Source organism: Ctenopharyngodon idella, chromosome 19 (assembly GCF_019924925.1).
Source record: "Ctenopharyngodon idella isolate HZGC_01 chromosome 19, HZGC01, whole genome shotgun sequence".
NCBI lineage: Eukaryota > Metazoa > Chordata > Actinopteri > Cypriniformes > Xenocyprididae > Ctenopharyngodon > Ctenopharyngodon idella.
Window position 1 is genome coordinate 2,286,555 of NC_067238.1, and position 140,286 is coordinate 2,426,840.

General features: G+C 37.0%; 2 protein-coding genes across 11 annotated transcripts; both read right to left on the reverse strand.

Moving 5' to 3' along the window:
* Nucleotides 1–6,666: 6,666 nt before the first annotated feature.
* epb41a (erythrocyte membrane protein band 4.1a) lies at nucleotides 6,667–77,585 on the reverse strand. Of its 9 annotated transcripts, XR_007926497.1 has the most exons (22): nucleotides 77,426–77,585; nucleotides 55,044–55,444; nucleotides 52,566–53,066; nucleotides 51,441–51,545; nucleotides 50,810–50,852; nucleotides 50,638–50,713; nucleotides 47,368–47,586; nucleotides 46,981–47,068; nucleotides 45,216–45,368; nucleotides 43,891–43,988; nucleotides 43,596–43,771; nucleotides 39,795–40,039; nucleotides 39,241–39,315; nucleotides 38,460–38,498; nucleotides 34,673–34,735; nucleotides 29,228–29,398; nucleotides 17,965–18,093; nucleotides 17,208–17,306; nucleotides 16,705–16,785; nucleotides 14,481–14,597; nucleotides 8,538–9,379; nucleotides 6,667–8,365 (listed from the first exon to the last, which is right to left on the reverse strand). XR_007926497.1 is itself a non-coding variant. In XM_051872805.1 (21 exons), exons 2-20 carry the CDS (start codon nucleotides 55,434–55,436, stop codon nucleotides 14,499–14,501), a joined length of 2,853 nt encoding a protein of 950 aa, XP_051728765.1. In that variant the 5' UTR covers nucleotides 55,437–55,444; nucleotides 77,426–77,585; the 3' UTR covers nucleotides 6,667–9,379; nucleotides 14,481–14,498. The 9 variants fall into 9 exon arrangements, 8 of the variants coding, with proteins under 8 accessions (XP_051728765.1, XP_051728766.1, XP_051728767.1 ...); XM_051872805.1 differs by having other exon boundaries at nucleotides 6,667–9,379; XM_051872806.1 differs by lacking the exon at nucleotides 38,460–38,498 and having other exon boundaries at nucleotides 6,667–9,379.
* Nucleotides 77,586–99,782: 22,197 nt separating this feature from the next.
* Nucleotides 99,783–105,607, reverse strand: ccn2b (cellular communication network factor 2b). Of its 2 annotated transcripts, none has more exons than XM_051873599.1 (5): nucleotides 105,387–105,607; nucleotides 104,174–104,390; nucleotides 103,766–104,017; nucleotides 103,257–103,468; nucleotides 99,783–101,409 (listed from the first exon to the last, which is right to left on the reverse strand). In XM_051873599.1, exons 1-5 carry the CDS (start codon nucleotides 105,441–105,443, stop codon nucleotides 101,104–101,106), a joined length of 1,044 nt encoding a protein of 347 aa, XP_051729559.1. In that variant the 5' UTR covers nucleotides 105,444–105,607; the 3' UTR covers nucleotides 99,783–101,103. The 2 variants fall into 2 exon arrangements, with proteins under 2 accessions (XP_051729559.1, XP_051729557.1); XM_051873597.1 differs by having other exon boundaries at nucleotides 103,754–104,017.
* Nucleotides 105,608–140,286: the final 34,679 nt, after the last annotated feature.

Here is a 140,286-nt window from a genome sequence, read left to right on the forward strand (position 1 = left end):
GGAACACACAGGGTTCATAGAAGGTCTTCGTCAATACAGGACAGATAAGGGTGTTCATTGTCAACCTCCGTGGTCGTGACAGGGCAGGCAGAAAGTTCACAGGCAACCACTGTGGTCGTAACAGGACAGGCAGGCAGTTCACATGCAACCTCCATAGTCACAACAGGATGGGCAGGAAATTCGAGGGCGACCGCTGTAGTTGTGTCAGGGCAGACTGAGAGTTCAGGGACGATATCGATATCAGCCTCAAACGCCCATGGAGTCTTCCTTAGGTCCGTAATGTTGATCATAATGGTTACAGGTTCTAGCATGGTGGCTGTAACAACAGGAGACTCTGGCATGGCGGCCATGATGGCTGAGACTCTGTCATGGTGACCATGATGATTGGAGACTCTGTCATGGCGGCCATGACGGCTGGAGACTCTGTCGTGGCCATGACGGCTGGAGACTCTGACCCTGCATCCCAATGTGCATACTATCCACCCTATCCGCCCTAAATAGTATTGAATATTACTAATGTCACATACTATTTAGACTATTTAGAATGGCTAGTATGCACATTGAGACGCAGGCTGAGGCTCTGTCATGGCGCCATGACGGCTGGAGACTCTGATGTCGGAACCACAGGACTGGAAGGTGCTGAAAGCACAGGACTAGCGACCATTAGAACTGGACCTGCTGGAAACCATGGTGGGCCAAGCTCTAAGGCCACCGAAGCTTGGTATGTATTGCCCCCTCCCAAAAAAATGTTTAGGGGAAACGTCCTCCTCAACCTCCCCAACTGTGAAGAAGGATCCACTCAACAACAGCGCATAGTCATATATTTAATGGGTTCGTTCAGCCCATAGCGAAAAATGTCCTTAATTGCAAATTCATCAAATGGTATCTGGAATGACAACTCACAAAACCGCTGCACATATTCCTCAATTGATATTTGATGATCCAAACAGGGTAAAATACAAACAACCAGGCCGAAGTTAAGAACACAGGATCCAGGACAAGAAGACAGGAGCTCAAACAACAAGGGTAACATACTAGCAAGACTACACAAAGAATGCACAGTAAGAGACCACTTAATGCATTAACTTACATCAACTAACAATGAGCAATACATTTGTATTTGAATTTTACAGTATGTATTGTTTGTTAATGTTAATTATAAAAAATAAAACTGTTTATTGCTAGTTCATGTTAGATTAGAAAAATTAAATAATATTAACAGATACAACTTCTAATTTTAATAATGTATCAGTAATAATGAAATTAACATTAACTAAGCTTGGTCGATGCTTTAGAAGTATTTCACTGTTAATGTTAACTAATGTTAACAAATGGAACCTTATTGTAAAGTGTTATAAGGTTTATGTCTAAAAGACATATTAATCTATATTCCATTTATCAATTGATTGTCTAGTAGTTTGGTTTGTTATGTTTTATCTTAAACCTAAATACCTTATACCATAAAATATATTAACAATAATTTGCTTTTAAACACTTTAAAATTGTAGTTGTTTTGTTTAAAACTAAAAGAACATTTCTACTAATGTATTGCACAGATATGTGAAAGTGCACCATAAAATAATATAATTGTTCTTAAGCAACATCAATAGTTCAATTTAGATGTTCCTTAAGAGCCTTTTTATCCTGAAAAGTTTCTTTGCATTGAAGTTTAAGCTTCTTTTCGCCTGGACTAGACTCATGTTCTGTATAGAACGTAAAAGAGTTCAGTTATTGTTACAAGCCTAAAAACCCTAATCTGATAACTATTTTTGTTAAGAGTGAATAGAGAAAACTGATTTTTTTTTTTTTCTTTCTGTAGTTTCATAGAAAGAAACCAAGGTTTTTAGTACAAAAGTAGAAATGTTTGACTCTTTTTAAGAGTCAAACATACTCAAATTTGTATTATAAATAATTTAATTGAACCAAAGCAAAGAGAAGTATATTTATGTAAGCATGCTGGCTGAGCACACACCGTTCTCTAGCTTTAGGGCAGGACTGACTTCATTGAGCAGGAAAACAACACATAACATCCCCAAAAAGAAATGTTAATGTTTAAAGATGATGACAATAAGAAAACCAGTCTCTTGTGGTAGCATTTCATTAAAATTTTATTTAGCACACAATTTAGTTTCTAAAAAGGGGAAAAGCAAGAGAATATCCTTTCTCTTTTTTTAAATATTAACACCACAATTATATCTTGAATCAGCACCTGTTTTAATGATAGATCATGAAAACCTTTTACCAACATTGGAAAAAGCCTGCAAAGACAGAATAGTCTCTCTGGAATGATTTCTCTCAGACAAGATTTTTTAAATCTAGCACAGAGAAGTTTTCTTTGGCTTCTGATTCATTTCTTGAGGTATTTAGGATCCAAATCATAATATGCAAAGACAGGGGAAAACACTTTAAAGACTAATAAACTGTTGAAGAGGACAGAACTACAGTTGACCTCTTGTTCAAATATTGTTTTTCGGCATGGAGAAACTCCACTATTTTCATGAAGGCAATTTTGACATTGACATGAATTTATCAAAGGTGTATGCAGTAGTTTGGTGCCGATTTAAAACGTTTTACACATTAAGATTTCATGTTTAACTTATAATAGACCTGTTTAGGTTGCATACATTCTCAAAGTCAGGTCCAAAAACAGCAAAATCCAGCAAACACATGCTTTCTGTAAAATACACACTATAGAGCCATTTTATTTGAATAAGACATTCCAACTTGTGGGAAAACAACCCCCCTTTTCATTTAAGTCTGAAAGATCCTAAACTTAGAGCAAAAAAAGTAGTTACCTTTTTTAAATTCCTCTCATGAACCCTTGAATATCGCACCTCATGGGCAGATTCACATATGGTAGACCAGCTGCTGCTAATATATAATAATCATTTAACTCAGTGCACTCATGAATATGAATTCAAGACCGTGTGCTGGCCTCACAGACCATTTTGTGGCTCACACTGGAAGCTTACCTTATTTCATTAAATTATTAATCGCTGCAATGAACCTCGCCCATGGACAGCACACATTACTAACATTTTAAACATTCTGTGTGAAAAAAAAGCAAAAAATTGGACATTCCTCTAACAAGCCTTTGTATAGATGTTTAGCCTCAGATACACAAACCAATGTAGGACTCCATCTCAATGGCAGATGCTCAGTTGGCGCAGGAGCCCCGGAAGTTTAAATATGCTAAACATGCATACTTTAGAACATGCTTTTTAAACAAAGTTCTTCATCCTAATTTGACAGTAAATAATTTTGGATGAAGCAAGATAGTCCCAAACCTTTTAACCTTTTACTAAGGTGTGTTATTTCCCTAATAAGCGTAATATATATATATATATATATATATATATATATATAATATCGGTCAATGACATGACATGCATATTCTTGTCAAAGTCCTATAAAACGTTTTTAGTTTGAATTCATTTTTAGTACATTTAAATAATACATATTATTTTATGTTTTGTTATCTTAAACCCCCAAAATGTCAGGTGGTGCAACTGTCCAAACAAATTAACAGACTAAGAAAACTATTTAAAATGGTGTCTTGATAGTAAAATAAAATAAAAACTAAATACTGTGGCATCATTTTAGGTTTGAAACCTTTCATATAAACATTTTTTTTTTTTTTTTTATAAATATCAGTACTTTTAAAGCTGTTGAGATAACTGAAAAAAAATAAAAAAAATAAATAAAAATAAACTTTTGTCCAGCAATTTGTATATTCTCAAATGTCAGGGTGGCACAACTGCAAACATGGCTCTTTTATTATGAATTGACAAGGTAATAACAGTAAACATGATAATGCATCATCTAGAGGACCCCAACTGGTTGGTACACTTTCCATGTCAGGTGGTACAACTACAGTAATATATATATATATATATATATATATATATACACACACACACACACAACTATTTGGCTGTACCGCCTGACATAAAAACAGTCAAAAAGTGAATTTAAACACTTTGAGATGTTATTTAACAACTGAAACTTGTTTAAACACATTGTTCATGACTTAAAAATATTCATTAAATCAGTTTTGAAAAGAATTTTTAAAAATACCTTTTTTGACGCTTTATTTGTCAATGACCCATATGTGACCCTGGACCACAAAACCAGTCATAAGTCGCACAGGTATATTTGTAGCAATTGCGAGCAATGCATTTTATGGGTCAGAATTATTGCTTTTTCTTTTATGCAAAAAATCATTATGATATTAAGTAAAGATCATGTTCCATGAAGATATTTTGTAAATTTCCTATTGTAAATATACCAAAAATGTATTTTTGTAAGTAATATGCATTGATAAGGACAACTTTAAAGGCGATTTTCTCAATATTTTGATTTTTTTGCACATCAGATTCCAGATAATAGTTGTATCTCAGATAATAGTTGTACCAAATGTCCTATCCTAACAAACCATACATAAATGGAAAGCTTATTTATTCAGCTTTCAGATGATGTATAAATCTCAATTTAAAAAAATTGAACCTTATGACTGGTTTTGTGGTCCAGGGTCACATAAAATAACTTTTTGCAATAAATCATAATGAATGAATTCAAATTAATTATTTTCAACGATGTAATTATCACAAAGCGGTTGCTCTTTTGCACATATTAATTCATATTGTAATGGTGTATTTTACATTTTAAGATATGCTATTAGATTATTTTACTGGTATGCATGACCACTCTTCAGTTGGTGTTCGCATATGAACATTTTCACATTGTGGCCTTTCTAAATCTCGATTTGCTCCTCATTTTTGACGTAGGATGAAATCCATGGAATTTTGGATCAAATCTGATTCTACGTGTGTTTTATAAATGAGGCCCCTGGCCTCAAAATGATTCTGGAAAGAACCACACCTTAAACAAAAATGTAAATCACTTTTAACATTCATTATCATTTAGGGGTAATTCTAAGATTGTATTTAGGACAGGAGAGTGAGATATTGCCTGTCATCCACTTCTAACTGACACAATTTATTGCAGGTGCCACTGTTAAGCATTTAATCCATCTGCCCAGTGAGCTGATGTTAAAGAGTAAGACAGCCTCAGATCCTATTGGCTGGTTTAACAAATAATGCTACAATGGTTGCGGCCCAGCACTCTCGCTGACCTTTAGAGAGATGATAATTGGCAGCCAGAGATTAAACATTCAAAACATTCAGAGTATTCCCATAAATAACAGCTCCAGGAAAAACTAATTGCCTGGATAATTCCAACTGACTTCAACTCACGAGTTACAGGGATGGAGCCTTTCTGAAGCTCTTAAATATTCTTTCCTGATCCCTTCTGACAGACTGAAGAGAAATGCGCCAACAAGGCTGACATGATCATAACATGAATATGTGTGTGTGCACCATCAGCATACATATGATATAAAGAGGATAATCTCAAGTGGAATAAGCAGATATCAAAGAACATGAGACATTAAAGTTGTGTTCCACTTTGCATTTATAATATGCACTATAAAGTATGTACTTCACTGGTGATATGAAAGTACAAAGTACAAAATTCTAAAACCAAATAATAGGAATATTGGGTTAATTTAATTTGTTAATTTTTCAGGTACACAAATGAATATGCTTAAATATTATTCAATGTTAAATATTACTCAAACAGTTTTACCTGTTGAGTCTGCCAGCTCATAGACTGACCAAATGAGAAGTATTCACTGCTTTTTTGCTATTTTTATCACTGAAAATTATATATATATATATATATATATATATATATATCATATTTTTAATAACCTTTCAAACATTAAATATTTTATGGCCAGTAAGAACCCTGAATGCAGTGTAATAAATTAATTCAACAGCCACATCTTTTAGTGCCGCCAATTTTTAAGAAACTAAACCAAAGCGTATAGTGCATGATGCAAGAGTATGAAGCAAAGACAAGAAAATCTGCAATATTCATCTGTTTTAACAGCAGACCATCTATAGTGCTGTCATTTCCAGCTAAATTTGTTTTCCAGATTTGTCTATAACCTTCCTGATGAATCTTGTTTTATTCTGGACTCTAGTTTAATTCCGTGTTCAGACTTCACACCACCTGTCTCGAGGGTTATGAGGGAATCCACTGCAGTAAAAGTCATTAACTGCAGCCTTGCTTTCATCAAGCTAAACACTAGTAATAAAATGCAGTGCTCGTTTGAAGAGTTAGGCCTGTTTCACACATCTTATGCATGTGTAAGGGAAGTAATATGTTGAGCAGTGTTTCTGCTGTGTCAAGTGATTTCTGGGCTACTATGTTGAGTTTTTTCTTTTTTCTTTAATAACAATTGAAAATTATAAAATGGTTATCAGGAGTATTAGAGACTTGATCACCATGAAATCTAATTTACATGACATAGATCACATTTCACATTCTATGTGAAATGGTGTTAAAAGAGAAAAAGTTGAGCAGGACTTTTTATCTATTGGGAATTGACTGGATTGTGAAAAATGGGTGTTGGTTGGAGGCGAGGAGTTTAAAAAACAGGGACTGATGTCAACTGAAAAGGAAGTAATTTTAATGAAAGATTACCAAGTACCAAGTAAACACCCATGAGAAGACCTGGAACATGTATTAAGAAACACACAAACAACACAAGGAGACCGTAAAGAAGGTTGTGAATAACAAAAACTCATGAAACCATGTGAAGAATGTGTCTAAGTTGGAATTTATTCAGTGCATGGTGCTATATTGTACATTTGTCTTTTTTCAGTGATGGCAAAAAAGAAAGAGGTTTGTGATGAGAAAAAAAAGAACCTCTGAGGACAAATGTATGATTCTTTTCTTTTCTTCACCCCAGACGAGCATAGGAAAGGAGTGCCACAATGAAGAAAACAACACACCGAACGAACTACAACACCTTGGTCTCTGTACAGGATACTATTTGAACTATTATAAAAGCGTAACATTTTAAAATAGACATTTAAAAACTGGACATACTGGACTTGTCGGCTTGACGCAGGGCAGTACGCTTTACCACAGGAGCCCTTATGCCACCGGCAGTGTTGATGCACAATATAAAATCCACAAAATTCCCACTTTGATTTTTTAGAATTGAATTACTGCAACAGAATTGTCAGTCTTGACCTTTAAAGTCAATCAGAGCAGTTTAATGTCTTAATGAATGATGGAAACACATTTTAATTTGCTGTAGGATCTGTCTGATCACTTTCAGATTAAGTTAATTACCATAATTGCAAATTAACTCCATTCCTGGCTAATCAATTCCAATTCATCTAAAACCACTTCAGGTTGTGTGTGGATGCTCATTTTGAAGGCTTTGCAGATCTGCTATAGACTCATGGGTAAGAACATACTGCCCCCTCTAGTAGAAAAGTAGAAATATACTGAAAATGAATAAAGTTATCCCTGCAAATCCCATTTAAAAACTGTCAGGAGCTGGTGTTTGGGATTCTGGATCTAATACAAAAACGCCAAAGCTGCATTTAAGAGAGCAGGGCATCTAAAATGCAAAGTACACACACAAACAAGAAAACAAAACTGATGAAAATAAATAGAAATATAATAGAATGTAGTTTCACTACAATACCCTACCCCATCTTCATCAGACCCCCAATCCATGATGACACAGGATGACATTACCAATGAGACAAAAGAAAATTTATACAAGCCTTCAACAAATATGCAAAGTAACATAACTTTAAAACACAAGAAAACATCTGAAATTGCTCCAGCATTCTGAATGAAATTAACACATTATTTTTACACCAAGAACAAAATAATACTTTCACATTTAAGAGGAACATAAAATATAGGACTTTACAACACGATGGAGTTCTGAATTAAGAAAAGTTTACCCAAAAATGAAAATTCTGTCATCATGTTTTTCTAAACCTGTATGACTTTCTTTCTTCTGTGAAATTTAGCAGTTTAGCAGAATGTTCATGCTGCACTCTTCCATACAATAAAAATGAATAGGGAATGGAACTATCTAGTTCCAAAAAATAAGAACCATAAAAGTGTCAAAAAAGTAGTCTATGTGCCTAATGCACTATAATCCAAGTCCTATGAAGTCATATGATAGTTTTGTTTGAGGAATTTACAAAACTACATATGTACATTGTGAATATTAAAAAACATATGATCATATGATATGGCCTCTACAGTACTCAAAAACCTTATTTCCATGTTCAAACTGATGCGTTGGGTTCAGTTGCGAGACTCATGACAATGAATGGCGTTTGACATTATTGATGTTAAACCCTTTCATATTTGAATGTGTGTGAACGAAAATGAAATTAGAGAACAACAGAGGAGGGGAAACAACTTAATGGCATAGTTCAACCCCAAAATTAAATTTCTGTCATAATTTACTCACCCACGTCACCTCAAACTTGTGTGACTTTTTCTCCTATGGATCACCTCAAAGAATATATTTTGCAGAATGTTGGTAACCAAACAGTTCTGGTGACTATTGACTTGCATTGTATAGACATACATTCTCAAAAATATATTGTTTTGTGCTCCACAGAAGAAAGAAAGTCATACCAGTTTGGAACAACATTGAGTAAATAATGTCAGATAATTTATTTATTTATTTGGTGAACTATCCCTAAATATTAAGTCTTTCACTTTCTTGGAAAATAATGGAAAAGAGAAGCATAAATATTTTGCTAAAGTTCTTGTTTTGTGTTCCATGAAAGAAAGAAAATTTGAATTTTTGGGTGAACCTCCCCTTTAACAAGTGTTTCAGATTATGACAGATGGTCCTTTGCCCTGTCTGAACAACAACAACAACAACAAAAAATGCCTGTAACAACATAATAAGAGGTATAGTCAACCAATTGTTAAAAGAAATAAATTAAGTAAAAAAAAAAAAAAATACAAATTGACACTTTAGAAAATTGTCTTCTAAATTCCCACCACCCAGTTGTTGTTATGTAAACCAACCCTTTGGAATCCACCCTAAAAATATTCTATGAATTAGAGATAAAAAGATGCTCTTTTGCCACTGTTTTACAAAACGATTTTGTAACATGGTTCAGTCCATCATGGAATGTCTTGAACGAGGTGGAGGTCAGGCAGGTTTTTTGGGAAAAGTCTGTCCAAGGCGTTGGGAATTGGATGAATCTTTGCTTTGAATTCTGCTTTTGGACGCTGGACAGGAGTAGATGCTCAGTTTTGCAGTACAAGACGCTTGAGATCTGACAGATGTTTAGGGTCTGGAATGAGGCGGTCACAGACGGCAATGGCTGGGTGGGACGTGCTGCTACAGGAAGTGTTTTTTCCGTGGGGGGAACTTGGTGGGCATAGTGGGTTGATGGGAAGGGGCTGGATGTGAGGGCTCTTGCGTTGTTTTTTTTCACATTCATAAACCTGACTGGTCCCGTTTTTTTTCACCCTGTGTTGATGTGAGATCAAAGTTTTGATCAACAATCATGCGAGAAAGAACATTTCTGGTCAGGCAAAAAGTAAACACATCCCAAATGGGTCACGGAGTCCATGACGGAAACCGGGAATGCCTGCGGCATGCAGACCTGACTGACATAGAAATAATGGTGGATGGTAAATATGAAAACTGAAGCACTCTCTGGCTGAGAGAAAGTGAAGTAAACATTGATGGGGCGAATGGGGTGAAATGGGTCTCTGCACGCACAAAAAGGGCACTGTGGGAACAAACTAGCAGGGCAGCATTAACCATTATCCTCTGGGAGTTCTGTGTCTGTATACATACCACCCTGACAGCTGGTTAAACAGCACCAGATGCCCAATGCCTCACACAAACAGACTAAAAGTCGCCATTTACAGACCTAACTCTGAGAGTTCCTTCATTTTTTTATTACACAAATTACACTATTACACTCGAAACTATGGACTAAAAGGAACTATACAAAAGCAGTCAAAAATCCAAACATTCTATTGATATTTTTTTTATGTTTGACTTCGTTTTCAAAACATTGAAAAGTTGAGAGTTGAAAGTTACATGATTCTGGTCTTCTGGTGTTGGTCTTTATCAGTGTTGTTATTAAAAACTAAAACTAAAACTATATAAAAAAAAAAAAAGCTGAGATAAAATAAAATATAAATATCAAATGAAAAACTTAAACTTTGAAACTTATGAAAACTAAAAATGTTGCCTTGACAACTAACAAAAAAGCTGAAGTACTAAAATTACTAAAACTGAAAGAAATATGAATTAAAGTTAAATAGAAATATTTAGAAAAACAAAACCTAATAAAAATGACAAAAATCACATAAAATTAATAAAACTGAAAATATAAAAATAAAAAGTCAAAATATTAGTAAATACTATAATAGTATATGAATAATACTAAAATAACATTGTTCTTCATCATAGTCCATAAAATAAATAATAATTTATTAAATATTGTAAAATAAATTTTATACAAATTTCTATAGATGCCATTAACAACGATTATTAATATCATCTAATGTTATCTAATTAATATTATGTATCATCTAATATTCCATAAACTCTAATTTTCATATCATCTAATTAAATTCTGCATCATGTTACCTCAATTGAATTGCTTAAGCTGAACTGGAATTTAAAATCCCGAATGCCACCAACCCTGCAACCAGTATGTATAATGACTACAAATACGGCAGTATAACAGTGCTGTCCAAGGGACTGAGGTTTTTATTAGAGCACAGTTAATGCTAACAGTAAATCATACAGTTTACATGTCTGTGTCTAATTCTCTACGATCCTAAGGACTCCTTTCTGTTTGTATGAGGTGGGCTATGGAGGGTTTCCATCGTTACCATCTTGTTATGGGATTTTTTTGTTTGTTTGTTTGTAGTGGTAAACTTGCAGTATTCTGCAATTTCCTCACTGCTTTGAAAGACAAAAAAATCTCAGAAATGCTGTAATGGGTTTAACGTAGCATGAGAGATGGTATGGCTTTATTGCCCATGGGAGGGGAGATTTAAATACATGCCATAAACCCATCAAGCTAAGAGACCTGGGCCGCAGAGGGAGAGATGACACAATAATGTATTTGTAGAGCTAATGCTTTGCTTGAAACATTGAGTACACGCAACACTGAAAGGGGAAGCATGTTATGGGATGCAAACATCAATTTGGAATGTATATCCAAAAACAATGGTTGGTGATCTTTTTGACATTAAGTGTTATCTTGAAATATCACAGACTGAAAGGATTCGTCTGGCAAAAGTTGTTCCCTTTCAAGGGGAACTCAACACTGCATCATTTGCTGATGCTATGGGGATGTGTCTTGCGGAGCCCGGTGTCAGACGCATGTGTAAAAATCACGCCAATCTTATTAGTTGACGGCAGTCCTATGACGTCACGTGGAGCGCCTGTGCGCATTAAAGGGCACCTGCATTACATGTCATCAACTTTGTTGTCTTCAGGAAGTCGTTTGTTTGTGTGCTGTGAGAGGCAGTTGTGTGTGTGTTTGAAGAATGGTGAGAAAGCAGACTGCTCAATTTAGAAAGTGTGCATCGCTGTACATTAAAAAAAACAAAAAACAAAAAAAATAAAATAAATAAAAGAATATTTTTAACGGATGGTTTTGGCAGTAAATAGTCGATCTGTCATTTCAAACAGAAAAGAGAAATGGCAGATGGGTCAGCTCATTTAATTGTAATGCCCTTTCTTCAGTATTGCTGAAGTTGAAAATTAATTAACTAAGAAAATGTTAATGCACCCCCTGGGTGATCTGTATTCAACAATCAGACGTTCGCTTTCATATATTTTACCCACTCTCCGGGATACTAAGTGATGGTGCAAACAAAGTCTGGACTATGTTGGCATGCTTCCTGAACTTAAAGGTTAACAAGAAGGTATTTATCACTGTTAATGTCCTACTTGTTATTTAACCTTTCAGAGCATAAAGCTAGATGGCGATGTGTGGCTTAAAAAGAAGGGGTAACAGCTGAGGTTAGAGGTCTGCTGGACAATAGTGAGGCCGGTATTCATTGTGACTTTAGTCCCCACTGTTGTTGTCTGTCGCTCTTCAAACATATCAATTTGGCAGCAGGAGTGAAATAATGTTTGTTTATTTGCATCCATATGAGTATAAAGCTCGGCAGGTGAACTGCTCGGCAGGGCACCTGTCACCCTCCCCATTTTTTTTTTTAATTGGGGTTTGAATCAAATGCTCCCCTTTTAAGGGTAGGTTAGTATACTCACTGTTTTATGTAGAGCTGGACAGATGAGAAGTGAGGTGGACTAAGTCGCAAGAACGGTCCACTCTCTCTTCTTTCACCTTCCCCAATCTATCGGGTTGGGTATTAAAGCAAGGATAGGCTCCTTTTTGTATATCTGTAAAGTTGAACCTGACAGATAAAATGTGTTGCCCTCTCTAATTCATTGACTGGGGTTTAGGCAGGGTTGTGCTCCTTGGCAGGTATACCTATGCGTATAGATCTCAACAGGTAATTTTTAGTTTATGTCCACTCTCTCACCTGTCACCTTCCCCAATTTCTATTTTAGGGTTTAAAGAAGGGATTAGGTGCTCCCCTCTCTAGGATCAGTTTGGATACAGACCACTCTCTCATCTGCTGCTGTCCCCAATTTATCCAACTGGATTTTTAAGTGAGGCTATGCTCCTTTGTGCATATCCGTAAGGTTGAGCCTGACAGATAAAATCTTTGACTGGGGTTAAAGCAGGGTCAAGCTTCCTGGTAGGTATCCTTATTAGTAGAGAGCTCGAGAGATGAGTAGAGCTTGCAGGTAGGATCAAGTGAGTTTTTTTCCACTCTCTCACCACTTGCCCTCCCCAATTTATCATATTGCGTATTAAAGTAGGTTTATTCTCCTTATGAATCCCATTCTTCAGGCTAACTGAAGGTTAGAGAGGGGCTTTTCACAAAGTAGAATGGTCTGTATCATGGTTAACAATACAATCTTTGTTGCCTCTCCAACTTATTAAGACTGGATAAAAAATCATTGAAGTGAAAGAATTTTCCTTCGTAGGCTTCCGTCAGTATACCGCTCCCTTAAGATCTCCTGGTTGGCTACTAATGCCTCGTTTCCACCGAGGAGAGTACAGTACAGTTCAGTACGATTTGGGGCAGTAAACTCTGATCTGATTAGTACTGGACTACTGTGCTAGGTACCCCAATGGAAGGGTCCCAAAAAAGTGGTATGGTACGGTTCGGAATTAGGGTACCATTCACAACTGAGGCAAAAATGTAATACTGTGGACTTAGCTGAGGCTCTACCCTGGTAGCACTGCTCTTAGGGGCTCTAGGCAGTCCTGTAGCCGGTGGCTCAGACTGACCTAATTCAAAAGATCCCCGTATCAGAAATGGTTGAGCATGGAAGCTTCTGGGCTTTTTTAAACCCCGCTCCAGACCAGAAAGATATCAATTCGCTTCAGCTATGTGTATATTAGTCTACATCAGGTCAGTAACTAGTTGGCATATCTGTTCATATGTGGACTAGCATATCAAGTTAATGAAAGTATAAATCCTTTTGTTTAAAAGTGCGCATGCGAATAGCTTTTATATAGTACTGTTGTGTTTGTTTTATGTTTGTTATGAGAATAGACAACTTTCTTTTAATCACTGGAATTCCTCCACAACTTCGGACATTCGGAGACAATAAGTGCTACATTAAGGCAATTCTATGCGTGTGTTGTGTGTACTAAAAGCCTGTCAATCAACATTAGAGCACCACCCTCTGGCTGAATAATGCAACCTCTGCCAAAAGTGTTCTGCTTGTATTCAGCATGTTCAGCAATTAGAATATAAAGCTTCCAAAAATGTTTATCATAAACTAGTGTTAAGACCCAGAATCTGCCCTAACTAAATTTACGGCCAGGAGCTGCTACTGCACCAGGTTCCGCAGGACGTGTTCCCAGAGTGTCAGCAACTGACGCAGTGTACATACATAACCCGAGACGTTTTTGCACTTTAAATAAAGCAAGAAATCCAGAATTGTAGTTTTTTGTCAGTCATATGAATAAAATAAAAGCTCTAACTAGAATGCAGAGAATTTAAGCAATTCGTCCACAAGATCTTTAAAACTTGAAAACCTGTACATGCCTGCAGCAGATCTTATTTTGCAGATTTACTGCAGTCTCTTATCATCTTGTAACTAAATTGCTTATATTCACAGCAGTCTTCTTTTAACAGATTTCATCTGCATGGCAAAATGAAAAATCAGTAATGAATTTTTTTGAAGGAACTTTTCATTAACTTCAGCATTTTTTTAAATAGTTAAATCGATCATAATTTTTCAGGTTTTCCACCTTTACCAAACTGCACCTTCCAGCTCAACAAGCAGCACTTTCCACTCTGCCCATTTCATTTTTTTTTAAGCTTCCTATATAGATCAGAACTGAACAAAACATGCTGAGTGACGACGAGGAAGCATTACTGCAAGAGGTCGTTTGGCATACAGATCACTTCAATATTTCCAAAGTAAAAAAGTAAATTAAATGCATATAATATTAATCTCTCTTCCGACCCCAGTCTTATAATCACGGGTTTTGCAGATGAATACTAACCTATGTCTCATACAGGAGTTACTCAGGGGTGATCTCTGTTTCCTGATGCACCACCACTTTAGTGACAGACATGTCAGGGTGCTGCTCCTTTGCTTCCTTTATAGCCTGAGCAAGAGCCTGGAGACCAGAGAGGACAGTATTTAAACCAAACTGCTAGGCTAAAAAATATGTAGCAACTGTTCATGTTATACAGTCAAACCAAAAATTATTCAGACATTTTTGATATTTTTTATATATTTTTACTAGTGGGTGCACAACACTATAGTTCATTTATGTAAGTGAGGATAGCAAAATAAAGTAAACTCTGACATATTATACCCAAAAATTCTTCGGTAACACTTATGAATACTGTTTCTTACTTACTGCATAACTAATAAGGAATTACTTAATTACCCTAATAGGTAATTCTTAATTAACTCTTAAGTCACTACTGTTAACTACTAAGGAAGATGTGTTAACTAATCAGTATGTAATAGAATTTTATGATTATGTTAAGTAACAGTTAGCTAATCAATAACTAATGAATTCTGTCATACCTCCTGAAGAACTACTATTAACTATCTACTAATTAATGTTCAAGAAATATAACTATGAAGTAACTACTAATGAACAGAAAATTATTAATTTCATGATTCAATTCAAAACTACTTGAGTAAAATTACAAATACTTTGTACTACTTTGTTACAGTCCACCACTTATTATTATTAGTATGGAAATTAAATGCTGCATAATGTACTGCACTCCCAAAAAGACTCATTACAACAAATTGTTCAGAAGTTTTTGCTTGTATGGTGATTAGCTACTTTGTATGCATGTTCTGGTAAGAAATCAGCTTCGGAAAGGAACCCCACCCCACTGCCTTGCCATAACTATCTAACTTACCACAGATAAAAAATATTTTATTCATTTATTTATTTATTTATCTACCCAAACACTGGGATGTATACTGTTGAGTCATTTTTGGGTTATTTTTTCAGTGTTGGGTAGTTTTCGTGTTGTTATTGACCAATATATATATATTTGAGTCAGAATTATGTGGTAATTACTTATTAATTACTAATGGGTTCCTTAAATCTTCACTTTAGAATACTATTTCAAGTTCTAAGAAATTACTGCAGAATTATCTAATAATTCTTTATGAATTACTAATGGGTTCCCTGTATTTTCACTTTCCCTCAGTCATTGCCTTACATACTGGAACTTGGTCAATGGTAATGTGATATGCTGAGGAAAACAGACACACTTACAGTACTGTATATGAAATATAAAAATTAATCTGAGGTAAGTTGGCTATGGCAAGGCATTTAGAGTGGGGGTAGGGTTTCTTTCCGATATTGATTTCTTACAGAACACACTCACAAAACAATTATTTACCACACAGGCAAAAACCTCTATAAAATGTATTGTATTTATTAATATTGCATTTTCATAATACTACTACTGATAACATTAGTAAATAAGAAAGGGCCACAACTCAATGTAATTGTGTTTGACTGTTCATTAGTAGTTACTTCATAATTATTTTTCTTGAACCTTAATTAGTAGATAATTAATAGTAGTTCTTCAGGAAGTATGACAGGATTCATTAGTTATTGATTAGCTCACTGTTACTTGACAAATTCAGAAAATTCTATTACATACTGATTAGTTAACACATCTTCCTTAGTAGTTAACAGTAGTGACTTAAGTGTTAATGAAGAATTACCTATTAGTTCTTCAGTAATTCTTTATTAGTTATGCAGTAAGTAAGAATCAGTATTCTAAAGTGTTACCAATTCTTCATACAGTGGACTACCAGTAAAATTGATAAAAATTTGGAACAAAAAATTATTCAGACACTTTGACCTGACCATGTTTTGCTTAAGTGTTATCTGACATAATTAAGATTATTTTTTTCTGACACAGTTTAACTTTGAGATCTTGTCATATTTTATTACCATTTTTTTAAACTATAGTGAATAAACTGTATTAATGAATGAAATGTTCAAGGTGTCTGAATAAATTTTGGTTTGACTGTACATTTAAAGGCCCCATGAAATCAAAATCGAAGTTTTGTGGCTTTTAATCTATGCATGTTAACGTTGAGGTCATAAGAATCAAGAAAAAAGAGATATGCATTTAGTTTTTTTTTTTAGGAAATAATATTGATGACATCATCAATGAAAAGCTCTGAATGAGAATGTCTTTAAAAAACGAAATGGTTATTAACTATGTCCATTTCACCTTATCATGGTCAATCTCAGTGTCTCCAGTGATCACGATTCTCTTCTCGATACGGGTCTCTGAGATCCCGCCTTTCACCGTCTGAGCAGGGAAAGGGAAGAGAACGAGAGAATGAGAGAGCCAGAAACACAGTGAAGAAAATATCTCATCTGTGCAGTACGGCAATTTTTGACTAACTTGCAAATGGAAAGATACTGTGAAATGGTGATATAAATTGTAATTAACAATGGCTTTATCTCATGTACACAGCCTTATGGTACCACTGTGAACAATACCCTAACTTAGTATGCAGCACATGCAAATCACTTGTAACTTGGATATTGTAAAGTTTTTTAAAAAAGTCTTTATGTTTTGCAGCATTCTTATCATTGTGATAATTTAAAAGTTTTACGTTGTGTTTAAATAAGATAATTTAACTACAATTAGTTCTTTAAGCAGCAGACGTGTCAGGACTTTTAATGACATTGCAAGTTTAGGCATAATTTGATGTGAAAAACAGGTACCTTAGTGATCTGGGTTGTGGTGGTGGTGCTCACAGTCTCTGAGGTGATGGTCTGAGCACTCAACAGCATCCCAGACTCCTTCTCTGACAGCGCATTAGGCTATAAGCAAATAAACACACGTGGTTACAATACTCCTCCATTATATATCTCATTATTTATTGTTTATTCCAACAGCTCTTTAATAAAACTAGGGGGACACAGTGATGGAAAAACATGATGTGGGAGGGAAAATTATATTTCAATGCAAACTTGCAAAACTTTTGTGTTCTGTTGCAAAAGTTTTGCATTGCCTGAGAAACTTTGTGTTCGCTCTGAGAGCTTCTCAGGGGAACAAATGTTTTGCGAGAGAATACAAAAGTTTTACGAGAAAACACAAAAGTCTTGCGAGGTAATAAGAGGTTCTGAATATGTTCTGAATGTTCTGTTCTGAATACAGATGTGTACCAATATATGCAACATTACTAAAATCCAATATTGGTCAATTAAATATCCAATATCGACCAATGCCTGTTATTAACAAAATCACTAATACTGTGAGATGTGGATACCAATATGTACAGTACTGATTGATGCTACAGTACTATAGTTTGCATCCCAGTGATAAGTTTCATGAAATTCATTCCATTTGTGACATATTCAGACAAATACTGGCATAGCAAAGATGAAACAAACCCAGGACAAACAAAAATTATGACAGCAAGACAGCAACTTTCACATAAGACAACAGGGTTGATTAAAAAAAATCGTCTCCCGTCACCTGTGCAGACTCATAGGTGATGGTCTTGGTCTCTGTGTGCACTATCGGGATGTCCTTGGTGGTGACTTCACTGCGAAGGGAGTTGGTGACATCAGAAATAGTGATCGTTTTTGTCTTCACCACAGGAGACTGTGAAAGGGGTCAAGACACAGTAGAGAGTGAGTAGAGAATTGCTTTTCTCACTACATTAACTTCACCTCCACACACCACCAATTACTGAGCACCATCTGGAACCTTTGGTCAGGTCTTCGTACTGTAAGATTGGTATTCTGTGCTGACTACCTAAAAAAAAGCTACTAGACAAGAAAAAATGCTTAGTCTGGTGAAACTTTGAATGGTTGGCAAAAAAACAACACTAGAACAGGCAAAAAATATATCCAAACATAGTTACTTTATCAACCTTTTCAATAAAATTATGTTCTTTTATGTTGGGTAGAGTGGTGAACTAATCTAAAAACTTTCAATAAGGCACATTGATTGCATTTCTCAAATGTAAATAGTATAAAATTGCCCCCAATACTCCATACTGAGCTAATACTCCATATAGAGGTTGAGCATTGTAACCAATAACTGTAACATGTCAGTAATGTGAATAATCAGAGAGTTTGTGTTGAACTGAATTAATCTATTTCAAAATATGAACAGTTTTGTTTTTCATGCTACTAGGAGGGTCAATGTGAATTTGACTGATTAGGCACTTGCTTTACTAATGTATACAACAGCAGTAAAGTAACAGAAAAACACCGTTAGCTTTTTAGTTTGTTAGCTAATTTAGCTTTACACCGTTGTGTAGCCACAAAAAGTCTCAGTTGGAATGAAATTATGCTGCACATAATGGCGTCCCCCTTGAGCAGAGCCTCATGGACAGCAAAATCTATCAGAAAGCTTCACAAACACTACTCCATTAAGGGTGAGGAGTGTTTATTCCAAAACAGCATACATCCTCTTGACTGAGAGATCCTGAATGAAGCCATCATCACTCCTAGCAGCCCACCACTCCCTATTATCCATAATGCTCAGCTCAGATATGCAGATTATGCATTTCAAAACCATTACAAATTACTTTAGTTTTGCTTTTTAATATTTTATCTATAGGCACTGAGCCAAAAAAGCTTTTGATTTAGGAACACTTGGCACATTGTAAGACAAATATTGTTTTCATTCAATAAAGGCGACGTCAGGTTGACAGATAACGACGGGAAATGAACGCTGTGTAAAATTCAAGGGCTCACCATGTGGTCCTTAAAGAACAGCTCGGTGTGACAAATCGCATTAGGTCGCAAGTCTCCTTTTACAGTTATTAGTGAATTTAAAAGGGGCCAAACAAAAGTCACAGTACTCTATCATTAGGAGCAAGAGACGAAAGACTAAAATAAGAGTCATTTGCAGAGTAACTGAAAGGCTCAGTTTTAGAAACCAGAAACTTTGGTGGAAATTGCGGCACTGCCCACCGTCCTCACCTCTACTAGCCCAGCCCAAAACTGAGGGAGCGTATCACTACCAACCCTGTGCTGCCTGTACTTGAGAGTGGTGGCCAAAAAGGAAGTGAGATAAGACTGCAATATTGCTCACTTTCCCTCTTCAGCCCAGCCTATAAGTAAGTGAGTACATGAACATGGAGGGCGCTCTCATTGCAGATATGGTGACAGATGAGGAGGCGGGACGTGTGTGGCGGTACTACCGCTTTCTTCTTCCATAACGGCCCATTTATATGCTCTGAACTCCAAGTACCGGAATAGTGGTAGATGAAGAACTGGTATTGCCCACTTCCTTCATCTATACCAGCCCCTAATTGTGAATACAGAGGGAGCACATCGTTACTACCTCTGTGCGAGGGTGACAGATGAGTGGCGGGACACAAGTGGCATTTTTGCCTGCTCTCCTCTTCTGTAATAACCCTATCTGTAACAGCCTGTCAAATGCGCACTTTCTGCACTGGAAAGTGTGACAGGTGAGGAGTGGGACACGAGTGGGGGTATTGCCCATTCTCCTCTCCTGTGTCCATCATCAACAGATGAAGAGGTGGGCCATAAGTGGTGATCTAACACTAATGAAGATACTTTTTTTGATACTTTCTTTCTTTTCTCAAACATACACACGCTAGATTCACATGCATGACACGCAAACTGCTTCCTGAAGACAAAGAAGCTGATAATGTTTTCGATAAGCACCCTTTTATAGCCCATCGGTGCACCTGTGACGTCACCTGATTGCAGTAGCCAATCAAAATTGGCATGTATTGACACGTTCTTTAGACACCGGCTCACGCAAAGTGTTCCCATAGCTTCAACTGATGACGCAGTGTAGAGTTCCACTTCGAAAGGGAACTCTAATTAGTCTAAATCTAATTATGCATTTTCCGGGGGAAATGTTTTGGAGTATATCTTTACCATCCAAGGAACCACAAAATCTGTTGCAAAAGAAATTTTAAAAAAAGTGATAACTTCTTCACAAGCTGTTTTCATAATGAATGGATTACATGCTTATAGTTATACTGAGGAAAAATGGATTATGAATATGTGGAATATTAATTCAATTCAATTCAATTCACATTTATTTGTATAGCGCTTTTCACGATACGTATCGTTTCAAAGGAGCTTTACAGAGATGCATATTCTTCTCTCTTCTTAAGAGCAGTTGCAGTTCTCTGGGCATAAAGATAATTTGGCTATAACCAAGAAATCACAAAAGATACTGCGCTTATAGACGACCATTACGATAATAATAAAGAAAATGCATTTTTGCAGTGGATATTAAGAGATTACAAAGAAGTGCACAATAAATCGATATTAGGGAATGTCTAGATGTTATAGATCTGAAAATAAACTGATAGAAAAGTTATTTTTAAATTTTATTGATTGTACCTTGGATTGTCTTTATCAAGGAATGCACCTTAATCAAAGCAGACGTCATATGTAAATTGAAGCAAATGAAAATGAGGCTATGAAATATATGAAACAAAATAAAAAAAGGCCTAAGAAAATCAGATGATATAACTGAATGAGAATGAAGTGTACCTACTGACAGTGCCATTTATTTACACCTGATTCACTAAATAAATTATGCAAATCAGGTAACAGAGCAAATATTTACTGAACATAATGTTCAGGCTGCAATCGGAATCATAGTGTTATGTAGCATGTGTCATGCTATGTAGACAATTTACTGGAACTGTCCTAGTACTCCACCAGCCAGACACCTGAAATTTGTCATTGCCATCTACTCTGACTAAAGTCCATAAAAGTGCAAAGGTGTACACGATTTTTAGAGATAAACTAATCTACTTAAATATTAAATCTAACACAAACAACAACAACAACAAGACAATATACAACAAACATTAAAAAAAAAAAAAAAAAAAACAACATTCTTTCCCTTCTATCATTATGCATTATGCTCTCACTCATTGTGGAGAGAGGCTATAATTGTTATATCACACAAGACAAATTTAAAGCTATAGCATGACAGTAGTACTGACGTTTTGATGCATGCTGGAGTCCCAGGGAAGAAGAAATAGTATAATATTCAAGGGGTGAGTAATCAAAGCACTGATAGGCTAATCTACTAAGGGCTGATAAAACATAAATATACTTCATAAAGAAGTAGACTAGTTTTTGGCAGTATTACAGAAATTGTCCCCTTCATTATGCATTGGCTGGAAATGGGGAAGAGATTTTTATCTGCTAAGAGAAGTGAAGTGCATGGTGTGCTGAAAACTTGTCTAGAGAAACCCACTGGTCACTTGGTAAAGATGTGCACAGCTAGCGGAAAAAGAAAAGAAAAAAAAAAAAGGCTGTAACTGCAATTACTGAAGAAATTAGCACTGTTTGCAAAAAGAATGGTGTTAAAGTTTCAGGTAAGCTTAGGTTTTAGGATTTGGTTGTGCATAACTGAAAGATCAATCACATCAGTATGCAAATAAATGCATAAAAAAGACCACTCACAATGTAGTATGCAAATACTATGATAACATCAACACTGAATGCTAGTGTAGGTAGGTCAACAGGACATTTCCAAAATTATAATTTATTTATTAAGTCAAATTTGAACAAAAACAACACCTAAAACTGAAATCATCTTAAAGGCAAATTTTTAGTCTGTGTGGTAAATGGTTTAAGATGAATTGAATGAATTGCAAAAAAAATAATAAATAGAATAGTCTGATTTCAATTCATACTCACCTTGCAAACACCAATAAACAAAAAAAGGTCATTTGACTGAAATTGAATGGTTATTTTAAGCAGTGAGTTCAGGATTAAGGTAATCTGAAAAGCCAGAGAAACATTAAGTGAATGTTTACACCCTATTAAGATAACATAGTGCTCTTGCATCCAGGGGTTTTGTGTCACAGTACATAAATAGTTTAAAATTATAAGCTGTCAAGCGACATCCACTGTGAAATGGTGAAATCATTAAGAATCCAAGAAGAACAAACAGAAAAAACAGGAAGGACATCATCTTCTCTCCCTCCTTATTGTCTCATAATCCAGATAAGCTCAGTCTGAGAAGCCGCTGCTGCCTCCCTCGTATCTATTTTTTTTTTTCTTCCACTTTCTCTCAAATGAAGACAAGCCACCACAGCATCAGGGTCAAGACCAGCAGACTGCTCAACAGGAAGGAGACAGGGGGGCGATGCAGTACCACTGGGTACAGCTGGCAGACTCGGGCAGCACGGCTCTCTTCCTCTTCTGTTGACAAGGCTATAGAGACTTGGACAGCATGTCCTTGTGCCTCAATGTCTTTTTCTTCATTACGGTCATCATCTTCATCCTCCTCCATATGCTGCAGTAGCGGTGGCCCTCCTGGCATGGGCACCCACCTGACTCTTACCTGCTGTTGCCTCCACATGCCTGCTGAACGCTTCCATCTCTGCGCAGGGCAACGGGACACCAAGAGAGAGACAGTACAATGAACAGACATGTGGAATGGGGAGACATGGGGAGAGATTGATGGTGGTAGTACAGATTTCTGGGTAGGTTTGATGGGTTCGGGCTCGGCATCTGACCAGAGTGCTTTAAGCAGGCCAGATGGATTGAAGCAAAGGTCTTGAGGGTTTTTATGGCGTTGGTGGCATGGTGGACACCTGATTGACATTAGGATTGGCAGCAGACATTATTTTGGCAGTGCAAATATCCATCACTGACAGAAAAACACCATAAAAACCAGCAGGGTTTGGGTGGGTTGGACCACTAAGCGAGATCCTCAGAGGATCAGATCAGTGGATGTGTCTGTCACAGAACTACACTCTGTCATTGGCAGAGTTTACTACATCCACAAATAACATTCATTGCTAACTAAGGTTGGGAATCAAGAACTGGTTCTTTTTCAGAACCAGTTCCATTTTTAATGAATTTCATGATGTTCATTTCTGTTAACAGTTCTTGAACTACTAAACAGTGTTTTGTGTGCCACTGAATCTGCAGCACCACAGTTAAAGAAATTGTTTTAGTTGAGAGTTTGTGGTCTGAATCGAATATGATAAAAGAATGAGTGCTTCAAAATGGACAACATATCTTTCTATTGCAATGTTCTTGCTGGCTGAATGCAACAACATACAGTGCACCTGATGTAGTCTTATTTACGAATAAATGACTATTACAAACTGGCTCTTTTAAGTGAATTGATCAAGAAGACTCACAAATCAGTATAAAACTTATGAGTCATTAATATGAATTAGTCTAATGACTCATTGTCTGTCATTGGAGAACTAACTAGCTAGCCCGAAACCGTAGTGTCGCACATCCACCGTTCGACCCACGTTGGTTCAACAATATAGGGCTGTCATTTGTATTAGCTCTTAACCTTGTTTTTTTTTTTTCAACAGTGTTAGCTGTTACCCGTGTTTCTTCTACTCTACTACCTGTCTAATTTAAACAGGTAGTAGAGTAGAAGAAGTCAGTTTTGTTTGGTAGAGGGAAGCGCGGGCTGCATCAGAAATCACATACTTTCCTACTATATAGTAGTCGAAAAGAAAATAAGTATTTCCGAATTCACAGTACTCATAAAAGAGTATAGGCAAAAAGTCCCCAAATGACCTACTACTTCCGGCAAGGTTCTGAAGTGTACATACAATGGACTATCCCATGAGGCCACGGAAGAGGATTTGTGAATGGCAGTGAATAAACTGACACTGGTAGGTCACATGATAACGACAGCATGGCAAATGTAGTATGTCTGGATGACATTCATACTATATAGAATGTACTTTTTAGAGCGGCCGTGACGTAATTACTTATTCAAAATAATTACCTAAAAAGAGTATGCGATTTCGGAGGCAGCCATGGTCTTACCCTAGCACCTCAGCAAAGCTCATTTAGTCCTGATTGAGAAACTTTGTTTCCTGCTCAATCATGTAAGTCTCTTGTGCATTATATTGTGTATTTGTTTTTACTTGAGGTATATAAATTATGTATGGGCTCTCTAGACATACATTTATGTTCTTTTTGTAGATGCACTCTTAAAATGCTACTCTGTATGTTGTCTTCTGTATGTTGTCTGCAAAGGCTCTACTTATATGGACAGAGTGGAGTTAGGGGTTTCTCTCCAAATGATTGTTCTCACCGCATATATTATCAAATATCAGGAGTAAGGATTTGACTCTGTGGACTATCCTATTCTGGTGGATTATTTGAAGAGCACATGAAGGACTATTGCAAGTTTGTGAATGTTTGTTGGAACTACGGTTTCAGAAAACGGCAAATCATTAAACTATGTTGGTAACGCTGGAACTATGCAACCATAGTTGGCTAACAATACTTTTGGGAAATGCATTGCAGAACAGTTGTTGAATTAATCACTCAACCCATAAGTCATTACTTCTGTTATCTAAATCTTGAAATAAACTAAGACGTGGATGTTAATTCATGCCGTGCAGTAACATTTTGTTTTATCGTAGGTGTTTGTCATGTTTTATTGTAATAAACCATACTTTAAAATGTTTAATATTTTTGTTTAACATATATTTAAGGCCAATTATGGGGAATGATTTCTCAAAATTTGTAAAGGAATAGTATATTGAATTAAGAAATCAGAACCATTCAGTTCCTTACAATTCCCATCTCTAGTGCTAACACTTAAACACATCGATATTAGACACATGCTTTTGAAAACTCTGGATAAGCATAAAATACACTGAATAGTTTTATTAAAAAGTAACTACTTAACTAGAAGATCACACTGTCTTGAGAGAATTTGAGAGAATGAATTTAAACTTTAATTTTTAAATTGAGTCTATTAATTGAGAGTGTGTCATGTGGCAGTTTATTGTGTTCAGGTCTGAGACTGGTACATGATGTAAAAAGCCTCAGCAGAGGAGGGGCGTGGGGACATCGGATGTGCCCCTCTCTGAGCATTTCTAGAGACTCCTGCTTGTGGAGAGGAGGAGGATCGAGGTGGTGGTGGAGCTATGGATGAAAGTGGAGGAGGACAGGACTGTGATCCAGGACAAGACTTTGCAAGGAGAGATGGAGGAGAGTAAACAAGGGGATGGACAACCAGTGAAGGACAGGAACAAGAGGAAAAAAAAGGGGAGAAGACAATGAAATGGAATGAAATGAAAAGGAGGCGTCAGTTTCTTATTGTTTCCTTTTCCAATTTGCTTTTTGCTATGATTTCCTTTTATACCTACTTTGGTTGTCAATGAACTAACAGACGCATGCAGCTTATTTATGCAGTGTAATCCAGCCATGCGATTGGCACATCAAAGCAGAGGAAAGCCGGCAGTAGCCATTCAGAGAGCAGCAGCAGTAGTAAAGGGGCGTGGCTTTGGCAGAGGGTGTGGTCTAGGGTCTAAAAAAGCCATGGGGAAGTGAGCAGATTCAGAGAGAGAGGAGTTCTCCAACTCTGACTGGGCCATGACCAAAGCGTCCAGCGGCCATTTTTGCTTGTGTTGTTCTTTATCTACATAAAGAAACGTCAAGTCTTTCAGGTGCGGTTGCATCACAGCCTTGGCAGTAACGACCAAATGAGAGTATGTTTACCTCTGATATACCCCCTGCTACTCTGTGTACGGGGAGGAGAGGAGGCATCTTCACCTGTGTGCACATGTGCCCACACACACACACAAACACACTGAGAGTTTGTACATAAAATGCTTATTCAGGTGTCAGTGACCAACATGTGTCAGTGACCAATTAGATGCCTTCTGTATCAGTGAAAACTGTATGAAAAAGTTCATCAACGGAATCCTTTAGTAAAACTTATAATAAAAGCCAAATTATTTTTAGAAGTCTCTTATTAAGTGCCACGTGATTACCATTTTTCATGTTAAAGAATTGGTTCAGCAAAAGAAATCACTATTTGCTTAGCGTCATTCCAAACCTATGACTTCCTTTTTTTCTGTGAAACACAAAAGGAGACATTTAGAAGAATAGAACTGCTAATGTACGACTTTAGAAGACTTGGAATATAGCCCAAATCGGATGGAGTACTAGTTGGTGCTTTTGCATCCTTTTACAGCTTGAAAACCCCAGTTCGCATGAGGTCTAATTGCATGGAAAAGAGCAACCATCACAATTAACCTTACAACAATGATTACTAAACCACACTCACTGGGTACTCTATCCATTAAACAAAATGACACTGCAAATCAGCTCGCTCACTGATGTACCTGATGACTTTGGAATAAATTACTTCAAATGCAATTTATCACAGTGCAAAAACAAAAACAAAATAACAGAAAGCACAAGCTTTTGTATCAGTTTATGTTGAAACACTAAATCTAACAGTAGAAGCCGAGAAAATAGCGAAACTACGGGAAATATACCCAATTGTGTCAAGAAGTCAGACAATGACATGTCATAAACATTGACATTAACACAGGAAACATGTGCAACGGATGCTTTCTGCAGATGTAAACGGCTAAATAAATGTTCTTTGTGTGTGTTTTTCTCAGTCTTTGTATTTAATGGAGAAAACGAATCACTGAAGTGTAAAATGAACAAAGGTCAATGTCATAAAGAATGACAAGCACTATTTAAAATCAATTATTCATCCACCATAACATCCCCCATACTGTATTCTACTATTGTTTTCTGCAAATGTAGAGATGTTTGATGTTTTGCTTTTGGACGATTTTGCTTTTTGACATTGACTTGTTGCATACTGCAGAGTCTAATCCAACTCTTGCATTTTTCGAGATTTCGGGAACGAAACCAAAGGAGTAAACTTCATTCAATAGCCTCTCTGGATACCTAAACATGTACCATAACAACACCTTTTACCATAATCAGGGCTTGCCATTAAGCCTTGTTATTTGCTTGGCCTTCGGGTAAGTCAATCAGTAATTCACTTGTCTAAGTACAAAAGTTACTTGTCAGGTTTGTTCAAATAGCTGATTCATTCAAGAATGAAGCAAGTGTTTTTATGAATGGGTCATTGAATTATTGACTCGCCCGATTTGTTTAAAAGAGCTGAATCATTCAGTAACGAAACACCACTGTTGCTCGGAGACGGCAACTGTTCTGCTGTGGATTTGTTTGGAACTATCTTCGCTGGTGAAATAGAGCAACAACAGTAAATATTGTGTTTAAAATGTAAGTCACTTAATATTAACTACCTGTTTATTGAACTATTGTATAAAATCAATGTCACATTTGCAATTGTGTTGATTCGAAAAAATTGATTGTGTGATGTTGCTTAAATATATCATGTTATATACATTCCGTTTACACTGAATGTAATAAAATCAGAATCATTCTCGCCTGAAATTTTTTGTTGGTACTTCCCTAGTTATATTTTTTGTTACTGACATTTTAATCAGGCCTCTTGTCTGGTCGGTAAGCCCTTTCACTTGTCCCTTCAAAAAATCCACTTGTCCTGGACAAGCTAATGTCGAGCACTGATAATGTTGGGAAACTGCCACAAAAAAGGAGGTTTGTATGTCATAGACAGTTGATTAAGTTTGGAAGACAAAATGGCAGATAGCAACAAGGCTTATCAGTGCAGTGATTTGATTGGCTATTTGTGCTGTCTTTTTTCTGCCATACGATCAATTATCCTTTGTGTTTCATAGAAGAAAGAAATTTGAGCTTGAGGTGTTTGTCTTATGATTCAGAATGATTTGAACAGGCTGTCAGAATAAGCATTCAGTTCCAAGTTCTGAACTTGTCTAATTTACTGCTTTTCACATAAAAAAAACAAAAAATAAAAAAAAACTGTGCTTTCAGGGTTGCACAATGTGCATCATAGCAACTGCATCATAGGCTGAGTTATAACACATAAAGTTCCACCTAGCACATTATTCAGTGCAAAGCCAGACATTTTGACTAGTGTCTGGTAGACAGGAAGAGACAGTCTGACGAAATATAAAGTGACCAACTACTGTTTTGTTTCATTTTACATGCAATTAAGGGGGATATTAAAAATAAGTAGATGATTGATAGAATAGATGAAAAATATACAGAGAATGCAAATAATGGTATTGCAGTTTCCGAAAATAGACAACACTGAAAAAAATAGCAGAAAAATGTGTGTAAACTTTACTGTCATCTAAAAGTTATTAAACAATAATTGGTTACACTTTATTTTAAGGTGTCAGTATTACAGTGTAATTATACATTTAATTACGGAGTAATAATAATTAACTGCATGTACTTACTATAGGTTTAGGGTTAGGGTGAGGGTTTGGTTTAGGTTTAATTGCATGTAATTATGCATAATCTCTAGTTATTACTACAGTAACTACATGTAACGTGTAACAATGACACTGTAAAATAAAGTGTTACCCAATAATTTCACAGAGATAACTCAGAACAGAAAGCTGAATATACAATTCCGCTCATGGATGCCTAGTTTACTCACCACTAAGTGAATCTTTTAAATATTTGATGTCACTACAGTTCTTACTCAAAAGTGCTCATTGCATTAACCTAGTACCTTGCATGTCAACGCAACTTTTCGGCACACTGATTACCTGACTCCCAAAAATTTCAAACAGTCAGTCAATTAAATTGAATTGTGTGATTTTCAGTTTTGTGTGCAATATACATCAAATGATTTGGTTGAACCAGAAAATCTGAAACTATTCAGTACACAATTAAGAAACACATTTCTAAATATAAAAAAAATTTAGTTGGCAATTTTCCAACCAAGTTTAAAAATGCAATGCTGCGGTATGTAACTACCACTCACAAACATAGATGACTATCCGATCTATCTTCAAGCATAGGCCTTTTCAGTCTTTATCTTCAAGCAAGCTATACAAAGACTCTAAATCCAACAATGAAGTGCAACCTTTAACCCCTTGCGTAACCCCAGTACTCACGTCGGGCTGCAGCTGGCCATTGATGCTGGCGGTGCGGAAGGGCGAGTGGGTGGACAGACGCTTGTCCCACTCGCTGGGCCGTGGCTCAGGCACCGACTCCATGAAGCTTCGCTTGAGCTCGCTGATACTCGTGTGATGACGCATGATTTCTGTCTGTGTCTTATCCACATCCTGAGAGAGAAAGAGAGGTCCAGGCAGAAAGAAAGTATACCAAAAAGGTCAAAAGAAAAAACACAAGAGGACAGAAGAAGTGAAATTTAGGAACCAATAGCAAAATTAAGGGGAGAAAAAGAGAGAGAATACAGGAAGATGAAGGACAGATGAAGAGATTAAGAGAGAGAAATAACCCAATAAAGAAATCTCATTAGTTTGATGATCTGACATAAATCACTATTTTACCTCAAACTCAAGGGATGTCACATCTAGGGATGGGAATCAAGTATTTTTTACCAATACACTGGCACTGGATAATTTCAAGATCTTTGGTTCCGTTAACAATTCTTAAATGTCCACAGATTCCATCTGGGGTTGGTTTTGAGCTTGTAGTCTGAATTGATGATTGGAAAAAAAAAAACTGTGACTGTGCATCACTCTTAAAAATAAAGGTTCTAAATGAGGGTTTTGAGATGACATAGAAGAACCATTTTGGGCTCCCCAATGAACCTTTCAGTGAACAAGAACCATTTAAAAAAAAAAAAATACTCTAAAGAACCCTTTTCCACTATAAATAACCTTTTCTACAATGGAAATTCCAATTGTTCCAAAATGTTCCATAATAAATAACCTTTACTTTTAAGAATGTATACAAAACAATACAAAAATAAATAGACAGCACATTTATATTGTGTTGCCCTCGCTGTTTGCAAGCAGCAACAAATGTACAATGTAACCGGTGTAGGTGTGAATGACTCAACCAGTTATTTTTAATTAGTCAAAAGACTCACAAATCAGTTTTGAACATTTAGGTTTGAACTCACCAACCAAATCACTCAGTGAATCATTATTTTACATACTTTTCTATAGTTAATGGAGTCGTTAAGGAACCAAAATCATTACATTTCTTCTAATCCCCATCCCTAGTCACATCGGTTTTAAGTCAAGCGAATGTCACACACAAAGCCATTCTGCAGATCTCCCATTGGCCACCAAGACCCAGGTCTCTTTTTTCCACTTTCACTGTCTTCTAACTGCATTTTCCCCTTTTTTTCATCACCCACAGCTTGATTTGTCACCCATCATCTCCTTTCAGTGGCATCGGGTAATCAGCTATGCTCAGACACTATGACGCTATGAATATTCATGTCAGAGAGGAGTTTTTGTGATTGCCCAAAACAAACGATCCATGTGTACAGACAGATTGTGATTAATGAGATTGAGAGAGAAAAAGACAGTCTAAAATCTCAGCTGATCTTTATTCATTTAACTGCAGTAGACAGGAGAGACTTTGGAAATAAAATGGAGAGAACTGATCTGTGTCTCAGTGCCCAACAGAACATCTGCAAGAGTGAAACACTCTCATGAGAAACCAGCCCTCATCATCTACATTCACTGACTTCAGACAGACAGCGGCTATGTGAAAATAAACAAAGACAAGTTGTTTGTCAGACTCCTCCATAAATTTTGGGTAAGTCCTTTTAAGCATGTTCAAGTTATAAACTACAAAAGCTACTTCATTACAGTGTGTCAAATTTAAGATTGCAGGTTAGTAGTTTGAAACTGCTATTTATTTATTTATATTTAGCAAATGGTTCTGTTCCAAAATCTAGTGAGCTGACAACCTAGACAGTATTTTAGGGTTAGTTCACCCAAAAATGGAAATAATGTCATTTATTACTCACCCTCATGACCTTCGTTCATCTTCAGAACACAAATTAAGCTATTTTTGAATTTATGAATCTTTTGTTTCGAATCAGTTGTTCGGATTGCGTATCAAACTTCCAAACTGCTGAAATCACGTGACTTTGGCGCTCTGAACCACTAATTCAAAACAAAAGATTCATAAAGCTTCGAAGCAGTGTTTTGAAATCGGCCATTACTAGATATTGTTAAAAAGTCGTGTTTTTTTTTGTTTTTTGGCACACAAAAAGTATTCTCATCGCTTTATAATATTAAGGTAGAACCACTGTAGTCACATGAAATGTTTTAAATATGTTTTGAGTACCTTTCTGGATCTTGAGAGGTTCGGTGACATTGCTGACAATAGAGGCCTCACTGAGCCATAGGATTTCATCAAAAATATCATAATTTGTGTTCCAAAGATGAACGAAGGTCTTAAGGGTATAGAATGACATGAGGATGAGTAATTACTGACAGAATTTCCATTTTTGGGTGAACTAACCCTTTAACGTATCATAAGTGTTCCACAAGATAGGCCCAAAGTATACTTCAGTTTTGACACGAGTGCTAGCATAGTAGACGAATGCACAATCTTACAAGGTATACTATATTTGATAGCATGTATGAACAAAGTCGTTCAACACATGCAGACCAGAGAGTTTCATCTTTGTCAAGAATTTGCGCAATTTGATGAGCGATAAAAATGTCTTTGCTAAAGAGCTGCGTATATCTCTTAAACCCCTCACACAAGCACTCGTCAACATGGGCATCTGTTGTTGTTGCATCTCCAGCAGTTTGTTGTTCCATCTCATCCGTTTCTTTTGCAACTGTAAAACAATGGGCTGGGCTAGTGTTTCCACCTTGTGGACAAAATGTGCATACGTGAGCTGAGCGTACAGAGCATGTGTGGTTAGAAAAATCTAGCTGCAAGCATACTGTGCTATGCTAATGATAAAATTTATATCACATGCACTGTACACATAGTCTAGCATACACGTAAAATGAAATATACTTTTGGCTATAGTCAGCAACGTTATTCTGCCTCCAAAGAAACCTTTTAGCAGAAATGAAGTAACGTATCCTTTACTGAAAAGATATCAAATCATTTTTTGCATGTATTAAAATATTTTGTAATTAGCTTAGCAAGATGCTAACATCAACTCTATAAAAATCCTTGTGTGTAGCAGTATTTTGTATAGCTTTGCTGGAGCATGCTTATGATACCTTAAAAGCTAGTCTGGCAGGCAGCTCACTATAGTTTGTAAAACATCTAATTTGTTGTTATATCATTAATTAAACTCTTCCAAGTGCTAATTTGAGGTAGATGAGGTGGTAATCATGCAAGCACTTCACCGGTTTTAACATTAGTTAAGTTGTTTCAGCTCCAGTGTGAACAAAGCTCGAGTTCAGACATGGGTCAAATGCTGGGTTCTGATCTCTAAACATGCTGTTTTACAAATTGGTCTATATTCCATTCTAAATCTAGTGTACTAAATAAATCATATGCCGTCACAATTCAATGCAGCATATGATATATTTGACACATGTCTGTTAATCAGTTAATTTACGAAACAAAGCAAAGTGCGAAACAGTGCTTGGCTCAAACACCAACAGCAATCTTAAAGGGATAGTTCACCCAAAAATGAAAATTTGATGTTTATCTGCTTACCCCCAGGGCATCCAAGATGTAGGTGACTTTGTTTCTTCAGTAGCACACAAATGATGATTTTTAACTCCAACCATTGCGGTCTGTCAGTCGTATAATGCATGTCAATGGGAATTCCATCTATAAGAGTCAAAAAAACATGCACAGACAAATCCAAATTAAACCCTGCGGCTCGTGACGACACATTGATGTCCTAAGACACGAAACGATCGGTTTGTGCGAGAAACCGAACAGTGATCGCTCGCACTCATTGACATATACACGTGACAGATCACTTCCGTCATCAGAGCGCGTTTTCAGACCTCACCAACCGGATGCTCAAGGCAGTTGGACATAGTGGTGTATTAGAGGTAAAAAATGATATAAATACTGTTCGGTTTCTCGCACAAACCGATCGTTTCGTGTCTTAGGACATCAATGTGTCGTCACGAGCCGCAGGATTTAATTTGGATTTGTCTGTGCATGTTTTTTTGACTCTTATAGATGGAGTTCCCATTGCCATGCATTATACGACTGACAGACCGCAATGGTTGGAGTTAAAAATCATCATTTGTGGTCTACGGAAGAACCAAAGTCACCTACATCTTGGATGCCCTGGGGGTAAACAGATAAACTTCAAATTTTCATTTTTGGGTGAACTATTCCTTTAAGCACTTAATATAATAATAGTATATGTGATGGAGACACACAGTGTTATACATGATGTTTGGTTAGATACAGAGGTCATGGGGTTAGAGAAGAGGTCATGGTGTGGCTGAAGGGGTTAATGTCACAGAATCCATTGTCAGACTCATTATCAGACTCATCAGACCTCTTAAGGACAACAGTGACAAACAGCCTTCGTAGCTTTTTGTAGTATGTAAATATATGACTGGGACAGGCTGTGTAATCAGTATTATTAGAATACTACAAAACAGTAATATAATCATGTGATCTGATAACAAATAAATGACTAAAAACATGCATTAGTAGCTAAATGTACAGTCAATGATTATACATCTGGCTAAACAGTAGACTTTTTCAGAAAATGTATGGGCTTGTCACACTATGTTTAACCCTGGGTCAACATTTGTTTTTAACCCACACTAAACACCACTTTTAACTCTGAGTCATGAAATCCCAAATTCCCTGATTAAATATCCATGTGCTTTGCTCAATCACTGTGTTTAGTTTCAGTGTCCAGGAGAAACCACTAAAAATAACAGTGACAGAAAACAGTTTAATTAGTGATGAATAGACTGTATTATTGACATTTTATGTACATTAGCAGATTTATGAGGTGACAATTCCACAGTTTGACAGTTCTGTACACATGCTGTTCTTTTTTAATCATTACTATTGAACTGTTTAGCCATGACGTCAATTTGCAGCCCAGCCTGCAGGCTAATTCTAGTATGAAATCTCTGACTACCCAGGATTAATTTAATAATCCAGGGTGAAGTATGAAGCATATAAACAGGAAACAAGATACAGGTTTATAAATTGGTTATTAATTTAAAGTGTGAAAAGCCCATTAGAAATCTTGCTGGAACAGAGTAGGCATAGAGTCTAGTGCTAAATTAAATAAAAGGCATTAATGCTAAGAACCTGTAAAAGGCATCTAAAGAACTACTGGCTACATTTTTGGATCAGATTAATTTTGCATGAAATTATGAATGAAAAAAGTAAATAAATTTCATATAAAATAAACAAAACTCCCAATCATATATTTAACGAAACAGTGCTAAAAAAAACAAAAACAAAGAATAAATAGAAGCGAGTACTTGCATTACAGTTAGTGAGGTAAATAGTGCATGCCAAGCCTTTAGGGTTAAGCTACAAAACAAAACACAAAAGAGAGTATGCGGTGAGAAGAATGAAGAAAGAAACAAGATGAAACAGAATATCATGCAGTGAGACATGCAGCGGCAAAAACAAGACATTTCCAGAGTTTCCATACAAACCTCCAACATTAAATTGCTATGTCTGATATAAATAGTTTCACCCTCAATTTTCTTAGCTCTTTTCTGTAAAGAACAGGGGGGAAAAAAGTTGGCAGTGTTTGAACGTGAGAAAGTCGTGAAATGATTCTTGGTTCATTTTTAAGGTTTGATCTGTAGTTGCATTCAATGTGTTGGGACGTAGAGGGATGGAGACAAATCAAATATGGATGAACCACAGCAGCTGCAGCTAGACGGGGGGGAGAGGTCAAAGGTCAGGGGTGACTGAGAGGTCAGGAATAATTGTGCAATGGGTAAAGTTATGAAAGAGTTATGAGTTTAAAATAAGCTCCTCTTTGCCATCATTTGCGAAACACTGTGTATATTTACTTTGTAACTCTCTGGTGTTATCAAATCAATTCTACATTTGATTAAGCATCTTGACCACTCTGACCCAGCAACACTGGCTCAACCAGTGTAATTCTTGTCTTGAAAATGTTTTGGATATTCTTGGTTATAAGAAGAATATTAGTGAGTTATGTCTATAACCATGTGATTATCTACAATATATAAAAGCACACTACCAGTCAAAAGTTTGGAGACAAGTGACCACATTTTTTTTTCTCATGATCTTAAAAAGCTTTTGATCTTGAGGCTTACCCTTGTGAAAAGGAAGTGTACTTAATTGTTGAATGTGCACTTGTAGTGTACTTCAAAATCTTAAAAGTATATTTTTAAAAAACTACTTTCATGATAATATAATATTCATGAAATAACTTTTAAGTACACTAGAGAGTATACTTTCATGACTATGTTCATGTTTCTTAACACACTTAAAGGGATAGTTCACCCAAAAATGAACATTTTGTGAATGCATGTACACCTGTTGCCAGAAGCCAATGATTATAGTTTATAAAGCTTCAAATGCAGATATTTTTCTTACAAAAACCCATCGCTTCGCTTCAGAAGGCATTTATTAACCCACTGGAGTCGTATGGATTGCTTTTATGATGGATGGATGCGCTTGTTGGAGCTTCAAAAACTCTGGCACTATTCAGCGCCATTACAAAGCTAGGAAGAGCCAGGATATTATTTACTATAACTCTGATTGTGTTCGGCAGAAAGAAGAAAGTCATATACACATAGGATGGCTTGAGGGTGAGTAAAATATGGGATAATTTTCATTTTTGGGTGAACTATTCCTTTAAGTTGTAATAAGTACTCTTTTGTATGCTAAAGTATACTTCTTTTTCACAAGATTAAATAAATTAAATTAAATTAAATTAATGTAAATAATGCGTTATGCTCCACTTTAACAACATCTCTAGATCTTATACATCTGTTCTTTCACTTCTAAGCCAGTTTGCTATTCATGGCAGTCAAGAGAAAATAATGCAAATCCAAATTCTGCTGACTTGAGTAGGTAGCAGTGGGTCACATTCACTAACCATGCATATGTGCATTGTTGTACATAAAACCTGTGTGTGAATGTTTTCACACAGAAATCGTAATTCATAAACAAGTTTGAATCATTGAGGATAAAATTTAGAATCAGCTCAAGCCACACACATTAGTCCTGGTGGTCTTAAAAATGTATTGTGCTTTTTCTAGAGTAGGTTCTATATACAAGTCACATTTAGTCTAAGCCTTTGGGCCTCTGGTTTTGAGAATGACACACTGCATGTGCTGTCAGGTGAGACCACATCTTTAGAAAGCCTATGCATATTAGTCAAAGAGATCCATTTCTTTGCTGTCTTCTTTTTCTGCCAATGTTGCCACTGCAAAAGCATCCAACAACACAACAAGATCAACAGTACTTCAGACACTCTCAAACTGTGGAGGCATTCACCTCTTCCCTCCCACATCCTCCCTAATGGCTTACAACTTTGCCAATTTTCCAAAGATAAAGTAATAATCAGCAGCAGCCAATTCTCAACACAAACTAACAAACACCCACGACTAGCATGCAAATCTCTACTCTCCTCTTATGGAGGCAGAGGTCTCTAAAGTTCTTCTCTCCAACCATCCTACCACCTGCCCCATTGATCCTATTCCCTCCCATCTTTTACACAGCATCTCTCCCACACCTTAAACAGCATTCACATGCATAATAAATGCATCACTACGCACTGGAACTTTTCCCACCACATTCAAGCTGGCTTGTGTAACTAACGTTAAATTCCAGACCACCTGCAGACTAGTCTGTCTTTTTCCATTCATGGCGAAAAACACTTGAGCAAGTTGTTTTCAACAAGGTTTCTCTTTTTTTTTTCCCTCACAGAAAAAGCTGCTAGACTGCAATCAGTGAGGATTTAACTTGAGTGACTTGATTTAAAAGCAAACATTCAACAGATTCAGCCTGGCTATTGTGCCAGCCTTGCATGTGGCTAGAGCATCTTAAGGATAATCTGTCCTCATTCTGTTGGACTTGTCTGCAGTCTTTGACACTGTCAGCCACTTCCTCTTTTCTATCCACTCCAACTTGGGCATCACAGGAACTACTCTCTCCTTAAGCCACGTTTCCACCGCAGGAACTTTACCCAGGAACTAGGAACTTCGGGGTGGTACTCGTTGTGTTTCGACCGCAGGAACCAGGGTCTAAATTAAGATCCGGGTAAAAAAATTTTCCCTCTGAAAGTACCTGCTCGCTAGGTAGTACTTTTTCAAAGTTCTGGATCTTTCGGGGGTGGGACTTGTGCACTGAACATGCTGATTGAGTTCACGCAACATTTTGATTGGTTGACTGCACACAGCATTTTATTTCAACCATTGTTTTTTTAAAGTCTATTGCGGTATGTGCAGTAAAGAGTTGTTTGCTATTCGAATCAACAATGGAGTTTAAAAAATACGACTGGTGGACTGACGATGAGCTTTAGGCTTTATTAAGCTTATATGCAGAGGACAAAATCCAGCGGGAACAAGAAAGTCGCGCGCAGTTCTAGGTCACCGGACTATCTTCACGGTACTTTAGACTTCTATGGAAATGCAGCTAGCAGTAGGTCTGGGGGAAAAAAGTTCCTGGGACAAATTGTTCCGGGCAATTTCGGTGGAAATGCGGCTTTACAGGTAAATTCTTCGTGAGATCTTGGGATATCACCGGGGTACCTCAGGGTTCGGTGCATGGCCCCTTCCTTTTTTTCAATATATACTGCTGGAATCATCCAGGGCATGGGTTTTTCAGGAAAATGGGTATGTCCAAACCTCTGACTGGTAGCGTATATATCACAATCATTTTGTTCTTCAGTTCTGTTATACATTATCAGCATGTTTCTGTTGATAGAGCTTAAGTTGTTTTGAACATTCCATAAAATATTCTTTCAATTGCTTCTCTAAAAAGGTTAATGAATTAAAAGTACAATTCAAATGTTTATAACAGTGTTTATTTCAATTATTATTTATCTCAGTTGGATTTAAAGTTGGAGTAACTCAGGTTTGCAGCAGTTGAACACAGTTTGGCTTTCCTAAAAACCAAAGTTTTGGTCTGCATCTAGGTAAAAGGCAGTGCATGACAACAGACAATGCATGCCACAATAACAATGTAAATGTCATAATGTTCATCTGTACTTCACTCTTGTGGGGTAATACGACTCATTCCATAAACCTCAGTATGCACTGATTCACTGGTGCTGTCTGACAGCTACAGTGCTGTCTGGTACAGCCAAACTCACACAAGTGCAAGCAAGATACAGCCAAAGCAGATGAGAAAAAAATAATAAAATGATCTTTTTGTTGTAAAAATGGGCAGTAAGGAGATGATGAGTACAATGGCATCGTCCTCATGCTGTGATAACTGTATGGAACGAGCTCTGACCTTCCTCATGCGCACCATCTCTGTGTCCGCCCGTGGCGACTGTTCAGACCCCAGAGGGGAAGGAAGAGAGCATGTAAGTGTCTACAAAAAAAATTCCTCTTGCTACTCACTTATTGGATCAAAAACAAGGTTCACGATGGTTATGATTTCTTTACAGCTGCTCATTTATGTCTTAAAGCATGTTACTATAATATTGTCAGCATGCACTAATATTTTAATGCATGTTTTTGCTGTTGATCTACATTGAAAACAATATTACTGCTTTTGCAATTGATCCTTTGCTAAGCCCCGCCTTAACATTACTGACCAATCCAACTTAAGCAACTGTTGGTATCTGCAATATTATTAGACACCCTTTGTTTTTTTTAATAAAGGTTAAAAAAATAAAAGTCTACAGAAGTTTATATTTATTTTAATTAAGGAATTTTAAAGATATTGTCCAAAAATATGATAAAATGTTATTGCCAGTGTACTAATAGTAACACAAGGTTCTTGAGAAGTGCATGCAATTATGTGGTAGCTCTCATTCTCTAACAAACATGTGTACTATCAGTTAGAACGTTTGTTCCAAGATACATTATTGTTAATAACATAGTTAATTTGCATTTTAATTCAGATTGTAGTTATGTAAAGTTTGTCTGAGCAAGAAAGAGTAATCAAGCGGGGTGGAGCTTAGTCAAGGGCCAATTTTATAAAATGCTTTCGCATATAATAACAGCCTTAGTGAAGCCTCGCTGCTGTGCATGCTCTTGTGTGATTAGCTGAAATCATGAGCACAAACCTGGCTCTTTCTTTCCCCATTGGTGGCCGTCACCACCGGGGCATCACGGTGCCGCCGTTCTCGCCGGGCTACCTTCTGCAGCAGCACAGAGAGAGTATGCATACTTTTGCTGTCTCAAATAGACCTGAATATCATGTCTGCCTTCTGTTTGTGGTCTCAAGTAAAGATGCTTTTTGTTTCTAATTTGAATAGTTTTGTTATGTCATTCTTGTTGAGAAAAGGCCTTAAGGCTTCTTACAGGTACTTTTAGGCTGGCTTTCTGATCAACTCCAACAGTTCAAAGGTCAGTTAGGAGTCTGTACAGTGGGTTTATAAAAATGGTTCATGAATCAAAGCATTTCTTAAATTTTGTTTAAGTTTCCAAGGCTTTCATCTATACTAACACATAAAAAAGGGGAAAAAAATGTACACACTAAAATTATCTAAAACAAAATATGATTTTCATAAAATAAAAAATAGTAAACAAAATAATAGTATTAAATATGATTTCAAATATCTTTCCATTAATTTTATATTGACAAGCTATAGTATATATTTGTGTGTGTGTGCCATACCTTGATTTCAGGTGTGCCCTCTGCTTTGGTGCTGTGTGTTTTAGAGCCATCTGTCACATGGGCTTCTGCCTTCACCTCACTCTTCCTCTCAGAGGAGCGTAGACGGCCCGTGGGTGTGGAAGTCTCTTTACGGTCAGTGCGGGCAGCAGATGTCACTGGGGAAGGAGCCACATCGCCCGGGGAGATGGGAGACATGATGGGAGCACTGACGGGACGAGCGTTCTTATCTGGGGTTGAAACCATGGCTGTCAGGGAGACAAAGGAAGGAAGAAAAAAGTATGTTACACTAAAGTCATGGAGTAAAAAAACTAAATAAGTTCACGTTAACATACTGACAATTGTAGGTTTCTCTGCTGTAAAACCAGTTAAGGAGTTTGCTGTACACCTCTGATGAGAAACATATACAAACAGTAATACACATTCTTGGTCTTATATATATAGTAATAATTATATAATGATTCAAACTTAAATTAGTACACTACAAAAGAAGTACACTTTAGCATACTTTCAAAAAGAGTACTTATTATGGAAATAATACACTTTAAAGGAGTAGTTCACTTTCAAATGAAAATTAGCCCAAGCTTTAGTCACCCTCAAGCCATCCTAGGTGTATATGACTTTCTGATGAACACAATCGGAGTTATATTAATAAATATCCTGACTCATCCGAGCTTTATAATGGCTGTAAACAGGGTTCACTAGTATGAGCTGAAGAAAGTGCATCCGTCCACATCCATCCATCATTAACGTGTACTCCACACGGCTCCGGGGGTTAATAAAGGCCTTCTGAAGCGAAGCGATGCGTTTGAGTGAAAAAAAATAAATCCACGCTACGTCCTACGCCTTACGGAAAAAGTGTAATGGATGCGATGCCAGTTTACACTTTCTTCATAACTTGAATACAGAAGGCGGTCTGGCGGAAGCTAGATATTTTACTTCATAACTTGTTAATTATGGATTTTTTTTTTTTTTTTTAAACAAACGCATCGCTTCGCTTCAGAAGGCCTTCATTAACCCCCTGGAGCCGTGTGGAGTACATGTTTATAATGGATGGATGTGGATGTCATTTCTATTAAAACTTGTATGTTGTGTGTTTAAATATATTTGTAATTACACATTTGTAATGAAGTGGCATTTAGTATTTATTATATTTGAACTTTAAATGGAGTACCCTTTAAGTGCACATTCAATACAACTAAGCACTGTTTTTTTTTTCACAAGGGTAAGTTAAAAAGTCTTTAGAGTCATCTCAAATGTAAAACTACCTTCAAAATCATGTAAACACAGTGACAGATGCTGTTGTTTTTCGTAAGAGTAGGAACTTTAGGAGTAAAGAAGAAGAACAAGCTGAGGGCATTAAAGCTCCACCTCAGGAAAGAGGGTTTTCTGAAAGAGTGCAGCCCAGGAGCACAAACCAATCATTCTGCCATGTTTCTTTCCATATATTTTTCCACTCCTCTTGAATTGATCAAGCTCCTGTCGGACTGTGAGAAATGCTCTGGGCAAAGACTGACCTGCCAATCAAAGATAACTCCAACAAAAACAATTGCTTCAGGAGCCTGAAATCTCACTCTGCATAGACTAATATCTTCACAGGTACATGCTGGGAGTTGTTATCCACAAGAATAAAAAATAATTAAATTCTCAGAAAGCAAATTGTCAATCACAACAGCAATCATTCTGCATTGCTTTTTATTTTATAAGCATTTCAGAGAGGGTTGTTTGCTTATTGCATCAACTGAACTCTTTAAAAGACTATGTAAGATTCACTTCATGGAATTTTTATGTATTAAATAACCAACAGTGTGCATCTCTGATGAATTCAGAAAGTAATTAAATCTGCGTCCGTATTCTACCTGAGGGCTGAATGGTTAAATTATCAGTGGGTTAACCAGGGTTGCGTTTCTGGATCACAATCCTGCTGTGATTTTTTCTCCCACAGTGAATTCACCTGCACTGCCTAAAGCAACCACAGTTTATTTATACCACAAGAAATCACCTCCACTTTACCTCAGAGACACATGGCTCTGTTCCAAACTCCAGTGAGCTGTCACTGTCCACACAGCCAGCTACTTTAATCGAAATGCAACCTCAAGACACTGATTTGAAACACTCTCCATAGGTAGCATCTTCGAAGATGGCTGTCACTAAATTTAAGACCAGTAGATTCCAATGGAGTCTGACACGAAAAATGCAATTAATGTAAATATAATACATTCAATAGAACAAATACTTCTAAAGACTTTGAAGTACTAAATATATTTTTTCTACTCTTGTGAAAAAAGAAGTGTGCTTAAATGCATTGAATGTGCACTTGTAGTGTACTTCAAATCATTAAAATATGTTTAAAAAACAGTACCGCCTTCCCTATTCAACTTACGGAAAAAGCTTAACTGACGCGACGCCAGTTCCGTTTAGGACTAGCCGTGTAGAGTACGTTTATGATGGATGGAGGCACTTTCTTCAGCTTCATTCTCATTGATCCCGCTTACTGTCATTATAAAGCTCGGATGCGTCAGGATATTTATTTATCTCCGATTGTGTTCATCAGAAAGAAGCAAGTCATATACACCTAGGATGGCTTGAGGGTGAGTGAAGCTTGGGGTAATTTTCATTTGAAAGTGAACTAATCCTTTAATGAAATAAAGGGCCACTTAAAGGGATAGTTCACCCAAAATTGAAAATTCTGTCACCCTCACATTGTTCCAAACCTGTATGAGTTTCTTCTGTTGAACATAAAAGAAGATATTCTGAAGAATGTTGGTAACCAGACAGCTGGCGGTATTTTTTTTCCTACTATGGAAGTCAATGGCTACTGTCAACTGTCTGGTTATCAACATTCTTCAAAATATCTTGTTTTGTGTTCAACAGAAGAAAGAAACTCATACAGATTTAGAACAACTTGAGGGTAAGTAAATGATGACAAAATTTTCATTTTTGGGTTAATTATTCCTTTAAAGGCCAATTCACACTGACAGATGCCGATTAACGACGACAATCACTAGATCACAGTATGTCACTTAGACAATTCATGACCTGACAAACACCAATTGAACATGTTTAGTTTACCATAAATTCTTGACAGGATATTCAACAGTACACTGGAACCATATTTCAAAGACAATGCAACTAATTACACATAAACGTACTTAGGTGAGTCAAAAAGTTAAAAATTAAACTATAACACATTTTCATTTAATTGCAGTTAATATGCAAATAAGTGTGCAAAAAGCATTAAACTAATCTCGCTCTCATACTCAAATTATATATACAGTACACAATTGACAACATGACTTAACATTTCTGGCCCAGAATAGCCAGCAGGGGTCAAAACTGATGCTTGAGGACTGAGAAAGCTGTCCAACATAAGGTTGTTAGTGGGTTTGTCTGCTGTGGACACAGAGAGCAACCTGAATGCGGAATTTATCTGTCCTTCAGTGTAAAGCCAGCAGAGACAAATGACTTCTACTCACAGCTCAAATAAAAACAGATGCTTGCAGAACACCTTACATAAAGAGTCTGAACCTTCCCAAGGGAAGTACATTAGAGAACTGGAGAGAGGTTGAAAGAAGGAGAGAGATTGAAAGAGCAAATGAGATTCCAAGCAGAGCAACAGCAGGTATCAGACTTGTGATGTCAAACTCCCTGAGGTGACTAGCAGTGATTGGCCAGAATCCAACAAAATTTGCCAATCATCTGCCCATATTTTCAGTATAACTTGCTGTACCCATAGGCAATCAGAATTGACTAAAATAAATGGCAAAACGCAAGAGAAAAATAATTTCATAGATGATAACACACCTCCATCTAAGCTGCGGGATGCCCTCTTACTGGCAGAGCGCTGGAAATGGGGGGCAGGTCTGTCAATCATGGAGCTGGCTTGACGGGTCTGAGCCTGAGTACGCCCGCTGTAGCGGAACTTTGATCCCAGAGCCAGGAACTTCCTGGGAGTGGTGGCCGCCTCTGTGGACGTCAACCTAGGAGAGAAGAGTTTACATCTCTTGTTAATGTACACGGACTCAAATGAATTATTTATCAAAACAAACAGTCACTAAGATGTGAATACCTGTTGTGATGAATTGTTTGATATTAATACCTGAAGAATGTGTGATGCTCCACACATACTTTCCACAGTTTCTTGGCAGCCTTGTAGTTGGGCAGTTTAAAGCCAATGGCGCTTTCATAATGTTCCAGCTGAAAATGTTTTAAAAAGTGTTAAAAAGAAAATGTATTACAGTAGAAGCTAACTGCACATACAGGTCTGAGCAATACAATGCCAAACACAATTGATTCATCGCATCTTGTGACGTCAAACTAGACAAAGCATGTCTGATGTAGCCATATTTCATCTGAGAGTTACATCAGAGTGGAAGATGTATGGTTTGGAAATGAAATGAGGGTGAGCAATGACAGCTCCCTTCATTTCTGGGTGGGCTGTAACTTTACATGTTATTTTTGATAAAATTTTGTTTCACCTTGACATATCATAAAAATGTTTTTAAAGGGTTAGTTCACCCAAAAATGAAAATTCTGTCATTAATTACTCACATTCATGCCGTTTTACACCCGTAAGACCTTTGTTGATCTTCGGAACACAAATTAAGATATTTTTGTTTAAATCCGATGGCTCCATGAGGCCTACATAGGGAGCAATGAAATTTCCTCTCTCAAGATCCATAAAGGTACTAAAAACATACTTAAATCAGTTCATGTGAGTACAGTGGTTCAATATTAATATTATAAAGCGACAAGAATATTTTTGGTGCGCCAAAAAAACAAAATAACGACTTATTTAGTGATGGCCGATTTCAAAACATGTCGAATCATGATTCGGATCGCGTGTCAAACTGCCAAACCGCTGAAATCATGTGACTTTGGCGATTCGAACTGTGGATTCGACACGCTGATTCATTATGCTCCGAAGCTTCCTGAAGCAGTGTTTTGAAATCGGCCATCACTAAATAATTCGTTTTTTTTTTTTTTTTTTTGGCGCACCAAAAATATTCTCGTCGCTTTATAATATTAATATTGAACCACTGTACTCAAATGAACTGATTTAAATATGTTTTTAGTACCTTTATGGATCTTGAGAGAGGAAATGTCATTGCTCCCTAAGTAGGCCTCACTGAGCCATCGGATTTAAACAAAAATATCTTAATTTGTGTTCCGAAGATTAACGAAGGTTTTACGGGTGTGGAACGCCATGAGGGTGAGTAATAAATGACAGAATTTTCATTTTTGGGTGAAGCTAACCCTTTAAATTGTGGCGAAAAATAATTGAATATGTCTTAATGATAATCTTTACAATACAGGTGTTTTCAGACTTGGCTCTTAATGTTCCAAAAAAAAAAAAGGAAATAAAATGAAAATGTGACTTGAATGAATTCAGAATTCAGTATTTTTAAGCCTGTGTACACGTACATCAGATGGCCGTATCTTGATGAAGAAACTGCTGCGTTTGTAGGAGACTTTGAGAACTTTTGGCCAGGGGAATCGATTAATCCTCAACTTGTCCTTATACACCATCAGGCCACTGGAGCAAACCCCCAACATTATATCCACCCCATCCAGATCCTGACAGAAAGAGAAAAAATGTAAACCCAGTGTATAAACAAGTATTTTGTAAATTACATAGCTCTACCACTAGGGGGCGCACCTGCTTTACTTTTAATATAGAGAATTCTATAATTTATTTAAATCCATGGCTTGATGCAACCAGATTGACCTGGTTTCAGCTACCAAATCTGAGCAGTGGCAGGACATGCAATGCTTTTATCACAAGCACTCCTGTGATACGAAGGACATTTCAGTCTAACTGATGTTTTTATGACAGCTCAGATTGATGATTTCACGTAAAGCAGGTGGTTTAATCAATGCTGGGGAAAGTCACATTGTCTAACTGAGACATGTAATTGAATGTATTTTAAGTCACAGCACACTGCAGTAAATGGAGGCTTGTAAATGTATTTATTATTATTATAACCCAATCAACAACCAAAGTTACTGTAAAAAACAAATAACCAAATAAATGGTTTTTTTTTTTGTTTTTTGTTTTTTTAAGTTTATCAATAACTACAAAACCAACTTCATTCAAAGTAAGCTGGCATATATTTTACATTTAATTTATTTTAAAATGTTAAACATTTTATTTATTTGATATTGATGTTTATTTTTTAAATTTGTTGATAGAAAATAACCAAATCATGGATTTCAAACTGCTGCAAAATGGAAAGACAATAAAACATCTCATATTTAGTATGATAAACCACATTTTCTGAAGGTTAACAATTGAAGAGCTCCATTGCAAAAAAAAACCACTAAGTCCATCTTTATTTTTTTAAATGAGCATTTTTTACAGGCTCATATGTTTAGGTTCAGTCATTTCACTTTAATGGCAATGAAAAGTTTAATAGTCAGTTATTGAAATGCCTTATTTTCAAGAATGTCACTTTTGTCAATTCATGAGTATTTAACAAATATGCAGTCTTTTGCTGCAATTCCATGTGTGCTTTTTTCACAAAAAGACATAGTAAAACATCTGTTTCTGTAAGTTTTACAGCAGCAAAAGGAACAATGTTGTGTTTACTTGCTACTCACGAAATCCTGTCATTGCCACTGTAATGATGGACAAAAAATGATAACTTGCAGCTCAGCAATTAAAAGCAGGCTCATATGCACACCGTCATTTATCTTGAAATCATATGATTCGATTCACGTCTTCTGATTGGTACTTCTGTGGACTTAGATCAGTGGTCTCAAACTCAATTCCTGGAAGGGCCACAGCTCTGCACAGTTTAGCTCCAACCAGCTCCAACTCACACCTGCTTGGAAGTTTCTAGTAATCCTGAAGACCTTGATTAGCTGGATCAGGTGTGTTTGATTAGGGTTGGAGCAAAACTGTGCAGAGCTGTGGCCCTCCAGGAATTGAGTTTGAGACCACTGGCTTAGAGGCTTTTGCTGACAAAAGAAGTGGCGGTTTCCGCCAATGAACCAGTATTTCTAAATGGGCTGATGTTGGGATTTAGCGGATTTGAAGCAAAGTATTTGATGAACGTATACTTTGTGCGGAGTATCTCATTTTTGACGGAGGTGGCATTTAGCGGCTTTTGCATCGGAACTCTTCAATTTTAAAGCCCTATTTTTCATATCACATTCATGGAAAGTGCCTTCTGTCAATCTACTGTACCTTTGCCTGGTGGAGATCAAGACCATACATGGCCAGTTTTTTGGCATTCTCCAGGAACATCATATCAGCCTGAGCAGGACTCATAGATCTGCAGAAAATTCACAAAAAAAAAAAAAAAAAACCTTGTTACAGATATGCTAACTAGACAGTATATTTGAAAGTGTAACACACTCTAAATTCTTAGCTCATTTTACTCAGGATTATAACATTACCTTACAAAAGGAACGTGAGGTGCAAATACATATATTTTAATCTTATCCTCTTGTAAATGTGCTTTTATTTCCCCTGTATAAACAAATGTTTCCCAAACATCCATTTATCATAAGTATATATGTGTGTAAATAAATCATAATCATTACCCCACCAATAAGAAACAGTCATAATCACTTGTATGTGCGGTGAAGCTCCATGACTTTCTCCTCAAGCTCTCTGGTCTGTCCTGGGATCAGCTGGAGTTCCTTGGCATAGTCACTGGCGTGAACCTCCGGGTCATATTCGCCCAACTCAGACTGCAGGGCGTAAGAGCCCAGCAGGGCCAGGGTCACGAAAGAGCAGGGTAGACGGCCGTTCTTGATGTCCTTCCGCAGCTGCAAACACAAGTAGTACCTGCGTAGCGCAAGTAATTTCATATAAGTTCAAAAACTCAAAGACATTATGACATTATTTGCCAGGTTATCACATGTTACAAGTTGAGACAAGTTTTTGTAGCAGAATGTAATACACAAGAGTCCAAAACTGGTACCATGACAACAGCAGTAAAGTGACGTCAGTGTGCCGCTGTGATTATTCAGGGTGAAAGTGGTTTTGTAATTTACGAGTGTGATAATGAAACTGGCTAGAGAATTGCATGCTCACTTGGTAGGAAACAGCAGGAGGCTCTCCATTTTATTAATGATTTAATCTGGCAAGTATCTGAGATTAATTTTAAAATTAGTGAGTGAGCAAGCGAGAGAGAGGAATAGAGAGAGACAAATTACTTATATGGCTGGAATTGGATATAATTTTAGAATTTAATTATTCTGGATCTGATTCAATTCACCCCCCAATGCATGTTGGCCACAATTATTGGCACCCCTAGTAAAATATCTCTTAATAATAAGTATATTCCCATGCATATTTACGTGTTTGTTTGTTTGTGTGTTTGTTTTAAGCACAGCAGGGCTATATATATACATATACATATATATATATATATATATATATACACATTCTTGTGGGTATACCACAACTAAAGACATTAAGCATAGATCAATTGGAGACAATAGTTGTGAACGTAAGTGTGCTTGTGTGTGAGAGCTATGATGGACTTGCCATCCATTTAGGGTTAATCCGCCTGTGGCCCAAGAAGACCCTGGGATAGGTTTCAGCCCACACCCCACCCACAACCCGCATGATTAATTATTAAAAGATTGCAATCTCAATTCAAACACCGACGCGATCTTATTCCTAAATGAGAATGATTTGGCTATGTCTATCAAACCTTTGACAAGTATGATCACTGTGAACAAAAAAAATTTGTGTTGCCGCTTTCGCTGACCCAGAGTGAGCAGTTGTCATGTATAGGTATGAAACAGCTTCACAAACAGTCTTTTCAACCACTCAGTATCATTATTTGTGTTACAATAATGTAGTACTAGGATAAAAGTTTATAGTTCAGATATAAACACTGATGTCTATGGTAGCAATCAAAATAGAGTAAATCAACAGAAGGTGGTGACTTTTTTTAAAAAATGTATTTGTCATTGAATCATTAGTTCAAGAGATTTGTTCAAAAACGCTGATTCATCCAGTAATTAATCAAGTTAAAGGGTTAGTTCACCCAAAAATGAAAATTATGTAATTTATTACTCACCCTCATGTTGTTCCAAACCTGTAAGACCTTCGTTCATCTTCAGAACACAAATTAAGATATTTTGATAAAATCCGATGGCTCAGTGAGGCCTGCATCGTCAGCAATAATACTCCTTTTTTCAATGCCAAGAAAGCTACTAAAAACATTTAGAACAGTTCATGTGACTACAGTGATTCAACTTTAATATTATAAAGCGACGAGAATACTTTTTGTGCACCAAAAATAACAAAATAGTGACTTTATTCCACAATATCTAGTGATGGGCGATTTCAAAACACTGCTTCATGAAGCTTCAAAGCTTAACAAATCTTTTCCACTAGATATTGTGGAATAAAGTCGCTATTTTGTTATTTTTGGCACACAAAAAATATTCTCGTTGTTTTATAATATTAAAGTTGAACCACTGTAATCACATTAACTGTTTTAAATATGTTTTTAGTAGCTTTCTGGACATTGAAAAAGGGAGTGTTATTGCTGGTGATGCAAGCCATCGGATTTTATGAAAAATATCTTAATTTGTGTTCCGAAGATGAACAAAGGTCTTACAGGTGTGGAACGACATAAGGATGAGTAATTAATGACATAATTTTTGGGTGAACTAACCCTTTAAGTCTTTATCAGTGAGTCATTGAATCATCATTAATTCAAATCAATTAAAAAAATAATAATTAATGAAAATTAAAATACATAAATTAAAATAAAATAAAATAAAAAAATAAAAAATTTTAAGTAGACTGCAGCAATTAACATTTTGTCAGAACCTAAACAACATGTTATTTTGTATAGTTGTCTATTCAGAATCATGATCTCTATTTTAAACAAACAAACAAACAAACAAACAAAATCATGATTCTCAATTTTTCCAGAATCTTGCAGCTCTAATAAGGATAAAGCAGTTGGTTGGTTGGTAGGACGGATGGATAATTTTTATATATATTGCTATGGCACTTATACATGTAGTCACAGTTGCTGAATACATTGTTAGACACTGTTAAGCAAAGTTATAGTCTTGCAGCACAGTGTTCCATCTGTATATTAAAAAATTATAATGAAAAAGTTTAAATTATTTTTATATTCTGAAGACTTTAAGTGTGAACCATCCTTTTAGGGCTGAACGATGTTCACACTTGGGTTTACTCATTACAAGAACTCAAACGTCTTTTTTCATAGGCTACAGTACATTTCCACTGTTTCTGTCCCATTTAATATGAATATAAAATGATGAACTATTATAATTTTATTGTGATTATTATTTAAAAAAATATATTGGACAATATAAAAATTGATATTTAATAAAAGTTATTTTTATAATACAACTGAAAAATTATAATACTGATATTTACATCTTAATAATTTTTATTTTTAAACATTAAACCACAAGCTTTTATTTTGGTGGATTGCTGACAAATAAATATACAGGTATGCGCTGTGTGTTTCAGAGTGACGTGTGGCACTCTGTTCATTTGCACACGTGCAGCTCATTGTACGGTGCTTCAACGTCTCAAAGCGGCTTGGTTTACAGTAAGTGAACACAGTGCAGCGCTTCACTGTGAAACCCGCAGCAAATATATTTTATTAGATCACAGCCTTTGTGATTTGATAATCACACCAAGCCATATCGCCTGATTTATCTATATTGCTATAATCCTAGACATCAGGGACAGGAAACGTTAAGGATAGAAAGAAAAAGGGATGGGTGAATGCAAAGGTCAATGAAAAGGTCAAATCGTCTAGCCAGAGCTGCAAAGAGATGTGTGAGTGGATAGTCTGCACATTATATATAGAATAAAGAAAGTGCTGTTCACCTTGTGATGTCTTCTGATAGCTGGGCAGGATCAGGTGGGTAAAACTTCACATTAAATGTGAAATCATAGTTGGAGCCTAGATATATGCAAAAATTATTTAAAATTGGAACAACAGAAAAATATACTAATAAATATTACATGTCAAAGAGCTGAACGGCATGATGCTACTCACCTTGTACTTGCCGTCTGATCTCCTTGGTAAAGTCCAGCCATGTCTAAAAGAAAAAAGGAGCTTTAACTAAAGGTGTGTTTACACCAAGAACTGTAACTATATTAGTGCCCACATTGTAAGCATGTTCTGCATTTGGGTCATTTGCCACTTTAAATGCTCAAGCTCTTTAAGTTGGATGGATTATGATTTGCTGTCAAATTTTTTAATGTTCATCATTTTCTTTAAGTGATTCAGATGATATTGTTCCTCTTTATAGTTATTGTTATAGCTGTGGACATATTTATTTCTCATAGAAATAGTTTGATTATAAAAACTTTATAGTTATAGTTCCCTTTCAGTTGGTCACGTTCGACGTCACATCGGAACATAAGTTGCTATGTACATGACGTCTCCGTTCCCTCCTTCAGGGAACGAGGGTTACATACGTAACCAAAATCAGGCCTTTTACTGCTTTAAAAACTTAAACTTTGCTTTAAAAAAGCAAATCTAGTTTTAAAAGACATTAAACAATACAGCCATCATTAAAACAAATAGAATTAACACTCTAAACCTGAAGAAAACATGCTTTGTCAAGAAAAAAATAGCCTTGAACATTACAATAGTGTGAGTGAGTGCTAACAGATTGAGGTACCTTTATGGTTGGCGTCTCCCATATGGCTAGACCGTAATAGTCCTTCTCTAACAGGTTCAAGTGGTCACACACCTTTGCAAACAGCTCCTGGCCTTTGGCATGTTTCTGGAAACAAAGAGATGTAGTTAAAACATAAAAGCCCCTGTTTGGAACATTACTATTTTAGTATTTTAAGCAGATAGCAACTGTAGTCCTTATATAGCTAATTTTTAAAGCTAATGTTTTTTTTTTTATTATTATTAATTACTATTATGGGGCTGCCAAAGGACATTTTTACAAGATAAATAGATCACATGCAAATAGAGGAGGTCATGTGACAACGATGTAGCACACTTCAGTTTGAAACATTATTGAATTATGCTGACTGTTTCGCTTGCTATTTTTGAAGCATACAGTGTATGTTCTACATAAATAGATGACTTTGGATCCACCTTATTTTTCAATGTGGAAGTAACCTATTTTCTTTGAATGTGTGGAGACTTCGATTCATAAGTAATAGGTAAATAACTAGAAGAAAAACATAATGCTGTAAATGGTAAAATAATTTGCGCTATGGTATTTATTATGGTAATAAATTAAAATAATAATGATAACAAGTAACAGTTTGCAATATCAAGCAGCATAACGGACAGTTTTTCTACAGCTAATATAACTGGAAAGGCATGAGACCGGAAGCCTTGACACATTCAAGTTACAACGTTAAATATAGGGTAGATTCGATTTTGATAAAGACTCTTGTGTGTCATAAAATGGAATTGTTAGCTTAGCGGGCTACATGCTAATGTCAGAAATAGCTGTGAATGTAAAGCGAGACTAGCAGGTCAAGTTGCTTCTAATAAAGATGTTCTGTTTCACTTAGAATACTTTCTCTGTAGACGATAGACTTTGAGTCAGCTCAGTCGGTTTTTAAGAGCCACACAGTACGATGGCAACAAAAGCAGGCCAAAGTGTCACATCAGCAGAAACAGTCTCTTGGTAGTCTGAGAGTCAATTAGCAAAGGAAGTAAAAGCCCTTGAGCAACGCTTGAGTTTCAGAGTCACTCTCTTGGGACTAGAAAATGATACAACACACTCGATAAGCAACAAAAGCGACGGTTGTCTGCTTTGTGTGTGTATGTCGCTTACTTCCAGCTCACACTCGAAGAGGGTGTCATCCAGCAACTTGACTTTGCAGTGCATGATCCTGGGGCGGCGAGATGCTTTCTGCTTCTTCCCCTCCTCCTCCTCCTCCTCCTCCCCCTCCACTGCGTTCTCTTCCTCTTTCTCTTCCTCTTTTTCTCCTTCCTCCTTTACTTCTGTTTCTGCCGCACCTGCGTCTTCCGGCTTTGGCTCTTCCTCTACTTTCTCTTTTTCCTTCTCACGCTCCTTGTCTTTCTCTCCCTCCTCTCCTTTGACCTTGTCCTCATTTTTCTTCTCCTTCTTGTCTTTTTTCTCCTTCTTCTCTTTCTTCTCCACTTTCTCTTTTTTCTCTGGCTTCTCCTTCTTTTCTGACTTTTCCTTATCTGCTTTCTCCTTCTTCTCTTTCTTCTCCTTCTTGTCCTTCTTCTCCTTCTTCTCCCCCTTCTCCCCCTTTTCTCCCTTGCCTGACTCCAGCTCGGCGTCTTCTTTCTGATCTGCTACAATTTGCTGGAGGAAGACAGAATTAAACATGTTAAAAACCAAAGTTTAAATGAATACACAATCAACAATGTCTAGACCCAGGGTTTCATACAAAATGAGTTTTTCAACAGATGGCATTTAACCTCCCTTCAAGAAACTAGTCCGGCATTCTAAACAATAAACTTTTTTCCCCCAGAAACACTGTTTTGTGTAAACAAACATAAACTAAAAGCCTTATTTTCTCGACTTTTGTGTGCAAGTCCCACATCTAATCAACAAATGATGCATAGAACTGTTAAACCTATTTAAAGCACTTTAAAAAATTTAAAGGGATCCTAGTATATATGATTATCTTCTTTCAGACAAACACAATCAGAGATATATTAAAAAATATCCTTGCTCTTCCCAGCTTTATAATGGTAGTGAATGTCGCTCCTGATTTTTAAGTCCAAAAAAGTGCATCCATCCATCATAAAAGATATCCACACAGCTCCAGGGGTTAATAAAGGCTTTCTGAAGCGAAGCAATGGGTTTTTGTAAGAAAAATATCAATATTTAAAACTAAAATAACTAGCTTTCGGCAGATGGCTTACACAAATCGACTTGCGACTAAAGAGTAACTTCTGAAGTGATGTATGACGTAGGATGTAGGAGTAGACGCCTCTAATGGAATCCTCTCTTCTCTTAAATCGAAAGTCCTCTGATATTTCTTTTTAAAATTTCTCGTATTAGACTTCTAATTTGTGATCGGTGTTTTGTTTTGCTCTATCCTCTGCGCTTTCGCGTTCATCTTTGCGTCATGCGTCAGGTCAGAGGATGCTTTTTTGGCGTCAATCGATTTGCATAGGCCGTCTGTCGGAAGCTAGTTATTTTAGTTGATAAAGATTTAAATATGGATATTTTTCTTACAAAAACCCATCGCTTCACTTCAGAAGCGTCCTGGAGGCGTGTGGATATCTTTTATGATGAATGGATGCACGTTTTTGGACTTCAAAATCAGGAGCGCCATTCACTACCATTATAAAGCTTGGAAGAGCTGGGAAATGTTATAATATAACTTCGAGTGTGTGTCTGAAAGAACATATATATATACACCTGGGATGGCTTGATGGTGAGTAAATCATGGGATAATTTTAATTTTTGGGTAAACTATCCCTTTAAGTGCAAATTTTAAATTTGCAAAAATAGCTGGATAGAAACCTAGCAAATGATGTCTTAAAAAGCTCTGCGACCATATCACTTGGTTTAATGTCTCTATTCAAGAGAAAAGAGAGCAGAATAAATAATAAAAAGCTAGCAGTGAGGAAAAAGCTGAGGCATGTTGACAGCAGTTAGCAGTGCCTGTTCAGTATGAACAGCCTCTCAGAAAAGCTTTTAGTGCTGCTGGAACAGATGAGAGCTGCACAGAGAAGGTTTTAACACGCAACCTTTGACCGTAACACAAACGTGTGAATGTGAGATGTGTGAAGCTCCACAGTCCAGTTAGCCTTTGGACAGACATCCCTTGTTACATGCAAACAGTTTGAACATCCAGTTGTCACCCTGAGGTCATATCTGACATGTCGGTTAAGCCCACACACCAGTAGGATAAGCATTACTCTGACTTTTTGCTAAAAAAAGTATCTTACAAAAAGTCTTATGGCCAAAAACGACATTTTACAAAGAATGTTGAACCACAAAAGGACCAAAAGCACCCTAAAAGCATTACTGTTATTATATATAACAGAAAAAAAAAAACTGTTTACTTCGAAGGACTTGGAATTTAGTCATATGGACCACTTTTATTAAACTTTTATGTAGCGTTGCACCAAAATTTTGGTAACTGAAAATATTCGGCCAAAAATTAATTTTTAGATGGTGCAAATAGTGCATTTTGATGTCAATAAAACAGCTTGTAAACAATTGCTGAATTCACAACTGCATACTAGCATACTACTCATACTATTTTTCCCATAACTTTCTATGGTAAAAATCTTCAAAAAAGTAATATATTCTTTTTCTCACCTGGTTTTCAGCACTGCTGATTGAGTGCTGGTCTAGAGCAACATCGCCCTCTACGCGCAGTTCTGGCTCAGGGTCCGCTATAGGAGCTTTGGGTTCTTCCTGGCTATCCTTCTCTCGGGCCCTCTCCGTCTCTACCCCCTCGCCCTCTGAGCACTGCGAGCGGCGCTTCAGGAAGGAGGAGAAGAGGCGGGAGAGGCCACGGCCAGCGGAGGTGCGCTGCCGCGGCTTTAGCTGCTGTTCCTCCTCCGATCCCCCAGGGGGCGGCGAGGTGCCGGAGGGACTGTCCTGAGCTGTATCAGTGGGGCCTGGCTCCTGTGCAGTGGGGTCCTCTTCTTCCTGCTGCTGCTCACACACCTGTTTCTTATGAACGCTCTCCGCCTCGTCTGTCGTCATGGCAGTCACTGGAGGAAGAGAAATTTCATTATCTAATTTATAGGATTTTATCCTGACTGCATAAAAATTTACATAATATTCATCTTAAATATAATGAGAGATTAAGATCAGAGCTTGAAAATAGTATTTTAAAAGTGTCCGGATGGTATAATATTTCCAGTGGATTTTCACAGTATGGGTTTGTCCCGATACCCAGACTTGCGTTCTTGGCCACAAAGCAAGTGCATGTGACAGGAAGTAAACATGCAGGCCAAAGTCAGTGCCCTTAAAGGGATAGTTCACCCAAAAATGAAAATTATCCTGTGATTTACTCACCCTCAAGCAATCCTAGGTGAATATGACTAGCGTTAACTTTCGCAACGTATATGAAGTTCTACACTACGCCACTACGCTATAACGCGTAGTACGTCATTTCATTGTGCATTTTTGGGTGCATTTTTTTTTTTTTTTGTCTTCAAAATTTGAGCAGCCATTCACAACCATTATCAACATTGGAGGACTAAGGATATTTTTAAATATATATTGGTCAATACGCTGTAAACATTTCAAAAGCCGGGTTCAAACTGTACGATTTATAATAGTCTTTTACGATTGTTGCTTTTTAGACTGTACGAACATGATCCCCGCTATAAGCCATGTCACACTGTAGGATCTCAGTCTTTAATGTCAGACTGTACGACACTCAAGATTCGTTAAAAACAGTCGCACAGATGTCACATCAATCCGTGACATGTTCAGTGACGGTGAGCTGCATTTACATGTGGGACTGAAATGGTGGTGAGCAAACAAAAAAAAAACTCCAACCTTAATTCTAATCATGGCTTGTCTTGAAAAGAAAAAAAAAAAAAAACTGTGTGTGGAGCAAGTGGTGGTTTGTTGTTGTCACACTAATTGCATCATCAGGTTCTGTGCTCTAATTGGTTTTTGATTTGATGGATGTCGTAGAAGAAGCCACACTGCAGGACTGTGCTCCAAAACTTCTACCACTGGCAGAATTTCATCAGAGGTAAAAACTGATTGCAAAGCTCATTAATCAGCTATGGGTGTCAAACAAGCAATCAAAGACTACAGATATTGGCCTAGGATCAGAGGAATCTTTTAGGACTCACAAAATTTGTCTCAGACGGCCAAATCATGGCCAAAATCGTACAGTGTGCACCCGGCTTAGGACCTTGTGTTGGTGCCTCTTCAGGACATGGTGCCACATGGCCATATGCCCAATTGCCCATATGGTTAGTTAGATTCTTTCCTTGGCATGTTTATGACAGTTCATCAGAGACATACTGATGTCCGAGTAATGAGCAACTCAAAGTATCAGTTGATCCACTTCACAAAACCAGTCTGAATGACATGTTCATGAGAACCAACTCAATAATTCAGTCATGGCGGTTAGTAGCCCAGTGGACATAAAGATTATCGATTAATAATTCACATTTTGGACTGTTCTTTCAAACCAACAAAGCTATTAGTTAACTAAAGCTGTAAAATATAGCATATTTTGGTGTATGGACTGCTATTATGATACTTTGTGATGTTGTGTGTTATGCTGAAGCCTTGAAATGCATGTAATTGCATGTCTTCAGAATTTCTTGTTTTGTTTTGCACAGAAGAAAGAAAATCATACAGGTTACGGAACAATAGAGTAAATGAGGAGAAAATGATGAGAAACTTTTCATGTTTGGGTGAACTATCCCATTAATAATAATTTAAATGATTAATTTTAGTTATTTATTTAAACTTATGAAATTAAATTTTAATTATTTTTTAGAAGAACTTAAATTTCATTCTAAATTGTTGTGAATTATGCAGAATCATTTAAGAAAGAATCACAATGCCTGAGGTGAATAAATTTTTTCACTCATGTGCATATGGGTGCAAGAGAGAGATTTTGTGAAAGACAAGCTCAGAACCGCTACATAACTACAGCTCTCAGTCTCTATACATCGCAGCTGAACCCTGAAGAATGTGAATAAACAAAATAACAACTGATTGGACCTCTCATGCTCTTTCACACACATACACAGCAAACACATGACAAAGTAAGTCTTATGTGCTCTTTTAGAATGCATCCGTCTATTTTGAAATAATCAGTGAAGCCATATCCAATTATGACAAGATCACACTTTCAGTATTAAATCTAATCCAATGAGCGCACACAAACCACTTTAGTCATTGAAGGCGTTATGTGAGCCAGCCGTCCCCAGACCTAATGACATCACAGAAGATTTACACACTAAAGCATTATGGGTAGGTGGTCTAAGTAAGCTTTTACAAAACCTGAAGCAGCTTGACCTGCGTTGCCCAGGCAACAGTGGATTCACTGAGGTCAACTGTGTCAGCATGCACTCAAACATTCCACACAGTGACGAGGCTTAAGTTTGGCCCAAACATGGTTCAAGGATTATACTTTAGTATGTAACAGAGATGTTACAGGTTAGTTCAGCTCATTAGTTGACTTGTTTATCTAGAACTGTCTAATTTTTGTGTTAGCTCTGATAAGTACTAATTTAAACTTTTAATTTAGCAGCGTAATTGCATTCTCTTCCATACTGTTGCACTACGAAGCCCCTAAGGGGAAATGGTGATTGAGAAAAGAATTCTATGCTTTTGCGTTCGCTTGCAAAACTTTTGTGTTCCCAGAGATGGAAATAATATGAGATTTTTCATTATGCAAAGTTTCTCAAGGGAACGCTAACATTTTGGTGAGTGAAAGCAAAGTTTTTCTACAAAATGCAAAAGTTTTGCAAAAGAACTCAAAGGGGAACACAAAGCGTGCAGGACAATGGTCATTCAGGGCCGGATTTGAGGAATCGTTCTGTGGCATTCAAATGTCAGCTTTTTGTTCTTTAACATCCAAAAGGATACATATCACATGTGCATTTACAAACATTAGTCTACTGAAACATGACAGTTGGTATAAAGCTCTGTGCATGTTAGGGGTGTAACAATATTCAATCCGAACTGAAAAAACTTGCGGTACTCTCATGCCGTACCGAATGCCCCCCTGCTGCCCCGGCCCAGCCTTGGCCATTGTTGAGGTTGACCTCACTTTACCTTATATCACAAAACTATTTTTTCTTTCTTGACATTTTATTAAATAGTAATTAGGGGTTACATATTCGTCCCGCAAATTTTCGGTACGTGTCTTATGTGTACACGACAAATACAGCGTTGTAGCCTAACCACCATTAACCACCAATAATCACAATAAGCTCCACGTTTTGTTACCTTTTGATAAGAAACAAAGTGCCGTCTTTCAAATTCTGTCCATTTTATCAAGAATTCAAACAAAAAATTACATTTTGATGCTCTTTAATGTGCCGAGACTAATGTAGGCGCCTCAGTTCAAGCGGCAGCGCGTATGATCTCTTCCTCTTTAATACTAGTTACAGAATGAACATGAATGAACATCTGAAGGTATGTTGACAGATACAGTACAACTTACCGAAACATTCGTGTAATCGCTCAAACAGTGTTTCAACGGTGGAAAGACGTCAATAAAACAGCTTGTAAACAATGTCATGTAGCATTACATTTACCTCTAAAACAAAACACCAACATAAATGTCCCTGGCCTGGTCCTCTTTCATCCCACCTTCACTGTCATCACTTCTTCTTTTATCTTTCCGAAGCTCCTCCATGAGTTTTGAGACCTCTGTGGCATGCAGGTGACACTCATTAGCAATCGTGCCATGGCCTCGCTCTGCTCCCATGGCTCTCGGCCCCGCCCTGCTTGCCACAATTGGCCTATAATTTCCGGGCATCAGGGAGCTGCTATCAATATGTGGGGTATTGAAACCGCTTTTGAATGCAAGCTCGTCTTTTACTTACACTTTTGAATTCGCGATTATGTGTACACTATGTATAGGGAGCGGCGGTACTGACCGCACATTTTACAAGATAAGATATTTGTCAATGACACTCAGGATCTGTTGCGCACCAAATCCTCCGGCAACATCCTATCAGTCATCTCTCCTTCTCGTCATCTAATAAGTGAAATCTAAAGTGGCCGAGAGAGCTCAACGCGCTGCAACTGAAGAAAACACATGCAAATAGAAAAAACGCCAGCAAATTAAGAAAACACCTTCATCAGTTGGACAACACGTGTGCTGCAAGTACTCACAATGCAACCAAATACAATATGCTGCAAATAGCACAGACCACAATGGAAAAGTTTCAAGCAGGGGACCCCAACATTTGGCAAACTAGGCTGGGACATGCTTATTGTACAATGTCTATTCATCAGTGGTGTTGTCAATAACTTGAAAGGTACATTTTTTTGTTTATTTTTACATCCTGATCGTATGTGTGCTGTGAGTATTTGCAGCGCGTTTCTGTATTTGGTTGCATTGTGAGTATTTGCAGCACATGCTGTCAAACTGATGAAGATGTTTTCTTAATTTCCTGGTGGTTTTTTTTTTTCTATTTGCTGGTGTTTTCTTCAATTGCAGTGCATTAAGCTCTCTCAACCACCATAGAAATCTGACTCCTGCTGCACTGTGCTCTGTAGCTCGTGCTGTATATGGAGCAAAGCCAACGCTTCCAGTTTAAAATTGTAGCGTCCGTTTTCCAACTGAACTAAATGTTTTTTGTTTCTCTAAAAAACCTAAAGCAGTGGGGGCGGTGCCATGGAGGGCAAGTAATCGGTGTGCGGCCAAACTCTGTGTAACACCAGTAATATTATTCAAAGATCTCAGAGTAAATGTCGTGCTGCTGTGTCCTCTGTACCTGTCAGAGTAGCCCTGGATAACCACAACAAGCGGGTCATACAGTTGCTGGAAACCAGCTACACCTGAATTACATCAAAGGAGAATCGCTGAGACTACAAAAAACATGATCTCACCAAACAAGCACTCTCGCTGTTCTGCTGTCCCATACAGATTCAGACTGAACTACCTGAGTGCTCTTCCAGCGCAAGCAACCTTAAAAACGACTCAAGGATGTTACTCCCCTCACCGATTCCCAACTATATACATAATCCCTTCCATCCTCTGTCTGGACCGCGCATCGCTCTCCTTTGTTCTCTATCCCCCTCCTGTACAAAAACTAAAAAAGTCTCCCTCTGGTGTAGTATTGCATTGAAATTTGTGTCTTTGACTCGTTCCATACAACAAATTATAAAAAAAGCCTATTTTTATTTTATTTTTGCTAACAGTGATAACAATTAAGCACACAGACAAGTAAATAAACAGACTCAAATAGTTCCCTATTAAATCCTTTTGTCCACACACACACACACACACACACACGCGCGCAGACATACAGGTCTGCCATTCAGTCATCATTCTTTCCCATTCATTAGCAAAATAATTACAAAGCCTCATTATGAGGGTTCAAGTTTAAGCACAAGCAGTCTCTTGAGGACAGACGGCAAACACAGTAGACTAAAGAAGACTGTCCCATTCATGCAGAACGGCTGTTTGTTTGAGTGAGTGTTTAATCAACTAATCTGGAACTAAGATGCATTTGACCTCCTTGTTACAGCAGATATCTTTTATTTTACTTTATTCTCAAGAAATCAACATAATGACATAAGAAACTTGTCATTAAATTAGTGTGAATCAGGTTTTAAGGGTTTGTGTGAGGGTCAGGTTTTAGGGGGAAAAAAAAGGAATTTAAGAAAAACAACATAATTGAATGTACAAAAAAACAAGTGTGTATTTTTAATCAGTCTCTTCAGTAAATAAATACATACATACGTACTGACTGCACAATAAGATCCTTATTAAGACAGTGCAGGTGTCTGTGACTGCCAAAAGCAAATTGTTACACCTCCCATTCTATAATGAACCCAAACAGGATGTGAGCTTCTGAACTTCTCAATTTATCTACTTAAAGCCATCAACAACTAAACTACACACCCACCACCTGCTCAACTAGGACTGAACCATCCAGCTGCTCAAAAACAAGCAAAAACAAGATGCTTTACTACAAAGAGTGTGTCTTGCAGTGCCTTTCTACTTTGCCAAACAAAGATTCTCACAAATCTTTCCTCCTCTCATCTGTACAAGAGTAGATACTGACTCTAATGCCAATTCACACACATGGTGCTCTGCTGGGGGATCTGAAAAACTCTTTTAGATCCGGCCCATGTTTCCACTGACCTGAAAGCCAAATGATAATACATACAGCAACCTGCCCACAAACAAACAGTGCATGCTGGTCTCTGTTTCTGAGAGCTCTCTGACTCCTCCATAAACAGCAATTTATTTACCACTGTCAAGGTCCAGAACGGTATTAACCTTTTGAACGGTACGGTCCCACATATGGGATTTTTATTTCTCTGCCCCTGAGAGTACGGTCCCACGTATGGGATTTAGAACGTTCAGTGACGTCACAAAACAAAAAGAATGACTTTATTCAACAATTTCTTCTCTCCCGTGTCATTCTCTTATGGTGTTCAAACTGTGCTTTCGCGCTTTGGCTTCAAGACGGACGCGCTCAGCAGCGCTTGTCATATATTACAACTTTGCAGTGTTTTCAGCCACATAATGTTTTTTTTTTAAGGTTTCAGACATTTAAATACGCATAAGCACCAGTAAAACAATACATTTAGAGTTTGTAAAATACACACTGATGTTAGACATCAGTGGAAGCAGCAATAACAATCCCTTCAAATATAATTTGCTGACGTTTATTCATATCAGAAACACATAGTGTAAGTAACTATAAAGTTTACTCTATTATTCTTCCAGTTCACCAGCCACTTACTTGCATGTATTTTGGGAGAACCTGATGAATTCACGTGCTATAAATCCGACTGACAGGACTCTGTGAACTGTGGCGCAAACTAGGATGGTGGTGATCTTTATCTTGATCTATATCTTGCGTTATAGATCAAGATAAAGATCATTTATAAAGGTTTTTAAAGTACAAAACACACTCACTTTCACTTACACATATTTGAGAATCGGAATATCAGATAGTTGATGGCATGGTAAGCAAGTTTATTATATTTTAAATAAAAAAGGAAAAACGTACAGTGTTATTGTGGCTGCGGTGTGTTACGTGACAAGCATGACGCATCGCCATGGAAACAATAAGGGCAAACGTTCTAAAATAACAGTTGCCTTAAAAAAACTCACTCTGGGGGGTCAACTCGAATATTTTAAACTCACGCTTGAAAGGGTTAAAGACATCGTTAAAATAGTCCACATGACTACAGTGGTTCAACCTTAATTTTATGAAACGATGAGAATACTTCTTGTGCGCAAAAACAAAACAAAAAGAATGACTTTATTCAACAATTTCTTCTCTCCAGTGTCATTCTCTTATGGTGTTTACGTTCAGCCCTTCCAGGTTCTACGTCAGAACGCCAGCTCAGTATTAGCAGATGCTGTGAGAACACGCTGAGTCGCATGACGCATGCATGTGATGCTGACGCAGAAGCCGGCAAATAATGATCGGCGTTTTGACGTAAACACGGAAGCGCTGCAATGCATTCACTACGTAAACTGCGTAGGAGACTGTCAGGAAAGAGAAGAGATTGTTGAATAAAGTCACTATTTTTGTTTTGTTTTTGCGCACAGAAAGTATTCTCATCGCTTCATAAAATTAAGTTTGAACCATTGTAGTCATGTGGACTATTTTAATGATATCTTTAGTACCTTTCTGGACCTTGACAGCGTTGGTTATATTGCTGTCGATAGGGGAGTCAAGGAGCTCTCGGATTTCATCAAAAATATCTTTATTTGTGTTCTGAAGATGAACGAAGGTCTTACATTCAAATAATGACAGAATTTTCACTTTTGGGTGAACTAACACTTTAACTGCACTGACATTACTGGGTGAGGATGAAATTTGAACTGAATTGAGCTGGATAATTACAATAACTCTGCAACATCGACACTTATTGAACTGAATTGAATCAACATTGAACTAACTTGAGCTGAATAATGGCACTATTGTCTTCTGTAGAGCTGATTATAGCTGAATTGAACATGTTTCATAATTGATAAACTTTGCAACATTGACAGTTATTGAAACAATGAACTAAATTTAGCAGAATTATGACTATTGTTTTCTGTAGAGCTGCTTTACAGCTAAAATTGAATTTCATTTCTTAATTTATGACTTTCACAACATTAACTCTGTAATTTTCTTGTTTATTAATGTGATGCTGCTTTGAAACAATCTGTATTATATAAAGTGTTATGTAAATTAATGTGTAATCTGGTTAAAAAAAAAACAGCACTATTTGCCTCGCTTCACTGCCATTCACAAATCCTCTCCTGTGGCCTCATGGGATAGTAAAGTGTCCATTGGACGTGCATTTCAGAATGTCAACGGAAGAAGTAGGTCATCTAGGGTACTATTTGCCTACTGTTTTATGGATTTTCGTCTACTATATAGTAGGTAAATATGAGATTTCGGTTGCAGCCTTTGTGTAACTAAAATAGTAGTAGGGTGTCTGTTCGCTGAATATATGTTGCAACGCTCCACATCGGGTAATTGCAGTATGAATAACTTAGTTGATAATGATGGGAGTGATCTAGTTTTGTTTTGCGTCAGTTCCTGATTTGAGACCAGCAGGTGCAGAGCCCATTTTACGACCTAGAACTGTCTTGTATTCAGCGCTGTGTCTGTGGAAAGAGGTATAATTCTACAGAACCCATCTCATTTTCCTGGCCTGAAGGAACAGGTGAGCAGGGTGTGTGGATGTCTGAAAGCTTCCAGTGACATAATTTGGCCTGTCTGCCATAACAGCAAACAAACACACGCCTCTTTTTCCTGCAGGCCATCCAATATCTCCCCCAAATCAACGTCATCCTTTCTGCAGGCCCTGTCACACCACTAATATCCTGTCCACTGCCAGTATGAGGCCTGTCCACATGCATTTGTGTTACAATGCTTTTGTACGGCCGCTATTAATCTGCGGGGTGGAGGAAGGAGGGGCCGGAGGCGTGACGGCATAGATTTACTGAGACAACAATGACAGAAACAAACACACTGAAATGAGACAGAGACACATTAGACACGCTGAAGTCCTGAACCCTCTCTGAACATCAGACAACAACACCAACGCTGAGTTTATCAGGACGTCAGTGAATGACAAAAAAAAAAAAAAAAAAAAAAAAAAATCAACAATCAGGAAAAGAACAGCCAAAGTTTAAAATAAGGTATCAGTAGACATACTAGCACATGTAATGTGGTAGTAAATGTAATAATAAATAAAAGGTATTAATGAAGAATGAATAAATAAATGCTACTAATGTGGTAAAAATAATCAAATAAATATGAATGTATTTAAATTAACATTTAATAAGTAAATAAAAATTATTAAATACTACATATTATTAATTATTATTAATTATTAAATAGTAAATAAATATTAAATATTAAATACTCCACTGTGCAAACTCTTTCTCTGAAATAAATAATAAATGCTAGTAATAGTGGTAAAAAACAAATAATAAATAATATTTTATTTATTTTTTGTAGTAAAAATAAATAAATTGTTTTGTAAATATTTAATAGTATATATTTAAATAATATTAAATATATTTAAATAAATATTTTATAAAATAATTAATGTTAAAAATACTCCATTATACAAACTCTCTCTTTCTCTCTCTCTCTCTCTCTCTCTCTCTCGCTTTTTTGTTTGGATCCTCTGACCACTAACACCACTGCACTGACACTAATCCACTCTTTAACATTCCCTCCCCCCTCCCCCCTCTCTCTCACACACACAAACACACACACACACACTGGGTTTTATGGGGACTTCCCATAGACATAATGATATTTATACTGTACAAATTGTATATTCTATACCAAAACCCTACCCCTAAACACAAACCTCAGAAAACTTTTTACATTTTCAAAAAGCATAATTTTGTATGATTTATAAGCTGTTTTCATCATGGGGAACAAAAAACAGGGACATTTTTTCCCCATAACATAGGGTTTATCAGGACCACACACACACACACACACACACTCACTGTCCATCTTCCTGCTGCATCTGCCATCCATCAATACACCACACACCTCTCATATGCAAATAACATCACTTATATCTCTTTTAAAAATAGATATGTGAGCGCCCTGCGAACCAAAACACACTTCTATCCCATTATTGCTACTGGACACACACAACTTTATCTAATTACAGCTCTCTAAATTATCCACACACATCACAACATCATCCTCAAAATCAACACAGGCCTGCCCACGCACAACATCATCCCTTTACACTGTTCCCCTAAACACACAAGTACATACACACACCCCATCATCCTCTTATGCATCAAGTGCGGATACACACGCACTCATCCAATTATATCTCACTGCAACACTTACAGTGTATTACAGCTCACTGCACTCAGATCCTGTAAAAAATTATTTTTCAAAGTTGTAAATAAAGATTATTGGAGGATGTTTTACAAGAAAAAAATATTTGAGTCTTTCTACATCAAAATTTAATGTTTAAATGGTTAGTTCACCCAAAAATGAAAATTCTGTTATTTATTACTCGCCCTCGTGTCGTTCCACAACCGTAAGACCTTTGTTTATCTCCAGAACACAAATTAAGATCTTTTTGATGAAGTCTGAGAGATTTTGGTCTCTCTATAGAGATCTAACGCAACTACCACTCCAAGGTCCAGAAAGGTAGGAAAAAGACAACATTAAAGTATGTGACTCCATGTGACTCCAGTGGCTTAAACTCAATTTTATGAAGCGACGTGAGTGCTTTGATTGCGCAAAAAAAACAAACATAATTTACCACTTTATTTACAAAACTATTGATCTGCAATGCGCATTCACGAGAGCTTCATGACGCATGCGTGTTCAGACTCGTACTTCAACTTGACGCACATGCGCGAATAGGGCTGGGTATCGTTCAAAAATTTTCGATATCGATATCGATACCGATACCTTGACTTCGATACCGATTCCTGAACGATACCTTTTTCGATACCAATTTTATAAAATCTGTTTTAACAATATTACCTCAAAACATCTTTGGTTTTATATTTTAAGTTTGTTGACTTTTTTTTTTTTTTTCACAGACTCAAAGACTTATTTGGCTAAATTACATTTCCTCAACAGCCTTTAAACACAGGCTTTACTCCCTTCAAACTTATATTTTGCCACTGTTTCCTTACATCATTGTTGGATATATAATTATATAATTTCTGTTAGTTAAGTTTGTGTATATTTTTAGTTAAAGCTGTTAAGTTATAAAGCAATATCTCATGTAGGGTTTTCCTTTGTGTTTTATATAATGACCACTAGGAGGTGCTCTAGGCACATGCTTTCCTTGATTGGTTTTCTCTAAAGAAAAATACGTTCAGTTGAAAACGAAAGTAAAAGAGTGACGCACGTTCGTTGCGTCTTGCAATGAAATGAGAGTTCAGTGTCTTTATTAAAATCAATACATTAATGATTTATCACTCATCCACCCGCAATTAATTGGAATGTTATTTTTTATTACTTGGCCCGACCCCCGGATTATCTATCTATCTAGACTTGAAGAACGAACGCTGTTGTAACGCTGCTGTGTGTTGTACCTGCCTATAACTAGTCTAAAAACATTGCGCGTCCCGCTGTTTGTGCAGGCAGTGCGGCACTTCTGTTTTGCTGTTCACAGTATCTGGAGTGACTGTAATGAACCGGCTGCTCGCATAAACAGCCATACTCTCACCCATCCTTTTTGGAGATAAACTGAAAGTGAAACCGTTGATTCACTCGCTCTCTCGCGCGCATAGTTTTATATATTTAGATACAAATAACAATGAAGTGCAACGTTATTACATTGCTCAACGAGACAGCGAAAGCATTTCTCCGCCCACTCTCCCCTGCTCCGTTTGGAGGTATTGAAATTTGGTACCAAATGACAAGACACTATTCGATACTCGATAGTATAAAGGCAATTCGTTCGGTACCTAAAAAGTATCGAATTTGATACCGAGCCCTGCGCGCGAGTGTTCACGAGAGCATCACAACGCATGTGTTTTGTGTTCACGTGAGAGCTGGCATTGTTGGGTGAACACGCTTTGGATAATATTCTTTTGTAAATAAAGTGGTGATTTATGTGGAGAGATAGAGAAACCTCTCAGACTTCATCAAAAAGATCTTAATTTGTGTTCCGAAGATAAACGAAGATCTTATGGATGTGGAACGAGTAATAAATGACACTTTTCATTTTTGGGTGAACTAACCTTTTAATTCAATGTGTTACTTGCTGTTTGTAATTATTTGTTAAAATTACTAGCAATTTCTAAGTGAAAAATCTTTCTACACTAAAAATATTTCAGTGCAGAAGGAAGCACTGACATCGACCACAACACATCTGCGTATAGTTGCTGCAGCCATCTCCCTTATCTTTCACACACACACACACACACACACATCAGATGGTGCAGTGGTGACAGATGGTGTGTGGGGTGTTTTGGCCTCTTAGAGACCATGAAAAATGGACATATGCGAGACCCTTCGCCTCTGACCTGACCGACAACCTCAACCAATAGAGAAATACACACACTTATTGACTCAGAACAATCCTTATCATCATCACTCTCACAAACACCAAAGATCCGATTTCATTTGACACATCATGACTGTTTATCTTCACACATTTATCTTCACACTACTCCTTCTCTTTTCTGGAAGAGTAAAGGGTTGGGCTATATAGCTAAAATAAAATACTTCAATATTCATCAACCTTTTGATGATATTTTTTATATATATTCAATAACTATTGCATTACTGTTAATCAACCAAGCACAGTTCAATGCCAATCATCTCAAAACTGCCAAATATTGGCAGAATAATCAATCTGGCCTATATATCGCTCCTATCAATGCTCTGACCAAATGCTGATAATTGACAAAGCATTGTTTCAATGATCACCAAGTACAGTATGTGTGGTTAATCAAGTAATTAATTAAAACAGAACAACATTAAACTTCTAGACTAGACTTTATTTACAAACATTAAGCTTTGCAGATTCAAGTGGAAACATTCCAGCAAACACAGATCGTGTCTTTCAAAAAACAAACATTTGAATGTTTTGATAGAAAAGTACTATATACGGTTCGAGAACATACTTAGGCATCTCAAGACAGCTGACTGATGCTGCGTGCCAAGGCTCAATAATAAGTATGGCCTGATGGCCGGCTCCAGTGTAAGAGCGTCTGGCCAACTGACCAAACTGTCACTTACCCTATTGGGCCAGTTCTGTGCAGTGACACGACTATACCTTGCCTTGCAAATTTAAAAATTAGATTTTCTGTGATGTACTGAACATTGATGTGAAATCTGCTCAATTTGAAACTGCGAAAAGTGTGATAGAGTTGGAAGCATCAGTTGGAATGGACAGAAAAACAGTCATCTTATGCCATAATTTTCCAGCAACAAGACTACTGTACATAAGGGACTTTCAAAAAGAAAAAGAAAAAGAAAAAAAAAACTATTTATATCTGTCATGGAGTTATATTGTAGCTGCATACTTTTCAGGCTTTAAAAATATGAAAAAAAATGACGAACCTATAATTTTCAATGTTTAATGAGAAATATCAAATGTTTATTTCTAAAGACGCCAAATTTTTGTCTGGACACTGCAACACACTCTGTGGTGCCTTTTTTAAAAACATAAATTCAACATATAACAAATAATAATACTCTTTCAATTCTGCTAGGAGGTCACAGCATGATATATCGGTGTTCTGTTGGTCACATTTCTTCATGTGATATGAATTCACAGGTCAGAGTTCACCAAACTTGAATTTTAGAATGCAAACTTGAATTACGGAATATCATGTGTAACAACATTACACATGATAGTTTTGAGTAGTTTTTAAGGCTTGATTCATTTAATGGTATCTACCTGAATAAATCATGTACAATCTCCTAAATTATTTAGTCTATGACACAATTAATGTAATATTTTTAGTGAAATGTGCAATGGCAACCATCAAAACTTCAAAATAGGTCTAACATAAACTCTTTCAAATGTCAAACATAACTGAACATTAAACATTAACAGGTGTTTCCCTTCACTCAAAAACACATGAAACAACACTGTATTTCAATATTTACTCATTTCCCAGCCATATGCAAAGCACGCTGGGAACTAACAATAACCACTAAATGGTATTTTTGAATAAAACCACATACAGGTGCTGGTCATATAATTAGAATATCATCAAAAAGTTGATTTATTTCACTAATTCCATTCAAAAAGTGAAACTTGTATATTATATTCATTCATTACACACAGATTTTTTATTGTTTATTTCTTTTAATTTTGATGATTATAACTGACAACTAAGGAAAATCCCAAATTCAGTATCTCAGAAAATTAGAATATTACTTAAGACCAATACAAAGAAAGGATTTTTAGAAATCTTGGCCAACTGAAAAGTATGAACGAAAAGTATTAGCATGCACAGCACTTTTTTACTGAATTACTGCAGCAATGCGGCGTGGCATGGAGTCGATCAGTCTGTGGCACTGCTCAGGTGTTATAAGAGCCCAGGTTGCTCTGATAGTGGCCTTCAGCTCTTCTGCATTGTTGGGTCTGGCATATCGCATCTTCCTCTTCACAATACCCCATAGATTTTCTATGGGGTTAAGGTCAGGCGAGTTTGCTGGCCAATTAAGAACAGGGATACCATGGTCCTTAAACCAGGTACTGGTAGCTTTGGCACTGTGTGCAGGTGCCAAGTCCTGTTGGAAAATGAAATCTGCATCTCCATAAAGTTGGTCAGCAGCAGGAAGCATGAAGTGCTCTAAAACTTCCTGGTATACTGCTGCGTTGACCTTGGACCTCAGAAAACACAGTGGACCAACACCAGCAGATGACATGGCACCCCAAACCATCACTGACTGTGGAAACTTTACACTGGACTTCAAGCAAAGTGGATTGTGTGCCTCTCCTCTCTTCCTCCAGACTCTGGGACCCTGATTTCCAAAGGAAATGCAAAATTTACTTTCATCAGAGAACATAACTTTGGACCACTCCAGTCCAGTCCTTTTTGTCTTTAGCCCAGGCGAGATGCTTCTGACGCTGTCTGTTGTTCAAGAGTGGCTTGACACAAGGAATGCGACAGCTGAAACCCACGTCTTGCATACGTCTGTGCGTAGTGGTTCTTGAAGCACTGACTCCAGCTGCAGTCCACTCTTTGTGAATCTCCCCCACATTTTTGAAAGGGTTTTGTTTCACAATCCTCTCCAGGGTGCGGTTATCTCTATTGCTTGTACACTTTTTTCTACCACATCTTTTCCTTCCCTTCGCCTCTCTATTAATGTGCTTGGACACAGAGCTCTGTGAACAGCCAGCCTCTTTTGCAATGACCTTTTGTGTCTTGCCCTCCTTGTGCAAGGTGTCAATGGTTGTCTTTTGGACAAGTGTCAAGTCAGCAGTCTTCCCATGATTGTGTAGCCTACAGAACTAGACTGAGAGAACATTTAAAGGCCTTTGCAGGTGTTTTGAGTTAATTAGCTGATTAGAGTGTGGAACCAGGTGTCTTCAATATTGAACCTTTTTACAATATTCTAATTTTCTGAGATACTGATTTTGGGATTTTCCTTAGTTGTCAGTTATAATCATCAAAATTAAAAGAAATAAACATTTGAAATATATCAGTCTGTGTGTAATGAATGAATATAATATACAAGTTTCACTTTTTGAATGGAATTAGTGAAATAAACCAACTTTTTGATGATATTCTAATTATATGACCAGCACCTGTAATTGAGCTATTTCTCTTAAAATTAATAGGTAGTCTTCTTTCCTTAATTTTATCAGCTTCATCGGTTCCTCAATTCAAGCCTCAAAACTGCTTAAGTTTCCTTTAAAAAATGAGGAAAATGTATCTCTTGGTTTATTTTCTATTTCCTTAATAAAATATACACAAAATATATATTACCTTAATTTTTTGAATGAAAATGACATGTTGATGAAAAATATATATATACATTTATGTGGTGAGACCAGTAAAATAGCAAACTGTAAAAAGTGAAAATGTGTAGATTTTATATTAAAGGAACACTCCACTTTTTTTGAAAATAGGCTCATTTTCCAACTCCCCTAGAGTTTTACCGTTTTCGAATCCATTCAGCCGATCTCCGGGTCTGGCGGTACCACTTTTAGCATAGCTTAGCATAGTTCATTGAATCTGATTAGACCGTTAGCGTCTCGCTCAAAAATGACCAAAGAGTTTTGATATTTTTCCTATTTAAAACTTGACTCTTCTGTAGTTACATTGTGTACTAAGACTGACGGAAAATGAAAAGTTGCGATTTTCTAGGCCGATATGGCTAGGAACTATACTGTCATTCCAGCGTAATAATCAAGGAACTTTGCTGCCGTACCATGGGTGCAGCAGGCGCACGATGTAACTACAGAAGAGTCAAGTTTTAAATAGGAAAATTATCGAAACTCTTTGGTCATTTTTGAGCAAGATGCTAACGGTCTAATCAGATTCAATGACCTATGTTAAGCTATGCTAAAAGTGGTACCGCCAGACCCGGAGATTGGCTGAATGGATTCGAAAACGGTAAAACTCAACTGTTTAACTCTAGGGGAGTTGGAAAATGAGCCTATTTTCAAAAAAAGTGGAGTGTTCCTTTAAGGGGATATGAAGTACATTTTTAGATATAGCAAAACATGTCTTAACAATCTATAGATTGTTTTGCAAGCGTACTGTACTCTTTCTTTCACCCTTGTCTAAGTTACACATTGTGTTTCAATACTAGAGCATAATTGCACTGTCCAAGGTAAGCTTGTGGCCATTGTGGAGTGGGCCAGTATGTTAATATGCAAGTTTGTGCTTGTAGAAATAAGTGTGTAAATCTGTGCACACTGTCAGACTGATCTTTAATACACATACAAGTGTGCATTTTAATACTTTAGAGCCCTGGCATGAGCTTTAGGTTTTATCTGTAAAGACAGAAGGCATATACATATGTCTAGTACACTACAAACACAAAAACATTAAAACCACAGCACTTTGTACAATACTCAACTGTTATTACATAACTAAACATATGCTATAACAGAGCTTTTAAGCTTAACTTAAACATGTTGTGTTTATGACATATTTATTACTGGTCAATTATAATCTTCATTGCGTTAATTAGCAGAACAAGGGGTTCCATCTTTCAGGAATTTTAAAAAGTATGGATTGTACTCAACAAGAGTAATTTCTAGCTGATTAGAAAAACGTATATTCACTATAAAAAAAATCTATAAAAGACCTCACACCAAGAACGATAAAGATATAACGATAACTATATTAGCGTCCACACCAATGCATGCTATCATTCTGTTTATTCTATTCATTGCTATCAATGTTTTTATCGTTCATCAGCTGAAAAAAAAAATCATTCTGAAAGTGATTCCAACAATTTGGTTTCTCTGTGCCGTTATCGTTGTGGACTATTCGTTATTTAAAATGATTTTTAGAACTCTTTATCGTTTACATTATAGTTATCGTTCTTTGTGCGAACAGGCCTTAAGGGAGTGTGAGACTGAGAGAATATGATGAGTGCTGGAAATCTCAGGTTAAATCCCCAGCAATAACAGCTCCAGCACAGGAATGCTGCTCTGTGATTGGCTGGCAGGGTCAGAAGCTGCTGATTGGGCATAAAAACGGGAAGTGGGAAGCCCACAGGAGCAGATGTACACAACTCTAATGCTGACAGTGACAGTACACCGATTTATACACATACACACACACAAACATTCACACCTGCAGTGGCACAAAGCTGCCACTTTCATTTCAGAGGTCAGTTGTATGGGCATATATATATATATATATATATGATATGTGTGATGCATACAAAGCTATTGTATGACTTCCGATTATTTAGAATTTTGTGAATGAGTTTAACTTTTCAGCCCCCATCCACTTTCATTGTATGGAAAAGAGCAACACGAACATTCTGCAAAACATCTGATTTTATGTTCCATTGAAGAAAAAGCAATACAGGTTTAGAAAGTTCTTTCTTAGAAGTTGAGATGAGGGTCGTCAACTTTCATTTTTAGAGGAACTATTCCTTTAAGACACATATGCACACAATTTTGGCTCTTGATGGGATGTGCAACAAAACTTCCTTCCTTCCTCTGGGTGCATCATCTCATACAGTAATTGCTTCTTCCCCTGTGCTTACCTACCACTGATGCCACACTAACAGAGGCACTTTGGGGCTGCAGTGACAGTAAACAATAGGAAGACAGAGTAAACAGTGTAGTAGAATGTCTAAGTGCCATGCGCTTTTGTAACTGGATGCAGAAAGTGAGCTTAAGACTGGAAAGCGGCTTTAAAATTAATCGGGGTCCTGTGCAGGATTAGAGAGAAGCGCTCTCTCTCTCTCTCTCTCTCTCTCTCTCTCTCTATAGATGTATAAATGTAGGGGGAGCAAGCATCTGGATCTCACTGTCAGTTGTTCTTGCTCTCACTGTCATGTTGGTCTCCATCTTTAGACACCCGGTTTCTGCTCACCCTGGGCTCAAGGACAGGAGCCAGCTGTGAATGACCCAGAAAACTCTAGCCTGAGCAAACCCGATTTACATGTGCTACAGACACAGAAATTAGAAACATGGTGACGGTATATAATTTTTTGCCCATTTAAAGCTTAAGTGTGTATTTTTTTCTGACTTTTAATATGCTGAGACTGTAAGTAAGCTATTAGGCTGACTTCCTGAATATGTTTACATACACTTTAAACGTTTCAGTTGAACAAAAGAAATAATTTGTCTTTTTAAAATGTCATGTAAATGGTTTAGTACAAATGAAATAAAGTCAAACTACCAAACCCAGATAATGTGATTGAAGCTTGGCATTATTTGAACTTAGTGATTGATCTGAAAGAAAGAGCTGACGTTAAAGAGCTGTATTTATTCCCATACGTATTTTTTTTTTTTTTTTTTGGCCAAAATACCTTTCAAATATATGCTAATAATATATGTTGTAAACAATGCTGCTTAGGGAAATATTTAAAAATTTTAAATATTTCAAATCAAATGGCAAAATATATTACAAAATGTAATACATTTCCAACCATAAAATACATTTTAGGTAAATGCAAAATATATTTTTTATATATTTTAGACAATGTAAATATATTTATATTTTAAACAAAAATATTTTATTATTTTTAATAAATATATTAAAAAAAAAAGGAAATAGAGAATCTATTTTAGTACTATATTTTTGGGCATTTTTTTTTATATTTTGGAAATGTTTTGTATATTTATACGAAAAAAATTTTTTATTTATTTATTTATTGCCACATGGGATATTTCAAATGTTTGATTACACTTGTGTTATGTGTTTACATCATGTTGCAACATGGAAGTAAGCTAACATCCAATTCATTTGCTGCTTTAGGCAAATAACATGAAGAATAACAATATAATTGGTCAAATAATTAGTGCTACAAACCAGTTTGTTGACAAAAATAAATTAAAATAATAAGATAACAACTAAAGGTTTGAAATATCAAGCCACATAACAGACAGTTTTTGTACAGCTAAAATAAATGGAAGCGGATGTGACCGGAAGCCTTGACACAGCCACGGCTGCTCTTACATTAAGAATAAGTTAAATACTTGGACATGAAGACTGTAGCTCTATACACAAAAAAACGCTGCAGCCTGATTATAATTACGCAAGTAAACCTATGTAACCAACAACCACACAAGACATATTAACAACAACCTAGCAACACCCTCGCAACCATCAAGAACAACCTAACATTCTGAGTTTTGTAAGCACCACTCACATTTAGTTAAAAGTAAAAAACAAGTTGTTTTTGTAATGCCATTTGGTGTCATTAATGGTGCCAAAATTACACACTTTACCTTTAAAGACCCTCTAGATTTAAATACACACAAGCTTCCAGTAAAACAAAGATTTGATAAACCAAATTAAGAGGCCAATTTTCAGCCAAACTGCTATAGACAGACCAAATGTGACCAAATTAACAAGATTGAGAGGTTCCTCCTGGGACCACCGAAAGGGAAGTGGCTGTACGGGAGGCCCTAAACGTGCACACACACTGGGGCTCAGGAGGATGAACTCAGAACAATCAAACCAATCAATGACCACATGGTCACACAGGCCGCCACAGCGCACCTGATCTCCATGGACACAAAACGGATGGGGGGCGGTCGCTTGAGACAGCGAGAATAAAACAGACATATAGAAGCAGAAAGACACAATGGAGGTGCAGAAAGACAGGAAAAAGAAGAACTGAAAACATTAAAAAAAAAAAAAAAAACATATAGAAAAGGAGAAAATGACTCAAAATATACTAAGAAACTTGATTTAGAAAAATAAAATGTTGGTTGCAACTTCGCAGAGCTGCTTTTCTCAAAATCATTGTGAGCTAAGTTGATCATTGAGACCACTGGTGGCATCTATTTAGGCTTTTGGTAATCGCAGGCCATACTTTTATGTAGCATAACACCCCGGGCCCCAAACAATAACACTTCAACTATTAACACTACAGGTGTGCATAGGCTTATGAACACACACAAGAACTTATACTGTAATTCTGCTAAGAATGTCTAATTCAGCATAACCAGCAAACCAGCAAACTACAAACAGTTAAACTTCCATCTGAAATTAACTGCATCATGTGAAGAAGTTGTTGGGCCATCAAAAACACACAAATGTCTGGAAAGACCTCAAGGAACCATAACTGTAATCCACTGTGATGACTAAGAGTATCTACTTCACATTCACTTGTGCTATAGACAGATATTCCTGAGTGCTTTTGCTGCATGGCAGAACACTAACAAAGACCATGCAAAGAACATGTGCGTTCAGAAAATCACATCAGAGAGAACATTGTTCAATCAAAAGGAAAATTTTTATTACACATCTCTGTCATTTTTTCATACAAATACATGGGAAGGCTTACAGCACATCAATTTATAAATGGGGTTTGATTGCATAACATTTCTGAATGGGCAGAGGCTGAGGCCAAAGCCTCAGAAACAATAAAGTGAAGGTAGCTATTACAATAACATGGCCTCTGGGTTAGAAATGCAATGCAGAGTCTCCAAAACTCACAGCATGTGATTTGTTGACTTCAAGACTATTAGTCTTTATGGGACATCCAGTGTCACAGGGCCTCTAAATATTATAATATCAGCTTTGCAGTTCTCACATAGACTGATGATGCAAAAGGACAGGTAAACGTAGTAAACCGATATTTCCTTTTTGCACTGTATAAAGCAAAACTGCAAAAACTGATCTGAAACATGAATTTTGTTGGTGTAATGCAGCCAGGGTTATTCTGTCATAGTGAATAATATTGCTGACTCAATCAATCAAAACACCTTTAAATTACCTGACAAAACGTTTTACAGTGAACAAATAACCTAAAGAAAGAAAGAAAGAAAGAAAGAAAGAAAGAAAGAAAGAAAGAACAAAGGTAACTTGAGCGCCTTTTAATTTAAGGATATATGATCTAATTATCCTAACGTTACCCCTATCAAACCGAGTTTCAACCGCATGCACAACAAGCTTTAGTATTAAACAATGACATAGCAAACATTGTTTACAGTAAATATATCTGCATGAAGTACACATGCGCTTTATTCTGATACAGCCTCACGGGACAATTTCCCACGACACGACACGACCGAACGAACATAAACTACACAGAAATGAACCCTCTTCGAGACGCAAGTTGTTGTATACTAAATCAAAGCGCATAAAAATGAAAACATTTGCCATGAGTGTCTTAAACTATTCAACATATGTGAAATACGGACAGCCCACCAACAGTGCACCGAAACAATACAATAAATCAGAGCGCTCTTCAAACGACTATAACTTTAAAGCGTTTGTAGTTTTTTGACAGCTGTCGATCAAAATGCTTTGATATTGAGAATCATAGTGCGTGAGCAGGTGCGCGTGAATGGAATGTCTGAAAATGGCGCCGAATGTGAAAAAAATGTCAACAGATTCCCGTCCTCGCGAGCATCACACAATACATAATCCATCAGAAAGATTTCCCTCTTACCTTTCCCTTTAATTCATCAACGGGTAGAAATAGTCCACTACAAAATAGCCTGAAACCGCTTTTCCACAGATATCACACAAGCAAACCCATATACAAAATTATCCAACCTTTTTTAAAACGGTGTTTAGATTCTAGTAAAAAGGGGGGGCTTTCTATGCAATGAGCCAAGCGTATTTGTAAAAGCGACAAATGGGAGACGAGCAGAGGTAGAAATGAGCCAATCAGATGCGAGATCACTGAGCTTCGGTCCCTGGCGCTAAGGCTGCAGCAGCAGCATCGTAACCAAGGAGACTTTGAAACGGGATCAATTGGATTCGTTTTGTAACTGTTTCATTTCAGCTGCCACTTTGTTTCCAGAATAGGCATGACTGACTGAAAAATGAACAACATTTTATCAGCGTTTAGCTCATTACAGTTTATCTTCCAAATAAAATATGTGCCGCAAATTTCAAGTGGAAAAAAAGTGTTTGGTGTTTGACTCAACTGGATTCATTTAATCTCAGAAACTTACATAATAGGTTCTGCTGTTTTTGGAAGAAAAAAAAACATATTTTTGGTCTCACTTTATACACTTTAACTTCTATGTAGTACTAAAATTGAATTAATCATTTGATACACTGCACTTATTTTGTACATGCATGTTTTTACATTGAATTTATATTTAAAAAACAAAACAAAAACTACTTCTTGACAGAACCTGAGAAGTCGCTGTTATCACAATAATAGACATTTCCGTTTCTTCTCAGGCTATAAAATTAATTTCAACAAGTCTGAAGCATTGCTGCTTGGTGCATTTGGCAATATTAATGCCTTGCCCAGTTTCCCATTTAGGTGGTCAGTTGAGGGGTTCTGTTATTTGGGAATTCATGTCCCTGCAAACCTAAATAGGCTATTACATCTTAACGTCACCTCTGTGGTAAAATAAATAAATAAATAAATAAAAAAGATATGGACAAGTGTGGATCTACCTATATCATGGCTGGGTCAGATAGGGTTAATTAAAATGAACATCCTTCCCAGACTACTGTACCCGTTACAAAGAACTCTGCTTTACATTGGCAAGAATATGAATTGTGATCTGGAAAAACATTTCTCAAGGTTTATCTGGCATAAAAAGAAACCAAGGCTGAAAATCTCCAAACTGCAATTACCAATCATGTTAGTGTTCTTGCCCTCCCTAATATTCATTTCCATATTTCTATGCTTGAATCCTTCTAAACTGGTGTCAGGACATGCACTCAACTACGCATATTGATTCATTTTATTTACCTTGCCTTATTCCCCGTTCAGCCTGCTTACTGGGGCACTAAGTAAAATTATTTTAAGTAGGCCTATGAAAAGTAATGTCTGGAAGAAAGATTTTGGTAACATCCCTGAGAACAAAGAGTGGGAGAAGGCCTTTGGTACATATGGGTAGTATATTTATTTGCAATAACACAAGAGAAACACAGTATAAAATTGTCTATCGCATGCATTGCACCCCTTACATACTAAATTAATCCGCAAAAGCCGTCAATTTGCCCAAAGTATAAGAGTAATGTTACACACCGCCATATTGATTATGTTCGTTAGTCTCTCGATTCTGGAGCAAGGTCCAATGGAGATTAGAGAACATATTTGGCTATCTGTAAAGATCCATGGTTCTTCTTCATCCTATAGGTCTGGTATGCAATTACTTGACACTTGCACCAGGGGACATACAGTAACTCTTGCACAGAAGTTTCTTTATATTTATACAAAATTGTATTTTACTTCATTAGATTAAAGACAAACCACCATCAATTCACCAGTGGTTTCAAGAGATTTACAGTGTACTTCCATTTTAAAGAATTCAGTCAGGCAGACATAACTTGGAAAATGTAGCAATTTCAAATGTATTGCTGTCTAATGATTCAGTCACATAACCCATATATGAAGTTGAATTGAATGAAAGAACATGATGGATGGATGGATGGATGAATTAATCAGTGAACCTCACAAAATTCACTTTGAGACTACTTGGTTGGATCACTTAAAAATTACTTAATTTCATCACGTTGAAGTTACATTAACAAATTATATTTGTGTAACTTAATTGATTCTTGTGGGACCGATGTACACTATTAAATCATGTAAATTCAACGCACTTTTTTTCAGTGTGTTGTCATGTATGCACACTAGTGGTTATGTATATCTCTCTCCTATGAAAGCTGCAGTTTAACATGTAACTTTTTTTTAATATATAGAATTTTGATATGTGTTATATTGTATTATTTCCTATATTATTTCCTATATTATATCATATATTATATTGTATTATTTTAAAAAGCAATAAACATTTAATTTAGAGAAAAAAAAAAAACCTACATGTAATTACAGTTTCTCTATAATAATCTATAATTACACTGTTAACCCTTCCCTTACCCCTTAACCCTAGCCATACCACGAAACCTGTCCCTAACCTTAATTGTATTCCACCTCAATAGCAGCAAAATTATTTTGCAATACATCATGAACACAATAAGTCCATACCTAGCAATCATTTGCCTCAAATCTCAGATAAAAGCTATCTGGTGTAGTTCAGGTTCAGCTATATGAAGTTTCTTCTGCTATTAATGAACATATAATGTCTTCATAGGATTGTAAATCTCAGCATTTTGTCTAACCACACAATAATCATGACTAGAGGGTTGGGTGTGTTTCCTCTGCCCTCAAAATACGCCATCATCCATCACTACTAGTAAATAATGCATGAAGGTGCCGCCCTGACAACTGCACAAACAAAAAGTGCATGTGCACTCTTATTTGTTCACATTTATTTGTTTTGTAAGCATTCAGCCAAGAAAAAAAAAAAATGTCAGAAATATGTATTATTGTTTTTTGTTAAAACCTAAGAGGGACCTATACAATCTTTCATCAGCGGCTGGTTTCATGGATAATTAATCGTATATGGATCTCTGTCTGTCACTTTCAAATATCCTGTGGTTTCCCACATCAGGAGCACTGGCCCTTCCCTTGGATAATGTAAAGGGCAGGTGCTTTGCAATACATCTGCTAAAACAAAGTGACAGCACCAACCAGACAGTCAAAGTCCCCAGAGATGGGTGCGACAGAAAGGAGACACTCACACCCCACCCCACCCTGTCCCGTCCCTCCAGAACCTTCTGCATCTCCTCCCCACCCCCAGACCTTCTCCATTAACATCTGTGATAGTGGGCACCAGCTGGGCACAAAACCCCTAATTACTGCTCTGTCAACCACCACAGCATTAGTCAAATATCTCTAACCTGACAGGTCATAGGAGACCTCCTGCTAGAGAATGAATGATGTCATGTCAGACATGCTCACAACAATATGGCCTAGAGATTTTGGGGATCGTTAGTGCAGCCAAAAATTGTCAACACACTGGCTGTGTTTCAAACACAACCCATTAAACCCATAACCCATAACAGGGATGTCTGGACTTTAGTCATACCATTACATTTACATATAGTAATGAAGTTAACATTTTGTAATAATTATCATTAATAACATGAAAGTACAGAAAGTAAAATATTATCAGTATTACGCACAACAAAAGCATTGATGGCATTATTGCAGATACAGTCAAACCAAAATTTATTCAGACACCTTGAACATTTCATTCATTAATACAGTTTATTCACTTTAGTTTAAAAAAATGGTAATAAAATATGACAAGATCTCAGAGTTAAACTGTGTCAGAAAGAAATAATCTTAATTATGTCAGATAACACTTAAGCAAAACATGGTCAGGTCAAAGTGTCTGAATAATTTTTGGTTCCAAATTTTTATCAATTTTACTGGTAGTCCACTGTATGAAGAATTTTGGGGTATAATATGTCACAGTTTACTTTATTTTGCTGTCCTCACTTACATAAATGAACTATAATGTCCTGCACCCACTAGTAAAAATACATAAAAAATATCAAAAATGTTTGAATTTTTTTTTTTTTTTTGACTGCATATACAATGCCCCTGTGTTTTCTAATGTCAAAGACTGGACCTATATTGTGCAATGAGCATCATAACTGTTCTTATAAATATAATAATTATAAATGTGGTCTTATATTTATTAATAATATTATAAGTATTATTTTCTCTGAAATCTGTCATGCAATGCATTATGACCTGCATTTCTCTTGTCAGTTGATTGTTAAATAATAACTTTTCCAAACGTTCTAGAGGAGTTCGTTGCTCAGAGGTAAGATAGAACTAGTCATAGTTGTAAGACAATAACTAAAATATAAATCTTAACAGTTGGGCATCATAAAAAATTAAAATCTAAAATAAAATAAATATTAAATATATAACTATTAAAAAAAAATAATAATAATAATTTTTTTTTTGAAAAACAAAAAAAGGCTGATGTGATGAAAACATCCACGATAAATGCTCTCTTCTTCTGGGTGTTTTAGAGTTTCACTATGTCCTGCTGGGATGAGGAATTTTCCTTTTTTTTTTTTTTTTTTTGTCTGCATGTTGTTAATCCAGAGCTCAAGCCAGTGACCACCTGGTCCTCAATTTCCCAATCTGACTCTCTGCTGCCATCTGCTGACAGTAGTATGTAAAACTACATGGGAGCTAATACTTTAAAGGGTTAGTTCACCCAAAAATGAAATTTCTGTCATTAATTACTCACCCTCATGCCGTTCCAAACTCGTAAGACATTGGTTCAGCTTTGTAACACAAATCAAAATATTGTTTTTTTAATCTCCCATAGAAAGCAACGAAATGACCACATTCAAGGTCCAGAGAAGTAGTAAAGACATGGTTAAAATAGTCAACATGACTACAGTGGTTCAGTGATTAATGTTATGAAGCATTGAGAATACTCTGTGTGCAAAAACAAAACAAAAATAACGAATTTATTCAACAACTTTTCCTCTTCCCTGTTATGCAGTTGGCGCAGTGAAAGCAGTGCAGAGCTTCTTTGTTTACGTTCGAATGCTGACTCTGTATTGGCCGGCTCCTGCGTCAGCTTCACATGCATGCGTCGTGGTGTTCACGTGAACAGCCTCTGCCAATACTGAGCCGGCGTTCGACGTGAACAAGGAAGCTCTGCACTGCATTCACTGCACCAACTGCGTTAATTTGTGTTCCGACGATGAACGAAGGGCTTGCGTGTTTGAAACGACATGAAGGTGAGTAATTAATGGCAGAAATTTCATTTTTGGGTGAACTGACCCTTTAATGTCTTTTTTTTTTTTATCTCTGCTCACGTGCCTATGCTGGCAAATCCAGGGGGGCCCAATTACAATGAGGAGAAATAATATATATTTTTATATATTATTATTATTATTATTTTTATTATTTCACTCTAATACTAAAACTCTGTAAGAAAATTACTTTATAAATTAATAAAAATTAAATATTGTCGCTGTTGGAATTTTTGAAAATTTGTATCTCCATATTTTGACATTTTATTTCTTCTTCATAAATCATTAGCTGGTCACCCATTAAGTCTGTCTGTGGGTTTTTCAAATATTTAACCAATGAAAAGTATTAAAAAGAGCTTGTGACTGAATGTTGTATGTCCATTGGCTCCTCAAACTGTCAGTCAAACCTTGTAACTCCACCCACCTTAATCTTAAATGAAGTGCAGCACACATTTTGGACATCATTGTTTGTTTACAAAGCAAAGGTAATTAAAGAACTGTTTATTCAAGAAACATAATAAAAAAATCGTAATAAAAAGATGCATTCCTTAGAAAATGTAGAGAAGAATTAATAAAGGAGTGTGTTTGATATATCAAGGAAAACCTTTTTCTCGTTGCTAAGAATTAAAACTATTTTCACCATATTTGCAGTATTTCCAGTTTTTCAAAGACAGAAATTCTGCATGAATTATACAGTCAATAAGCAATTAACATATAAAAACGAATGGCATTGACCCAAACATTCATATACCATATCTTCCTAATGACCCGCAGTACGCATTCACCTGATAAAGCTTAGTGTGTACTTGATACACTGATTTATCATATTAGTAATGCTCTGAAGAAAATATGTATGCAGTAAATGCTAAAAGATCTTTGCAAAGGTAGTTAAAAGTTGACATGTTGAATCTCTTGTATGTAATTACTTTGGCTGCGTGTTTAGCCATGAAACAGACACTTATTTACAGATGACTCAATCATCAAACCCTCGTCCCTCGGTCCTGTTACAAGGTGTCATAATAAAGTCAAGCAAAACATAAATTCAAAAAAGGAATGTAATTTAATCTTTAATGCCTTATTTCTGAAAGTGCAAACCCTTTTTCTTATAAGTAGTGTCTTGTAAAATTTCTCCTTGCACCGTTGTTATCTATCAGTTGTTCCCAGTTACTACCATCTATCAGTCTGAACATTGTGAAAAGCTTTTAGGGATGTGGTGATAACCTAGCCTTAGGTTTTGTGTTTCAGGCCTCATCTCTGACAGCACAGATAAGACTGATCTAATTCTCAGTACAGTGTCATCTGCCTGTCTCAGATGAAAGATTGATATCGGTACTTTCTGAATCCCTGTAAAAGCAATTTAAAAGCAGTTTCCTCACTTTAACCAAATGTAACTCTTAAAAAACAAGTATTATGAAAATAATGCATAAGAGAGCATACATTTTTGCTTTCTTGGTCTTGTTTACACAGTCAGTATTTAGCACAGGGATGACGGATACCACATTGTATTAAAGGGTCAGTTTACCCAAAAATGATAATTCTGTAATTAATTACTCACCCTCATGTTGTTCAAAACCCGTAAGACTTTCGTTCATCTTCTGAACACAAATGAAGATCTTTTTAAAGAAATCTGATAGATTTCAGTCCCTCCATAGACAGCTACACTACTACCACTTTGATGCTTCAAAAAGTTCATAAAGAGATCGTAAAACTAATCCATATGAATTAAGTGGTTTAGTCCACATTTTCTGAAGAGACTTGATATGATGAACTTTATATGATGAACAGATTTAATTTAGGCTTTTATTCACATATAAACACTGATCAACAAACATACACAGAAGCTCAACCGAACCTGAATGACTTGTGAGAACAAACCTCTTCCGGAAGCTCAAACGTGCTGCGTAATACATGAGAATGAACCTCATTGGTTCTCACAAGCGCCAGCTTCCGTTTACCACGACTGATGTGTAAGTTGATGAATGTTTATATGTAAATAAAAGCCTAAATTCAATCTTTTCATCATATAAAGCGATCGTATCTCTTTAGAAAATTTGGACTAAACCACTCAATTCATATGCATTAGTTTTACAATCTCTTTATGAACTTTTTGAAGTGTCACGTAGCTGTCTATGGAGGGACAGAAAGCTCTCCGATTTCATCAAAAAGATCTTCATTTGTGTTCCGAAGATTAATGAAAGTCTTACAGGTTTGGAATGGCATGAGGGTGAATAATTAATGACAGAATTTTCATTTTTGGATGAACTATCCCTGTAGGCAAATGTGGAGTTCATTGAGGGAACCATGATGTGACCTGCAACACTGAATGGCCAGTCTTTGTTCTTGCAAATCTCAATATAAAGAAAGGAAGTAATATGACAAACTCACCACAAATCACAGCGAGTCATTTCCAACAAAATCAGCAGCCAATGAAGGATAATCCAGTCCAGGATGTGAAAGATAAAAAAGAGAGAAAGAGAAAATGTATCAGCAATACATATACAGCCAGACATAAAAGTATCCAAGCTAGTCCAAGCTAATTTATCTGTCACTTAGCAGAATGTACTCATGTACTCATTCAAAAAACTAAAGAACCATGAACAAAATTACTAAAGGTAAAAGAAAACATGACACAAACTAAATGGTTCGCTTGCAAAGAGTACAAAGATTTTGTGCACTGAATTACTGGCTGCAGATAGCAGGAAACTATTGAAATTCAAAAGACATTTTATTTTTTGAATATGGAACATGGAATTTTATTAGGCCTATTCAAGGTAATATATTATTAAAATATTAATTTTGATTTCAAAGACATTTTCGTTCAGTTTTGTGCGAAGAATCATTGACTTCAAGGCCGCACATTGTCCACAACGACATTCAAAGGCCACATGACTTTTCCTGTCATTGGTAATTTACTGAAAAAGGATTTTTAAAAATATATTTTCCAAACAATTTCTACACCATAACATATTTTAGGGCTTGGTATAACTAGAAAAATGTATGTTTATTATAAAATTTCCCAAATTTCCAACACTGATCATTCTCTCCACCTCAGCAGACTGAAAAAATGGAAGTCAGAAGAGAGAGTGAAAATATGAGCTAGCTCTCTATAAATACTTTCTCTTGCTCTTATCACTCTCTAGTAAGGTTCAATATTTAATGATGCCAAAAATGTAACCAAACTCCCATTAAGCTGAAGACAGGTGCTTTGTGTTTCATTATCACAATGCTGCTCATCTCTGCGGCCTTTCTTGTTCCCCTGAATTTCATTTCCAGAACATAATGAAGAACATGACTTGATCTACAAGAGCATGATATGAATGACACACCAAGTGATAGATTTATAGAGAAAAATATTTCAGCCTAAACTCTGTTCACAACACAAAGCTATCGTATGACTTCAGTAGACTTTGAATATAGTACACAAAACATGTCTATTGTTATGATCCTTATATGCCATTTTTTATCCTTTTTGGAGCTTAACAGCTACCTGTCACTCTATGCTTTTGTTATATGGAATATACTGCTAAACACTTTTAAATGTGAAGTGGGGATTACAGAGAAACCTTTAATACACAGGTACAAAAAGCTCCATGCTTAGACAACCTGAGAACTACAGTTTACCACCTACTAAAGAGTATTAGCATGCCATTACATTAAGATTTCACCACAAATGCTACTTTTCATCATAATAAAAATGGTAATTCTTACTTGTGAAAAACAAAAAGTGTTGACAGAAAACTTGGATACAATGCAAGTCTATGTATTACATAGACTACAATTACATAAAATAATGGTCTATGACGTGTGGAACGAGCTGTTGTTGTTGTGAATTAAGTGTCATAAATGACTGTCATGTTATTCCAAAGTTCTCCTACCACTCATCATTTGTGAATTGCAGCAAGAGAGCCCACCAGTCCTCACTCCACAGTTTTCAATATTGCTTACAGTATTATAAAGGTCTAATGACCTTTGTGAAAAAGAAGTGTACTTAATTGTACTGAATGTGTGCTTGTAGTGTACTTCAAATCTTAAAAGTATATTTTAAAAACTGTACTTGCAAATGATATAATATCAATTAAATAAAGGGCACTTAAGTGAACTTAAAGGGTTAGTTCACCCCAAAATGAAAATTCTGTCATTAATTACTCCCCCTTATGTCGTTCCACACCCGTAAGACCTTCGTTCTTCTTCGGAACGCAAATTAATGATATATTTTAGATGACAGAATGCTGTCAGGTTTCTTTCCATTGACTGCCTTTGCAAGTTCCACTTTGATGCTTCAAAAACTTCATAAAGAGATCGGAAAACTAATCCATATGAATCGAGTGGTTTTGTCCAAATTTTCTGAAGAGAATCGATCGCTTGATATGAGAAACAGATTTAATTTAGGCTTTTACTCGCACTGATCAGCGAACATAAGCAGAAGCTCAACCAAACCTGCTACACGTGCAAGAACGAACCTCTTCCGGAAGCTCAAATGTGCTGCGTAAATTAAATCTGTTCGTCATAACAAGCAATCAAAGTGGAAGTTGTAAGTCAATGGAAGGAAATCTGACAGCATTCTGTCATCAAAAATTATCTTAATTTGTCTTCTGAAGAAGAACGAAAGTCTTACGGGTGTGGAACGACATGATGGTGAGTAATTAATGACAGAATTTTCATTTTGGGTGAACTAACCCTTTAAAGAGTCCACTTTCATGACTGTTTCACACTTTTAAAAAGTGCAATTTTTAATAATATCAAAATTAATTTTTTATTTTAAAGTTCATTTTAAATCATTATGTTTTAATAATATTTTGTCATGATTTAAAGTACCTTTTTGATGTGTTGACCAGCATACTAAAGGCACATATAAAGTACTTGATATGTTGAAGTACTGTGTAATTTGATATTACATTTAAAGTTAATATATTTTAAATGTACTAAATTGCAAATTCATCATTACAAATGTGTAATTACAAATGATATTATTTCAAGACATGGTGTGCAAGTTTCAATAGAAATTAAAGCATATTTTAGTTTACCATAAATGCTTGTCAATACATTCAATAGTACACTTTAAACCATTTTTAAAGACAAAAGTAGAACTTGGAAGATGAGAGATGAGATGGACTAAAACACAGGAAGTTAAAATTTAATGAAATGGGGAGAGCGACAGATAAGAGAATGGGTTGCTTCCTGCGGCTTAGTCCACGGCAGCTCTATACTCGTAAATATGTTCATCAAGGAGCATAAGCCCTGCCAAGCTCTCACCTGCCAAGCTTGAGATGCGTAGGATGTTCACAAGGAAGCATATCTCTGCTTTAATCCCCAATGTAATGAACTGGGAAGGGCAACAGATGAGGGAGTGGGCCACTTTCTGTGACTTGGTCCATCTCAACTCTCATCTTCCAAGCTCTACTGTGAAAAGAGAGTGTACTAGAACCGACCCATTCACAGGGGAACAAACAGCCATGCTTTAAAACCCAATCTGATAAATTGTGGTGGGCGACAGATGAGAGAATGGACCCGCTACTTGCGACTTAGTCCACCTAAGCTCTTAGCCGCCAAGATCTACACCCATAGATTGGTTCTTTTACATGTCACACATCACCAAGCAGCTTAAAAGCGGAAGGGGTTGCAAATAACAAAATGCAAATAAATCCATAACGCTCCATAATCCATAACAATAATGCTCAATGACTTGAGGGAGCGTGCTAACATAGCCCAGAATATGTTTGCACTGCACTTTCCCTAATATCACCCAACCTCATAGGGGGTGTTTACATTGTTTTAGCAATGTCACCTACAGAAATACTGGAGGGAGGGCAATCGACATAAAAATGGGTTGCATTATTTTACCACGACTAGCCATTTCCCCATCGAAAACTCATCCTCAAGCATCACCTCGCATAAGGGCATGCTACTCCAGAAAGAGAGTACTTTTCACTGCGGCCATCACTGGCTACTTTTACATGGACACTTTTTGTTTTAGTCATAATGAATTCATTCCGATTGATGAATCCAAACGTAGTGTTTACATGAACGCTAAATAAAGTGATTGGGTTTATGTGCGTGTTTATATGTCGCAAGCTTCAAATCGGATTTGATTTTATTGACGTGCACACTACATGAATATACAGAGTTTCCCACTGTTTGCACATACTATTCTTCTACATTGCTTCTTTGTTTTAAACAAGCCGTCTGTGCGGATGTGAGTGTGAAGTGAGGACTGGTGCTGCAATTCACAGATGATGAGTGGTAGGAGAACTTTGGTATAATATGACAGTCATTTATGACACTTCATCACAACAACAACAGCTTGTTCAATACATCATTACGCTATTTCTACGTCATTGCACATGCACAGTACTTTCTAGTTTTGGTTTTCAATTTGATCAAGTGTCCATTGATTGGATTAGAAAGGTCTACACCACCCCTTTCAATCCGATTGAAATTTCATTCGGATTGAGCTCAATCGGATCGATTAAATTGTTTACATGAAGGCTTTTCAGTTCGATTGAGGCATCATTCCGATTACTTGGATTATTTGGTTGTATTTAAACGCAGCCACTAACTGCATTGAGTTAGACTGGCAGTGAGGAGGAGGGGGTGAGAGCCTGAGCATAGTCATCCAGCTTCAATCACTCGACTTCTGCCTCTTATGGTGCTTTTCCACTCTATGGAACGACTCTGCTCGGTTCGGTTCGGCTCAGCTCAGCTCGCTTACTTTCGGTTTGCTTTTCTACTGCAGTTTAGTACCACTTCAAAGTGGGCGGGATTATAGACTGATCGTTATAGTTGTGGGGGGGTTGTTGTGGATTTCTGAAATGGTTCGCGGTTCCGGTGTGGGGAATGGGAACGCGGGGGCACTTTCACTTTCGCAATCAAAGGGGCAGGGGCTCAAGCCCCCCTGGCCCCCCCCTTGTGCACGCCACTGTTCTGGAGGCTGGCTATTCTACATAGGGCCCAAAGGGGCTTCTAGCTCCTACCAGAATCTGGTCTAAGGGGAGTAAACACCAAACTCCTAAACATCCCTAGACCAAACTCAGGGAGCAAGGTCCAGTTCAGGAAGACCGACAGGGGGGTAGAAACTACAGCCTAGACAAAAACTGATCTTCCAGGGAGGCTGAGAAGCCTTCTAACCGTGATCAAAGCTCGGGAGTGCAGAACTCCGGAAAGACCCTACTAGAGGGGAGTAAACAGACTCAACCAAGACGAGTAAGACCAAGCTAAGCAAGATGGCTGGGAGGCTCAGAAGGAAGCCTACAACCTAACACAGACCAAAGAACCAGCATCTATCATTAGCCTTAATAAAAGAGCTAAGAGCCTGGCTCATTACCAGCACAACGGGTAGCCACTTAAAGGGAGTCAACTCAAGAGAAAAAAGCCACCAAGGCTAAGCAAGCTTGGAATACTCGTTGGCATTGCCAACACGGGCCATATACTCAGCAAATCACTTTAAACCCTAAAAGCAAGGGGAGTAAATCATGCAGCCGGGCTAATGAGGAGGCCTGGTAGAGCCTGCAACCCTTGCAGAACACGGCCGCAGGCCCGGGGCTAATGCAGTGGCTCCAAGGGAGCATTCTCAACCTAAGCCGTAGTGGCATTAGACATATCGGGGCAAAGAGCTAAGAGTAAGCAAAAAACCTGAGTTAGGACTCAAGGGCGCAGACCTGAACAAAACCAGCCGAAAACAGAGGAGAAGGCGTCTGAAAAAAGAGCTCAGGAGAAAAAAGAGACCTAAATATCAATATAGAGGCCTTCAATTCTGACCAGTGACTTCAAGTCTGATAAAATCAAGGAGCTCAAACATAGCCAGAGGGAAGGTTACAACTAGCTCTAAAGAGCGGAGGCTTCAACCTATCGTATTCAACTCTCAGAAAGGAGAGGAAGCCAACAACACTCAGGACATCCAAAAGGAGGTTCAGAAAAGCAGAACCTAGGCCACCTAGGTGTCTAATTTATGCCACACACCAAAGGGAACTGAGGCTCTGCATGTCGCATCTACTCTAATATTAAGAGGAGCAACGTTCACCTAGGCCGAAAAAAGGAGGAGGCCACAAACTCGCCTTGCAAAAGGGAAGTTAGGAGGGCCTGATACTCAAATTTATTGCCCAATGCAGAGGGTGGGCCCCGGCCAGAGACAACTCTAAACGTAGAGGAGGCATACAAGGATCACCAGCAGCAGTACTGGAGCTGGAGAGACCTTTTCTAGCAGAAAAAGGCCTACTCTAGCCACTGCAACAGCAAAACTGCCTCTGTCAGAAAAGACATATTCCTGAATACATCTAGGCCGGAATTAAGGCCGGCCCAAGGGAAAGGCCAACACACCTAAACATGACTTTGAAGAGGTAAAAAGAACACAAACCCAACCTAGCGACTCTTATTGGCAAGATGCGGGCTGAGTAAGGGTTCTTCCATGCTTTCTCGATCTCAGAATGGAGATCGGTAAGGAATGGAAGGCTCACGGGGGCTGAATGACGGTGGCCAGAAAGATAACGTTCGTCCAACCTACCACAAACAGTCTCTTCCTGAACGCGCTCCCACGACAGCTTTAAACTATCTGAAGCACGTCGCATCACGTCGAGCAGCTCCTCATACGTAGGGCAGGATGGCCGAGATGGCTCAAATCTAACACTCTCACTGCCAGCCTCAGCCATCGACTGCTCTTCATCTTGGCTAGGAGCCAAAAGAGCACTATCTGCTGAACCAGAGGATGCAAGAGAAATAGCATCCTCATCGAGCAGATCACTCTCACAAGCCGCCGAATCGCGAGAGACAGTGACACCCTTCTCAAAGCGTTCGGCGAGCTCCACCTGTGAACCCCACGACTTTAGCCGCCTCTCTGCCTCAGCATGAGAGAGGCCTGAGCCGCCAGGCACAGATGTCTGTCCTTCATCTCTCAAGAAGATAGACAGACGAGAGCGGAGCGTCCCCATGGGAAGACGCTCACAATGCACGCAAACTGATCCCTCAAGAACAGAGCGTGCATGCTCTTCACCCAGACAGTGAACGCACAAGTCGTGTGCATCCTCCGGTGTCAAATGTCTAGGACACGGATCAGCACAACGTTTGAAACGTTTCTCAGACATGATAGATTGTCTTACCTTGAACAAATCACTACAGACAAACAGACCCTGAAGACGAAAATAGGATGACATGTTCAGGTGCCCCATGTATACTTCCTGGTTGCACCTGTATGACATCATAGGCTGTCGCCGGCTAATAGGATTGTCGTGATTTGGCAGATTGTTTCAGATACCGGTCACGCGAGGGCGTTTCCCCATATGCGTTCTAGGACGCAGTGCGAGTTCCTTTTCGAAAGAGAACTGTATAACTTTCTTGAAAGAAGATATTCTTAGATGCTTCATTTTCATCATTTATTTTGTAAAATAAATGCCTCTTGGTCTAATGCAATACGCTTTTATGCATGGCTTAACTGTCCAAAAATGTATTCAAACCATTCTGTCAAGGAGCATAAAACTGTCACAGAAATATTAATGTTACACTTAACAAGTTCAAGATAAACCCATATATAGCATTATGTGCTAAATGACTAAAAAATGAAAGAATGGGTGTAATATCAGACATGAAAGGACAGAAAAATAACTGTATATGATTACAAATTCAAACCAAATTCAAATAGTGAATATGACAATCAGCAGTCAGCCTTAAGAACTTAACATTAATCTCAGTTGTTTTCTCTCTAGACAAACCACTTCACATTGCATTACAGCTCAAAAAAAAAAACTTCAGATATGCAAACGACACAGCTATTATTGGACTCATAAATAACAATGCTGTGGGCACATCATTAAAGCAGCACAAAGATAACATTCAAAAACACTATAAAGCACATTGTTTATTTTAAGCTTACTCTCAAATCTGTTGTAACACCAAAATCCCACTAAAAGATCAACCATACAGACTTACTCCAGCTACTCTGCTCTTTATGAAACAATGTCCACATGAGCATCTCTCTTTAATAGCAGCTTTACCCAACAACAATTTCTACTTTTTAAAGTAATAAACCTCCAGGCTAGTGTATGCCCAGACCCTAATGCACCTGCACTTTAATACATTACATAACATGTTCATATAACCTGCACTCTTGCACTCTCAGAAAAAAAACGGCCAAACCTTGTACCTTTAGGGGTACAACAGCTTGGCACTGGGGCTGGGGCAGTACCTTAAAGGGACATCTTTGTGCCTTATTTACCCAAAAAAGTTCATAGTAGTACTTTAAGGGAACATAGGGGTAGTTTTTTGGCTTTTAGTATGAATGTGGTAGCCTTAAGGTTATCTATAAGCTAGTGTGCTCCAAAACAATGACAAAATTCACATTTAGAAGATATAAGCGTTCAAAGCATACAGTCTCTCACTTCCGCCAATATGGATCAACGATTTTGATGACATCGCGCTGCACTTCAGCTTCTCATCAGATTTTCTGTCCAATCAAATACTCTCTAGAATCTGATTCTGAAGTGTCCCGCCTCCTACACTATAAATAGACGCTGAAGCTGTGGCTGAAATCGGTCATTGGTTCACACAATTACTATGTTCCAGTGGTGTAGTCTACGTGATACGCAGGTATACTCCGTATACCCACTAGGAAAGGTCAAGGATTTCTGTATACCCACCTAAAAAAGTGCGAGGACACGTAACCATCCAATACATCGCATCCAATACATGACACATAAGCAGTCTTTCAGAATGCTCTCAATTACATGTAGCCTAGATCAGATGCATACTATATGCATTAGTGAGTGTGGTGGTGCTTATGGGGTGTCGCTCTGGGACGGGTATGAGGCTGGGAAGGAAAAATCACAGTATACTCACTACAAAAAACTAGACTACACCACTGCTATGTTCTATATGGTGAATGGCACATAGTGCACTATATAGGGGACAGGGAACGATCCAGTATAAATTACAAACTACACATCCTCAGCATGGTTATGTGTTTTGCTTTAGTAACAGTTTTATATTAAATCTAAAAGGGGAATCTGTTACACTGTGGCTGTCATAAGCTTTCAAATGCGGCTTTGCCGAGCACAACAGCTTTGGCAGGCTGTGATATAAATGAAACACTATTGGCCATTTTTAAAAAGGGGAGGACCTGCTCCATATGTCCCGCCCTGTCTTCCTGTTTCAGTGGAAATTACATCGACAGATTGAATAGCGCTGTGTGTTTTAAGGCACTTCAGTGGGCCTTTAAGGGTACTGCCCCAGTGATAAGCTCTATAGCCCTAAATGTACACATTTTGCACATTGTGCAATAAACCAAGCATTTTGAACATTTGTTATGCGATTCTCTATGTATCTGTTTGATTGGAACTGAGCCGTTTGCTATGGTGTAGCCTAATGCAAAGCAAAAACTCTCTGGTCCTTAATAATACATTTTGCCTAGAGATGAACTGATACTAAATTTCTCTGCTGATTATTCAGAATGATATCGTCCGAAACCGATACCGATAGTTTGGTTGTTCTTATGGGAAAAAAAAAAAAAATCTCTCCCAAATAATGTTGCAAACTGGGAACCCTCTCATTTACAATATTAGAGGTTACAATTAACAGAGGTATTAACAGAGGTATTATATTCAGCTGTTGTTTATTTTCAGATATAATAATTACACTCAAATTAAAACTGAAATGTTTGTATTAGTATCACAAAAGGTTCATTGCAAATTTACACAAACATATAATTAACAGTAAATAAGCTCCTCTCTAGTGTTTTTTAGATAGCTAAGGAACTGTGAACATTGGAAAACTTTCCTGAGGTAAATGTGACATGATGTGACATATTGTCCACGTCACGTTGACGTCTTTCCGCGTTTGAAACACAAATAAAGTGATAACATGAGATGTAATACGTTCCGGTAAGTTGTACTATATATTTCAACATACCTTTGATGTTCATGCATGTTTTTTTTTTCAAGATATAACTTAAGAATAGACTCGCGCTCCACGCTGCCGCCTGAACTGAGGCATTACAGAGATCTAAAACGTCACATTTAAGAGCGTCAAAATGCCATTTATTGTTTGAATTTCATGATAAAATGGACAGAATTTGAAAACCGAAACTTTTATTCTTATCACAAGTAACAAAGCACAAAGCTTTTTGCGATTATTGGATGGGAGACACTACAAATAATATATGATGTAGGAAAAAAAACGCAGACCTGGCAACCCTGGCTTGCACTACGGGTGATTTATAGGGTCAAAAAGAGCCTGCTTTAACGTCACTATTTTTAAACTGTTAATGCGTTAAAATTCAACACAAGAGTGAGTTTCTTCACACACAGTATGTAGGCCTATGAGTTGCAGTCTGAACACCTTTTTCCCCCCGCACCCTTTTGATTGACAGAATATAATTGGCCCTGATCATCGGCAGTTTATGGCCGATAGTGATAATAATAGCTTTTATCGGCCGATACCGATTGTTGGCCGATACATCGGTGCATCTCTAATTTTGCCCAGATACAGATCTGGGCCGGCACTGTTGCTGTCAGGGTTGTCTGTTAAACATTATGTTTCAAAGGGTTATGGGCATTTAAAAAGTTGTTGTATAGTAGGACATCAATGTGTGTTCTGTAAAGGCTTGTATTTCCAGGGTTTTGAATTTAGTTTTCAGGGCTGGTGAGCCAGTTAGCGCCATTGCAGTTTGGGGTTCCGTTTCAAACACCTTTTGTCAGCCACAATGCTATCATAATTCATATACCATTAAGGAGACAAAATCAGGGAGTCTTGTGACCTGTTAATGTCATGTGAGAATACAAACACTCTTAAGCTTCAAACAATTATTTTCACCATAAACAGAAGATCCATGCACGTGAGATTGTATCCATGCACAAATGCACAAAGTTGCGGTAAAACAAAATCAATCTAGTGAACAATAACTGTTTTTCCCTCCCGTGAGCACGTTTAAATCCACACGACATTTAATTGAGGGGAAGATGGGCGAGAGATTGCTCATTTCTCTGCAGTACGATAAATAACACCATAATAATAATGTATATTACATAACTCAGAAATGCTGACACGGATAGATATGGAGCCATATGCCTATAATGTGTTTTTTACACGACAGAAACTAACCGAAGGTGGTCGGATATTACAAAATAAAACATAAAATGACAACAGCAATTCAGCACGGCTTCGAAATGACAGCTCTCACGGGAGCATAATGCAGTAACAGTAACCGTCCTAACAATGAGCATAATGATCATATCTATCTGTTTCCGTAATAAATCCAGTTGAACGTGTTTTATTTAGATCGGTCTAATGCACGCGCTGATCCAGCTGACAGTTCGAACCGCTCTAACGGTCACCGCTGTAACTATAGCAACATTATCTGTCAGTCAGCCTCACACACGTTACACCTCAGAAATAACCAGTCGCACCTGCTTGTACTCGAAATAACGATACTAGTCAGGGATATTTATTTTCATTATTCTGACCAGCCGGCTTAAATGGCTAACCCAGAGACGGTAAGTGTTTACCTGAGGCAAAGAAAAGGCGCTGTCCTTTCTCCCTGTGCTGTGGTTTTCCAGTATAATAATACTCGTTTTTGTCGACGCTGTGCTGCTCTTTCGTAGGCGAGCGTCACAGCTCTTCTCTGATGATGCGCCCTAATGTTCAAATCACGATTTCTTTTCTGCGGTGTGGGTGATGTTGTGGTTAAAGATGTGGGAAACTGGTTAGATTAAAATCCCAGCAGGGTTAATCTATGAACTACCACTGAGCCCTTGATCAAGACATTTTAACCTTTGGATACTCCAGAGGGAGTATGTGAAATGCCCAACAACAATATCAAAAGAAAGACTGAAAGTATAATGAAAGCCTTCATTCATTCAAAATTAATGATTCATTTATTACTGTCATTAAAAGGGATTTTGAGAATTCTGTAAAAATGTACTCACCCTCATGTTGTTCTAAACCAATAGGACTTATGTTCACTTTTTTTTTAGTAGGCCTGTTCTCTCATAATTTTGTCCATCCCCTGAAAATCTGCACAACCAAAGTTTTCAAGCTTCAAAAAGTACAAAACAACATTGTAAAAGTAATCATGAATTAGGCAGTTTAATAGTCGTTTGATACTTTTGAAGCAGTACACGTAATTAATGCACTATAGATGCCATTTTGTAATAGAAATATATAGCGTGAGTAATGTGTTCACAATGAAAATTCCAAAAAGAAAAGTGCTCTTCAAATACCCAGATTATGCACTTAATTAACTGGGAAAAAAGAAGTGTGGAATGATGGACACTTCACTTAAATCCTCATCCACTAGATGGTTGACTACATAGTGCATTGCAGTGCATAGTGTACAGTACGTCATTTGGAACACAGCTAATGACTATTGTCAATGTTTTGGCCAAACTGGGCCCATTTACTTACGTTGTGTCTCATTTTAACCCCGATTCTTTCATTATTATTTTATTAAAAGGGCGGACAAATGTAAACAAATGTTTGTGGTATGTTAGCCACTGCCTCAGCGGCAGAGAGACAGTCATTCTATAGATTAGCTGAATGATCCGCCTACCAGTAAGATAACCTCAATAAAACAAAAAACTGCAGCATCCTTAGCCTCTGCCAGAAATATAAATTAAGCACCATCTCTCTCTTTTCCTACACACACTTGCTTCATTTGGAAGGAAATGTTCACCATTCCTAAATTCTTTAGACATAAAATGTAACTGCTTCCATGTAAACATTTAAATCAACACTAGAGATATAACATGCTTTCAATAAAAATGTAACAATAAATTCTAATACAATACACAATACAATAAAATATTAATAAAAGATTAATCTAATAATCTAAGCACCGGTTTCACACACAAGGCTTAAGCCTTAGCCTAGTCCCAGGCTAAAATGCATATTTGAGATGTTTTAACTAAAAGCGACTTGCACTGACATATCTTAAAATATGCCATTGTTTTGTGCCAAGATGCACACCAGTAAAGCTTTTTTTTTTTTTTTCTATGACATGCTTATAAAAGCTACTTAAATGTCCTAATTGAACTAAGACCTAATTCTGGCTAATCTAAGCCCTGCCTGTGAAACCAGGCCTAAATGTTCTTGATTTGGATTGTTGTTTCTTTCTTAACATTATTTTATACTCTTACTTCATATACAGAGAATGAAATATAGCCAATATGTAAATATCTACAGTAGTCGACATTTGAAGTGGATCAAAAACATTCATCAAAGTTGTCCTAAGAACTAAGTTGTCCTAAGAAGAAGGTTTCAGGACAACTTTAATTAAAGGTTTTGATCCACTTCAAATGTTGACTACTATAGTTCAGTCATGAAACTCAATATGGCACAGGCTTATAAGTCCTTTACATGCAGTCTGCAAGCAAACACTCATTACCGCATGGCACAAGCTGACTGGCCTCTGCTGAACTTGCTGATTTGATTATATTAGTGAAAATTATTAAATCAATTAAATAGACATATTTCTATTACATATTATTTCCAACAATTCATGTAACTTTACCTTTGTTAAGGTTCATTTATGGGTCAATGACATGAGGGGTCATTTTTTTGTCCAAAGGCCTTAACGAAAAACAAAGATATGACATCCACAGTATGTAAGGTAGCACAACTAGATCTCTTTTATTGAATCCAAAACGTTTTAATTATATTTTGCTACATATAAATGTATTTTAAAGATTTTGAAGTGTCAAAAGGTCATTCGGTTTAACCGTCCAAAGGCCAATACAGCCATTTCATTTGTGATTAAAATATCTTAAAATGTACTAAATGTATATATTTTTTTATTCTGGCATGATTTTATAACATCATATATCAACATAGTCCAAAATGGTATTAAAATTATGTGTAGAAGTCATTGCTTTGTTATGAGAAAGAATGTCTGGAAAAATGAATTTCATGGATGTCATTTGGCGTAACCAATATAAAGGGACCACTTTGGATCAAGTCATGCGGTCAATATCATGTGACAGGATGTGACATCATTCAGACACCTGCAAAGGACCACATGGTCATGAAGCAAAGTAACTAACTCTCTTTAAACTATTTGAAAAATTCATGTTTTCACTTGCTCATACGCATGTCCTGAAACATCAGGTCATTCGGTACAACCGCTAGCCTATAAAACATGGAAAATGTTGTAATATTTTAAAAACTTGTACTAAATATAAAATGTTTGATTGTCCTTTTGTTAGCTAGCTAATAAGCTAACTATCTAGCTAGCTAGATATCAGCCTGTTAGCATTGTTTGAAAACATTGTCATTAGGTATAACCAAAAATGTCATTTGGTAAAACTGAAATTTTTGACTTTTTTGGTGTCAAATTTTGTAAAAAATGACAAAAGCAGTGTTAATTGATTATAAAAACCACATAATCTCATTGTTAATAAAACTTTAAAATTAATTATATCTCCATTTTTTTTTTTTTTTTTTTTTTTTTTTACAAATTTAAAAATCATCAATGACCCTTATAACAATAAAGAAGTTAGAACATAAGGATAGAGTAAGACTCATAGGCCGCATTTACATTGCAGTTTTTGATGCCCAATTCCGATTTTGTTGACTATGTCCGATACGACCAGCTTACATCTTCTATTCAAAGTGACCCATATCTGATATCTGCATTTACACTATACACTTGGTGAAACAACTGACCCGGAAAAACTTAGGCCGAAAAGGAAGTAAAAACGGCAAGATTTGACATGGACGCAGATCAAATGATAAAACAAGCTTTTGCTTTCCATACGATCTTTAAAGGTCAGCAATACATTGGTCTCTTAAGGTGGAGAAAAAAAGAGGAGAGCCCTTGTTACAGCCTGGGCATTGAAAAGAGTCATGTGATCGCAGTTGGTGTCGACCAGAGTTGACGTCACTCGCCATTGACAGGGGAATATCCGATCTGTCTGCTTACAGGCCTGAAACCAATCTGAGAATATTGGAATCCATGTGCTTTTTTCCTGTTTACACGTTCGTAGGTCATATCCGATCTGTGCCACGTGGGAGAAAAAAATGGAACTGGGTCATTTGAACCATGCAATGTAAATGCGGCCAAAGTGATGTTATTGTGAGCTTGGTTGACAGGGCCATGCGAATTGTGTAGTAACAGCACTTTTACCTCTTTAGACCTCTATAACTGTATATTAATTATACTTATGTAATCACATTAAATGTGCAGTTGCCTTTTATAGGTTTAAGTGACTTCAATAATCCACAGAATATATATAAAAATATAATTTCTTTATTGGAAAATAAAAGTGCATCAGAAAATAACTCGCTTGTATCATTGCCAGGTGATTACAATGAACACAGAGTAATACAGTACACATACAAAACTACATTTAAGAGTTAAACAACAGTTACATAAATTAGTACAATCTGTACACGGTCTTCTTACAGTATTTACACAAGGTGTATTCGTCATTGTTCAATTCTTTTTCATTCATTTGCTATTAAATAAACAGTAAACAACATAGGCAGTATCTCATTATCTGAGCCTCATTTGTTGGAATGTTTTCTTCCCAAAATACTTTGGGACTCATTTTAGATATTCATATTTGAAAGATTGGGTTCAATTAGATACAAACATTAAAAGTTATTACTTCAGTTGTTAAATATTATTCCTTGTTGTAAGGTAAAAATAATCGTAAATAAAGATGACCCAATGACATTTTACAACTTAATGAAAAAATACATATCAATTGTATGATTACATTATTGTCATTTAAATCTATTCCTGTATTGAGGAAAACGTTCTTGAAATTAACTACTCCATTAGTACACAATGTCTTAAAGGAATTGTTTACCCAAAAATAATCATTAATAATAATCATACTTATAAAATTAAAATACAAATCATTAAAAAATATATGTAATTATTTAACCTCATAGTATTCCAAACCCAAATTGTCATTGTTTTCCAGTGAACAAAAGGAGAATTTTTAAAGAATCTTCATTCAGCCCTTCTCTATACAATAACAGTTCATAGTGACCGAATTGTTACTGATTTAAATTTGTGTGCATTATGCAGAAATACGTTATGATTTCATAATATTTTGAATATAAGGTAAAAATTGTGGTTCTTTGTGGTTCTTTTCTGAGTTTTACAGATGTGGTCACTATGAATTTTTATTGTATGGAAAAGAGCTGCATCAAGATTCTTCAAAAATTCTCCTGTTATGTTCCAAACAAAGAAAAAAGAAAAAAATAACTGCTCATAGGTTTGAAACAACATGAGGGTGAGCAAATGATGACAGAATTATAATTTTTGAGTGAACTATCCTATTAACACAAAGTTCTCAGTGCTTCAGGTCTGCTGTAGCATGACCAGTCAAACAGCCAGATGACTTCAGAGCATCACAAAATACAAACAAGAGAAGAGAAGTTTTGCAGGGCCATTATCAATGCCCACTTCATGTCAAACATTCTAGTTTTTTATGCTCACAGGATGTGAGTATTTCAGGGTTCAGTAAAACACGGAGCTGCCTCATGTGCATGTGTGCTTGATTGTCAGTGTGTGTGTGTGTTACACTGGACAGCTCCTCACATGTCATTATCATAGTCCCCAATCATTCTCCGTGAGTTGGAGGCAAGGAAGATATCATTCTCCCGGGGACAATCATGATGACAGGAGCAGGTCTTAATAAACATCATCCTCTTCCTGAAAGTGTCGCCCTCAGGACAGCGGAACTCCACCTCGACTGTGGCGGTGGCGTGAGGTGTGCAGCAGCGGCCGTCTGTACACACCCCACAGAACTTTGGCTTATACAGCCTGACGCTCTGGCATCCAGACAACTCGAAACGCATCCCGCGCTGGCTCTTTGGGGTCCGCACACACTTCTTCCCTCTCTGTAATGGGGAAGAGGTGGACTATTAATATTTAAGCTGTTTTTTTGATGGGTTGACTGAAAAAGTAAAGGCCGGAAACAAACTGCATGCACGCATTAAACGCATTGTGCATTTTTGTGTTACTCTGACGGTAACAAATCTTAAGCCTATTCAAGGAGGCGATAGAGTAAAGGCCCATTTTTTGCGATTAAATCACTCTCGCATGCAGACACAAATATCGCGCTGTACAGTAAAAACTTTCATCTTTTCTTTCAAAAATAGCTATAAACATGGTGACAGTTTAACTGACAGTTTAACTAACTTGCTTAACTAATTAGTTTATTTTGATTAAAAAAAATTGCTTCAGGAACCAAGACAGAAGTTGACCTGAACTGCACAACAACACATTTTATACTTATGGCCGCCATAACGTACCATGCAACAATGCATACTTGCGTCACACAATCACATATAAAAAAATACTTGCATAAAGTATTTTTCGTATGGAGCCCCTCACATGACGTGAAAAAAAATTTAAAATCATGGCCACGAATTAAGAATTTGTCCCTACATTGTACTCTCTAAAAAATGCTGGGTTAAAAACAACCCAAGCTGGGTTGAAAATTAACATACCCAGCGATCGGGTTGTTTTAACACAGCGGTTGGGTTAAATGTTTGCCCAACATCCTGGGCAGTTTTATTTAACCCAACTATTGATTAAAAATTAATTATTATTCATTAAACCTACTAATAAATGTTCATTTATTAAACATATTAATAAATGTTAATTTCCAACATATTTTTAGCTTTTTAAAAGTATTTTAAGCAAGCAATACAGACATTTTTAAACAATAGTTCAGTTAAATAAAACTGCCCAGCACGTTGGGCAAACATTTAACCCAACCACTGGGTTAAAACAACCCAGTCGCTGGGTTTGTCCATTTTCAACCCAACTTGGGTTGTTTTGAACCCAGCATTTTTTTTAGAGTGTAGTAATTACTTTCCTCGTTTTAAGTAAATCGTGGCCAACTTGTACTTGTTTGTTTTCACAATATATTAGTTAGTTGCATCATGGCCATGATTTAACTAAATTAAAACAAGGGAACAAAGTAGTAAAACTTAGCCAGGAAGGAATGAGGAAACAATGAATAAGTTATGGAGAATGAATTCTTAATATGTGGCCTCGATGTCTTTTATTTTTTCCCCTGCATTTCATGTCAAGGGCTTCGTAGTTTCAGCCTTAAGGCCCATTGTATACTTAATTTTCCAAGTTCCGGTCCATTTAACACACAGTTGTGACCCTGGACCACAAAACCAGTCGTAAGTCGCACAGGTATATTTGTAGCAATAGCCAACATTGCATGGGTCAAAATGATTGATTTTTCTTTTATGCCAAAAATCATTAGGATATTAAGTAAAGATCATGTTCCATGAAGATATTTTGTAAATTTCCTACCGTAAATATATCAATAAATACTTCATTTGGACAACTTTAAAGGGGATTTTCTCAATATTTTGATTTTTGCACCCTCAGATTCCAGATATTCAAATAGTTGTATCTCGGACAAATATTGTCCTGTCCTAACAAACCATACATCAATGGAAAGCTTATTTATTCAGCAGATGATGTATAAATCTCAATTTCAAAAAATTGTCCCTTATGACTGGTTTTGTGGTCCAGGGTCACAACTGATCATGCAAGCCTTTCAAAGTATACTCTGATCGTGAGCATGGATGGACACATCCAGTGCATGTGCACTACATAGAGGGCGAAAATTATTTTATGGTGACTGTCCACAGTCCGGAGTGGAATGTGGACAGAGGAATTATATTTTCAGCTTTACTTTGTGCTCTCAACCCAATCTTACCTTTATGTCCTTTTCCAGCTCTGCATGGCAGGGGCGGATCATGCACATGCGGGTCTGCCGTTCCAGCTGGCATTGCTCGTTGTCATTGGTTACACGAGAGGACAAACCCATGCCACAAGTTGCAGAACATTCACTCCATTCAGTGGTCTGAACGATGCAGTTGTCTCTTGCGCTCTCAGGCTGGACACTCTGATCAGTTATTTCTCTATATGCTGAAAAAAGAGAAAGTGGATGTTAAATTCATGTGCAATTGCCAATAACATGAAATTTAAAGCATATTGTCAAGCAGAGCGGCTAGTAAAATAAGTTTGGTATAGAAAAGGACCCAGATTGTGGAAATTCACAGGACCCAGGACTATATTTCATTATATTTTATTCATAGGTGTTCCCCCTCTCCCCCAGACCCAATGACAGGGCTTTTGGGAGATTTAAAAAAAAAAAAAAAAAGAGCAGCTGTTTCAACATAGTGAAGCAAAATGAAAGAAAATTTGACTTGCCGATTGACCTACCAGCCATTGCTGACTGGAAGGTGTCTTCTTGTGGGATCTGGTCGCACACCCACTCCTCGCAGCACTTGCCAGGGATCTGGACGCGTCGTGGGTAGGGACAGTCTGGAGAAGGCAGCCGTATGTTGCTGGCACAGGTTGGTACGCAGCCAATCTCCCCATTCATGCAGACACACTGATGTTTGCAGCTGGGCTGAAACGTCTCACCACTGCGGTAAATCACGCCCCCCAGGTCGCACGTCTGACCCTCTTGAGCTGCAACACATGCAACAGACATAAGACAACTTCATAACAATGAGAGACTCCCACTTGTGGACAAAAAGTGTAGTGCAATACATTCTCTCTTCTCCTCTTTACATAACAAATATGTAAATTACTTTCCAAAACACAACATTGCACTCATATACTCACCCATACAGATGCCTGTCTCAGTGTCACTGAGCACACCATAGTCACAATACAGGTCTTTATGATGGTCACATGGCTCCAGGAAAGAGCAGGGCTCTCCTGCCTGTCGGGCACACACCTTACAGCAGCTGCAGCCGTCCAGCACTAGACTGGTGCCTACAGGACATAAAGGGCTCTCAGCCGGGCAGTCACAGGGCTGAGAGCATTCCTGACACATCGCCTGCATAGAAACAATGACACAATGTTAGGGTTTCAACTTGCAACAGATTTAGCAATCCCTCATAGAAGCGTTCTTTCATAAATCTGTGGTAATAACCGTTTTATCATAACACAGATTCCAGAGCATGCAAAAAAGTTTTATTCTAAAATGTCTCTCTCTGCCTGGGACAAATTAATTGACATGATCCATGTCCATATGCAATACTCATGATGGCCACGGGGGGGATAAAATGCATTACAGATTATGTAGATTTGTAACTTGGGAAGTGATGTTTTGCAGTTGCACTAGTATAACTATCTGTCTAACATGACATTATGTAACTAACTATAACTATCACTAGTATAACTATATGAAGCATGTTTAAACTAATAAAAGGTGTAAAAAATACGACCGGTTTAAAAAGTGACTGCTATAGCCTACTGAATATACACAGTAAGTAATAATAATAAATTAGGCACATTTATTAAATAAAACTTGTATAATATTATACATTAAAAGTATGTAGAACATTTTTTCATTGTATAATATTATACATTAAAAGTATGTAAAACATTTTTTTATTGTATAATATTATACATTAAAAGTATAGAACATTTTTTCATTCAAATGATTCAGTTTGCATTGAAATCACTGTTTTGAGCATCACAGAATCACATGCAAACACAAACCAGTATAGTGACTTACATAATCTCCTCATTAAATGTTATCATGAGAAACTTTATTAGAATGCATTAAATTAAACCTAATTAGACTAATTATCCAAAACTATAGTTAAGATGTTAACCACATCCCCAACTAAATGCCTCACTCACTATAGCACGAACATTCTTGTACACTTATTATTTAATTATTATGTGTATGTTATATAATTTCAGTAGTAAAATAATCCATAATTAACTTGCATAATAAAATCAGCTAATTTATGTTAATTCTACATAGAGCTTACAGCAAAAGAGGTCCTTTTATTTTGAATATATAATTGCTGTGTTCACTCACCGTATGTATAAGCAAGCAGAGAATGATGCATGATCTGATGAATACTGTTCCAGCCATTTCCTCAAAGAGTTCCCAACAGAAGCACACTCCACGGGTTTGTTTTGGTTCTCTGATGTCTGTGATCACGGTTAGACTGCAGGACTGTAGTGAAGTGAAGAGTAGAGAGCCCCTCTTTAAATACTACCAGAATGGGGTGTAGCCCACCGGAGTCAAGCCATGCCACGCGACCCAGAGGGGTGAAAATATTTCAATTCCAGATGGTTTTCCATAATGTTTGAAAACGCAAGAGATGCTGTCGACCAGCCTTTCAATTAATCATACCACAGATTCCAGAGCGTGCACATGGGAAAAAGTCTGGTTTCTGCACATGGTTCGACTGCTGTTTATCTGAATATTAATGTAGGCCAGTCTACGGGATGGTTCAAGATGCTTTGGCAGATGAAAGATTAGAATGTTTATCAGATACTGTTGGAATACAACAATGTTTAGATGTCATACAAGTGATGTGTGAAACTATGCGTGCATGCTTCATGTTTGGACTGGCATTAAATGGTAGTGCATTAAACAGTAAAAACAAAACAAAACAAAACAAAAAAGATTTTCCCACCACATGATGTCATGTTAGACAGGCCTGCAGGGCAGGATATGACACAGCCCACAATTTATTCTTTGTTGGGACAAAATTACACAGAGGACAGTGTTTTTAGTGGAAATACAAAACAAGCTCATGAAATCCGTCAGGTGCAGAGAAAGAAACATGGTAGGATGAAATTGTTTATTTTTCTTTCCTTGCAGCTATTTCCTGAAGCATGTCAGTCAGGTTTTGTGTGAGAGAAAAGAGACAAAATGTGCTGAACAACAGCAAGTGGTTCAAGCTAGACTTTCACATTTCTGAAGAAAAAGAGTCTAATCCTGGTGATATTCAGGTTTCTCCATGTCATTATAAACCACAATTTCTTTTTTCTGTGGAACACAAAAGAAGATATTTTGAACAAATATATATTTTTTGTCCATATAGTGAAAGTCAATGGGGTCAATAGTTTTCAGACTTACTAAATGATGTTGGTGAGATTTATACTTATCAGGAATTTCTTTCACTCTCAGGGCTTGAATCTTCATATAGAGACTTCCATATTGTTGTGAAAAGCATCTCTACTAAATTACTCCACCTTATGAAAATGCATCTCAGTTACAGCCCAGTGTGCCGGCAGATTCCAAAACTTGTTATTGGAGGTGTAAATATCTTGGATATGAAATGTAATAACTCTTACATTAGGAACTGTCTTACTCGAGATAACAGTTGTTAACTTTTTTAAATGGAAACAATCTTTCTCTATACTCTCAACTGAGAAAATTTGGTCAGTAAGTAATACGTTTTTACTGCCAAATAAGGTAAAGGAAATACATTTTAAAATACTACACAGGTATTATCAATGTAAAGCTTTTCTGAACAAGTTTAAAAAAGACATCTCACCACAATGTTCTTTTTGTAATCTTGAACTTGAAACTCTCACACATTTATTTTGCAATTGTAAATATTCAGAAGACTTTTGGAAGCAGGTTTCTATGATGGTTTTTGATACATTCTACAAAATAATTTAAAAAGATGAACCTATGATCCTCTTCTTGGACTGTAATACCGGCTCTGTTATAATTGATAACACATTAAAATTACTTATTCTTCTTGGGAAGTTTCATATACATTAAGCTAAAGTAATGTCTATTACACCCTCATTTAATTTTTTTGACTCATTGAACTCAATTAATAGAAATAAGAACTGTATAAAAACATCTCTCATACTGGAAAAAGTAATTTGCAGAATTTAATGCTCTACCCTGTATCATGTAAGATCTGTTATGTGTATCCCCAATTTTTGTTTGGTTGGTTGTTTGTTTGTTTTTTATGTTAAATGTCATTGTATGTTTTTCTTAAAGTTGAATATAAAAAAATAAAAAAAAATAAAAAAAAAGTTATTTAGCTAGCATTAGCATCACTTTTCTTCATGTACTTAAAGGGTCAGTTCACCCAAAAATGAAAATTCTGTCATTAATTACTCACCCTCATGTCGTTCCACACCCATAAGACCTTCGTTCATCTTCGGAACACAAATTAAGATATTTTTGATGAAATCCGATGGCTCGGTAAAGTTGCCAGCAAGATAATTAATACTTTCAGATGCCCAGAAAGCTACTAAAGACATATTTAAAACAGTTCATGTGACTACAGTGGTTCTACCTTAATGTTATGAAGTGACGAGAATACTTTTTGTGCACCAAAAAAAACAATGACTTTATTCAACAATATCTAGTGATGGGCGATTTCAAAACACTGTTTTATGAAGCTTCAAAGCTTTACGAATCTTTTGTTTCGAGTCATAGTTCGGAGCGTGTATCAAACTGCCAAAGTCACGCCCCCCAGTGGTGAACTATCGAAACACTTATGACGTAACGAAGCCTCTTTACTGAAATCACGTGACTTTGGCAGTTTAATACACGCTCCGAACCACTGATTCGAAACAAAAGATTCGTAAAGCTTCGAAGCTTCATGAAGCAGTGTTTTGAAATCGCTCATCACTAGATATTGTTGAATAAAGTTGTTATTTTGCTTTTTTGGCATACAAAAAGTATTCTAGTCGCTTCATAACATTAAGGTTGAACCACTGTAGTCACATGAACTGTTGTCTTTAGTAGCTTTCTGGGCATCTAAAAGTGTTAATTAACTTGCTGGCAATGGAGGCCTCACTGAGCCATCGGATTTTATCAAAAATATCTTAATTTGTGTTCTGAAGATGAACAAAGGTCTTACGGGTGTAGAACGACATGAGGGTGAGTAATTAATGACAGAATTTTCATTTTTCGGTGAACTAACCCTTTAAAGTACTGTTACCACAATGATGTTAGACATTGTACTGCCATCTTTCGACGTGGATCAGCATGATCGTCTTTTATTTGAAATTACAGTTTTAGTTTTACATTTTCAGAGAGTGGTCTACCTAATATCTAACTCCATTAACTGTCGCTCTTCACATCACTAAACAACACTATGCTACTACCAAATCTACAGAGGCGGCTGTGAGGATTCTCTCTGATGTTTAGCGAAACACAGTGGATCGCGTCATGTCAACATTGCAAAATGCATTAAGGGTGCGACCGACACACTGCAACTCTTTTTATAGAAAACTATTATGAGTACTGTCACATATGATTCATCACAAAAACAGAATTTACTTCTTAATGTGTAAAACCTTTTAAATTAGCCCCAAACAACATTTAGAATTGTTCAAATTTCATTCTGGATAAACAAATTTATCACACCAAAACCTCAGAACATGTCTTTCTAGTCTACGGTGTGTCAAAGCTTTTTAACAATGTTTGCAATTCACACTTGAATAATAGTTTGCACATGCGGCCCACTAAAATGTGAGGATATCTGCAGCAAACAGAGGCCTTATCATGCTGTGCTGTGCTACGAGGTCTCTTGTTTTCATGGGAATTTTATTTCTCAGGGTTGGGGAACTTGAGGTGCAGGAATGTAACAGCAGGCAGCGCGCCGTGGTCTCTTTCCTCTCCTCTGGAGTGGCGGGTTGGGGATTGTGCTTTGGCAACGGGATACTCCGGTATGGCCATGAAACATGTACATAAGTTCAAAACAGAACCGTAACTAAGGAGTGCCGTAAATATCCTCAAGCTGTGTGACTGTGGAGTTGCCATGACTCTGTTGCTGCGGGACAGGCTGCTAACTGTACTCTCAGTGACTGGTGGCTGCTTTGTGCTAGTTCAGTCTTCTACCAGTTTCAGACTACAGCAGGATGGGACACTACTTTTAGTGTCCTACTACTACTTTTAGCCCAGATGTTTTGTGATAATTTGTTGCTCTGAGCAACAAATTATATAACATTTCCATAATTAGGATAAGCTTGTACCATCTCAAATCTTTCGCCATAGTCACAGTCATTTTAGCAGGCTAGGCGTTATTAGATTAGTGTGTTTATCTAAAAGATGTGTGAAATTCTGCCACTGATTCTTAGGACATTGCAAATAGTGAGATTTTCTCCTGATTAAAAACGCCCAACATCTGATCTTACCCTTGTTGCGTGCAGATATTTTTTCTGGCTTTTTTGTTTGCATGCTTGTTAATGAACAAACACAAACAGTTGCTGCCTGAAAAACAAAACTCCACAAGAGTAGCGGTCAAACATGTACGCAGGTTTAATACCTTTTGCCATCTGCTTGTCTCGACTGTTACGGAACACAGTGGTGTGTTTTCACAATATGGACAACTTTAATTCCAGACTTTGGTACACCAAATCCTAGATTAATGACACCATTCAATGGGCACAAAAAATGTCTGCTTTTGATTTCTGTAGCACTGCATCTGTGATACAAGTGCAGTTGTATGTTGCATCAAACTTTACAGACACTTGGAAGTTCTTAGAAGATTCACATAGGCTGTTATCATAATATGAGTGACTAAAAAAGCATATTTTCAGGATATGCAACTGTCTGTTACTGTCTACTTACTATTGTGTATGATTTGATCAAAACCAATATAAACTCAAATCAGTGCCTTTACATTCTGTTATTTGTGATTTATTAATGTTTTCATGCTAATATTACCCACAACTCCATATTTAATGGAGTACAATTTACGACATGTATGTCCCAAGGGGGTCTAATAGATGGATAAAGCTATCTGTTAAAGGGTTAGTTCACCCAAAAATTAAATTCTGTCATTAATTACTCACCCTCATGTTGTTCCACACCCGTAAGACCTTTGTTCATCTTCGGAACACAAATTAAGATATTTTTGATAAAATCCGATGAGGCCTGCATTGAAAGCAAGTTAATTGACACTTCCAAACACCCAGAAAGGTACTAAAGTTATATTTAAAACAGTTCATGTGACTACAGTGGTACAACCTTAATGTTGTGAAGCGACGAGAATACTTTTTTTTGCGCCAAAAAAACAAAATAACGACTTTATTCAACAATATCTAGTGATGGCCGATTTCAAAACACTGCTTAATGAAGCTTCGAAGCTTTACAAATTTTGTTGTTTTAAATCAGTTGTTCGGAGCGCATATCAAACTGCCAAAGTCACGTGAACCCTTGAAATTTCGAAACTCTTATGATGTAACGAAGCCTCGTTTACTGAAATCATGTGACTTTGGAGATCCAAACCACTGATTCAAAACAAAAGATTCGTAAAGCTTCAAAGCTTCATGAAGCAGTGTTTTGAAATCGGCCATCACTAGATATTGTTGAATAAAGTTGTTATTTTGTTTTTTGGCGCACAAAAAGTATTCTTGTCACATTAAGGTTGAACCACTGTAGTCACATGAACTGTTTTAAATATAACGTACCTTTTCTGGGCGTTTGAATTAACTTGCTTTCAATGCAGGCCTCACTGAGCCATCGGATTTCATCAAAAATATCTTAATTTGTGTTCTGAAGATGAACGAAGGCCTTACAGGTGTGGAACAACATGAGAGTGAGTTATTAATGACAGAATTAATGACTAACCCTTTAACATTTCCATTCATCTAAATTGCAGTTTCTTGGCTGGTGCAGGACCACATGGAAATGTGCAACATGCTTGCTGCCATCTTTGCTCATCTTATGATGTTTTATTAACAAAGTTCGGGAGGAGCAGGTTCAGATAATTAACCTAATTAGCACAGGTGGAGAGCATTCAGTTAATCAACTCAACCAATGACAAGACGTATAAATTCAGCAGACTTACCTCTGTTCATCTGAGAGTTTATCAGCATCCCTCCTCCACCCCATCTCATCCCATCTAGTTCTATCTACTTTACTACACCGAGGGGAGTACTCTGGGTTCAGACCAAAATTCCAAGCTCGGAGCCCTCTCCCCGGACAGCACGCCAAATACGCATAACTTTACTCTATTTAATTATATGGATATAGCTCTCAGTTCTGAGCACAGACATTTATGAAACACTTATGAAACACTTTAACAAAAGTGAAAGTCTGAATCTGAATGGATGATTTCTACGAGTTTTCCAGGTTTTCCTAGTGTTTGGTGATCATTTAACAGTCTGCCAGGAAACAAAGTCGTGTTTACAAGTTCCGGGACTGCAGCAGCAAGTGCTTCAGGGGAGCAGCTAAACACTGGATTTAAAAAGTTTGAGAAGTTCATAGCTTAAAAACTTTAAAAGACATGCAAGTATTTTGGCACTTAGTTTTTAAAGGTATGTTATTAGCACTAATAATTTTTCAAGATATGTGTTCACATCTTCAGATATGGGAAAAGTACTGAGCTCGGACACCTCTTTGGATTCCTAAGTTATTTTTATTTTATTTTTTTTATTAGTTTATTAGTTATGTGTCAAATTTATCTCACACCTAGGTAAACATGAACTCATTGATAATCTGTTATTACAGTCATTATTTTTATATTGTTATTGGAGCGACAGTTACCCACCCCTAAACATGACATTGGACAAAAAGTTGTTAGTTACTTTACATGTCAGACGGCCTAAGTGGCCAGTTGCTGTGGCTGTAGAGCCCAGACCTCGTGTCATGAGGCAAAGGATTGGCTATGTGAGAATACCTGAGCCTTAAATATTGTGTGACTAATGACTCAACGACAGCAGACAGGGAAAATATTAATATTTATCCATTTCATGAAAACATTGACTATAATGACATATTTGTTATTTAGAGTGTTTACTTTGTGCAGAAAATAAGTGTACAAACTGGGATGCAGCCCTGTGGTCTTTTCCTGGTTCTCAGTGATTAAGCAGAGCTGCTGTAGCTGTAAACTCCATGCCACTCTGATTAACTATGAGGCGAAACTTCCGGTAATCACACTACACAGCTTGAAAAGAAACATTCCACTACATTTGCTCTGTCAGGAGGATATAACACCCCTCACCAGAGACATGTTAACTTCGTCAACCCAAATCACATGCATCTATCCAGTGGTCTATCAGAAGTGTTTTGGCCCCATTTGGTGTGTAGATAGAAGGATATGAGGATGGGTTCTGACCTCTCTCTGTGGTCTCCATTACATGAGGTATTTGCTCTTATCCAAGCTGACATCTTGGTTTCTCTCGGCAGGTAATCTTCGCAGCACTGCTATCATGAGAGTAACAAAGAGGGAGGATCTCTAATTCTATGTAGGAATGGGATAGTTTACAGTTACCTTACAGAAAATTATGCATGTGTTTTAGAGGCCCTAAACATTCTCTATGGAAGTTTATGAAAGCAAGCTTGATTTTGTTGACTACAATTTATAATGCAGCACACTGCATACTCACCACTGAATCCAAGGGGCAGTATAGCTGGTATTAGTATAATGTAAAGTGCCTCTGTGAAGATTTCCTGACCTGTGAAAGACAATAAACAGTTGAAGGCCTTATGCAAAATTTGCATTTGTCTTTGTCTGTTTGGCATTAGTAGACAGAATGGCAGACAATTTGCATAACAGTTTAAAGATAAAGAGGTTTTACACTGGGGTTCCTCAAGGCTCACCTTTGGGCCCTTTTACATCTCTAAATTATGCTAAAGCAGAACATCTCACTCTCAATGAGAATCAATCCATCCATCCTCTGTGCCTCCTTATCCTATTTTTATCAGTAGATATTTGGGTCATTGATGAATAAGGTTTTTAAAAGTGTAAAAAAAAAAAAAACATAATGGAGATGTAATTAATTTTGAAGTTTTATTAAGTGTTAACAATGAGATTATGTGGTTTTTATAATCAATTAGCATGGCTTTTGTCATTTTTTACAAGATGGACAAAATTTGTCACCAAAAAAGTCATTCGGTTTAACCAAAATTTCGGTTTTACCGAATGACACTTTTGGTTATACCGAATGACGATATTTTCAAACAGGCTGATATCTAGCAAGCTAGCTGGTTAGCTTGCTAGCTAGCTAGCAAAAGGACAATCAAACATTTTATATTTAGTACAAGTTTTTAAAACATTACAACATTTTCCATGTTTTATAGCGGTTGTACCGAATGACCTGAAATTTCGGGACATGCTTATGAGTGAGTGAAAACATGAATTTTTCAAATAGTTAAAATAGAGTTAGTTACTTTGCTTCACGACCATGTGGTCCTTTGCAGGTGTCTGAATGATGTCACATCCTGTCACGTGATACTAACCGCATGACTTGATCCAAAATGGACCCTTTATATTGGTTACTCCGAATGACATCAATGAAATTAATTTTTCCGGACATTCTTTCTCATAACAAAGCAATGTCTCCTACACATATTTTTAATACCATTTTGCACTATGTTGATATATGATGTTATAAAATCATGCCAGGATAAAAAATATATACATTTATTACATTTTAAGATATTTTAATCACAAATTAAATTGCTATATTGGCCTTTGGACGGTTAAACCGAATGACCTTTTGACACTTCAAAATCTTTAAAAGACCTTTATATGTAGCAGAATATATATTTAAAACCTTTTGGATTCAATAAAAGAGATCTAGTTGTACTACCTTACATACTTTGGATGTCATATCTTTGTTTTTTATTATTAAGGCCTTTAGACAAAAAAAAAAAAAAAAAGGCCTGTCACGTCATTGACCCATGTACAAGTAGATATCATTGGTGCCTGTGGTTTCTTCGATCCACTTAAGATTATGATGATTTTGAGAAACGCATCACTGGACAGTTGGCCAGAAAAAAAAAAAAAAAACACATTTACACTCACGTTGATGCAGGGCAAAAATGCAAACGCCACACACCTTTTTGTTGTGAGGCAACAGTGCTACCTACTGAACCACAAAGCTAAATAAATAAAAAGAAAGAAGCAAAGTGCATTTCTTTCTTCGATCAGAGATAGCACTTTGTATTACAATCTAAGTTCAGATCCATGAGTTTATTTCCTTGTGGAGGTGTGCTATGGGACAGCAGGGTAAATGTCATGTCTGCAAAGATCTCTGATTCAGCATCAATGCACTTATCCTGTACTCAGTTCATTACCTCCCACTTCAAAGAGGCCCAGATAGGGCAGAGCTTTGGGTGTATTTTCATGCTTATGCCAAAGATACTTTCATTAGGCGGCTCTCATTTTAGTTAATCTCCCCTTTTGACTAAATGCAGATGTAAGCACCTGTTCTCATGAGTATGTCATACTTCACACCTGCCTTTGCTTTACTCGACATCTGATTTCTGTACATCTATATCCTCTTGCTGTAGGAAGGGGATTTCAAGAGTGCAAAAGGTAGAATACTGAAGCTGACTGACCAAGAAGTCTTGCTGGTTAAGCAAGTTAAGAGGCCTGATGGGGACACCGGCATTTTTTCAAACAAAAATTTGTCCTGACAGAAAAGCAATACAATGCAACTATTTGATTCCGTATAACTGATGGATTTGTTGAATAGACGCCTTACATGTAAACGGTAGTAGAGGAAGTACAAAACTATCAAAAATAAAGTAGTGCCATGTTTGCACAGTCAGTTTAGCGCAGAGCCTTATTCTATGAAAACCCAAGGAGAGCCATGAAAGAGACGTAATGGTGGATTTCAGTAGTAATGATTAGGTAAAAACAAGTTCCAGGCATGTTCTGTTTTCACTCCTATTGTGATCCTGAGCATGGGCATGTCATATAAGTCTTAAAAATAAAGGTTTTTTATTGGCATCTATGGTTCCACAAAGACATCCATGGAAACTTTCCATTGTACAATGTTCTTTATAGCGAAAAAAGGGTTCTTCAGATTATTAAAATGTCATTCTTTGAGGAACCAAAAATGGTTCTTCTATTGCATTGTTATGAAAAACCCCTTTTGCAATCTTTATTTTTTTAGAGTTAAAGAGGATGACAGCAATGATGGAAGATTGAAGCTATTATTCTTGTCTATTTGATCTATAAGCCAAACGCACATTACAGCAGATCCACTGGTTGCTGTAAACATTAGCATTCCAATTGAAAAGAAAGGAACAGATTTGTGACATTATAAATCTTTTTCCCCAAAACCCATCGAAATAAATCCAACAATTTGCTCTTTTATTGGTCACATTCTTTTAAACAGGAGGCAGTCCAGCTTTTTAAATTTTCTTTTATCTAACTCCAAAACTTTTATGTGAGACATTGTCAATGAGAGCCTTGTACAAATCCAATACTCCCTCTAATGACGCTGGTTTTCAAATAGTTTTGGTAGGCTGTAATAAATTGCATCAACATCTGTCTGAAATGGTCAGGCGCAATTCCGTCAAAACTAATTTAATATTAGAGAGTATGTTCAATCTAAAACAACACAAATGTAATTTCCCAACATACATAAAGAGCCCATTCAATCTGTGACTGAACATAAGTGCACTAAAAACTGCTGTCAATTATTTCTCTTAAAGAAATAAGAAAGTAAAAGCACACTCTCTAAGAGAGAAGAGAAAAGCTTATAGGCTCCATTTAAAAAGTTAGGCAAAGGGTTTCATAGTAGGCAAACATTAACAACAGACAAAATTCATATAAATGTGTGGACATTAAAAGGTTAGTTCACCCAAAAATGTAAATTCTGTCATTAATTACTCACCCTCATGTCGTTCCACACCCGTAAGACATTCGTTCATCTTCGGAACACAAATTAAGATATTTTTTATGAAATCCAATGGCTCAGTGAGGCCTGAATTGACAGCAAGATAATTAACACTTTCAGATGCCCAGAAAGCTACTAAAGACATTTTTAAAACAGTTCATGTATCTACAGTGGTACAACCTTAATGTTATGAAGTGACGAGAATACTCTTTGTGCGCCAAAAAAACAAAATAACGACTTTATTCAACAATATCTAGTGATGGGCGATTTCAAAACATTGCTTTATGAAGCTTCGAAGCTTTACGAATCTTTTGTTTCGAATCAGTGGTTCGGAGTGTGCATCAAACTGCCAAAGTCACGCCCCCCAGTGGTGAACCATTGAAATTTTGAAACACTTATGACATAGCAAAGCCTTGTTTAATGAAATCACATGATTTTGGCAGTTTGAAACACGCTCCGAACCACTGATTCGAAACAAAAGATTCATAAAGCTTCGAAGCTTCATGAAGCAGTGTTTTGAAACTGCTCATCTCTAGATATTGTTGAATAAAGTCGTTTTTTTTTGTTTTGTTTTTTTTGGGGGGTTTTTTACGCGCAAAAAGTATTCTCGTCACTTTATAATATTAAGGTTGAACCACTGTAGCCACATGAACTGTTTTAAATATGTCTTTAGTAGCTTTCTGGGCATTGAAAGTTAATTATCTTGGCAATGGAGGCCTCAATGAGCCATCGGATTTTATCAAAAATATCCTAATTTGAGTTCTGAAGACGAACGAAGGTCTTATGGGTGTGGAACGACATGAGGGTGAGTAATTAATGACAGAATTTTCATTTTTGGGTGAACTGACCCTTTAATGCACTTGTTCACAAAAAAAAAAAGAAAAAGAAAATTCTTTTATCTCTGTTTTGTCACCCTCATGCCACTCCAAACTCATGTAACTTTCTTTCCTCTGTGGAACACAAAAGAACAAATTTTGAGTAATGTACTGGCATCCATTGTGATTCTATTCCATGGAATCACAATGGATGCACTGTAAATTCTAACAAGTTCAGTTTACTTAAAACATTTTGGAAACCGACTGCCTTATTTTGCAACACAAACTTGACCAGAAGTCATTATTCACTGATAATCTTTCCGAGAGTGACTCAAAAGAATAATTTGTTCATGAATCAGACATTGATATACTTCTCTCATGAATGCACCAAGGTTTGCAGCGGTCTTTTCATCACAAGCTATAGCATATGAAACCTGACAGACTCAGTCCTCTTTAACTTCCATTATATTGAAAAATGTAGCCAATATATTCTTAAATTCTTCAAATATTCACCTTTTATATAACACCTTTTGTGCTCCACAGAAATAATCATATGGGTTTGAAAACACATGAAGCAAGCAAATACTGACACAACTTCCATTTTTGGGTGAATTATTTCTTTAGCAGCCCACGTTGTTGGACTTTATGTAATAATTGGATTTTATGTAATAAAAGTTTCTTGTAGCCCACTGTGATGACAAAAGCACCTTGTCTCTAATGAGGTGAATCGTACTCTGCTAAAAATAGTTTTTTTCTCTTTTCCCTCAGGATGTTGTTGAAGCTGCTGGTACATTCCTTACACACTTGGCCTGTCTGCATCATCATCCCTTTTTTTTTCCACTTTCCCGTTCCCTCCTGTCTCAACGTGGATGGTTTTTGAGAAGCACTTTGTGTCCCATACCTGTGGTTTTGTGGTGTTCTGCTGTATCGTCTAGTAATGAGTAAAAGTTTAGACAGCTGATTCTTTTTCACGTTAAAATGTTTTCTATTTTTGTTCCCTTTCTTGAATCTGACTGTTTTTTTCCTCTGGCACCAGCATGGGATCTTATATTGGATGCATGATGCAATAAATACACTGAGGATGAAGAGAATTAGAAGCCTGCTGACTGCTATAATTCGCTGCTGAGCTTTGCTAAAGGAAATGGGCCTTTGTTTAATCAAGTATAAGAGAACTCAATGTAGTTGTCAATGCTTGTTTATATGAGGAACTAATGAAACGCACATGAGATTCAAAAGTCTGTGTCCTATTAATGTCTGATCTCTAGGGTTTCAGGATTAATTTTAAATGAACTGAAATGTCCTGTAATATTAAATAACAAACTACAGTTAAATTGGAATGAAGTACTTTACATGTGCTTTAGCATGTTAGTCAACACATCAAAATAAGTACTTCTTTAAAGTATGACAAAAGATTATTAAAACATTTCACTTAAAATGTATGTAAAGTTTAAATGACTTAATGGTATAATGACGTAAACTGCATGTACAATTGAAAAAAAAAAAAAAATATATATATATATATATATATATATATATATATATATATATATATATATATATATATGTGCACACTCAATACAAATTATGGGCACTTTTTTCACAAGGAGACTGTTTGATGTCAGAAATTGACTTGTTTGGTGTGAAAGCAGTTTTTTTTTAAATTCTGGTGTGCATTAGTGATCCACACCAGAATCTGCATGTTAACACTGTAAAAAGTAATACGCTATATCTACTCCATAAAATTTTGGCAACAGATTACAAGCAATATTAACAATTAAATTCAACAAATAGAATTGAGTTAGAATTAATCAAATTAATTCCTTAAATGTCAACTATTTAAAACGAGTAAAATTTAAGTAAAATTTAAACAAAAATATCTGAATAACAGACAGACGAAGTCAAAGACAAATTAAGAACTCTTTATTTTGTATTGCCAACATTAAAGACACCTGATGATAACAAATAGAATCACTGAAGGAAAGAGAAACACATGAATTAAAAGAGGTTTAGATGTTGATTTTATTGAAAATGTCACCATTATGGTGATCAGTGTTTCATTTGGTTGGCCAGTTTGACTCTTTGCTTTTTATGTCAGTTTGTGGTTTTTGTAATGGTGTTTGCTAATTTTACACATTTTAAATAGTTGACTTTTAAGGAATTAATTTGATTAATTCTAACTCAATTCTTATATGTTGAATTTAATTAATAATATTGCTTGTAATCTGTTGCCACACTTTTATTGAGTAGATAGAGTGTATTACTTTTTACAGTGAAGGTGGTCTGAGGTGCAATTTGCTATTGGCATGGAATCAATGCATCCTCATGAACTTGTGTCCTGCTTTTTATAAAGGTGGAGATTTACTGGCGACCCCCAACAAGAAAAGGAAAATAGAATGTTTAAATGTTCAATGTTCCACAAATTCCGGAACATCCTGTGCTTCCAGATTCCACCAATGTCAATATTACCAATGAAAGATCTCCAGTCTGCAGCCCAGATGTGCCTCTCTAAAGCATCTATCTCACACAGACATTTGACCTTTTAAAGCTGCCACATGACTGATAAACCTAGCTGCCATACGAAACACTGAATGCATGTAAATCCACAGAGAATGCATGTACAGACACCTGTGAACCATTCCAGCCAACAGGTGGTCTAAACATCTTAACTAATAGTTGACCCCTGAGCTAAGGTCAATGAACCATATGCAACCTTTTCTGAACCCTAAAGGAGACCCCTGTTCTTGAAATAGCAGTAAGAGTTCAGCAGAGCCTGAAACATATTTAGGAATGAGGTTAAAGTCATCATGAAACATTGATATTCAACAAGAAAAATGGTTCTGGACTGTAAAAGTGAGGCATCTCCACATGCTAACAGCCCAATGCTAATGCTTCTTTTTCAAATTCACAATTTGCTATTACTTATGTAAACTTTATCACATTGAAGTGTTCCACTTATAATGTTATCAAGATTTTTACATCAAAAAAACCTCCTAATTTGGAAGTAATAAGCTATTTTCAATCCTGTTTTTGATGCTCTCTTTCAAACACTCTGTTATGCGTGCTACATTCAAGACTTGGAAGTAAACGGCCACTGCTATGATTGGGTAACAGTTTTGTCCCCACCATTACATGGAATTTTGGACACTTAAGATGTTGAAAAATATCTCGTTACATAGTTGAAACATTTGCCAACGATGTGAAACAGTATTACATATGCTTTATAAGTCTTGGTTGTGACAAATAAAGTTTAAATAAATAACATTAAATGTTTTCTAATATCTTACTGATGTCGCTCACTGAAGCTTTTATTCAAGATTACAGTGAATGGATTAGATCAAAACAATAACAAAAGTAGTGTTCTCTATGTGCTTTCTTCCATATCCGATAATCCAATGCAGTAACCCCATAAATACTGAAGCAAAGAAAAGAACAGCAAACAACCATTCAGTTTGACTGTTTTGTTTTGACATTATCAGTACATATCAAACGATCTGTATCAGACAAAACAATAGTGACACATAGTAAAAACACTGTTACTCACACTTATGTGTTGCGAAACGAGTCGTTTTCTGAGCTTGGTTTCAATAAAAGCTGTTTTTGGACAACTGAGGAAGTTTTGAGTTCTGAAACTCACAGGATATTTTTATAGTACAATGACCTCTTATATGTCAGAAGATCAAGGAAAATTTTATTTCTCAATTCTTTTAATGTTAATTACCTACAGTACAACATCAATGACTAAATAACGAATTGGTTTTATTATATTAATTGGTTACATTTATATTCCCAACAATTATCATACACAATAACAACATAATTGTTTGTTACCACAGTAAAATTTGATTTCAAGTTGACTTTAACTTCAGAGAACCTGAAGGTAAAACCCCAACTTTCAAAGACTATCATTTTCAAAAGACTACACTTCCAACATCTTAAACAGCCTAAACTGGCCTGGTCAGGCTGGTCTTTTCAAGGGGTTTGTGTACATTTGAGCTGATCAGGCTAGGACACCATTCTGGAGGACTAGCTAGACCTGCTAAAGACCAGCTTGGCCGGGCTGGGAGACCATCTTAACCAGCTTCTGGTTTAAGCGATTTTTATTTTTTTCCAGCAGGGTATTTATTACAATAAATAAATACACTTGAAAGGCAGGCTACCTGACAGCAGGTGGTTTTATTCATATGACATCATGAACTGTATTTGCTGGTCTAGCTGATTTTGACCAGTGTGCTAAAGCAAGAGTAATGGAAATGTTTCCTGTCTTATGCAATGGACTCCTCGGATTTCAAATTGAATCAGTGTGTTGACAGCTCTGGTGATAGATTAGCTACAGTAGTTCACATTTAGCATTTTTGTGCCTAAGACTAAACGCGTCCCAATACTTTTGTACTGTCATATGCTATTTTGTAAAAGTAGTGTATTGACAGTGAAAATTCCAAAATGAAGAAGTGCACTTTAAATACCCTGATGATACACATAATTAACCGCAAAAAAAAGGAAAAGGAAAGTTGGACATTTCGTGCACTCACCGGTTGCAATTTTCCTTCCATAGTGGAGGTGAAGGGGCTTTCAGACTCGGATATGACAAAATAACATTATAAAATTCATACACTAGACTGTTGAGTATATAGTGCATAGTATAAGTGCATAGTGTATAGTATGTCAAGTGGGACACAACTTACTTGGTGGTTTATATAAGAGGGTGAAAGTTCATTGTAATGAAAATAAATCGCTCAGAATTTCATAAGTATGTTTAGTACGTAATTAAAAACATTTACTTTATAAGCATCCTGAAAACCATTACCATGTGCTAATTACAAACATTGAGGTGATTAATGTCAAACTAAGCTGATTTCTTGCTGTTCATTCGGCATGTGTTCAGCTCTCCCACACAATTTTACGCTTTACGTGGGAGGTAAGAGAGAGATATGCAGCACTGCTGTTTCAAAATTATATACTCCATGAAATATTGAGTTAAAGATTTGTGCTTCTATCCCAGAATGGAACTCCACCAAAACTCCGGGGTGGTCTAATGTCTCATCCCAAACTTGTGTATTTTCAGAGGCAAAAAACTATATCCAACGTCAGTATCAGCCCGACTGTGGTTTGACTGTTCATTTTCCCTGTCATTATCATACTGGACTCTATTTGTGAGCTATTTTCTGAACAGAGGTCTGCCTTTTCTGTATTGAGGAAGATTAATTTTTATTAGTGGTGGAAGGGTTACGTACACATTTTAAGGGTGGTTTTGGGGAATTCAAATTAAATTATACACTAATATGTCTTAGCATTGCTGACGTGGAGCTGTCATGGGTCAAACAGGACTGCTCATTCCATTCTGAGACAATTGCACAACAGTTATGTGAGTTATGTTTGTGGAAACTTTTTACTTGAAGAATTGATGACATAACGGCAGTGCTGTGAGATCCCAGGGGGTTGCATTTATGAAAAATCTGGCTGTGAAACAGCATTTTCAGTTGCACACTGGTAAATGCACAAGGGGTGTGAGAATCACTCAGGTTAGACTGTATATAATGACAACTTGAACAACTGTAAAAGAAAGGAGGAATATCTTCACAACAAGCAGCCAGTTAGGCCTACAGTATAATTTCACAATATTACTCTATTTTTTTTATCAAATAAATGCAGCGTTGGTAAGCATAAGAGACTTTTTAAAACACTGTTAGACTTGAAAAGTGCTTTTCTCATGCTAATGATGTTGTTACTTCCTCTGCTCTTGAGGATGAGTGGCTGTGCTCACTGAATGTTATGATCTTCAGCAATACAGCTTCCGAATGCTTATCAACGTCTCTGTCTCATGACTCCTTCATCCTCATCCGTCCACAGTCACCCTCCTCTTCATTTGCCTTGTGCCTGGTCAACCATCAAACCAAATCTGAAAGCTATGAGGGCATATTCAATATAACAAACAGTGTAAGCCCCAGCATCTGCTGCTGTTAGCTGACCCTGTGAAATGACCTGGTAATAAGGCTAGAATAACAGACACAGGCAGGTAGAACATTTATGGGTGCTTGAGGTCTGTTTCCTGGAAATGAGTCTTCTGCTGTGTTTTTTCTGCAAACTTTTATTATTATTCATTATTCGGCTGTTTAATAAAGGCAAGATGTCTCTGACATTTACAAAAAAAAACAACAATTTACTCTGGTTAGTTTGCTTGTATGAGTCTATCTGTATAATCACGTATATAGTAACTAAATGTGTGTATTTTTTTGGAGAAAAAAAAAAAGAATAGCGAGTGGTATTTTGTTACAAGTTGCCACCAAAATGCTATGGTTTTAAGCATGTTGCTATACAGTGGCTAATGTTTTCTTGGTGGTCAATCTAATAAACTAGACTAAGGTATTTTAATGTTTTTAGAATTAAAGGGTTAGTTCACCCAAAAATGAAAATGATGTCATTTATTACTCACCCTCATTTCGTTCTACACTTGTAAGACCTTTGTTCATCTTCAGAACACAAATTAAGATATTTTTGATAAAATCCGATGGCTCAGTGAGGCCTGCATTGCCAGCAAGATAATTAACACTTTCAGATGCCCAGAAAGCTACTAAAGACATATTTAAAACAGTTCATGTGAGTACAGTGGTTCAACCTTAATATTATAAAGTGACGAGAATACTTTTTGTGCGGCAAAAAAAAACAAAAAACAACTTTTTAACAGTATCTAGTGATGGCCGATTTCAAAACACTGCTTCGTAGCTTTACAAATCTTTTGTTTCGAATCAGTGGTTCAGATCGCATATCAAACTGCCAAAGTCACTTGAACTATTGAAATTTCGAAACACTTATGACGTAACAAAGCCTCGTTTACTGAAATCACGTGACTTTGGCGCTCCGAACCACTGATTCGAAACAAACGATTCGTAAAGCTTTGAAGCAGTGTTTTGAAATCGGCCATCACTAGGCGTAGATATTGTTGAAAAGTCGTTATTTTGTTTTTTTGGTGCACAAAAGTATTCTCGTTGCTTTATAATTTTAAAGGATTAGTCCACTTTTAAATTAAAATTTCCTGATAATTTACTCACCCCCATGTCATCTAAGATGTCCATGTCCTTCTTTCTTCAGTCGAAAAGAAATGAAGGTTTTTGAGGAAAACATTCCAGGATTTTTCTCCATATAGTGGACTTCAATGGTCTCCAAACGGCTGAAGGTAAAAATGACAGTTTCAGTGCAGCTTCAAAGGGCTTTAAACGATACCAGACGAGGAATAAGGGTCTTATCTAGAGAAACGATCGGTCATTTTCTAAAAAAAATTTAAATGTATGCGCTTTATATAAACAAATGATCGCACTTACTTATTCTTCAAAAAGCTTACGCTGTATGTCCTACGCCTTCCCTATTCTACTTACGGAAAAAATGGAACTGGCGCCATGTTCGTTCCGTAAGTTGAATAGGGAAGGTGTAGGACATTCAGTGTAAGCTTTTTGAAGAATACGGAAGTGCGGTTTTGGCGGAACCACTTGAAGGCGATCATTTGTTTATATAAAGCGCATACAATTTTTTAGAAAATGACCGATCGTTTCGCTAGATAAGACCCTTATTCCTCATCTGGTATCGTTTAAAGACCTTTGAAGCTGCACTGAAACTGTAATTTTTACCTTCAACCGTTTGGAGACCATTGAAGTCCACTATATGGAGAAAAATCCTGGAATGTTTTCCTCAAAAACCTTCATTTCTTTTCGACTGAAGAAAGAAGTACATAAATATCTTGGATGACATGGGGGTGAGTAAATTATCATGAAATTTTAATTGGAAAGTGAACTAATCCTTTAAGGTTATTAATATTAAGGCCTCACTGAGCCATCGGATTTATCAAAAATATCTTAATTTGTGTTCCGAAGATGAACGAAGGTCTTACGGGTGTGGAACGACATAAAGGTGAGTAATAAATCACATAATTTTCATTTTTTGGTGAACTAACCCTTTAAATATATCTCAAAATTATACAATATTTGCTACTATAGAGTTGTGTTTGATTGCACCAGAGATCTGTAACATATAATGACAGTGAATTTTTCTTTTCTCAAAAGCAGAGAAAGAAAGAAAAACAACTAAATCAGCTCTAACTTTTCAGCTGGGAATTACATTGTTCATTCACTGTTGAACACTGTACTAAAATTAGCCATTGTGATTGGCTAAAGCTCAATGGAAATGGGATCCAGAGAAATGCACAGTTGGAAGGACAATTTAAGTGTGCACAGAGCTGCATAAATGGATCAGAGCGAGGACATTTGCATCGGAAAAAATCACAGTAAGGCAAAGGAAAGCAGCTTTTACTCAGTGCCACAGGTGAAGGTAGAAAATAGATATTATGTTAGAAGCTCAATTTGCAGACATCAAAAACATTACTTACATTAACTGACGCAGAACGTCATGAAAACAAAAAAGTAATTTTTGCTTTGGTACTCAAAAGCAAATACTGAGTCACAATTTGGTCAACATGACCAAATGCCATTATCAACATGTTTTCCTTTGAAATATAATCTGATATATTTCTGAGTAAAACAGGATATTATATGAAAGAAATGTAGGCCAGGAAAGGTCATTACAAACACCATTACAAACAGCAAAAGTTTTTTCAAATGTAAAATTACGAGAAAAATCACTTTTTTCCCTTTGGAATAATGTGCACTGATGAACATGCATTAAGTATACAGGGTGACTTTTCATTTCATGTTGATTGTAATTATTATTGTAATGTCTCTAAGTTCTTATTTAACCCCCAACTGAGACGACTGTTCACAAAGTAAAAAGCCCAAGGGTTGTGCTTCGGTTATCCCCAGGATTGTGCTTTAACTGTGAGATCATATGTAACTCATGCTGCTTTTTCAATAAACTTATGGTTTCTTGGCACGCCATGCTAAGGGAAGATCTTTAGGGTGGGATACAAATATATTATGATGTCTCGAAATCCCACCATAGTTCTCAATAACATAATGAACTGTCCTGTCGGTTTCAGTCATTGCACTATGTACCAACTAGAAAAACATGTGGTCTTGAATTTGCATCCTTGGCTGCAGTTTTAAAAGACCTTTCTCTGTTTGTACAGTTTTAAAAGACCTCCTTCTCACTGCTGGATATGAGACAGATATGAGAACATTCGGACGTCTGTGTCAACTCGAAACTCTTGTTATCATCTTTATCAGTCTAGCATCAGCGGTGAATGGCTAAAAGATGTGGTAGCTGTTTTCATGGCCAGAGCAAAGCTAAAACATCCTGTATGAATACACAATCACTGCCACTGGGTTTGTGTGGACGTTGTGCGTTTTGACAAAGACAAACTGAGCTAATAAAAAATACAAGGAGAAAAAAGCATCAAGGAATGTTCTTCAGTGCAGCCGCGCTTCGCGTTCACGGCAGGAAAAGCCAGTCAGACCACAGGAATGCAAAGCACTGCAGCAGACATGGTTTTCCACAAGCCTGTCTGTGTGTGTGTATGTGTGTGAGAAAGAAAGAGTGAGACAGGGGAAAAAAATGAGGAACTGTTGTGGTGAATACACTGTATGTACAGCACCAGAGGTGACAGAAAGGTTGCGCTGGACAAATCAGTCTCAAATCAGTCTTCAAATGTTAAATAACTCTGAGACATTTAAGTCAAGATAGTCTTCCCCTCAATGATGTAAAATAATGTGTCAAATAAACACATAAGGAAACAAGAAAACATCTATTGCAACTCGCATATCTTTTAATGATTTTTACTCCAGTGGAAAATTTACCATCGCATATTTCCCTTTTCAAAACTCATGTGTTAACACAAATTTGGAATAATACTTTAAGGAACAATATTACAATGACTGGTTAGTTTAATCAAGCAATGGAAATATGTGAGTGACTTGAAAGCATTGATTTCTCCTGTATCTTTGGAGGAAATAAGAACTGAGAGAGCAATCTAGTTACTATTACCATTCATCATCTTACACAACCCTATAGCTAGAGCAGATATTCTACATCAATCACTGTACTTTATTACAGACATATTCTCAACAGAAATATTTACTATCCCATTTGGTAACCCTATATGAGGAAAGTTATAAAACACCCAAGACAAACTAGCCTTTGCTCTATTGGTAAACAGCAAGAGCAGTTGGTTTAGTTAGGCACTGGTAGTGCAGACCCACAGGGTAGTTGTTCAGAATAGAGGGCTGTTTTGACTGCTCCATGCTGGCAGGGACTATTCCGTCCCCAGAGGTTTGACTTGGAAAGACTTTTGCACGGAAATACCTCTGGCACAGCCCAGGCTGACTCTGGGGTGGGTCTCCATTGAGCCGAACGGATGAAATGTTGCACCAGGGCTGGAGGCTGAAAATGGGAGGGAGGCTGGGGTATATCGGCTGGGGTAGAAAGGGTAGAGGCGGTGGACAGCGAGTGTTCAGAGAGATGACAGCCCTCAAGGATGAAAGCAGGGGAATTTTTTCCTTCCAAACTAAATCCCACAGGTGCTCAGCAGTGGCTGAGGTGGCATATCACATTGCCCTGGTTCTCTCCAGCGCCCAATAACCCGTCTCACTGTTTCCCCCCAAAGTGCGTTCACACATTCCAGACAGGAGAGGCCCTTGAAGGCCTTCCAGCTTCAACATTCGGCCTGTCTGGAAGGAATTAAGGGGTGGGGGAGGTGGACGAGATGGTCGGACCAATTTTCCCAGAGTCAGGGAGACACACCCCATCAGAATTAGGTTCTTCTGTCGTTACCATCTCTCCCTGTTCCACCTTCACGACCAATCCCTTGTTCTTAAGGAGCACAACTCTCTCGAAATGAGGAGGACGTATTTCCACACTAGATCTGATGTCAAACATAGCAGTCATTTAGACTGCTCAAACATAGCAGTCATTAGTATTACAGGGACAACCCTAGTTTGTTTTTAAATTTGTACATTTTATGAATTGGTTAATAAAATAGTCTCAATAAATCATTCCTGATACTGGTTCTTGAGTTCAGCTTACTGACTCAATGATCCAGACTCACTGTACTGGAAGCTTCTCAGTAAAGAATATCTTAAAGAGTTAATTCACCCAAAAATGAAAATTCTGTCATTTATTACTCGCCCTCATGGCGTTCCACACCCGTAAGACCTTCGTTAATCTTCTGAACACAAATTAAGATATTTTTGTTGAAATCCGATGGCTCAGTGAGGCCTCCATAGCCAGCAATGACATTTCCTCTCTCAAGATCCATTAATGTACAAAAAACATATTTAAATCAGTTCATGTGAGTACAGTGGTTCAATATTAATATTATAAAGCGACGAGAATATTTTGGTGCACCAAAAAAAACAAAATAACGACTTATATAGTGATGGCCGATTTCAAAACACTGCTTCAGGAAGCTTCTGAGCATTATGAATCAGTGTATCGAATCAGCACCTGGCCAATTATACCAACCAAAAAACTAGAAAAGATGTGATTATTAATCCAATTTGGCAGTGTTGACGAAAGGTACCTTGCATTGTAGAAAGCCAAAACACTTACTCTTAACACTCAGATGATCTGTTCAATATGGCCTGCTGGCTGTATTGTGTTGATGTACTATTGCATATACATTTATAAGGTGTTAGTGTGTGACTCTGATTGTAGCTTAATGATTAAAGGAATGCTGGAAGACCTCTTAACCTTCTCCATTCTGATGCTTCTCCCAAGACTTCCTTTGCATCAAGGGCCAAAATATCAGGCGCCCATGCCAGCTGGCTCTCGATCAATCAAAATGACTGCCAGATCAGATGAAGCACATTTAATGCTTTTCAGAAACATCTTCAAGATTAATGGGTTTCTTCTCCATGTTAATGGCCCAGCTCTCTGAGAGCTTTCCAAAGGAACTGGGCTGCTGTAGTATTTTCTGGGTGAGGTCTACAGAGGAGTTGACATAAGCAGTGAGGAGCCGGGGTGGTGCTGTACAACTGCCAGAATATTGACACAGACCTTGTACTGAAAGTTAACACTGATGTTATTTGAAAAACGTGAGGACTGGGTGTCGGCATCTGGAAACAAATGAAAAAAGGCCATAAAGCACACCATACTCCAATTTAAACTTGTTGTCTCCAAGCATAAGTACATCAAGTACATTAAACCAAACAAGACTGACCACTGGGAACAAGCTGGGTGGCTAACTAAGGTGGTTTCAGCATGGCTGCCTTAAACCGAAAGTATGGTTCATTTGTCCATTTGTCCATTTGAGTCGTCTGCACACATGCCTGGAATAAACTGAGGGTCCACTAGATGGCACTAGGTGGTTCGGTTCGGCACGGCTCGGCTCGCACTTTTGGTTTGCTTTTCCACTGCAGTTTAGTACCGCTTCAAAGTGGGTGGGATTATAGACTGATCATTATAGTTGCGGCGCCTTTACTGCCATGGATCCGCTCCTCGGCTACCAATGAGTCTGCACATCGTCTACTGACCATGATACAGCCATTTCTTCTTTCAAGTTGCGTGCGATGGTCGTTTAAAGCAAGTTGTTTAAAAAAGTCGCACAAACAAATGATACTGCGGTGGCTCTTACTGACTGTTTAAATCTATCAGGTTTGGTGTCTCATGTTTCAAATCCAATGACGCTGGTAATGAAGATTGTCTCTGACCAATCAGTGGTCTGCAGTGTTTACACGTCACATTTAGTATCGGTATGGCACGCTTGGAACCTTAACCGAGGTGGTACTATTTAAGCAAGCCGTTCCATACCGAGCCGTCCCATGCAGTGGAAAAATGCCAAAAAGTGAGCTATACTGAGCCATACCGAACCATACCATGCAGTGGAAGAGCGCCATAAGTAAGAGCTTAAAATTAAAAATGATCATAGGCCTTATAAATACCTATCAGTATCCTGCTCCTGGAGGGTTACATCCTGCAAAGTTCAACTCCAACCCGAATCAAACACACCTGAACCTGAATAATAAAGGTGTCCTGGATTTCTTGAAAATATCAAGAAAGTGTGTTGGAACAGGGCTGGAACTTAAATCCGCGTGAAGACAGCCCTCAAGGAGCAGGGTTAGCTACCCTTGTTCTACAGCCTTATCTCAAATCCACATTAATTTAATTTCCAAATGACTATGAGGCCCTGGTGAGACAACCTGACTTTTGAAGAGTGCTCTGACCTGTATATACTGCTCTGTTGTGCACAATCCTTCACAGTAATATGAACGAAGGGAGTTTTTAAGAAGAGGAAGAGCTCCATCACATTTGACCTTTGAGAATGGCCCTTCTGTCATCATTTTAAAGTTTTCCTGTGCCCTTTGACCCCTTTATCTATTTTCGGAGAGTGAAGAGTTTCCTTCAGGAGTTCTTGGCTGCTTTTTGAGGATTTTCGGCAAAGGGAAGGCGGCCCCTGGCTGCACTTTTGAGAGGCATCAAGGACGTTTAGATAAAGAACTTCATTGGTGGAGGGAAACCTTGGAGAGATAAATAGAATCAAGGGAATTGGAGATGAGAAGAGGGAATGTTAAACACATCCACATGTGATCCGATAAGCATTGTGTAACATATCAAGACGTAAATAAGGGCTTTTTGTTGAACTTCATTCCAGCTTTTCTTATGATTAATTGTCTTTCCATTAAATGTAAAAACAATCTTGGAACATCAAGTGCAAGACATTTCACGTGATCATGGCAAAGGATCATTTGTGCTGGCAGGTTAAATGTAATGCTTGTCAGGGTTCTGTATCGTCTTGTCTTTGTGTGAGCGTGCAGCTTTCAGTGTGCTTGAGCCGTGTGCTCTCTTGTTCGCATGCTTTGTTTCATGTGTGGAGCATGGTGTTCTGTCTAGTTCAGTTTCAGTTCGGACATTCATGCTCTGTGTTTTATCTGTTGGTGTGAGTGGACGGGTTGAGCGATCATTCACTCGCAGTGCGCTCTTGTCTCATATGTTTTTGTAAAGTGCCTGGTTTGTTTTCATTTTCCAGGCGTCCTTGTGTTGTCGTGTTCTATGTAGCACGTGGTTCGTGTTTTCATTGGCTGCGTCCTTTCATGTTATGTTTTGTGTGAACGCGCGGCTTGTGATTGTGTTTGCTGGCCATGTGCTCCTGGGGGGTATTCCAGAAAGCAAGGTTAACTTACCGTCACATATACCCTGAACTCTCGGTTAATTAACCTAAACCTTGCTTAATCGAGGTATACTGGTACCAAAAATGCGTCCGGGAGTAAGTTCAGCCTACCCAAAGTATGTTCCCAGTTAACACACAAGACATTCTCAACAGAGCGACGAATCGCTGATTCACCATGGAAACAGATGCTAAGAAAAAGCATGCCATTCAACTTCCTTCTTCTTCTTTTGTTTAATGGCGATTTACATAACCTACTTAGTGCACCTATTTGGTGATTGTGCAATCATTTTTTTCAGTCTTTTCATTTAATAAGTAATCTTTATTCACAGAGAATAAGAATTATATTGTTTACAATGCGAAACCAGAAGATATCGCACATGTATTTTATTATAGAAATGATAAAAAATGTCCTGTTATAAAAAGGAAAAAAAGCAGATCCATGTGTGAGATAACAGTAATATATATATATATATATATATACAGTCAAACCAAAAATTATTCAGACGTTTTTGATATTTTTGGTATATTTTTACTAGTGGGTGCAGAACACTATAGTTCATGTAAGTGAGGATAGCAAAATAAAGTAAACTGTGACATATTATACCCAGAAATTCTTCATACAGTGGACTACCAGTAAAATTTTTTAAAATTTGGAACCAAAAATTATCTAGACACTTTGACCGGACCATGTTTTGCTTAAGTGTTATCTGACATAATTAAGATTCATTTTTTCTGACACAGTTCAACTCTGAGATCTTGTCACATTTCATTACCATTTTTTTTTTAAACTATAGTGAATAAACTGTATTAATGAATGAAATGTTCAAGGTGTCTGAATAAATTTTGGTTTGACTGTATATACAGTGCTCAGCGTAAATGAGTACACCCCATTTTAAACAATATCTCAATGAACACAAAAACAATTTCCAAAATGTTGACAAGACTAAGTTTTATATAACATCTATTTAACTTATAACATGAAAGTAAGGTTAATAATATAACTTAGAGAACAAAATTTTCAGTTTTACTCAAATTAGGGTGATGCAAAAATGAGTACACCCCACTGTGTCTCTGGAGCAAAGCTAAATTTTAGACTATAAATGTTTAATTTAACAAGAATTGAACCACAGGTGAGTCTAATTATTCATTACACAGGTGTCCAGCAGACAGTTGACTATAAAAGGGTGTTAAAACCCCTTCCCATTTCATGCTGTCAGCAATGGCACCACATGGAAGAGAAATGTCACAAGACATAAGAAAGAAAATAATTTCTTTACACCATAAAGGTGAAGGCTACAAGAAGATCAGCAAAGCTTTACTTATCAGTCAGAATACTGTAGCAAAAGTAGTACAAAAATTTAAAAAAGATGGAACTGCAACCATCTCACAGAGACGTCCAGGTCGTCCACGGAAGTTAACACCTCGACAGGAACGTCTTCTGATGAGAAGGGTTGAAGAAAATCAGCATGCAAGTTCACTGCAGTTATCTAAAGAAGTAGAAAGCCAAACTGGGGTGACTATTCCCATGACACAATACGGCGTACACTGCAGAGGAATGGCATGCATGGGTGCCGTCCACGAAAGAAGACTTTCCTAAAGCCCAGGCACAAAAAGGCCCGCCTAGAGTTTGCGAGGGCCCATGCTGACAAAGATGAAGACTACTGGGACTCTATGCTCTGGAGTGATGAGACCAAGATAAATGTTTTTGGAACTGATGGCTTCAAAACTGTATGGCGTCGCAAAGGTGAGGAATACAAAGAAAAATGCATGGTGCCTACAGTGAAACATGGTGGTGGCAGTGTCCTTATGTGGGGCTGCATGAGTGCTGCTGGTGTCAGGGAGCTGCATTTCATTGATGGCATCATGAATTCACAGATGTACTGCTCTATACTGAAAGAGAAGATGCTACCATCACTCCGTGCCTTTGGTCATTGTGCACTTTTCCAACATGACAATGATCCTAAACACACATCTAAGGCCACTGTTGGATTTCTGAAGAAGAACAGGGTGAAAGTGATTCAGTGGCTCCTGATCTGAACCCAATCGAACACCTATGGGGAATTCTGAAGAGACAAGTTGAGCTTCACTCTCCATTCAGCATCTAGTCTCTAAAAGAGGTCATTCTTGAGGAATGGAAAAAGATAGATGTTGGCAAAATGTCGCCAACTTGTTCATTCCATGCCTAGAAGACTTGGTGCTGTCATTAAAAATCATGGAGCCCATACAAAGTACTAGTTGTAGTAGTTTTTGTTGTGGGGTGTACTCATTTTTGCATCACCCTAATTTGAGTAAAACTGAAAAATGTGTAATCTAAGTTATATTATTAACCTTACTTTCATGTTATAAGTTAAACAGATGTTACATTAAACTTAGACTTGTCAACATTTTGGAAATTGTTTTTGTGTTCATTGAGATATTGTTTAAAATATTACTTTTCAAAGGGGGTGTACTCATTTACGCTGAGCACTGTATATACATATACCTGCATTTATGTATACATTTTATACATACATTTTTAGTAACATTTTAAACAATATCTCAATGAACACAAAAACAATTTCCAAAATGTTGACAAGACTAAGTTTAATATAACATCTGTTTAACTTATAACATGTTATGTTCAGAGAGTAAGTTGCTATGGCTAGTTACATACCCTGAAAGTTACCTCCATTTTTGTAACCATAAGCTGAGGTTATCTGCTTACTTACCCTTAAACATACCCGGGTATGTCACATAATCTGCTTTCTGGAATACCCCCTGTTTTTTGTGAGCACATGGCTTGTCATGTTTGTTTCTATGTGCCAAGTGCTCTCCTGTCTATTGACTAACCCCACACTTTGTTATCTGACTATTGGATTATTTGCCCCAGCTGTCCTTCCTCGTTACCCTCCTAATTTGCTCTCCTATTTATTCTCCCTATGTTTTCTGTCCTGTGCCAGTTCGTTGTTACACTCCACGTGTGCTATCCTGTTCCCAGCCTTGTCGTGGCCTGCCCTGCTCCTAGCCTTGCTGTGTCCTGCACCCAGCCTTGTGCTCAAGCCCTACTCTACCTGCTGTGCTGGAGGCCTTGGTGTTTTTCCCCCTATGGGGTAGAATAGTTTGTCTTTTGCTGCATTTTCTAAATAAAGAACATTGAAGTGCATCTCTGCTTTTGGGTCCTCACTTTCCAGCACCATTCCTGACAATGTGAATATCATGGTTATGTAAAGAGTTGCACAGAACTCCAGCACAGAACCCCCATATCAGACTGAGGTCTATATTGCATTCAATATTCTGTTCATAATAAATTGAAAGCTCTATGAATGGTTCCTGAATTGATGACTTCTGGTAAACATTAGCTATTATAATTTTTAGTGTCTTGTTAGGTGTTCAAATGTTAAAGCACATTCAGTAAAAAAGGGAGGGGAATGTGTTGCCGGATAAGACCATAGCTATTTTCACACAACGTGTACTCAAGCTTCATTAGACAACAGTCAAAATGGTACACGACTAACTGTGACCTTCTGATGGAAACTTTAGACACATGTTGCCACACATCCAATTTCCCTATATATTAGAAGAAAATAGATAGATGATTCAGCTGCCCATGTACTCAAATAATAGCTGGGTTTCCATCTGCCCCTGCCAAAAAAAAAGAGGTTAAAAATATTCATTGACAGTCCAAAGATCAGCTTCCATGGAGAATCCATGTTAAAGTGCCATGGAATGGGAGATGGAAAGGAACTAGATGGATACATAGAATGGGGTCATAGCAAAACAATCCAAATATAAAAAGGGCATCACCCTAGGAGGATCAGCACCTCAGTACACTTGATCTCCCTATGCTAAAGGCTGGAAACAGTAATGACGATTTCTAACCTCATTGATGCTTGAGTACAGCAAATGACGACCTAATAACAGCTCAGAGCCAAAGGCCTCATTGTGTCTGCACCTTGATTTATTTTTAATAGAGGGATCAGACAAATATGGCATTATTCCTAAGGTTAGCATTCCCTAGTGCATTCCAGTAGCCTGCTATTATTATTCGCTTCGGAAAAAAGCTTTATCAGTGTAATTTAATGGTCAGCATATGCTGTGATATGCCCTTCTGCCCTCTTCAAACAGTAAAATGTACACTAAATTTGAGAGTTGGAGTAGCATATACCATGGTATATGAATATGGCAATCCTTCAGTACTATGGCAACAGCAAAAATTAGCCCCATCCCATCCCTTCCCCTAAACCTATTCCTACACATAAATTATGCCTAAAATCAGAGGGAAATGATAGGTGAATAACACTGATGTAGAAGCACCCAACCCTGACTGTAAGCTTAAAGTCCCCCTGTAGTCAATAATTTTATCCCTTAAAACTCATCTTTGATCACCAAAATGACATATTTAAATGTTTTTTCCTGTGAAAATTTTTTTTAATGCCTTAAAATAGCTTGAATGTAACTCTACACCCTTGCCTCATTTAATATACAGGGAACTATGAAAATGATAATTAGCCCCGCCTCCACTCACTCGCACGAGCTCAGAAAAGATCCACTTAGTCAACTTACTAAGGTAAACGCTGCACAATAGTATCGCTTTTTACAACGTCGGACACATAACGGTAATATGATTAGCATTTTGCTTGACTATGTTATCAAACTGCTAATAACATGTTTGCTAATGTTACACAAACCGTGTTCACATATACACGAGTCAAACAGCTTCCTTCTAATAATCAGTATCCTTAGAAATGCACTGAAAAACTCAGAACATCAATGGAGAAAGGCATATAGTTCATCATAACATCGTAATATGCATCATACACCAGCCATGTTTCTAAATCTACTCGATTTTTCATATCAACAGAAAAATATACCAGGATAACCTTCTTTTGAGACTCCCTTGCGCGGCCAGTTAATGATATGCTTGACGTGACTGGTTACAAGGTAGTTTGTGACGTCAGAAACACCAGCAATTTCAAACCGCGGGTTTAAGACTGTCTTTGGTTTACTGCAGTTTTAAAGAGAAAACACTCAGCAATGGTATTGACTTATGAGTTTGCACATGGTTTGTCTTAAAGCATGTTAAAAACACCAGATAGACATATGAACAACATTAAAAACTTGATTTTCACCACAGGGGGACTTTAAACTTGACATAAACTGTACACTTGTCCCTCATATCTGATTGGTTGATTGGAATGTTGTTCCAGGATCAACATCTTTGTACATGTTGTACTTGGTAAAATCAGGTTCTGCTGTATCAATGAAAGTAGCTTACCATTTTTTATACCAACACTGTACTATTGTACTGCTACAACACTTTTCCTGCAGCAGTGGGCCAAACCGACACAAATCTGAGAACCTCACACAAAGCACTTACCATGACAGCTGATGAGGCAATGGATTCAGAGACTTAAGTGAATTAACTCACAATGTCAAACTTCTTACCACCCAGCAATTAATCAAGTTAATCTTTGGCATCCGTTCATGAAAGACACATGGGAGTGGCTGATGTTTGTCTGACAACCAACTTTCTTCTGAAAATACTGGTGATGACAACTCTTTGGACAAGTAGTATTTTTGTGGTTTTAGTAGATCTTACATAGTCAGCAATATTTAAACTACAACAGTCCTATATAAGAGACCAGGCACCTAGAACCGATATGTAGCTTTATAGCTGTCGTAAACTTTAAATGAAAGCTGACATCTATAGAACCATTATAATAAATATAAATATATGTTAAATAAATATAATAAATGTGTTTTATAAATGCCAGGGTGATTAACTGGTATAAAAGTATAACTGTATATAAAAAATATATTAACTGTTATTTACTATTCACATTAAAACCAGCACCATTGTACCATTAACACCAAACTTTGTGAACATCTCTAAACTGTTTTTATAAAATGGATATTCCAAAATCTGAACTGATGATCCACATTCAAAGATAAATAATTCAACCTTTGAGGTTTGTTGAGACGAAGACCTTTTTACACCAAATGTGAGACAAATCTGAAAGGTTTATTCATGCCAAGAGTGAAACAAACATTATTCAGACTAAATAAAGAATGAAAATTCACAGGCTTCCTATAATCAGAAATTAAATTCGGTGTGAATACGTCTTATTGAAAGAAACACTTCACCATTACAAGTGATTCCATATGGTATGGTGAGGTAATGAGCAGTTTTCTGTGTTTGGGTGGTTGAATTGTGAGTAACATATTAGTGTTACTAGATTAAACTGTGTTTTATGTCATCACATGGTGTATGGAGTGCATGGGAGGAGTTGAAGGACATGTCAGAGGTTGTCGGTTAAATCCTCTGAAGCGTGGTGGAGCCGAGTGACAAAACCAGAGTGGGCACCCAGGGGCCCATAGGATAAAGGTGTAACCAACATCTGCAACCCATTGCGCCCCCAATTATCCTCGGGTGAACCTCATGGAAAATACGACACAACCAGCTGGAATGTAAACACAACCCAATGGGAACTCCCATTTATTTTCTCTCTTGTGTGAGCAGCAAACTCTATTTTGTTCTGTTTTTCTTTCTTTCCTCATTTTGCTCATGGCTGTTCTTGTTTTAATGTTGATAGACAGCACAAGTCCCTTTCATTAGCACATATCCCATTGCAATTATCCATGTTTAGAATCATTCCATTGTTCGGCAGGCGGTTCCTGATTCACTCTCTCCTGTTTTCCCAGGAAGTGCCAGTTACTGCAACAGTTGAAATGATGCACTCTTTTTAGGTTTCGTTGGTGTTTCTATTCAGGGTACATTGACTCTAAAATATCGAAACTCTCCACAACAGTGAACACATTTGTGTACACATGAAGTCACACCACAGGTCTGCAGCCCAGCTGTCTCCGGTGAGGGTCTAGGCTTTAAAGACCTACCAATCTCACAGACACTGGCAGATTTATCCCAGCAATCCAAATAAACTTCACATTCCAGATTCGGCAAATCCTAATGATTCCAAATGCTGAAACAATTATGGTGCATTGACAGGGTGTGAGAAACCGTCGTCAACCAGTTCAGTTTGACTAGACTGTGTTGTGCAACTGATAAACAAACCAATTAACATTTCCAAAAAGAGAAAATAACAAGTCATCAGGTAGGTAGTATGTTTTGGTTAACAGTATGGGTATTTAAATGAAAGAGAAAGCGAAAAACTTAATGCTTTTCACTTCAGAATACTGATCCTAATACTTAGTAATTCCTTCTGAAGGATTTGGTAATACTTGAGTCATTACTGGTGGGTTACCATGATCTTCACTTTAGAATTAATAATATATAATGTATTATTTAAATTAATTATGAACCTGTAAATAGTAGTTCTCCAGGAGGTATGAAAAAATAGTAGTTATTGATTAGCTAATAGTGAACTACCCCATTTGACTGAGCACTATTACTTACTAATTCGTTATTCAGAGTTTCTTGTTATAGTTAATAGCAGTTACTATGTTTATAGTGTGTTACTCATTTGTTCCTGTGTAGATATTCGTTAATGACAGAACAGTATTCTAAAGTGTTATCGCTTTTTGTTATATCTATTTATATCAGACATCCTGATTGTTTTACTAATTTATTCTTTTTGTCAAGAGTTAACCTCTACTCTTGACATTTGATAATGTTACACAGCTTTTTTTTATGACAAATTGAATGCTTTTTTCCTCATTTGTAAGTCAGTTCTTCAGTTGTGCCAATCCTCAATGAAGGTTATGCATTTATGTACAGTATATCTCCTATATGTGCATGCTTCCTATATGTGCATGTAATGCTTTAGTTCCAGATTTTTCAGTGATGGTGTAGTTGAGGGGTGTGCAGCTGCGATTCAGTTCAAGGCGTCTCAGAGCTTTGGTATAAAATCCATCACATGTGCTACTGTACATCTTCAGGGAGTCCTAATGGCCCTTTTCTGCTCACAACAATCTACTGCAAAAAGGAAAAAAGGACAACAGAAAGTCCTTGACTGAAAAAACATGGAGTCCCACACTGTAAAAAAGAATTGTTGGTTTAACTTAAAAAAAGTAATTTGCTTGGTTGCCTTAAAATGTTAAGTTCATTGAAATTAAAATTTTGAGTTAATACAATGAAGGTGATTGATTTAATCAACAGAAACTCAAAATATTATGTTATCTGAACCACTTTACCTAAATTGATTTGACAAAAGAAAAAATGTTGTGATAAATCATGAAAATAATTTTTACAGTGCATCTAATGTGTGAGCTCTCTGTGGATAATGCCATCTTTCATCTCTCCTCTCACACACCCCTCCAGTTGGTCCATGATTAGACCTGTCAGAGCTGCAAAAAAATGCATCCCGTTAGCCAGTTTGTATGCCAATGAAAAGCGCAGGGAAAAACAAGACATAAGTGTTAAAATGAAAAGGTCTGGACAACAAACCAAACTTCTGACAGTCACTTGTGGTTTGATTATGTAACGCTGCAGCAGGAGATGTGTGCAGCTGGAGTGTTAGTCTCTGCACTAACTTCAATTAAAGAGAGAGAGAGAACGCCAAGACGAAACCAAGAATGCGCTGCTGGCCAAGATACAGATGGCAGAGAATGTGTAATGTCAGAATATTGCAACAGTCTTCAAGGAACAGAAAAAAAGCATGGAGTTATCAAGTTAAATGAGACTTGCTAAATGTTAAAGTCCCCCTGTAGTCAATAATTTTATCTCTTAAAACTCATCTTTGATCACCAAAATTACATATTTAAACGTTTTTTTCCTGTGAAAAAAAAAAAAAAAAAAAAAAACGTAATGCCTTAAAATAGCTTGAATGTAACTCTACACCCTTGCCTCATTTAATATACACAAGTCTATGAATATGATAATAAGCCCCGCCTCCACTCACTTGCACAAGCTCAGACGAGATCCACTCAGTCAACTTACCGGTAAACGCTGCACAATGGTATCGCTTTTTACAACATCGGACACATAACGGTAATTAATATGATTAGCGTTTTGCTTAACTATGCTATCAAACAGCTAAATAATGTGTTGCTAATGTTACACAAACCATGTTCACATTCACGATTCAGACAGCTGCCTTCTAACAATCAGTATCCTTAGAAATGCTTTGAACAACTTTCGCCGGCACGTTAACGTGATTGGTTACAAGGTAGTTTGTAACGTCAGAAACACCAGCAATTTCAAAAGGCGGGTTTGAGTCTGTCTTTGGTTTACTGCAGTTTTAAAGAGAAAATACTCAGCAATGGTGTTGACTTATGAATTTGCACATGTTTTGTCTTAAAGCATGTTAAAAACACCAGATAGACATATGAACAACATTAAAAAATTTGATTTTCACCACAGGGGGACTTTAAGTTAAGGTAAAAGGTGCAGTAAGTGATTTCTGAGAAACAATGTTGATATTTGAAATCATCAAAACAAACATGCCCCTAGACAAAAAAAAAAAAAATCACACCCCTATCTTGATAGCTCCGCCCCCAAATTCATGAACATGCTATGCAACACAGGCACCTCCTCCATAATGAGTGTATACGCCCCTTACTGCTGATTGGCTACA

What these genes read in the sequence shown, in the direction of transcription:
- ccn2b (XM_051873597.1), bottom strand. Translation starts at nt 105,443, where the DNA reads ATGGCTGGAACAGTATTCATCAGATCATGCATCATTCTCTGCTTGCTT. An exon ending in TCTGCTTGCTTATACATACG is followed by an intron (nt 104,391 to 105,386) that starts GTGAGTGAACAC and finishes GTTTCTATGCAG; the next exon opens with GCGATGTGTCAGGAATGCTC. An exon ending in TGAGACAGGCATCTGTATGG is followed by an intron (nt 104,018 to 104,173) that starts GTGAGTATATGA and finishes CATGTGTTGCAG; the next exon opens with CTCAAGAGGGTCAGACGTGC.
- epb41a (XM_051872805.1), bottom strand. Translation starts at nt 55,436, where the DNA reads ATGACGACAGACGAGGCGGAGAGCGTTCATAAGAAACAGGTGTGTGAG. An exon ending in TCAGCAGTGCTGAAAACCAG is followed by an intron (nt 53,067 to 55,043) that starts GTGAGAAAAAGA and finishes GTCTTCCTCCAG; the next exon opens with CAAATTGTAGCAGATCAGAA. An exon ending in ATCCCGCAGCTTAGATGGAG is followed by an intron (nt 40,040 to 43,595) that starts GTGTGTTATCAT and finishes TCTCCCTGACAG; the next exon opens with CCATGGTTTCAACCCCAGAT.